Source organism: Mytilus galloprovincialis, chromosome 5, assembly GCF_965363235.1.
Source record: "Mytilus galloprovincialis chromosome 5, xbMytGall1.hap1.1, whole genome shotgun sequence".
Taxonomy (NCBI): domain Eukaryota; kingdom Metazoa; phylum Mollusca; class Bivalvia; order Mytilida; family Mytilidae; genus Mytilus; species Mytilus galloprovincialis.
The window spans coordinates 36,272,536-36,416,714 of record NC_134842.1 but is presented as its reverse complement, the minus strand read 5'-3'; the positions used below and the strand labels follow the sequence as shown (position 1 = coordinate 36,416,714).

At 32.1% G+C, this 144,179-nt stretch overlaps 3 protein-coding genes and 1 long non-coding RNA gene across 6 annotated transcripts; all 4 read left to right on the top strand.

The window, feature by feature from the left end:
- Nucleotides 1-24,763: 24,763 nt before the first annotated feature.
- On the top strand, nucleotides 24,764-51,679 carry LOC143075719 (uncharacterized). Of its 3 annotated transcripts, none has more exons than XM_076251275.1 (5): nucleotides 24,765-24,858; nucleotides 27,202-28,236; nucleotides 29,236-29,309; nucleotides 49,949-50,028; nucleotides 50,529-51,679. In XM_076251275.1, the coding sequence occupies exons 2-5, from the start codon at nucleotides 27,211-27,213 to the stop codon at nucleotides 51,446-51,448; spliced, it is 2,100 nt and encodes a 699-aa protein (XP_076107390.1). In that variant the 5' UTR covers nucleotides 24,765-24,858; nucleotides 27,202-27,210; the 3' UTR covers nucleotides 51,449-51,679. The 3 variants fall into 3 exon arrangements, with proteins under 3 accessions (XP_076107392.1, XP_076107390.1, XP_076107391.1); XM_076251276.1 differs by having other exon boundaries at nucleotides 24,779-24,848; XM_076251277.1 differs by lacking the exons at nucleotides 49,949-50,028; nucleotides 50,529-51,679 and adding an exon at nucleotides 33,500-34,248 and having other exon boundaries at nucleotides 24,764-24,858.
- Nucleotides 51,680-57,629: 5,950 nt separating this feature from the next.
- On the top strand, nucleotides 57,630-68,862 carry LOC143074468 (uncharacterized). The gene is made up of 8 exons (XM_076249913.1): nucleotides 57,630-57,800; nucleotides 60,389-60,438; nucleotides 61,703-61,811; nucleotides 62,099-62,163; nucleotides 62,771-62,842; nucleotides 64,854-64,925; nucleotides 65,276-65,347; nucleotides 67,120-68,862. The coding sequence occupies exons 1-8, from the start codon at nucleotides 57,706-57,708 to the stop codon at nucleotides 67,956-67,958; spliced, it is 1,374 nt and encodes a 457-aa protein (XP_076106028.1). The 5' UTR covers nucleotides 57,630-57,705; the 3' UTR covers nucleotides 67,959-68,862.
- Nucleotides 68,863-71,995: 3,133 nt separating this feature from the next.
- LOC143077058 (uncharacterized) lies at nucleotides 71,996-91,374 on the top strand. Its single transcript, XM_076252945.1, has 12 exons — nucleotides 71,996-72,090; nucleotides 76,743-76,803; nucleotides 78,474-78,639; nucleotides 80,482-80,775; nucleotides 81,497-81,563; nucleotides 83,103-83,167; nucleotides 84,096-84,167; nucleotides 85,918-85,965; nucleotides 86,253-86,294; nucleotides 88,805-88,864; nucleotides 89,397-89,441; nucleotides 91,307-91,374. Exons 2-12 carry the CDS (start codon nucleotides 76,771-76,773, stop codon nucleotides 91,372-91,374), a joined length of 960 nt encoding a protein of 319 aa, XP_076109060.1. The 5' UTR covers nucleotides 71,996-72,090; nucleotides 76,743-76,770.
- Nucleotides 91,375-91,460: 86 nt separating this feature from the next.
- Nucleotides 91,461-95,486, top strand: LOC143074467 (uncharacterized). Its single transcript, XR_012977874.1, has 3 exons — nucleotides 91,461-91,506; nucleotides 92,675-92,728; nucleotides 93,109-95,486. It is a non-coding gene; the product is annotated as an uncharacterized LOC143074467 (long non-coding RNA).
- The last annotated feature ends 48,693 nt before the right edge of the window (nucleotides 95,487-144,179 follow it).

Genomic DNA, 144,179 nt, shown 5'->3' with positions numbered 1-144,179 from the left:
GCTCGCGAGGGTAAAAAAGTGAATATCCAAAATGGCAAATACCATGGTATTTGAGGCAAATTCACCGATAGTGGTGAAAAACAGGCAAATTCGTTTGAAATGAGGAAAACATATTAGAATATGCGAAAAATACACTGGCTATCAACCAATCAAAATCTTGCTTTCTTATAATATGAGGCAGGCATTACCTGTAAATGGGGACGAAGTCTGTATGAATTATTTTTTTGTAACTTAAATATTTGTTAAAAAAAAAAAAAGAAACGGAAATACCGTAACGTTTCCGATTTTGGTTCTGTTGTTAGGGATTTTAGTTGTGACGTTATTTGAATTATGACGTCATATGCAATGTAAACAAAGAAACGCTATCATCAGGTAACGTTTTTTCATATCAAGGAATTATTAATAATGAAATTGATATTGCGCGTTCCTTCCTATTTATACTAGACTGATAAATATATATTTTAGTCAAAGTTTCATTCAAACGAGACCGGAAAAAGGAAGTACATTGTACATTTTTGCGCAGGTCCGGGATTTCAAAACATGACATAAAAAAAAATTGAACGATTTTGAGTTCATTAGTACAATGAAAAATTCGGGAAATTTTCCCGAATTTTTTTTTTTTATTGAATTTTCTACTGTTATTGGGGACTTCGTCCCCATATAAGGTGTAATTAAATTAGAAATTACCTACTATATGGTTACTGTCCGAAATAAGATCAAAATGTTGCATAAATAAGGACGTTATACTCAGTTTGACGTTTTCTCATTGCTAGAAACAACGTCATAGAGCTTTTATGTCACTACCAAGTTGCGTTAGTTGATGCGCATAAACAATAGGCTGTTTGGTCTTTAAATAACATTTAATTAATAATAGTAATGTTCATCATGCAGCTATGTGTCAGAATTAGAGTTTCTGTGTGTTTGCTTGGAATTGGTCTTATACCAACGGGGTCTATACCTTAACGACTTATGATGTCTGGAGCCAAGGCCTGAAACAATATTAAATAAAACTTGAAATAGTTTTATGTCTTTATTTCCAAAGAGCGCATGTAAAAGTCTAATTATAATAGCAATTATAATATAAAATGACAAACAATATTGAAAAAAAAAGTAAAAAGGAAAATAAATTCTATTTCTCTTCAAAAAGAATAACGCATTAGCAAATTAATAACTTTATCAAAAGTTACTTTTAGGTAATGAAAAACCTTTAAACTGAATGCTTTAAATAATATTTAAGTAAGTAAGTAAGTAAATTTTTTATTATAGTGACATGTGTCATCACATTTCAGTAAAGTACAATATATTACATACACAATAAAATACACCCGACCCATTGGGTCTATAAGTCACTTTCAAATCATAAAACGTAATTATTTTAACAAAATTAAATTAACTTAGCTTACCTGAAACAATATTCAATAAAACTTGAAATAGTTTTATGTCTTTATTTCCTGAAAGAGCGCATGTAAAAGTGACGCTTTTTGGAATTAACTTTTTAGATTCGAATTTGGGGACTGTTTCAGGTTGACCAATCAAAATTAACATTTAATCAAAAACCATGACAACTTTAGTCTAATTGACAGAAAATAGGTGGGGCCATAGGTGACGCTTATGACTCAGTAAACATATCTTAATTACTTATATGTAATCTTGCTATCAATGTTTACTCTATACCATATTTGAGCCGGACATTAACAATAGAAATAATCCGAAATACATCTTATTACATGTCGGCCTCACTTTAAAAATCATATCTGTCAACACATTCTGACCATTGTCCGATAACTTCTTACGTAATTTATATACAACAAATAAGGCTTACTAAAAGGAAATATGTGTGTGTGAAAATCAAACTAAAGCTATTAAAATGTCTGTCCAAAATTGCAATAAAATATGGAACTAAAAATAATTTGCTTTAAACTTAGAACTTTTCTAATTTTTACTGAAATTCAGAATTTCACAAAAATAATAAAATCTGATCAAAATGATACCATGACATATGTCCAAAATGTATGTCAAATATCTGTCACAATATTATTGTTGGCATCTGTTTTTGTAGGATCAATGAAAGTAGCTAGTTTCTTAATGCTAACAGTATCGAAGACTTGCTCATTTTGATAGGTCACAAGTCTAAATTTCACATGTTAAGATAGTCGGTAAGATAAACTCGCTATACATAGTTTGCTAGTGACGTAATACGGTATATATGGGGTTCGCTCTCACCCCATATAGAATTTACTGACCCCATATATACCGTATTACGTCACTAGCACACTATGGGGTCAGTAAATTCCAAATGGGGATTCTAGCTTCGCTCTCACCCCATATAGAATTTACTGACCCCCATATATACCGTACTACGTCACTAGCACACTATGTAACTAATATTATTGTATAGCAATATAATATTTCCCACAGAACGTAACCAAAAGTTAGCGTGCAATAAATTCTAATATTGCACTAGTGCAATAAATCTTCAAAAATCATGACGTCACCAACGTTCAAATCTTAGTTTAAACCAATTTTTACTTTCAAATATTATTTAAGAATTGAATGCTTCTTTTTGTAAATTTATTGGGGTGTAAAAGCGTTGACCGAAGTACATTTTGTATGAAGCGCGGAAGCGCTTCATTCTAAAAATGTACGCACGGTCAACGCTTTTACAACCCTATAAAGTTACAAAAAGAAGCATTCAATACTTATAATTACATTTTTTAGCTATGATCATGAAAACACGAATTTTATATATTTTATTATCTAATTCACCTGTGCACTTTATTGTTGGAGCACGTGTTATCATGAATGAAAAGTTGTATTGAGCATTGCAACTGCTTACGGAATAACACGTGATGTGCAGTTAGCCAATCAGAATAAAATATTATAATGAAACATACATCTAATGTAATTATATTGCTATACACTAAAAGGGTTATTGCATGAATATTTAAGAATTGAATGCTGCTTTTTGTAAATTTATTGGGGTGTAAAAGCGTTGACCGAAGTACATTTTGTATGAAGCGCGGAAGCGCTTCATACTAAAAATGTGCGCACGGTCAACGCTTTTACAACCCTATAAATTTACAAAAAGAAGCATTCAATACTTATAATTACATTTTTTACATCAGAGGCCCCTGAGGGGTCTCGGGTGTATTGCCATCGCCTACTTTTCAATTCGCGCAAAGATCAAAGAGATGCATATATAATTAGTTTTGGAATAATAACCGACATTATAGACCCGCGGACCTATATAGTGCAGAATAAAATTCCGTATCACTTCTTTTAAATTCATGTTTTCAATGGATACTCAGTTTTTTTAATTTTTCTTAATGCAAAATTTATAATATGAAAATGTTTTGTCGTTAGAAATATTTGTATTTTAATCAAACGATCTTCAATATCAAAAAATTGTTGTTGCGGATGAATACCACGAGTGCGCAAGAGGGCAAGAGCGAGCGTGTAGAAAATCGAGAGGAAATCAATTCACACATTTATACACAGAAAGGTAATTATATTTCAATTATTTGATTTGGAGTAACCTTTTTAAACCGTTTGCAGCATATATTTGTTTATAATATTAACGTAGCAAAACCAGGAAAATTTAATATGTCATAATATTAAAATAAATTATCAGGTCACGTCCCCCGCAGCCATTTTAAAAATACCAGCAGATTGGGTAGGAGTAACAAGAACCTGCAAGGCCTTTAAAGATAAGGTTACTATTTGTGTATTTTTTTATAACAACAATTTGTTTTTATAAAGATCTCAACAATTTTTTGAGTTAAATTTCTTTTCTTCGTAAATAACAAGTAGATTGATCACTTGGACACACACACGGAACTATTTTCTGTTTTTTAAGATACTGTTTCGGATTTTCGCTCCTTCTCCGACTTAGTTTGTTGCATTAGTACAGTCGGAAAGCAAGCCCTTAGAAACGACCGTTGTTGCTACTTTCTTAAGACAACAATGGGACTGATATTAAAACCCGCCATTCTGAAATTGCGTTAATTTCGCGGATTTTTATTTTGGCGCCAATTTGGAAGTTTATCTTTTTTTCACTTTCCTACTTGTCATTAGGGTCTGAAATAGATTTATTTCGATTTGTTAAGCATGAAGTTTATTATCAAAAGGGAAAAAAAATCTCAAACATGTCAAATTTGCCGTGTTTAAACGATCCGGCCGTAATGCCGTTGATCGTCGTTTAAAATTATTTTCTTCTATTTTTCACAGATTAACAAAGACTATATGTACTATACAAACAATTAATATTATAATACGTATCTCAAAATTAAAAAAAATCATAAAGTATAACGTTCTATTACCCCTTGGGAAACCCCGTTTGAACTAAATTCCAAAAGAAAGACATTTTTTGACATTGTAGTTTTTCGGTCTTACACATCGATGTCACCTGGCATCTGAACAAGTCAATGTACGCATATTTAGTATGTTTGTTTGAAAAAGTAATGGCGAGATCAGCTGTTAATATATGACTGGATTAATTATTCTCTTTAAGTCAGTGAAATGTATGACTTCACTAAAACAAGGTAAGGAAATCTTATACTGTCTTTGCACAACCTTAACTGCTTTAGATGACTGACATAAAACACATTCGTTGTTTATAATAATGTATTTTTTTTTTGTGATAAAGGAATCCTGCAAAAGTAAATGAGAAAGTTTTGTCCTAAATTTGAACTTAGGCAGCCAACAACCATTTGATTTTCTGGTGGGGGTAGGGGGTGGTGGCTATTGATTCTTTTGAAGAAAAAAAGTTTGTTTCCAATTTTTGGATAAAAAATAATTGTTTTTGACCCTCAGGAAAAAAAATTGTTTGTTTTACCCTCAGCTGCCATTAAATGAAATGCTAAAATTGAAAGAGAAGAATTGTTTTCAACTTGTATGGAAAAAAACCATAGTTCCCCCCCTCCCTGAAAACAAATCCATAGTTCTGGGAACTTCCCCCTCCCTGAAAACAAATGGTTGCTGCCTTCAAACAATCTCTTTCAGAGTATCATTTTAATCAATCTTATTCAAAGCATTATCATACTGACCTGAAGTGTGACTTACATTTTGACTTGTGATCTAAAACATAATTGTTGACTTAGCCCCCAGAAACTGCTCTGAAATACTTTTATATAAATGTAAAAATGCATAGTTTTTTAATGTTATTATTATTTTTTTCAAATAGAAAAGGAAAAATATTACTGAGTCTATTTTGTTCTTATTTATTTTCAAGTTCATGATTAGCACCATTTATTTATTGGTTTAGTGTGTTATTTTTATAATTTGAGTCCATTCATTAGAACTATAACTTGCATGAAATCAATGAGACAACATGTATTGTTATATTTAGTTTGTTCATACAAGGATTGCAAACTAATTTTAAAATTTAAAATAATGAAGATTTTACATTCAGAATACTTTCATTATGATCTCTTTTAAGTTTAAATGAAAAAGGTAGGACCAACTTGCAAGTGTCAGTAATGAAAAGGAATTCCTGTTTTTTTTTATCATTTTAATACTGTTTTGATCCATTATTCATGAATATTTAGACTACCCCTTGTATAAATTGAGTAGACATTTATTTCTGTGTTAAAATAATTTGGTTGCAGCAGTAAAAATACTTACCAAAACATGAATATTAAATTAACTCTTGGAATATTAAATAAATATTAAATTATTAACCCTATTATGGCACATAGGGACACATATATATCATATATAGGGCCTATTTCACAGGGACTGAGTTCTGAAAAGTGATAACATGTGTTTCTCTATTTTTTGGCACATGTTTACAGTATCAAAATATATTTAATAGGATAATTTTTAATAATATCCACATGTAAATAACAGCATATGGTGCTTGATATAACAATAGTTTGTTCATGATAGTGTCAAACAAAGCTGGGACGTAACTCGTGAATTACCGTCGGCCCCGCTTCGTCAGAAATATCGACACATCTAACTGGCACATTTGCGTATCTTAGCATATCAACTGGCACAAATTTGACATATCATAGTCCAAGTTATGTTACATAACATAATTTAAATTCAGCATAGCTTCCCGAGAAGTTAAGAAAGAAAATTACGATTTTAATTTTCTTTGACCAATTATTTTCGTCAACACCTTGACTTTGAAGACACATTTTGAGAGAAAAAAATGAGTTTAATCCATAATTGAGTTGAGTAATATATTTCTTATATACTCAAGAATGTTCACTTAAAAGGAAATTAGTTTTAAAAGAGGGACGAAAGATACCAAAGGGACAGTCAAACTCATAAATCTAAAACAAACTGACAACGCCATGGCTAAAAATAAAAAAGACAAACAGAAAAACAATAGTACACACGACAAAACATAGAAAACTAAAGAATAAACAACACGAACCCCATAATCATGCAAAAAACTACAAATTCTAAAAAACGAGCTTCACTTTTTTTGGTAAAAAAATGCCCATATATGGTAATCACATGACGTCCATTGTTGCTTTAAGAAATGGGGTCAAACCGGGGTCAGCTTTCCGACTGGTGTATGTGAATATGTCCCTTGACTGGAAAATACGCGGAATTTGTAATGACTTTGACTGTGTCTATGTAAGTAATTATAATATATAATTATTGGTTGAATTTATTGTTTATATAATATTCAGAGAAGACTTTTTCTTCTTCCTATAGAGTTGGACTCTTTTTGAGTGTATAAAGACTCTTGCTCGTGAAATCAAGAGTCTTACTTTACACTGAAATGTCAGAATTTGGGTTAATCACATTTACTGAATTAATTTACTATAGATATATTGGGAGAAACCTTACAGTTTTGGAGATATAAATATAGATTAACTGTCCTGTTTTTTAAGTCTTCCTTAGCTTGTAGTATTGTATTATTTTGACCATACATGACATGTTTCGCCACAATTATATGATAATTTGATGACATACTTGTGCTTAGGGAGCTACCATTTGATTTTTATGGGGGGGCTAGGATGAAATTTGAAAAAAATAGGCAGGACAGGAGTTTTGAGTAAAAAAAAAAGGCAGGATGAGACACTTTGCAAAAAAAAAAAAGGCAGGATGACAATTTAGGTAAAAAAAAGTCCGGATAAACTAATAAAAAAAAAGGCAGGACTGAATAGAGTAAAAAATAAAAAGGCAGGACAGAGATTACAACTAAAAAAAAATGCAGGACAAAATTTTTCATCCTAGCCCCCCCATAAAAATCAAATGGTAGCTCCCTTATCATTCTCTACAGCATTATTTAATTTAAATGTGTAACCATATCCATGTCAAATTTTAGTAACTTATATTAGACATTTGTTCACACATACATGCATATGTGCATATGAGAACTTGAATTGAGCAAATATGATTAGTTATATCTATGAGAAATACAATCAGTTAACTTTATCTATGAGCACCCATGAGATCTTAAATTGAGCAAATATGATCAGTTATATGTTGAGTTAGATATATATATATCAATATTGAGACTAATCTTAATGGTTATTTGAGCACACATGAGCCTATTTATACTATTGAGAGCAATATTGGGATACTGCATGAGCAAACTAAGCAAATCTTTATTGAGACAAACCTATGAGCGCTATATTTTTAAATTTGTTCTTGACAATGTTTTGTTTATTTTTAAAAAAAATATAGGGACAACAGAGTTGGTGTATGTGGGTTCGATTCCCACCCTAGGCATTCATTTATATTGGCTGGTGCAAAGCGGGCAGTTTAGCTTAGTGGCCCCACACTGACTCTGTTGTTCATATGTTACTTAAAAAAATTCGGCGGCATCGTTCAGGTCTTGCCATCTTTATTTTTCTATTCGAAAATCAGACACAACAAAACCATTGAATAATTGTGAAAATTGTACCACAGATAACTATGGTAAAACTTTAATTGTTTTTGGCATAATTAAACTTGGCTGCCATCCAAGATCTAAAAAGTTTTTATATTGATGAAATATATATATCAGATTTGGATTCTTTTGGTTACAAAACATTTTGGATGGTACATGTAGGTAGCGGCCAAATCTTTATTCCTAAAGGCTTAAAGCTTTCAGGTCTGAAAATTGCCCAAAATCATCACATTTTGACAAATTTGGAACAATAAAATGTACTTTTATGAAAAGAACTGATTTATTGAGTGTTAAGACTTTTGAAATAGACCCAAATTACGAACCAAATTGAGAACTTTTTGGAGTTTTATAGTTTAGGCTATTTTGGGCAATAAGTGAAACTTGTCCTTTGAATCAGTGGTTTCACAATAACCATTATATACTAAGTATCTGTTAGAAGATAGCTCTTTCACAGTACATTGTTAAACTTAAAGATAAATATATACCGACAATGACCAATATTAATGATGGAATGAGATTATACATAGAGAATAATACATGGCAAAATCCGTATCATATGTCGTATCATCCCGAGACATCAATATCAGCCCATGCCAAGGGCCTTTAGGCCCGAGGGATGATATTGGTCGAGGGTGATACGGCATGTGATACGGATTTGCCATGTATTATACACTTTATCATATATTTTAACAGAAGAGTGTTATATTATATGAACTGTTTTCTGATCCATAGCACTGGGTTACCTTCAGTTCTACTTTTGTCTTGTTTCAAAGGCCTTAAAAGAACTGCTCAATTACTTATCCGAAGCACCTGGTTTACCTTACAATTTGCGTGCTGTTGTTTTAAAAATATTTTGTTTATTATTGTATTAATTTGTGTGTTTTGTATTTTTCATAGTTGCATTTAGTGTGCCAAAAAATATGAAAACTTGACGTTCGTGACGTCACATACAATATGAAACTTCGACGTTCGTGACGTCACATACCAAACAATGACGTCATTCAAAAAATTTACCTATTTTGAGGAAAAATTTTCTTAAGCAAAAAAAAAACCAAAACTGACTTTATGTAAAAAAAAAAAAAAAAGTAGGGGTGTGATAAAGGGTATGCAATAAAGGGTAAGGGTGTGATAAAGGGTATGCGATAAAGGGTGCGCATCAAAGTTGCGCGATATGGATTAAACAGCAGGCTATTTATCACATATGCAAAACTACTGTATTTACTACTAAACATATGATAAATGTATATATACTGTTTTATATTGTTACATGTACATACATAAATGAAAATTAAAACCAAACTGTTGTCATTATTCATAAAAAAAGAAAAGGGAGGTATGATTGGTATAAATCAGACACCAGCTCTAGACAAAATGATGAAAAAGAAATAAAGCTTATAACCATACAACATTTTTACAATCAGAAAAAAACTATACATAAATCAGTTAGAAATAGCCATGAAATGTCAAATGTTAAACAATATATACAAAAAAACTAATGGCCACATCAATGTACAATCGGGAAATCAAGATATACACCAAAAAATTACAAGGCCAGTGTTTTACAGGTTTCTTACAAAGGACCGACACATTCATATGGTAGTTGTGTTCTATATGTATAGTGCAAAATGTTCTCATTGCTAAACCAGTGGTATCCAAAGTATTAAATCCAGAACAAAGTAAAAAAAAACTAACAGTTGAAAAACTATCCAAATGTTGTGATATTCAATTAACAAAAATACCATCATTAGCAAATGGCTATCTACATATAATACATTGTAATATTTACAATGAACCATTTAATAATTAAAATTTCAAGGTCATAAACCAAGGATCTCAAATCAAAAGACCCTAGGTCTTTATTATGTATGGTTAATGAGTTATATGACTTTACGCATAATTCTAAATATAAGATGGGCAAAAACTCCTATTTATTGTTGACGCACCCTTTCAACAAAAATTGATAAGTAAGGGCATGTCGCATGAACATATCTGTCTGGTAGGTATAATATAAACACCTGTCATTTATCAATAATTCAACACAACTTGAGGTCCTCTGATGTTCAGTACTTCAGTACTTTGATTTTTAGCTAGAATCATTAAAACACGATTTTTATCAAGTTTTCATTTAATTTACCTGTGCACTTTATTGTGGGACCTCGTGTCATCATGAATGATAAATGTTATTGTCTAATACAATTGTTTCAGGAATAGCACGAGATGTGCAGTTGACCAATCAGAATAACGTATTATAATGAAACATACATCTAATGTAATTATTGGGGAATATTGTCCCTCGTAGAACATATATTGCACTCGCAAGCTCGTGTAATATAAAATTCTACTCGGGACAATATTCCCCAATATTCGTCAATCGTGTAATAACCCTATAATATTCAGCATGGTTACGTCTAGGTGGCCGAGAGGTCGCGAGCGATAGACACAGTACAGGCTGTGTTGTCTCGATATCCCAAGCATGATCGTAAGTTCGAATCCCGGCAAGGAAATAACAAAAATTTGCGGAGATTTAACATTGTTGTGCTGATATTTAGAGTAATTATGAATATAAAATAAAGGGAATAATGGGGTTCTGATGTGTATGATACAAACTCACAGAGAAAAACATGAACGATAAACAACCTTTTGTCGTAAATTTTTCGTTTATTGCTTTAGCAGGCCTACGGTAGCATGTAGGCCTTCGTATTTTCTCATGCATGGCCATTGTATAGCTTACTACACGGCACAATGATTGATCTGTCATTTTTGAACGTATATGGTAATCGATAATTGGTATATAATTAAATCATAATCTATAAAAACTTACTTCATATTGAATCACAGTTGGGTCTTTTGAAAACACGAGCACTTGTTTCTGAAAAAATACATATTTCCCTAAATTAATATTACGCTAATGTAAATGGGTAAAACGCATTCAGAGACAAATGCCTGTGATTAAAGGACATACTATTATATGCAGGAGGGTTGAGATCTCACAAACATGTTTAACCCCGCCGCAGTTTTGCGCCTGTCCCAAGTCAGGAGCCTCTGGCCTTTGTTAGTCTTGTATTATTTTAATTTTAGTTTCTTGTGTACAATTTGGAAATTAGTATGGCGTTCATTATCACTGGACTAGTATATATTTGTTTAGGGGCCAGCTGAAGGACGCCTCCGGGTGCGGGAATTTCTCGCTACATTGAAGACCTGTTGGTGACCCTCTGCTGTTGTTTTTTATTTGGTCGGGTTGTTGTCTCTTTGACACATTCCCCATTTCCATTCTCAATTTTTATGTAAAAGCCGGACAAGTTAGTGCAATAATCAGAGAAACTCAAGAACCGTGTTTGCATTAAAGTATAAACCAAATTTTGTATGATGAAATTGAATATCATTCTAAAATCCACGCCGGACTCCGTTTATTTAAAAAAAATTAGAGAAACTAACTTTTTGAAGAAACTAAGGTTCCAACTTCTTCTCGCAAAGTTGAACTATATATATTGATAAGTTTAGAGAGAGATATATATATATAGGTCTCTGAATTAGCTGCTCTTTTTGTAGATCCTGTTTTGTCATAGAATAGCTTCTATTCTAATGTATGCAGAACTTTTTGAAAACATCATATCATTTGGTTTTCAATTTTTTGACGATTTGAGTATTCCGTAAAGGCATTGAATTAATCAAACCTGTTTTATTGTCATGGACTATTTATAACACCGATTCTTCAGATAATCCCAAACATCAGTGCGTTGATTTAGTGGATACTTTAAAAATTCTTTTATTCTCCGTGTATGAATTATTATGAAATATTTAAATATTCCTTGGTAAACATTTACTTACAGATTGGTTTGATACGCATACAACATGTATTATTACATTTAATTATTGGAGCAAAAAGAGCAGAATAATGGAAAACAAGATCAGTGAAAAAAGTCTATAGATAAACAATAAAGAAAAGGGAAAAATGGGGTTCTGGTACATGAATATATATTAAATAGTGGAGAATAAATGCCAAAATAATTAAAGAATAGAGAAAATGCTATAAACAATCAAAGAACAAAGAAAAAAGGGCCCCATCCATACCCTCATATATATATAATGAAAAACTATTTGAACGTACAGTACTATAGATAGTAAGTAGGTTAAATTATGGAACGCCATGACTGCCTTATGTTAATGATCAGCATTATATTCAGTGCTCACAACATTATACTAAGTGCTCACAACATTATATGCAGTGCTCACATCATTATATGCAGTGCTCACATCATTATATGCAGTGCTCATAACATTATATGCAGTGCTCACAACATTATATAAAGTGCTCACAACATTATATTAAGTGCTCACAACATTATATTAAGTGCTCACAACATTATATGCAGTGCTCACATCATTATATGCAGTGCTCACAACTTTAACATTATATTAAGTGCTCACAACATTATATGCAGTGCTCACAACATGATATGCAGTGCTCACAGCATTATATGCAGTGCTCACAGCATTATATGCAGTGCTCACAACATTATATTAAGTGCTCACAACATTGTATTAAGTGCTCACAACATTATACGCAGTGGTCCAAACATTATATGCAGTGGTCACAACATTATATGAAGTGGTCAAAACATTATATGAAGTGCTCACAACATTATATGAAGTGATCACAACATTATACGTTTTTTGTTGTATGATGAGATTGATGTATGATGAGATTGATATGATGAGATCATTCGGTAAACTTCGTTTTTTAGCGGAAATTACCGAATCCATAATTGGTAAATTACGGTAAATTAATGCCCAGCAAACAAATTTCAACAGTTATTATTATATATGTTATCATTAAAGCAGTATACAATATTTAAAACTGATTGAAATAAGTATATTAAGAAGTATGATCAATTTAAAAAATTTATTCCACACCAGGGCAGTTTAAACTTATTTTGAGGATCAGTTTCACAATATTCACAACTTAATATGTATATAAAATTATATTTAAGTCTTTATTAAATTGCTTCGCCGAACGCAATTGGATACGACCGCAGAGGTCCAACCCTGAACCGGTCGGACAAAAATGGACACACTATTCACGCTTGATTCAGGTCTGAATTTGGAATGTAATTAAATATTTGACACATAATAGGTTTCTGACACAGAATAACTATAGGTCAAAGAACTAAAAATTGGTTATTTAATTTGAATTTATACTTAATTTTTTGCTTTTGCACTACGCTGTTGCGAATTGCCCCACCCCCTCTAAAAATTAAAAAAATACCCTCCTTTTTTGTTGTTTTGTGCAATATACTATGCTGTTGCATACTGACCCCAACCTCAAGAAAAGAAAAATGTATCCCCCACTTTTTTTCTTTTTTTATTTCTGAAATCTGATATGGGAAAAAAAATCTTTACACATAATTTTAAAGCAGTGTAAGGAAGGTAATCAACGATGTCTGGATTACCTTAATATATTTGGATTACCTTCCTTACACTGGTTTCAAATGGTCTTAATTGACCATTTACCAAGAAACCCTTGTTTTTCCCTCTTTTTTGCCTCTAATTCCTAAACGGTTTGAGCCAGAACACCTCCCCCACCTACCCCTCCGAGCAAATCATAACCATCCCTTTTGTAGTTTGGAAACTTGTGGTATAATTTCAGAGAGATTCATACACTTAATGACTGGAAACTACAAAAATGTTTATTTCGACCCCCTTTTTGGCTCCTAATTCCTAAACAGTTAAGGCCAAAATCTCCCCCCCCCCCCAAATCAATCCCAACCTTTCTTAAGTGGTTATAAACCTTGTGTTAAAATTTGATTGATTTCTATTTACATAAACAAAAGTTATTATCCGGAAAACATCTGTCTCTGGCGACGCTGACGACGAAGACGTGATAGCAATATACGACCATTTTTTTTTTCATTTTTTCTTGCAGTCGTATTAAAACATGTAGATTTATACACATATATTGTGCATTTCTGAATAAATATATTTTTCAAGGAGAACCAAATATCTGTCAGAAGTATACTGTTCATTGCATTTTTTTTTTTATCAATGTTGGACAGCAACAATTGCAAATAAAATTTTACTTAAACATTTACGATTTTCAATCATATTTTAAAAAGGCATGTCACAGCAATGTTTGTTCAAAATAACAAGTTTGTGAATTTAAATTCTTTTAAGAATATAATTCGGACTATGCTATACATAAAAGTCACATTAGTTTCGACAATTTTCTATTTTTTTTCCCGTGAGTGATCCATATCCATGTGAAAGAAGCTCCACAGAAACAATCAAGATCCGTCGTCAAAAGTAATTTTCCAGACAACGAAAAAAATATTCAGATATGCAATTTTTAACCTTTTACATTGATCCTAACATGGGATATGGGAAAAAAATTAGTAGCAAAAATAACAGAAATCCCCAGACTATAGACAAGCTTGTATGTGAGAAGAATTAGAACGCCAATAACAACAACGAGAAGAATTCACAGTAAATTTAAAACAATACTAAAAGTTTTCCATTAATACAATTATATTACAATTACACGGTGGGTATGGTTGTCCTGCGAGAGAACGTACTGTGCTGGTGATTTGGTCCTGACGGGTGCTGGTGGGTCCTGATTCTGTGCTGGTGGGTTTGTTTACATTGTATCAGAACGGCAATAAAACGACTGTTTTGTTGCTTAATTTTTCTCTGATGCGTCATAAGTACCATGCAAAGTATATTACAACAATATAAAATTGCAAAAGTCGTGCAAGTTCGTTAAACGGAATTGTCCTGACGATGTGCTGGTGATAAGAAAAACGGTCCTGGTTCTGTGCTCCTATGTCCTGGTTCTGTGCCTTTATATTTTAGTTAAAAGTGGCAAATATTCAGTCAAGATCATTGATGCTGTACTGTTATTGACTACTAGTAATTAACTGTTGTCTGCTTTCTTGAAATTGACATTGTTATGAATCTGTTTACTGTTATTATGAAAGAAAAAAAAACCTATTTTTTATTCTTTTTATAATTAACTGTGATTTTATTTATTGGCCTGTTGATGGAACCCTTCTTGCCCCCTTTTAAGATAAGAAAATATGTTTACGATTTTCGGGATTACGATCATTTTGCAAGATCGCCAAAATACGTTGTAATTTATACAATACTTATATAAAGTAGATGATGTTGTATGTTTGTTGTCAATGGACAAATTTCCATATGAAACCAAAGAAAGTATGTGTTAACAACCATACGTCATTGTACGACCTTCAACAATAACCCATAAAATAAAAATGTAAAAGGTTTTGTATAAAAATGGAGAGCAAAAATATAGAAGAAAGGACTTTCTGAGCGTTTGAATCATATGTCTTTAGCAGCTTAAAACACATTTGTTTGTGAAAAATTGAGTGCTGACTATAAGAATGACAATAGTATTGCGGGTTTGTTTGTTTGGTTTTTTTTGGGGGGATGGGGGATAAGTTAGAGCGAGGTTACAGTGAAAGTGTTAAGCTTGGAATGGTTTCCCGTAAGATTTAAAAGTTGTATTTTAAAAGAAAAATGTATCTTACAGCTATTAAGAATCACTTGCTTGCTGTATCTGTAAGATTTTTTCAACATATTTTTTTTTGTCTGAACGGTTATCAGGTATTTTTTTCGAAAGATCGATAGAACACTAAAAAAAAATCACTATTTTATGAAAGGGCAGACTAGAATATGTCAGAGAATGAAGACGAGATAACCTAGAGAACATTAACAAAACTAAGATTTCTTAGCTTTTTCATTTCAAAATTCCAAAATAAATAAATATTTTTGATAAAGAATTACAGGGGAGGAAGTGAACAATGTGTCCTTCTTTTCTATATTTTAATATTTTTATGAATAAAAAATCAAATGTGCCTAAATTATGATTGAAAATGAGTAAATGGAAAAACTATCAAACTAAAATACATTTTTATTTTAATATTGGTAATATCACTAAGCTTTTAAGTTTTGTGTGTCAAACACAACATCTCTGTAGTAATGACTCCTTATTAAGATATTTCACATCTCCATTTTTTTTCTGCATTTTTTTATATTGTGAATTCTTAGTATTATTATATTAAAATGTAGACTTAATTTATATTTAAAAAAACTGAATCTAAAGCCAGATAAATCAAACATTTTTGTTTCTATCTATCCGTTTTCAGGACTTTAACAATCAACGTAAACACGCCTGGAAAGTAAAATGCGTACTCGGCTGTCTGTAATCGACCATTTTTAGACACCCTCCTAAAAAACAAGCCGGGGTGGGGGTTCAGAGATGCAGATTAAGTACTTAGATCAATATTTTATATTTTCGTGTATGGTTTATCACCCCTCCTGTGGCCTGTCAATTACGAAAATGTGCAAACTGCAATAGTATCAAAACAGCACAGACAATGAATAATAGAGATATAATTTTGTACATATACATGTATCAAGGGGAAACTTCTTGCAAAGCATTATTATTTATAGTTCATTATTGTATTTAGTAGAAAAAGAGAATTTGGTGAAAATAAAATCACTATTTTTGTAAAAAATTCACAGACCTTTGTACAGAAATTTGTGTTATGTTTAGCATGGGATCAACACAAGGGTACATTATCCTTAAAAATCTATTTAAAAGTATTTGAAACTAACGTTTGCTTTGTTAATTGTGCCTTCAATTTCAAAAATTAAAATATCTCGTAACTTCATACTACCAATTGAGTATAAAACAAGTAAATAAGTTTAAAAAAGAAATTCTTAGATTAAACACCTAGATTTAACTTTAAAAAGTCATAACAGTTTAAAACAATACAAATCTACACACACAAATAACTGGCTTAATTTCAACTAATTTTCAACCCGAATCGCTATAAGATCATATATAAGCTCAACTGTGTCGAGAGATCGTGTGAGGTTCATTTATTGTCTTGGCGTCCGTATTACAATGACCAAATGTTACCAAATGATTTTTTTCAAGAGTGAATCTAGGAAAAACAATATTCATCAACAAACCAGACCACTGTCTGTTAAAATGTATTCGAGTTTTTAGTTACAGCCGATTCCATTGAGTATGTAGGTAAATGTTATATCTTTGGTTAGCTTGCTTGTTAGCTAAACCGTGAAGTCATTGTTAGGTAAGGTCTATACCCTCCTTTCGAATTAGCCTGGTCCTACAGACAGAAAGATGTGTCATTTGTCGGACTAGTCTACTCTTAAAGTAGGGTAGTTTACATAACCTAACAATGACTTTTCTGTTCAGCAAGCAAGATAACCAAAGATATTCCCTTTGTCTACACACTCATTGAAATCGGCTTTAATATTGCAAATGTTCAAGCAATTAGGGCAAAACTTACCGAGTAAAAAAATTCAAAATGTCTATCACCTTGCACATTTCAGAAAATTCAGATCAGATAACGAAACTGGGTCCAGCAACATTTATAAGCAATTTAAGATTTTGACCCTCACAGTTTCCATTCACCACAAATATTCTCGTTACAACGAATCAAATACCAGTTGCAGCCTTTTGTTTATCTATTAATATATGTATACGGATAAAGTTATGAAAGGCAGCAGGGTCACCAGGGTGAGGAGTCCATGTCATCTGAAATAAATGCTAAGCATAGATCTAGAAAGCGGCAGATAATCATGGCATTAAAAAAACTGTCTTCATTTCGACTTTTTTCGAACAAATTGACACATAAAATGAATTATATAGTATTATGGAATTTTTAACATGTGTTTAATTCATTGGTTACACCTTTTACTAGGATAACAGTCCTGTCAAGTATGAGCTGGGTAAAATATTTCAGAAAAGAAGATGGAAATGTGAAAGTTTCCGTGCGTCAGGTGCAACAGCATACGAACAGCTAACATGTCTCGTCAGGGTGGAAGCTAAAAAGTCCACGAAAATTTGATTTAAAACCTTTATTCGTCCCAACAAAGATATTGTGATTTTGTTGAGGATTTAACCATCTACGACAACAAAATTTCTTTTTTTTTAGAATTTACAGCTCTTCTATAAATATATGCAAAGCAAACCATTGATTAAATTGCTTGCTATGATTGTTTGGATGTTTGTAAACGACAGGTAAGTAGTCTGTTTACTATATACTACAATTTATTTGGAAAATAAACATTAACTTCAATTCCTGTCAGTTTGTATTTGTCCAATCAAATCCCAGTATGTATTAAAACTCCTATTGTTTGAAAACATCCAAGCAAACATAGCAAGCAAGTCAATCAAAGTTTTTTTTGCATGCTTTTATAGAAGAGCTGTACTATATAATGCAAGGAAGCGTTTAAGTCTTTCGCCAAAAAATACTATCAATTTCTTTTTGTCCTATGTAAACTTACGTACCATTTCCTTCCATTCACGATCATTAAATTGAACTGTAAAATATTGCTTGGTACCTTCTTAATTCCTTTATGAGTCTTATGTAAACATAATTATGACAATAACTGTTGTGAGAACAAGATTCACTGCACACTTTTAAAGTTCTGCTTCATCAAACATTAAAATGTGAACTTAAGTTTTGAGACTTTTTTAATCTACACGATTGGGATTTTTGTATATGAGAACATGGTTTATCTATTAGTTGAAAATGCGGCTTTGAACTAGCTTTCAGTACCTGCAAGCATTCGTTATTCAATAATGTGTGTCTTTGTGTTATTATTTTATGTAATAAATTGTTGTGTTGGTACACCACTGTAACAATGAAGGAGGAAATGAGGAGGGTTAGTTGGGTGGAAGTGGGGAGGGGTATGCGGAGCGCTAACAAACATTTCTATGCGGCATTGGCTTTGATCATTGTTGAAGCATCAATGTAAGGGGCATTTAAAATATCTTAATAAAACTATTCTTATTTTAGATACTATATATTGTTATCTGATATTGGACGAAAGATGTTGCCCTTTTATGTTATTATTTAATACAAGTTACGATCATTTCAAAACACATATTAAACAGCCAAATGGATGCACAAGAGCTAAAATAGGAGTCATAGATCCTATTGACAACAATTATCTGCCCAATTTTATTGATTTTGTAACATTTGTTTCAAATATGACCAACTTCTTATCCAAAATCACCAGCACCGTATCAGGACCCACCAGCACAATGACAGGACCCACCAGCACAGTATCAGGACATGAATAAATTGAGAAAATGATAAATGTTAATAAATTGCAATGTTTTTTCACAAAGTAGTTTTGTCGCGTGGATTGCGGTATAGAAAGCGGACTCTATGAGCATTATTGTTTTATTTTTTCAGTTCGAGATTTTCTGAAAATGAGCATTTCTGTGTTACGCTTACTGAAAAAGTTTAGAGGGTCAACTTTTTAATGGTTTACATATGAACCCATAAGAAACAAAATTGAAAAATCTCAACCGTTTTCTTCCATTTTTTATGAGTGAAAACGTCAAAAATCATTATTTTCGTCTTTGTTTACATTTTTTCATTGATCACCAGCACCCGTCAGGACCAAATCACCAGCACAGTACGTTCTCTCGCAGGACAACCATACCCACCGTGAATTATATATTGACATAATAACGAGTATCGTTTTTTTTTTGTTCTTCTGGTACAAAATAAATTGTGTGGACTTAAAATAAAATCAAAGAAGTGCTCAGCATTCCTCTTTTATGGATATGTGTTGTTGCTATCATCTGGACCTAAATACAAATCTGAATCTTTTTTCGAGGTCCGTTGTTATCAAAGAAGTGCGATCTAAAAGATATTATTCTCCTATGACTTGTAGTTGATTATATTTTGTATCTTAATGTACCTTAACCAGAATTAATTTAGGTCAAATAGTTATCAAAGGTACCAGGATTATAATTTAGTATGCCAGATGCTCGTTTCGTCTACATAAGACTCATCAGTGACGCTCATATCAAAATATTTATAAATCCAAACAAGTACAAAGTTGAAGAGCATTGAAAATGACTCTTTTTTCATGGACAATCGTTACTATCCAATAATAGTAAATCATTTTTTTTTACTCACAGTTTGTTTCAATCTTTTCCTAGTAAATGCAAAACTTAGATGCATGTTTTTGTTTATTAGTTGTTAGTGGCTTTGAACTAGCTGTCAGTAACTGCGAGTACTCTCAGATCAGTACTTATAGTGTCTTTTTGTTGTTGGGATATACAAGTACCCGCCCACGTCCACTCTATTTTAATGTTAGATGTATTTATATTTGTACCCATCTGATGAGTTAAGCCTTTTACAACTGATTTTCATAGTTTGTTCTTTTGTTGTTCTGTTACGCCACTGTCCCAGGTTAGAGGGAGGGTTGGTATCCCTCTATCATGTTCAAACCCGCCGCACATTCTGTATATATATGTGGCTGTCCAAAGTCAGGAGGAGCCTTTATTTCAGTGGTTGTCGTTTGTTAATGTGTTATTTACATGTTAGTTTTTCGATCGTTTGTTTGTACATAAATTAGGAATGTTTTACGTTTATCATTTCGGGGCCTTCTATAGCCGACTATGCGGTATGGGCTTTGCTCATTGTTGAAGGCCGTACTGTGGCCGTTTAGTTGTTAATTTCTGTGATGTCATTTTGTCTCTTGTGGAAAGTTGTTTCATTGGCAAGCATACCACTTTTTTATATATATATTAACCGTGCAAACTGACTATCAAACGTAGTAAACGTTTTATTCATCCCCACAAACTCAGTTTTCATAAGAGATGATAACTTTAAATGAAGATGTTAAACTGGGTCTTGATAGGGTAAATTTTTCTTATGAAAGTTTATATTTCTATATAAGACTGCTGATCATACTTAGAAGACAAACTACTTGGCGTGCTAAAAAGCTTGTAAAAAAAATGAAATAATTGATGTAAAGTTATGTTAAACACCTACAATGAAATGCTTTAAACTGCATTTTCCATATCTGTTAGATACTTATTCATGCAAAATTTAAAATGCCAAATTCTGAAAATCGATGCCAAAAATGACTCTATCATGACATATATAAGCTAGCGTAATATGGCACTTATGTGTTATAGAAAGCTGACTGTTTTATTTAAAAGGTAATTAAGCTTTTTAAAACTGAGTACGGACTATAAAGTGGCACCTTGCTAAAGTTCTTCAGTAGGAAATGAACTCGAGGAATATATCATACAAATTTTCCTTCGATATTTCATTAAATAAACATTTTATTATTTAACTTACATTTTGCCATTCGTATTTCTTACGACGAACAGAACTACTTCAATCATTCACCTCTTAGTTTCATCTTTTCCTTACTTATTTCAATCAGTTTTAAATATTGTATACTGCCTTATGATAACATGACTTTAATAACTGTTTAAATTTGTTTGCTGGGCATTACCGTAATTTACCAATTATGGATTCGGTAATTTCCGCTGAAAACGAAGTTTACCGAATGATCTCATCATACATTAATCTTATCATACATCAATCTCATCATACAACAAAAAACGTATAATGTTGTGATCACTTCATATAATGTTGTGATCACTTCAGATAATGTTGTGAGCACTTCATATAATGTTTTGACCACTTCATATAATTTTGTGACCACTGCATATAATGTTTGGACCACTGCGTATAATGTTGTGAGCACTTAATATAATGTTGTGAGCACTTAATATAATGTTGTGAGCACTGCATATAATGGTTTGAGCACTGCATATAATGCTGTGAGCACTGCATATAATGTTGTGAGCACTTAATATAATGTTGTGAGCACTTAATATAATGTTGTGAGCACTGCATATAATGATGTGAGCACTGCATATAATGTTGTGAGCACTTAATATAATGTTGTGAGCACTTTATATAATGTTGTGAGCACTGCATATACTGTTGTGAGCACTGCATATAATGATGTGAGCACTGCATACAATGATGTGAGCACTGCATATAATGTTGTGAGCACTTAGTATAATGTTGTGAGCACTGAATATAATGCTGATCATTAACATAAGGCAGTCATGGCGTTCCATATTAAATTGTTTCTATAAATATTGTAGAAAGTGATTAATCTGAGGGACGACCATTTGGTATAATTCTGGGGGAGGGGGTTTGAAAATTGATAACTCGGCCTTGATATGAAGGGTTTGTTCTGTGGTATATAGTTGGAAATAAATAACCTGACCTACAATGTATTGAAAATAAATAACTCGGCAGGTCTTTTAAACCATTTTCTAAATGCATGTTTTAAAGTATGAGATGGCACCAAATCGAACCAAAACTCATCGATCTTTTTTCCTCGGAAGAAACCTTTTTTGTCGAGCCTGCGACTTTTGTCGCAAAAACTAGACATATATAGCTATAGCGATCCAACATTCCGTCGCGTCCACAAATATTCCCTCTAAGCCCGGTTAAAGTTTTTTTTTAAAAACTTAACTGAGGTTTCTTAAACTATCCTTGATTTCTACCAAACTTAAGGGGCGTAAAAGGGAGGGGGTATCTACACGGAAGAACGCGAAATAAAATTGCCATTTCATGATGAACGAATAATTAAAAATTTCTTGCACGTTGATCTATTTACCGATTTCACGAAACACGGTTAATAACGCCGAACCTTTTTCACGGCTGCACGTGAAATAAAAATGGCAAATTGACACGTTGCACGAAAATAACCCTTCACCACCCTCAAACTTGAACAGAAGCTTTGTATGATCATAATATATATATCCACAAGCACTTATATTGTAATAGGTTATACGTCAGTAATTGATATCAAGAAGTACATATTTTGTAAAAAAAAATCCTTTTTGTCCATACTTTACTTAAAAATTGACTAGTTTTTCTGTCAGTTAACATTTATACATTCATGAATAGTATACGGATATGGATAGTAGGGGTCTAATTTGGGGATTCTGACCCCGGATACCGCTTACTGTTTTGTCAGATTCCCGTATCCCGCTAATGCTATGTACCTAAGCAACTCTCATTTTTTTGTAACTTGATTTCCCGTGTCCCGCTAGACTTCATTTCCCGTTTTCACTGTCACAATAATTTGACTTTCACGTGTCAAGCTTACAAAAAATCGGCAATCCCGCGTATCGCTTAGCCAACTTAGTAAACTGCACATTGCTACACCGTGGCGAAATACACATTGACAGGAAATACGAAAAAAAAAAGATTTTAAATAAAATAAACAAATCAAAGTTTTATGTATTGTCGATACATAGTAAACAAAGTAACACAAGCTCTAGTGAGCTTTTAAAATCGACATTATAATAAATTACACTCAAGCAAATAACATGCAAACAAAACGCACATATTAGACAAACATACTGTTTACTTACTTCTCGGTCAAATTCCAGTTGACGCTGAATTGCATAAGCGTATGCTGAATTTTTTCGGTCACATCATCAGAAACCATGGTTCTGTCGAGCGTGATGTTGCTATAAGACATCTGGCTGTAATGCCAAGGGATTCAAATAGTTGGTTTGTCAAAATTGTTGACTTAACAGAACAGTATGGCTTACCATCACCACATGATCTTATTAATGTGCCACCGGGAAAAATCGAGTGGAAAAATATTGTATCTCTTCGTATTGGATTGATCTTCTTAAATCTGATGTAAAATCAAAGTCATCTCTAAAGTTTTTAAATGTCAATAATATCACTCAAGGAAAAACCCACAATGTCTGGGATAGCTGTGGAACAGAGCCGTTTACTTCAACTATGGCCAGTATAAAAGCAAAAATCATGTGTGGAATTTATATCTTACAGCATGACAGAGCTAAGTTCGACAAATCTGGTGGAACTAATTCAGCATGTAAATTATGTGGCAAAGGAAGCGAGGACATTAAACATTTCCTTTTATATTGTGAAAAACTGAGAGACATACAGGAGCATTTCGGAAATTCCTAAATATAATACTAGTAAAGTTATATGACTGTGTTGATGTGGAAGTGTATAACGAAATATTATCATCAGAAGACTTACTCAAAGTTATTATTGACTGTTCATCCTTTGGATTCCTAGACGAATCCATCATCTCTAATATTGAATGTGTATCTAGAGGTTATTGTTATAGACTGCATCAAAGAAGAGCTTCGCTACTTCAAATAATCTAGTTATCGTCAGTATTCAATTGACAATAATCTTGAAACTGTGATTAATTCCATGTGGAGAACTGTTTTGAACTGTGCAAGTAGAAGTATGAATAAGCCAGGAAAGGAGTCATGTACAAATTTGCTTTAAAGTATATATATATTAAATTTCCCATGATTTAAAGTATATTAACTTCCCATTTATGGTCATTATTTGTATATACCTGGTTAACATAAAGTTCACGATGAAACCCATAATAAATCATGTGGTTAAGGTGTGATTGAGCCCCTGTATCGTGCCCTGTATATAGCACAGGCGCTTGGGTCAATGATACAGATTTTTTTTTTTTTTTTTTTTTTTTAAATATTCAATTTTCTATATTTATAATACATATCTATCACTTCTGTGCATGTCTCGCCTAGTTTCGAGTGATTTAAACGACCCAGAGAAAATACCAAATTTTACTATCCATACTAAGAAACATATGGATAGTAAAATTTGGTATTTTCTCTGGGTCGTTTAAATCACTCGAAACTAGGCGAGACATGCACAGAAGTGATAGATATGTATTATAAATATAGAAAATTGAATATTTAAAAAAAAAAAAAAAAAAAAAAATCTGTATCATTGACCCAAGCGCCTGTGGTATATAGCAACACCCAAGTTACGCCGTATGGTGGTGCGCCTGACAGAGGCGGAATTTAGAGATTAGGTAACAGGTAACAGGATACAAAAACATCAAGCACATACATGACATAAGCAAACACAATTTCAATCTGCTAACTGAATCCCTGAGTAAAACGGTGATGCTATCAATACTCGGTCTTTTTAAAACACAAAATAATCGACGGTTAACATGCCCCGAATTTATAATTCCCGCCACAAATTACTTAGATCTACAGTCTGTATTATCTCCCCTCAATGCACTACTGAAATTTTGCTTCCGGTACAAACAAAATACCCTGAAATTAATATTTGTAGGTTTAGGTAAGATTTAAGAACATATAGTAAAACAATTTAATGAAAATAGAAAGTGAGAGGGAAATAAAACATGGATATGTACGCAAAAAGTCATGACATGTCCCAAACTCGGGCAATTAATGGCAGTCTAAATGTCACCCCCTTTTTTGTGAAGAGTTTTTTTAAGCTTTTTTGGGAATACAAACGTAATTAAGGGAACAGAACATTTCAATATACAATGTAGATAAAACTTTGAGAACAGTTGTGCACCCACCATAAAAGACATGCATGATACTGAACTTGGACTGAAAAAAAAATAAAAAAAATATAGAAAATAGCAAACTCAATGAAAAGTAAATGTTTACTAGGAAATATTTAGTAAGTAAGTAAGTAAATTTTATTTAGTCGGCATATATACATTTACAGACAAAACATGAGGTCTGGTCAGTTCTTTAACCGACTATGACATAAAATAATCATGCAGCATCATGCAAATAATTATAGATAAAAATAAAAAAGCATGCAAACATATAATGATAGCAAATTATTTTGATTCATGAGCCTCCAGAGACCAAGCTCATGTGGAAAGGGCCTCCATGCGCATTGAACGACGGAATCGGACAGCAAATCACTTGAATATATATATATATCATAAAATAATAACAAACTAAAACATGAATTATAGGGACAGAAGAATTATGTTTAAACTGAAGTAGCATGCTCTAGAATGATTAAGTTCAGCCTTAAACCACCTAAAAATTATTACACCAGTTACTGAGCTGACTCTGCATGCTCTGTGGGTGAACAATCTCGTGATTGTTGCAAAACCAAACAAGTTGGAAATGTGTTTAGACACCCATGATCTTGATAAGGCTATTAACTGATTATATAAGCATGTTAAGACACTGCAGTCATTAACTGATGCACACTAAATTGAAGTAGTCTATAGTGCAGTATTGTTACTGCTAGGATATTTTCCATTCATGCCATTGCTTATGGGGAAAAAAAACAATTCAAACGAGAAAATTCAAGCCAATCCCAACAAAGGTATAGCAGTAATAAAAATGCCAACACCTACCACGTTTCTGTCATCAAGAGATTTGTAGGTTTCATGACAGCAAGACAGAACAAACGATTTAAAAAAACCAAAAACATTCAAGGAGAAAATAAAATGAAATGAAAAACCAACCTACATTTACCTACCCTATTTTTACAGTCAGGGGACTTACTTAAATGAGTGATTTTCTAAATCACTGATTCACATGATTCAAGTAATAACATTATTTCCATAAAAGTTGGGAGTAAAAGTTGTCTCTCTTTAATAATCACCTAATGAAGTAGTACAAATTAATCACTAGAAGAACTGATTTAATTTTATTTTAGCTTTAAATATAGAATACTAATATAATGATCCAGGGACTGATTATATTTATGTTTCTAAAATTATCAGAACCAACATCTGTGTTGATAAGATGACCAGGTCATTTCAGGTGATGACCTTGTACTGAATGAGATAAAAATCACTTGTTTAAGTATCATACCTCAATTTCCTTCCAGAAAATCACTTTTTTAAGTATCATTATTTTAACAACCTTTTCATCCCGAACAGTAGAATTTTATTACATAATCAAATGAAAGATGACACCTTGAACTTTACACATGTTACAGGAAAAATACTCCCACTGCTGGGAAAAATCTGTTAAGAAAGTATCAGTTTATTATGTAAAGCCATTATTATAGCATTTTTTCAACTAAAATAGAATTTGCAGCTAAATGATAGCATCAAAGGCATACACCTTGCTACTTACAAATGACTTAAAAGAAGCAAAAAGTTATTTTTTTCAATTTTATTAATGAAAAGATATTATTTAAACCTATGTGTTTAAAATTTTGGTAAAACTACAAAATCACAAATTGTGACAATACTTGAATTTGCTACTCAAATAAGTGATTTAAAAATCACTTATTTCAATAAGTTCCCTGACTGTTTTATAGCCGCAAGAAAACTGGGGGTCGTATATTTCTATTACCATGATTACGTAGTTGTTGTTTGCCAAGATAATTTGGTTTCCAGACAATAACCATGATAACTTTGGTTTAAATGTTTGGATTGCTATTACCAAAAGGTTCAATACCTGAAAAGGAACATTAGCATGATACACCTTTTAAGACAAACTTAGAGTATCCATTTCAGGAACAGTGTTCAAAATAAGCAAATTTGCATACAATACAAAAAAAATGATACAACATCAGTAGTTACAATTTTTCACTTGTATGATATAAAACGTGGCATGTGTCATCAATTAAAATGTTAGAATCCTTATAAAACATCTGTTGGTGTAATAATTACCTTTTCAATATATTTTGTAGTTGATAACCATGCAGGAGGTAAAGTGGAAAGAATCTCGATATAAAGAATCCCTATCTACAGCATTATATAAATTACAAGAAGCCGATTGTTTGTGTGACATATGGATCTGTACCAAAACAAGAATGGTACCAGTCCACAGGCTGATGTTAGAGGCATTTACTGGGCCCCTTTGTAATACCAGTGTAAAAGATGGAACCAGTTCTATCAGTAACTTTATAGATATTTGTAGTAGATTTGATCGTTCCATCATACTGATACTTGTACGATACTTGTACACAGGGGAAGTAATAATTGAAGTGGAGTTGATCAGTGAATTTATTAAACTCTGTAAATTGCTTGATTTAGACAGTGTTGTTTTAGGGGTGGAAACTGAAATGGAATTTTTGAACAAGAATATGAAACAGGAAGTGACATATTTTGATGATAATACAGGTTTTTGTCCCGAAAGGACTTTACAGCATGCCGTTCCTGTCTCTCTTATCACTAACAAAAACAATGAACCAGAAATTTTTGAAGATTCTTTCATACTTCAAAATTCTGACTTTGTAGAAGAGGTGAAGAAAGAAGTTGCTGGTGATACTGTTACCTTAAATGTTAAAATGGGATCCAGTTCACCATGTGACAACAACAAAAGAGGTCAAGAGAGGGATAGAAAGAATGAAAGCCATGATGAAACCATTTCAGTTGATGAATCAATTGATACAGATGATGACATTGTAACTGCAAGTCCACAAAAAAGGCAGAGACTGTCAGAAAGTAACAAAAATCTTAAGCTTGATGACAATGAAATTGAAAAAAAGCTTTATCAGTTGGTCAGTAAAATGACTTCAGATGATGAAAGTAATATAATGGAAAAAAGAATGTGCTCAAAATGTAACAAATTATTAGAGACAACCAAGTACTTAAAACATATGAAAAATGAACATAGTCTTTTTGCTTGTCCTTTGTGTGACTGGTTTGGATCTGAACTTGGTCATCTATCAGATCATATGCATAGTCAGCATAAAGTTGTAATCTCATCAAAGAAAAGTAAGGTAAGTTATTCTACAGGAAAATACATGTACATTATTTTTTTTTTGTACATGCAGGGTTCTCGCTATAAATTTTTGAAGGAGAGTCCATGGACTTCTAATTTTTGGCCATGGTGAATCCAACAGTACATGCAGTAAGAAGAAGATATTTTATTGCAATACAATCTATTATTTTAGTCTCCATGACCTTCATTGATCTTATAATGCAATGAAATGACATTAAAATGAGATTGCTTTTCAAACTTTTGCTATTAAATGATGATGTGCATATGTGTGTTCAGTTTGACAAAATATTTAAATTTTGATGCAACTTTGGGCTCACCAGTTTCGAAATTGGTGAGTACAGACAGATTTCTCGAGTCCAGGAATGGACTCAAATTAGTGAGAACCCTGCATATATGTATCATCAGTCAGTAGTGCACTTTGGAAAAAAATCATGACACCATTCCTAATGAAAATTAATTTGTATAATCATCATGATCATGCAGATTTCCCAAACTAAAAAAGTTTGTCCAGAAATTTTCTTTCCCAATTCTTGCAAAATGACACTATGTCACATAGAATTTCTCAATTTTATGGCCTGGGAACAGGCCTTTAAAATGAAATGTTAAATTAACCTGTGATACAGTATAGAGAGGCATGACAGAGTGATTCAGTTTATCATACATTTTTATAACTCTCAGTGGTGTCATTGAGTAAAACATCTTGATTTAGAGTGATAAAACTTATTAACATCATGTGATATCCATTCATATGGAAGACACACACATGTATATATAAACTGAGAAAATTTGATGAACTATGAGCAATCAACTGTATTCACTTTAAAAATGAAAACACATTTATAATCATGATGATGACTGTTTATTTCAAAAAAGCATTCATATTCATATTCAACAATTTATATGATATTTGTATTGAGCTAAAGTAGTTGTACCTTACAAGCTTTGATATAACCGCAGTAAATTAATTATATTGCTGTTTATGTCATTCTATTTTTAGACTGTAGACACGTCTGAAGAAAGTGAACTAATGTATATAACACAAGGCGAACCTTTCCAGGAACACATTCAACTGTAAGTATACTTACAAAAGATGTATCTTTTAAATGCAGTTTTTATGCAGTTAAGCTGCATTATGCGAGCACCCTAGATTTGTGTTCTACCCAATAAATTCTGAAATACTTGCCATTGTTATTATCTAGCTCGCTACTATGTTATATATAACTAATTGAACACTATTTTAATACTTTTTATTCTGGATTACAAAAAATATGACCAGAAATACCTTAAATGATCGTCGATTTATCCAAAAGTTTTGAAGTTACACATAGGAAGTAGTGCTTATTAAGAATCCTTGTGTAGTTCATTATGACTTGTGCTTTTAGTTAAGATGTCAAAGAACAATTGTATGAAATATTTAATCGCCGAAAATCTCTTAAGACAAGTAGTTTAGATTTCCCAAATGGCAAAAGTCGTAGGGATATTGTTTGTCATCAATACGTAGTATAACTACGTCAGTAGTCTATTATATAATAAGTTCAACTGTTCATGCTGTTGGCGGCAATTTCAAATTAGAAAAAGAAATTTTCGTAGCTTTTCAATTTGGTGGCAAGTGATGTCTGAGGTGTGCAAATTAGCGGTGGTCTGAGGTCCGCGACCTTCCACTTTTGCAAGCGGAATTTCGACTAGGATAGTTGGTTTCTAGCTACGCCCGACGTAGTCACCTTCCACTTAAAAGAAAATAAGAAATAACTTTGCAAACCTTCCATGCAAGTCACCAAAGTCTCCAATTTAACGAGCTAAAAACTTATTTTTATCATTATTATTCATGACAGCGATGTTCATTCTGTTCAACCGCTAGCTTTATACGGAAAATCGCCGACAAATATTGTATAAATTCGAGTAAAATCGTATCTGATTGATAAAAACAACATTGTAAACACATAACAATGGCGGCCGTGAAGACAAAATTTACAATATCGGATCCGATTCCGGAAGCGGATAAGGATAATTCCGGGTTTGGCGATCAATTACAAAATAAATCAAAGCAGGTGAAAAAATAAATCTATTCATGGTAAATGAATATAAACACTAGAATTGTAAACCAAAAGATATATGTAAAAGAAAGAAAAAGCAGAAAAATATTTTATACAGAAACTCAAAATCACTTTTTGACAAATTTTAATTTAAAAATCCAATACAACGTGACAGCTGGGAACAGTATATCTAACAATATACATGTTCATGGTCACAGTCTAAATTTTCTTTATCAATGATAAATGATGATAATGCATGTGAGATGCTTTTAAAGTGTAAACATATTAATTCTGCAATTTCGAAGGGTTATTTGTTTTTCTCAATTTTGAAGGGTCAATTAAAGTAGCTGAAAGTTTCTTTTTGTTTTTTCACAAATAATGCAACTATATTATATATACCTAAATGTAAGTAAATCATATGATATATAGGTGTCATTCTTTGAACCACTCTACCCCCTCCTGTTTGATAACTTGGAAACGGTTGAGCTCCCCACCCCTAAACCAACCCATGCTTTGCAAATTTAAGGGGGGTGCAAGCCCGCAAGCCCCTCAACCCCCGCCTGAATCCGCCCCTGCATATATTCAAGTATAGGACAATATAATAAATAAAATGAAATATAGGGGGAGTCCCTGGAGTTAACCCACCCCTCCTGTTTGAGAACTTGGAAACGGTCGAGATCCACACCCCTTAACCATATATATTCATGTTTGTGACAATATGAAAAATCAAATGAAATATAGGAAGAGTCGCTGGGGGTCACCCCACCCTTCCTGTTTTAGAATTTAAAAATGGTCCAGATCCCCACCCCTAAACCATATATATTGATGTATGGGACAATATAACAAATCAGATGAAATATAGGGGGAGTCCCTTGGGTCACCCCACCCCCTCCTGTTTGAGAATTTGAAACCCGTTGAGAACGCCACCCCTTAACCATATATTCATGTAAGGGACAATATAACAATTCAAATGAAAGATAGGGGAGTCCCTGAGGTCACTGTACACCCTTCTGCTTGAGAACTTGGAAATGGTCAAGATCCTTACCCCTAAACCATAAATACTCATGTATGGGACAATATAACAAATCAAATAATCCCTGGGGTCACCCTATCCCTCCTGTTTGAGAACTTGGAAACCAATGAGATCCCCACCCCTAAACCATATATATATATATAACAAATCAAATAATCCCTGGGGTCACCCTATCCCTCCTGTTTGAGAACTTGGAAACCAATGAGATCCCCACCCCTAAACCATATATATTCATGTATGGGACAATATAACAAATAAAAATGAAATGTAGGGGAAGTCCCTAGGGTCACCCTACCCCCAGTGGCAGATCCAGAAAGTGGGGCCCGCTGACTGACCTAAGAGGGGGCCCGCTCCAGTCACGCTTCAGTGATTCCCTATATAAGCAACCATTTTTTTTCCCAAAGAGGGGGGACGGGACCCCTGCCCCATAAATCCTCTGCCTACCCCTACCTGTTTGAGAACTTGAAAACCGTTGAGATCCCCACCCCTAAATTATATATATTCATATGTATGGGACAAAATAACATATCATTTACATTTGCTATGGGCAGGTCAGTCAGACCTCACCTTTGATCCCTGTTGTAGTGAACATTTGTCTGATTCGTGTCTCATAACTTTTGTACTATAGAACACAAACTCAGTGTTCTTTCCATGGAAACCAGTCCATTCATACTATTACATGTTCATACTAAGTCAACTTGAACTTCTAGCAGTCAAATAAAACCAAGGTTAACTACCAAGTAGAACAACTGCAATCATTGGGAACTTGTACCACTGCAGACTCACCATAAAAAAATATACATTGATATATGCATTGCTTTTGAAACCTTGATAACATATAAATTATTTGCCTTAATAAATAAATCATTAGATAAACATGATTGTACTATATATGAATGTTTAATGTTGAGGCAACATTGCCAGTTTTCATAATTACGGTTGCCTTGGTTTTTGGTTAACTGCCTCAGCGCTTACAGCGCTTTGATTTTTATAGCTTTTGTAAACTTCTTTGATATGCTTTCTGTTTTATGTAAAATGGTAGAGTGATGTCCATGAACATGATGAACATTTTTAAGGGGGATGAATTGACCAAAATGTGTATAATTAAATTATTCAAAATAAGGAATTTTGTTGGTAACAATTTTTTGGTTACAATGTACATAACGAAAAAAAAGTGTATTTTAAGGGAGATGAATATAAACATGATAAAGTTTTTGCCTAAGTGGGAGAATTTCAGAAACATAAATACTGTTTTCTATGCATATATATATATGTATATTTAGTATGTTATTAAAATGTTGCAAAACAAAAACCAAAAAATGTACAAGAATAAAAAGTGAAGGAATAAGAAAAATTAACAATTCAAAAAGTTTTTTACCCCCTAAACATGCTGAAAGTCTAAAAAATCACTTGCATCTCCTCCAAAAGGGTAATGACTGATACTGTTGAAAGAATATGCAGTTGAGGAACACCATCTGAAAATGTCCATGAAGAAAATTCATATAGTCGTGACCGTACATCTAAAAGATGAGATAGTAAAACTTACTTTCTGCAAATTGCATTATGTGATAATAGCGTCATGTAAGCCCATTTCTTATTTTAAACAGCTAGACTGATATTGATAAAAATTTACACAAGAGCTGAGGGAACAATGGTGAATGAGAATTGGGATTTTAGCTCTGTGTGATAATTTAGACTGAAAACTATTTGCAAAAATTGTTGTGTAATCTTTTGGATACACAAACATGGTGTCTTTTTTTTACCGATTTTTGTGATACTGGTTCGAGCTGACTTTTGCTGGATACAATTTCAACAAAGTAAATTAGAGCACAGAACAGCATCTGTAGGTAGGTATACAACTTACATACTAGTAGACTGTTAATGTGCTTACAGCTGTTGTTTCTGTGTTGTCTTTTAATTCTGTTGTATTTCATCATTATCCCCATTATTTTTTTTATATTATTCTGTAAAGTTTTTTTAAACAGTAATAACATTTTTTTACAGAAAAAATGAATTTTGCAGCTGCTTAGCTGTGTGATTTTTATTGTCAACACATGGCTTTTGCTGTCTTTTCTGTAAATCATTCTGACCGCAAAACTTATGGACTAAATTATACATATCCTTTCCAATTTCTTTAAGAGTACCTTAGTATTTATTTGAACAAAAATCTGATATTATTCCATTTTCTCTTGCAGGAATTCAAATTATAAACCAATAGATGACTATATTGAATTTGATAGACCTACAGATGCAGTAGTTGAAAATCAATTCATCCAGGAAATATACACATGTACACTATGTAAATATACAACAAATATTAAATGTTATTATTACAAACATTTACGTAAAGGGCATACTAGTCATACAGACACAATAAACAATAAAAGACAGAAGTTGAATGCTGACCCAATTATAAATCATGTAAATTCTGAACCAAGTTCTATACCCAAAAAATTTCTATGTAGCTCGTGCGGAAAGTCATTCAAATCAAAATATGGATTAACTTTACACGATAAAACTATTCATAAGAAAGAATTCAAATTCATATGCAATGTATGTGGAAAAGGTTTTGGAACTTTATATAACTTTAATGGTCACATGTCATCACATAACAATTTGTTGAGAGAAAAATGTGACCAGTGTGATGCCTCATTTCAGTACTGGAAGTCTCTTTTGAAACACAAGAAGGCACGTCATAGAACACTAGAAGAAGATCCAAAATTTGAGTGTGACATCTGTCATGTTATATATGGATCAAAAGATGGACTTCGAGAACACACTCATGTTGTTCACAATTTAAAAAGGAAAACATGTGAATATTGTGGGAAAGAGTTTAAATGGAGATCTTCGTTGGCATATCATTTGAAAAAGTGTATAAAAAATGTACAGAATAGCCTTATGTTTGATTAAAAGTACCTTTACAGATAAATTTGCTACTTGTTAATGATGTTTATTATTTGCCCAAACATATTTAACTCAATGTCAGCTTGTACTCAACAAGCTTAAACTTGAAAGGATGAGCTTGTGTTTACATGTATTCTGAGCTCCTGTCTCGAAAAGAAGAAAGGTATTGTCTGTTTCTGGTCTCTGCTTTTTTTGTCAATCCTTTATTCTATTCATACATTAGCTTAAAGGATTTGGTTATTGTTATACCATGAAAGTATCATCATCAATTTAAAGCTACATGTATATTTAATATGATGTTATCATTTTTATATGCCCATCAAATTTTGAGGGGACGTATTATGGTATACAAATGTCTGGTGTTTGTCTGTCTGTCTGTCTGTCTGTCTGTCTGTCTGGCGTCCACATGTCACACCTTAACTTGAGAACCGCTTATCCAAATTTCATGAAACTTAACATAACTCTTTCTTATGATGGTCAAACGATCTATTTTTGTAAACATTTTGCACCATATCTTAAAAACCATTTATGATTATTGTATAAAACTTCTCACACAAGAAGAAGGGCGTATCATGCGCTCATTGCACAGCTGTTTATTATTTGTTGGAAAGATTTGACTAACTGCTGAACTGGGGATGCCATCAGGGACTAGCATAGACGTTGAGCATCATTGGCACCTTTAATATTACTGACAATAATGTTACAATGATCGGATTCTTAATCTTCCAAAACAAGGCACTCGAAACTTATCTAGGTTCAACAAACACATGAATGCTAGTCAATTTTTTCCAAGACAATTCGTCCCAGATTTGGTCAATTGTTCCAAGTTGATGGTCAATTCATTCCAACTGATTTTTAAAGTTTATTCATTATTACTTTGATTTAGCCATATGCTACTTTTTAGCTAACCTGCCCCGAAGGGCCAAGTGAGCTTTTCTCATCACTTTGCGTCCGTCGTCCGTCATCGTCGTCCATCGTCCTCGTCCGTCGTCCTCATTAACTTTTTACATTTTGAACTTCTTCTAGAGAACCACTGAATGGAATAAAACCAAACATGGCATGAATGTTCCTTATAAGGTGCTGACCAAGTGTTGTTACTTTGTAGCCGATCCATCATCCAAGATGGCCGCCAGCGGGGGACTTAGTTTAACATAGGACCCTATGGAAAATGCATACAAATGACTTCTTTTAGAGAACCACAGAATGGAATGAAACCAAACATGGCATTTATGTTCCTTATACGGTGCTGAACAAGTGTTGTTACTTTGTAACGGATCCATCATCCAAAATGGCCGCCAGCAGGGGACTTAGTTTAACATAGGACCCAATGGGAAATGCATACAAATGACTTCTTTTAGAGAACTACTGAATGGAATGAAACCAAACATGGCATGAATGTTCCATATGAGGTGCTGACCAAGTGTTGTTACTTTGTAGCAGATCCATCATCCAAGATGGCCGCCAGCGGGGAACTTAGTTTAACATAGGACCCTATGGGAAATGCATACAAATGACTTCTTTTAGAGAACCACTGAATGGAATAAAACCAAACATGGCATGAATGTTCCTTATAAGGTGCTGACCAAGTGTTGTTACTTTGTAGCCGATCCATCATCCAAGAAGGCCGCCAGCAGGGGACTTAGTTTAACATTGGACCCAATGGGAAATGCATACAAATGACTTCGTTTAGAGAACTACTGAATGGAATGAAACCAAACATGGCACAAATGTTCCTTATAAGGTGCTGACCAAGTGTTGTTACTTTGTAGCCGATCCATCATCCAAGATGGCCGCCAGTTGGGGACTTAGTTTAACATAGGACCCTATTGGAAATGCATACAAATGACTTCTTTTAGAGAACCACTAAATGGAATGAAGTCAAACATAGCATGAATTTTCCTTATGACATGCTGACCAAGTGTTGTTATTTTGTTGCCAATCCATCAACCAAGGTGGCTTCCAGCAGGGGACTTGGTTTAACATAGGACCCTATGGGAAATACATACAAATGCCTTCTTTTAGAGAACCACTGAATTGAATGAAAGAAAACATAGCATAAATGTTCCTTTCTTAATGAGGTGCTGGCCAAGTGTTTTTTTTTTATATGATTTCAAAAACCCAAGTAGAATCAGGTGAGCGATACAGGCTCTTGAGAGCCTCTAGTTTATATACAAGTATATGTCTCCGTATGTTATTATTTTTGTATAGATCAGTGTCCAGTGCAAAAGGTTATTTCCCTTCCAATCATTAACAGTTTATTTTACATTTTATAATTGTTTTTTTTTAAACGTAGAGTTGGATTATTATTTTTCTACTGTTGTCTTTGTACTTCTTGATGTGAACCTGTATGAAAATTTGAAATAATCTGTCTTTGAATGCATTAAGAACGATGACAAACAACGCAAGAAGGTTCCATGATGGATTGGAATACAAAAATATTTTAAAATATTTTAAAGCCTTTATAATATTTGATCTTCATAGATTTTAATGAAGTTGACATAGGAAAAAAAGTATTACCCAAGCTAAGTACAGACTATGTGAAATGCATCTATCATATCGAACAAGAGATAAAGGATTTAACAGATACAGTTGACTCGGCCTCATATCTTGACTTTCATCTAGAAATTGACAATGAGGGTCGGTTGAAAACAAAACTTTACGACAAAAGAGATGATTTCAGCTTTCAAATTGTGAACTTTCCATTTCTAATAAGCAACATTCAAGCAGCACCTGCATACGGGTATATATCTCCCATCTGATACGATATTCCCGTGCTTAGATTTCCTATCCTGATTTTCTTGCTGCTCAGTCACAAGTAAACTATTTAACCAAAAATTCCAAATGGTGAAGTTGAAATCATCCCTTCGTAAATTGTACAGACGCCATCAGGAGTTGGTTGACTGTTATGGAATAACCGTTTTACAAATGCTATCGGATATGTTCCTTACGTCGTAACTGCAAACCCCTTCCCTTTCATGAACGTGACCTACCGAATTAGACTATATAATATATAACATAAACAATACGACGGGTGCCACATGTGGAGCAGGATCTGTTTACCCTTCCAGATCATCTGAGACTCCTAGTTTTTGGTGGTGTTCATGTTGCTTGTTCTTGAGTTTTCTATGTTGTGTCATGTGTTCTATTGTTTGTTTGTTTGTTTGTTTGTCTTTTTCATTTTTAGCCAGACGTTTTCAGTTTATTTTCGATTTACGAGTTTCCCTGTTCCTCTGGTATCTTTCCTTCCTCTTTAATTTTTTTGGTGAATCAGGCACATTCAGAGTTTTATGCACATATTATAAAATAAACAATTTTTACGTATACCAATACAATATACAGTTTATTTATAGTTCATATGGTTAACACAATGGTTCTTTTAAAAGTTGGAACGACTAGACCAATCAACTTGGCTCGAATTGCCCGAGCAATTTGGCATGCGTTGTTTAGTTCGATCACCCAGATACCGAAATTTTGACAAAGGGGTGAGTTGATGTTTTTTGTGTTTTAACGCCACTTTCAAGCACCGCTTTAGTGCCATTTCGTGGAGGCCAGTTTTTATTGATGGAGGAAGTCGGAGTGCCCATAAAAACCGCCTACCATAGAAAAACTGATAACCCTAGTCAATAAAGATTGGAGTCGAGTGCACCCGCAAAAGCGGAGTACGGACTCACAACTTTAGTGTTGACTGTCTAGTAATTACAGTAGTAACTACTAAGACCACTTGACCACCGAGGGCCCAGGGTTGAGTCTAACGAGAATGCATGCATGTAATATGTGCATAGAAAGGATCTCTCTGATCAATTACGTGCAAAATATTCAATTGGTAGGCCATCTAAAAAATGGTGGAAATATTTAATGAATTTCATAATAGATCTTTGTATTGTGAACTCATTTATTGTAAAGGCAGAAACAGAGGTTCCGCAAGTAGCCCGTACTAAAAAGAGGTATAGGCAATTGGACTTCAGGATAAATTTGTCAACACAACTTATAGGGAATTTCGCACGATTGAGGACACCAGCACCACCAACGAGACCGCGAGCAACACACGCTCATTTGAAATTGGGCCGCAAACGTTCCACATGCAAACTTTGCACAAAAACAGGAGAGAAGAAGCGTAAAACAACACAAATGGGATGTGAAAAATGTGATAAACATTTATGTTTAGCTGAATGTCACAACACATTCCATGTTAATATTGGGATCAGAGTTGTCACGGAAGAATAATGAGTCAGAATGATTTGAAATTATAGAGCAATTCATGTTGTGCATTTGAAAACACATATCAAACTTGCCAAAATTTGTTATAAATACCATTAACATATACTTCTTGTAGAATTCAGAAAAAAGACAGAATACATGGGCTTAATTTGGTGCTGCCAAATTGTGTCAATGAATATGTAATGAGTAATCTTTCTTCTCTACTCTGTGTTCAGACCTGACATGCATGGTGTTTAATAATCAATGCTATCGTATTTTGGTATATATGACTTTGTCGTCGTTCGTCTGTTAAGTTTTGGCTCCCGCAATTTTTATTTGATTCAAAGTTATTATAAATTAATCATCTCTTCTTTATAAGACAGTGCATTAGCTCCATTCTACAAGAGAACCATTTAATCTTGATAGCTATCAGTACACTAAAATGAATGTACAGTTGATCATCTTAAATACAGGCTGAAAAAGAAAACAAAATACATACTTTATAAATGCCCGGTAACTAAGCCACCCTCTGTACCTCTGTGATTGTCACTCCGTGATGATTGATTCTGTACTTTATTTATATGACTATTAAACTTCACTACATATGATACTTATTATTTACAAAATTCAATTTTGACTGGAAAAAAATGGTACTTATTACTTACAAAACTCAAATTTGACTTGAAAAAAAAATGTCCTATTGATATTTTTCAAAACAATATTGCGTAGTAACCACACAACCGATATTTACCAAATAAAAACCATAAGATGAAGAAATGTTTAATTTGGTTCTGTTCATTTGGCCTTAATTTTCGTGAGGATCCTTTTCCTTTTTTGATGAGGTAAACACAATCAAAAATATTTACGATTTAATTTTGATTAAAATGCATAGCAAAATTTTCAAGAAATATTTTTCTTTGTGTTCAACTATCAAAAACAAAAAATAAGCCTGAATTATATCATATGGCCGATTCCAAATAAACAATAAAAGTTTAAACATTTCTACATCTTGTGGTGTTTGTTTCATAAAAATCGATCATGTAGTTACTTCACAATATTTTTTGAAAAATAAATCGATTTTAGATGAAATAACAGCATTTTTTAAGTGAGAATTCTTTTTTTCCCCAAAATTTGTAGAATTCCTTTAAATTTATATGTTGTCTGATTCCATGCATTAATCGCCATTTCCGTTTGTTGATTATATTGTAAGCAAAAGGTGCTCCAGACAGTGGAGGAATGTATTCACAAGAAAGAAAGCAGGACTTCCATACATACTTCTACGGCATAAATCAGTTAGGGGATACGCAATATTGATTTGTCAATGAAACAATTCACATCAACTTTGGTGCAATTAATATTTGATTAAACAAAAATACACGATTAAATCCTTTGATGGGTGGACAGCATCATTATAATATGAAAAGGTACAGTTTCAAATTAACAAATCAATATTTAAGCAAAGCTTTAATTGTCAGTTTCGGCCCATACACACACATTTACATACGTGCTAGTGCATTTCCAAGTGAACAACGTCGCGTATTTATGCTTTGCGGGAAAACGACTGTAACGTGACGTTACTGTTGCCTGGTAAGTAAAAAACATCAAAAAATAAATGCGTGGCAAAGTGTTAAAGCTATCGATCCTACCGGTCTTTCTCCATTTTAAGTTCATCCGATTTTTTCGCAGTTTTGCTTTTTATCTCGATTTTGGTTTGCTTTGGGTGAATGTACGAGAGCCTTAACATGCAACGGTAATATAAATACTCATGCTTTTTTTTTTAAGTCTGAATTATATAGATTTGAAAATTGATCTTAACAAAAGGTTGAAAGGATTTTTATCGTCCGTCCGTTTATCTTTGTCCCGCATAATCTTTAAATTTTTGGTCAAGTTAGTTTTTGATGAAGTCCAACTAAATTGAATCAATATGATATGATCATTCTAATTTTAGTGTAAAGAAAATATGCAATTAATGATATATATATAAACTTCATTCTTGCACAATTCGATCCATATTGCACAAATGGATTAATACATTTTATAGCTGTAAGGAATTTTTTATTGATTATGAACCGTTTATGTACTTTACTTTAAACCAATAACAGATAAGTATTTGGAAATGCAAAATAGAAAAACATTATATAATGATTTAATTTCATGAAAAAATAAAAGGGTTTAGGGGTTCTGCATGAAGATTTTGACTACGTTTTTTCCAATTTACAAACACGAACATCAAGTGGATTACTACATATTATAGCTCTAAGAATTTTTTAATAATTATGAACCGTTTCTGTACCTTACTTCAAACCAATAACAGATAAGTATTTGCAAATACTGAATAGAAAAACAATACATAATGATTTAATTTCATTAACCATCTCTGTGCCATGGGCCACTTTTGGGCCATTTTTTTCATACTACGTTCGGTGCCACGGGGCCACTTTTGGGCCATTGTTTTTTTTACTCTGATGCTATGAAATGTACTATGACGTAACGTCATTGTCTGTGCTTCTTTGAAATGCACAAAGCGCGCCAAATTATTGGAAAATAGTAATTTTTTGAAAAGTTGCGTATACTAAATACACAACTGAAAAATAGTTTATTAATAAGATAATATATTTTTCTAATAAATCAAATTGTGCTTTATGTCTTTTATACATATCTTTTTTTATTCTCTCAACCTTTAGTTTATCATAATCTATTTCGCTTTCATTATTGTATATCTTTTATTTTCTTTACAATGCTGAGGACATTATAACTTATCTACGTGCATATCCGTAGACATGGATATTTTAACACCCTGAAGTATCAAGTACACACTGAGGTATCTCTAAAATTTGGCGATTTTAATGAAGTTCGTCCACAAAGTTTAAAGTGAAAGCAACGGTTTTTTTTCTCCCTTTTTTTATATATCTTTTACTGAAATTTGACTTATTTCTAACGGAATGTAGGGTACACTAAGCCGGGAATAAAAGTTTTTAACAGTAAACCCTTGAATTTCTCATGGCACCTTTTCAACTGATTTTTAATAAAAAAAAAAAATAATTCTCTAGAAAACAAACTGGAACATGTTTTAGGTAGAGGTAGGTTAAATGCATATTTATGACGAGGAGATGGTATATGAGATTTGAGTATTTACCAAGCTTTGTAATAAACTGACTCGCTGGGTCGGTTTATTTTACTTGCTAGTTCAAAAAATAAGTATAAAGCTCTGTTGTAAAACAAGTTACCCTACGCGAACACATAATTTTTACTTCATTACTTCTAAACAGCGAGTGCTTAGCGGAAAAGCAGCAAGTATACCAATTTTTTAAAGTTTTTAAGTTTGACCAGGCGCAAAGCTTGAATCCACGACCTCATTTTAAAAAATCAGTGCCATAACTTTTAGAATTTATCTTAGTAAATCTTCTATTTATTTTATATAAGAGATACATGCAACGGCGGGCACATGTAGAGCAGTATCTCTTTCTGTTTCGGTAAAGGGTTTTTGTTAGTCAGTCTTCAGTTTTTGAATAGTGTTTGAAGACTCGTTCTTTGTCTTTTTGTCGTTTTATTAAAATTTCATTACTCGGGGTTTATTTCCGTTGACTAGGACAGCCTTTTTGTTTGGGCTTAAATGCAGAACGATTTTCTTCGTGATCTTTCACAATATGCAAACATTATAAAATATTCCCTTGAGAGCGTATAAAATTTATATCAACGTGAACTTGATATGGTATGTTTTATCATGTTCGGCATGTTCCTGTTTTAGCGAAAAGTTCCTGTAAAATTTGCGCCGAGTTGTAAAAGATGTTTAGCAAGCGATGTAGAAGTAAAGAAGTTGTGATATACGACATTGGTATTTTTTACGAAGTAATGTAAATAAAAAGATGTGGTATGAGTGTCAATGAGACATTAATTCTCCATCAATTCAAAATGTATAAAAATTTTAAAAATTAAAGATCATAGTACACAGAACAAAACGGTACAGCGCTCCCAAAATGACTCGTGTAAAATAATTCAAGCAGGAAAACCAACGGTCTAATCTTTAGGAATTAAAAAAAAAATCGAGAAACATCTATGAACCACATCAACAAACGACAACTACTGAACAACAACCCTTGGGTTGACCTGGTGGTATTGGATTGACTGCACGCCTTTTCTCTCTATATACTATATATGTACATGTACAAACAAGTATATATACTATAGTGAGTATGATATTTCCTGACATTGATTCTACCAGCATCCAAACTTTTACCTCGAAATAAAACTTTTTATGGAATGCATTGCAGCATGCATGTTTGACTGCGAGTTCTTACTAATTGACGTTTGAATAAATCCGAAATTTTACTGTCGGAGTGTAGTTTTGATTGTTTCTACCGGGAAGGTTATTGTTGTTAGTTAGGTAAGAATTAAAAATTAGTTGAAATATGTTGCGACTAAACATTCAAGTTCTTAAAACATTTGGTTTCTTGGCTTAGCAATATTGCTTAGCAATGTAATGTTCCACTATTCAGATATCGACGCTATTAGTATGTTCGTACAAGGAAAGGAGAATTAATGTTCTTTCATTGTAGAATTGTTCACTGTGAAAAATTTCAAATGTATACGAACTGCCTGCAAGATTTACTGACGATCACATTTTGCAAGAACCGCAGAAGCGGATTTTTCATCGTCATTTGCATTCATTTCGTATAATTATATACAAACCACAACTCTCCAGCCTTTTAGTTACACATCTTCGAAAATTGGCACAAAAGTTGTATGGAATAAACATTGTGAATGCAAAAGTAGAATTAAGGCAACCAAAACGTTCGTGGTAGAAATGACCAAGTACCTGAATCAAAATTATTAGATATTATTTACGTGAATATCATCGGATTATAATTTATTCATGTAACTTTTACATGTTCTATCAATAACTGTTGTTCTTAACACTTTTAATTGCAAAATAAATCATAAATCACATGATGTATACGGAAAAACTGTCTACGAATAACTACAAGGAAGACGATATAGTTCAATTGCAGAACATGTATATGTATATCATTGAAATATTGACAAAATAAAAGATTTTTGTAAAAAGTATATGCATGAATTTAAAAGTTAAAAAAAAAACATGTTTTCATTTTTTGTTCAATTTGAAGTTTTATAACACTTTAAAAATCTTTGTTAAAGAAGAAATATACATATGTATGTAAATACGGTAAAAACTGCTTATTCGCAAAAAAATCAATATTTGGACTTTTCCGTAAATTTTTATTTTCCCCGCGTTTTTCCGCTAACACCTTTTTGCAGTTCGCCTACACTATGACGTTAGGGTACAGTAACGTCATAATACAGAACCAGTCTGGATGGAAAAACATGACTTGCAGTTGGAAAGCAGGTCACGGTTTGACCCCAAGTTTATCAGCAACAATAGAGTCACGTGACCGTGAAAATTCAGTAAAAAAACGGATCAGACAAACCTCATTTTAACTCACTGAATACTATTGTCGTAATAAAAACTTATTGACCTAACTAATCTTGAGTATCCATAGTTTATTCTCGTCAAAGCTCACGCATCAAATCAAAGTCCTTTATTCTTTATTTTATCTGCAAACTTGGAGTTTGGGTGAAAATTGTCAAGTCTCCTGAACGAAAAATCTAAATATTTACGAGGAAACTAAAAATGATGGGCTGAATTTAAATTTAATAAAGCATCTCATTAAGACAAACACTCGATATGAATATCTCGGCAATAGAATGTTGGATACGCAAACGTCAAATTGATTTCAAACCGAAGCGGTGGTTTTTATGCCGATTTGTGCAAGTGGTTATCTCCCCTTAATATCACCAGTCAAAAATAAAAACCCAGCAAAATGCATAAAAATTAAAAAAGGAGTTTACTTTACAAAAATTAGAAAGAAAATAAACGAAACTCGATTTATAACTATGTTATGATAATATAAAAAAGAGATACTTCCCCCTATTTTTCAGAGAAGGACTAAATTTAAATATTAAAAGACAAAATATTACTGCAATAAAAAAAAAAAACAATTCAGAAATGTGGATAATGACACCTATACATGTAAAATTAAAAACCTAGCTATATTGAAAGAAATTAGATCTGGCGGATGAAATATACTACATGTAATTTTTATATGTGGGATCATTCCTAGCAGAATTTTTTTATAAACACTTCTGATAATATTTAATGCAATAAAACATAGTTTATACAATTTCAATAATCTTTCTGAAAATTGATATAATTATTAAATAAATAGTACTGATCATATATATTTTATATTTTAAAGTGTGACCAAGAGTCACAACAAATTTCTTCAAATTAAGAGAGCCTTTAAACTCAAGCCTAGGCTATGTTTCTTAGTTGAACAGTAAAATACAAAAAAGGGATTTATAAGTTTTATACCAAAAATATTGACAGAAATTCTGTAAAAAAAATATGCTTTAAATTATAAGTGAAAGTGACACAATTTTGAATTTCAGAATCATTATTATTGTAAAATTAAACTATTAGATTAGCTTGCACAGTAGCCCTTTGTCTTATTTCTCAGGGTATTTTATAGATTATGAAAGTAAACTTTTTGGAAAAAAATGGGGCTTCTTCTCTTAAACAGGTTGCTGTATCAGCTTCTTTAAACAATTACATATTTATAAACAAAGTTTTGTGTATATACTTTACCTGAATACTAGTAATAGGAAATGAGATGAAACTGGTGGGACAAATTTTGTGCATTTTACTTCAATAATGATCAAAGATGCTTAAATTTGACAAGAATTTGCCATTTGAATAAATTCAATTTTGTAAGAACACCTCTATGAATAAACTTCTCGTTTGGCTGACTTGGCTTGATAAGCTAATTTTTGCTCTTATTACCATAAAATTGAGAATGGAAATATAGCTTACTAACTAAAGAGATAATAATATAAGCAAGATTTTATTAACTGACCTTCATTTTCTTTTTTCAAATGTTTTTTTCCTACAGAATTTTCTTTGCAATGCATTTTCTATTGCTATTTTTGTGCTTTTGTCCATCCATACAGTAGATCTAGGCTATCAATAATTTGTCAGATCTGTCAGAATTTTCCAAGACGTTTAGCTTTAAACGCAATAAAGAAGATCTTTGTTTGTTGTTTCACTTTTCCAATGTGTAAATTTTACTATGCACATGACCCTGACACATATTTTGTTATAAACGTTACATGACGTATGTTGAAAAAAGAAAACAATGTCACCGTCAATTTGTGTAGGGGATCAAAAGGGGTTTTAGTTACTTTAAAATACAAGTATCGTATGGAATTGTGAAAATCCACAACTATTAATCAAAATTTCATTCATATCTTTAATAAAATCAGTATTTTAGAGCACTTTGAAACAGGTACAACGAAAAGAAGCTTAACTTTACTGTTTTGAAGTAGAAACGTAGCTAAAACCAGATAAAAATTGACATGGCTGGTGGTCACTAAAATTGATGTATAAAAGTAAAAAATGATGGCTTCAAAACAGTGTATAAATTTGAAATAGGTTTCCCGGTTTCATTTAAGATTATAACCGTTCTTTTCTGTATTTGGATACGCAAACGTCAAATTAGGAAAAATCGAATTTTTTTTGGCGAACAAAAAAGATGGCTATTTTTTTTAGAACGGACAGGATAAAGGAATAGCAATAACAAGCTATTTTTGTAATGTTTGTATGTCGTAAAGAAATTATATTGGTCACAAAACCTACAAATTTTTAAATTTAATTATAATAAAAGCATGACAAGTTGCAAAAAATACTTTAAACGTCAATCTTTTAGCCGATTGATTTGGCGGACTTTTTGACGTTACGGACGACTGTAGCGCCACCTAATTAATTCCCCCTGCTATTGTTGCTGATAGAGCTTGACGACAACGGCCGTATCGAAGGACTTGCTTTCCAACTGTTGGCACTGAACGTAAATTTTTACGATTTCGCCGTGGCATTGAAAGGTAAAGATAAAAGGGTTTAGGGCTCTGAAGATTTTGACTACGTTTTGTTTCCAATTTATACACACGAACATATACTGAGCCAAAAAAGTTTAGCCACACTTTTTTGTTTTGTTTTTTGTTGTTGTTGTTTTTGGAAAAAAATTATTTAAACATCATTGATTTAATCCTTAGTTTTACCTGTAATTCGAAACTGTCGAACTTTTTTCCTGGTGATCGATTTCGCGCCATTTCAGCTCCCGCGCTCCATACAAAGAAAATCATAATGAATATTAGTGTTAAACATTCATCTTGCTTCTGCCATGTCGTAATTCCATTTTGTTATTATTAAAACTATATGTTGTTATGATTTTGTAATAAAATAAAATTTCACATTTTTGTTGCTAAACTTTTTTGTTTTGTTTTTTTTGTTGTTGTTTTTGGAAAAAATTATTTAAACATCATTGATATAATCCTTAGTTTTAACTGTAATTCGAAACTGTCGAACTTTTTTCTTGTGATCGATTTCGCGCCATTTCAGCTTTGCATGTGTAATTGATGTTTTACCTTCTGTTCCTGTACTTTAAAAACGATATGGTGCACTTAGGGCATGACTAAGAAATTGATTTTGAATAACACTATACTCATTTCCGCATTTTGACCCTCCCGCGCTCCATACAAAGAAAACCTAATGAATATTAGTGTTAAACATTCATCTTGCTTCTGCCATGTCGTAATTCCATTTTGTTATTATTAAAACTATATGTTATTATGATTTTGTAATAAAATAAAATTTCACATTTTTGTTGCTAAAATTTTTTGTTTTGTTTTTTTTGTTGTTGTTTTTGGAAAAAAATTATTTAAACATCATTGATATAATCCTTAGTTTGAACTGTAATTCGAAACTGTCGAACTTTTCTCCTGGTGATCGATTTCGCGCCATTTCAGCTTTGCATGTGTAATTGATGTTTTACCTTCTGTTCCTGTACTTTAAAAACGATATTAAAAAAATCTTTTTCACTAACGTTCAGAAACACACCATTGGTAAGAAAAACACATACACTTTTGAAAAAAATGCATAGGGCATCAACTAGGCCTCCCCAAAAATGACCGTCAGAAAGCTCTTGGAATTATTGATGCCGGAATGAATGTTGCTGACATCGTGGCTCAATTCAATGTGCATAAAGCAACAGTTTAGAGACTAACAAACAGATTTCGACGAATTGCAACTGCACAGAATAGGTCGATATCTCGTAGACCCAAAAAAAATTATGTCAAGGGAGGAGCGCTACCTTCGCGTTACGTCAACACGTGAGAAGTTTTTTTCCGGCCACAAAAGTAGTGCATTGAATAAGGGCAGCTGCTGGTGTGAGTGCAAATCCTGCAATGGTGCACTTAGGGCATGACTAAGAAATTGAATTTGAATAACACTATATATATACTCATTTCCGCATTTTGACCCTCCCGCGCTCCATACAAAGAAAATCCTAATGAATATTAGTGTTAAACATTCATCTTGCTGCTGCCATGTCGTAATTCCATTTTGTTATTATTAAAACTATATGTTGTTATGATTTTGTAATAAAATAAAATTTCACATTTTTGTTGCTAAACTTTTTTGGCTCAGTATATTTAGCTTAAAATATGTCCTGAGTTATACAGAGGAACAAGTGATTGGTATACTGGAGTAGCTTATTGACAACGCATTCGTTAAATTAGGAGGTACACTAGTACTTTTCAACAAATTATAGGCATTACTATTGGAAAGAACTGTGCGCCTTACCTTGCTGACCTCTTTTTGTTTTTTAATCGGATTTTTTTCAGACAAAAACAAGATCAAAGAAACCAGATCATTTGATTTCACTTTCAACGGTCATCTTATTGCCAGAATCTATGAAAAATGAGACGTTTTAAATGATGAAATTTCAATCCATCTTAGTAGCATTATACCATCCCAACTCATTTGGTATTCAAAGCTTGTAACTGCTAACCATACTTTGTAAAATATCACAATTATCAGACAAAACCGTTGATGAACTATGGATATGTTAAAGAAAGTATCGTTTTTATAAAATAAAAGTTCATCGGAAGATACTAAGACCTTGTTGATAAATATTCTGTATCAACTTCACAAATAATACTCGTTGGTCTTGAAGTTTGGATTCTAGATACTGGCGTTGTTTATCATCTTGATAACGTGTTATATAATGCTTCTATTTGTATTTGTATATCATTATTTTTACTGTTTAGTATAATTATTGTGGTGTCCATTTTAAAATGCCTGTCCAAGTCTGAAATATGACAGTTGTTGTCCATTCGTTTGATGTGTTTTACCATTTGATTTTGCCATTTTTGACATTCCGTTTTGAATTTTCCTCGGAATTCAGTATTTTTGTGATTATACTTTTTTTTCGCTGCTTGGTACTTGTACATACCGTCATTGTGTTATTGTGCTGTGGTAGATTTTTCTTGTCTTTTGGTCTTGCTAATGTGCTTTGTCTATACAAATACGTGTATACCTTTTTGTTTTTCTGTGTTGCCATATTTGTTTGTTATATAGTAATGGGAATTATAATATTAACAATATGTTAACAGCAAAACCCCTATTTGTTCTGTTCAAAAATAGTTGTAAATATAACGGAATTTCATGCGACTGTCATATATACAAGTGATAGATTGAGCTAGCTACTAAACCAGGTTTTATCCATAATTTCTCTATATAAGACAATGCCTGGGCCAAGTCGGGAACATGACTTTTGATGTGTTTGAGCTTAATATTTTGCCATTTTCTTAGGGAGTTTACGTTTCGAATTGACGTTGGAGTTTGGTATTTTGGTTAATACTTGTTACACGGATAGCAATATGAATTTAAAAGTTTTAACAAAAATAACAAGGTTTTTAATGTGGGACCCCAGACACAGGTATCGTTTTCACAAGACTCATCAGTTTCGCTTGAATCAAAACAGTTTGGTGGGCTTATCAAATACGAAGTTTAAGAACATTACAAACTGGAAATATTATGTATCCAATTTAGGCTACGTAATATATTATACACGAAGGACGACAAACAAAATACGATATTGAACGAGTGATCAGTGTCAAAATACAAATCCATATAATAATGTGTTATTGGTCGAGACAATTTCACTTTCTGTATAAAAAATTTGAACTATTATAACTTCTTATAACAATCCTAGATATGAATCGGTAAATACATGTCGCTGATATATATTATGTTCTTCGACAATACCTTAGAATACGTGTACAAAATTAATTTGTAGTTAATTTTTATCTGCTTCCATCCTGTTTTCTTTAATCTCAACGATATTTGAAATATGTGTATCATCGAATACATATCAAAGTCGTAGGGGCTAATTTTACATCTGCAGATACTGTATCATTGTGTTCTCATGAATATCATTTTGATATTGTGCAGACATTTTCAATAGATAAGAAATAATTTGATTACAACATTAAAAACCCTGGGATATTCAATTTAGAAGGTGTTGAATCTGTAAGTGATACAAATCAGAGAACATTTGCCAAAACATATTTTATTTTTATCCTCATGCTATTAACAATCTCTCACCTTTACAATAATAATTTCTTTTCAGATCCGACAGTGACGAACTTGACCAGTCAAGTATCATATCCCATATGCGGAAACCTCACGAAAGAAATGATTCAAACACAGGTATGAACCCACAATTTAAGATGCCAAAGCTAACTTGAAACACTATGTTTGCTTTTAAAATTCAATAACTTTCTTAAGTTCTAAGGGCTTAAAACCAAATACAGAATGTTTTAAAGAGCATTAGAACACAGAAGAGATATATCTACAAATAATACTTTCAGTAAAATTGCGGCTTTATAAAGAAGTATGTTTGGGTACGAAGTGACTTATATTTAAAAGGAAACTCATCACAGATAATTAATTGGGATATGCAATGCTTGTCCTTGCCGAAAAGATTGGTAAATTTTGTGTGAAAAGGCGATTTTTGTGTAAGATAGTAATAGCGTCAATGTGAGTTTAATCGATTATCGGGCAAGCCGTGTTCTTGAGACTGTTACATATGGACCATTCAAATCGAAAGCTAGATACTGCTATTTATATATTGGTTTGTGAGTTTTATTTTATGTTTTGTATATTTGTGCTTTTGATTTATTGAAAGCTGTTGGTTTTTTTTCTCATAGAAAAATTGCCCACAAGTCAAAGGACCACTTTATCAAAAAGTACCAAAGAACTATGGCAAACTGAAATCAACAGTGACCGAACTTCAGCCGTTACCGAAGGAATAAGACAATCATGTACAAGTAGGATTCCAAATCGAACAACAACATCTGAAAATTTAGACTTCGATATTTTAGATCCACAACCGTTAGAAAATTTAGAACAAATTCTAGAAATTGCAAACATTTTACCCTCATTACCTGAAATTCAACAGGATGTAACGTCCATTACAGACATGAAGGATCATTTGAACACTACCAAAGATTTGTCAAAGGACGGTAAAAACATGGATGAAAGAGTAAAGTGTAAACTTTGTGATATTATTGTAGGTAAACGCTCCTTGCGACGTCATGAGCGTACTCACGGTCATCATTTGAAGTGTCCATCTTGTTCTGCTAAATTTACAGAACCATGGGCATTAAAAAATCATATTTTACGTCATTCAGAACCTTATGTTTGTGATACTTGTGGTAAAACTTTTATGTCCAGTTCAGGATTACATGTTCATATGAGAAGGCACGACGGAAATCAACGTTTTGTGTGCCATGAGTGTGGAAAAAGCTTCAGTACACATATGCATTATCAAGGGCACATAAATAGTGTGCATTTGAACAAGCGTGACCATATTTGTGAACACTGCAATAAAGGATTTTCATATAAAACTTCCCTAGACCGACACAAAAGGGAATGCAAGTTTTCACCTGAAGAAAATAGAGAAGGATATAGTTGTGAGTACTGTGGTACAAAGACCAAAAGTTTACGTTTTCTGCAAGAGCATATAAAGGGGAAACATAAGAAACAACAGATTATTTGCCATTGTGGAAAAATCTTTGCATGGACTAGGTCTTATAAACGTCATCAGAAATCTTGTTTAATAAAGTGAAGGACTACTGTTATAAAAACATTCTAACATTTTGTGAAATACAGGAAAGAAAGATGTCTTATAAACGTCATTAACTATTTTGTTTTACAAAGAAATGGACTTTGTGTGGTTGTTGTCTCATTGGCAATCCTACCAGATCTCCTTATTTTTATATGAGTCTTATAAACTTCCTCACAAATCTTGTGTAAGACAGGAATATATTAGCTCTTATAAACATGAATTTAACAAAAACTTGTTTTATGACGAAAAGGATTAGATCATACAAACTCCATAAAATACATTTAGAATAAAGCAGACCACTTCTAAGTTTGAAAGATCACACATGTTACATGTAACATTTTGGCTGCATAGTATATTACAAATGTATTATTTGTGATTTAAGGTGGTACCCAACACCTTCACTTACATTAATTTGGCTCGTTTAATTTTCATAAAATTATGACAAAGTATTTACTTTGACCCCAAAAACATATGAAAAAAAAAAAAAAAAAAAAAAATAAGTAACCAATTTATCAGAAAAAATGACGCTGGTTATATAGCAGTTTGACACACACTAATTTTGATCATTGAGAAGCTTAATTTTCCTTAACAAAACAACGTAATTAAAACGTTTAGCTGATTTTACAGATTTATCTCCCTGTAGTGTAAGGTACCACCTAAATGCAACTCTTTGTGACCATTTTCACTTTCCATTTAGTAATCAAATTCTAATATACAAAGGCTATCAAATATTACCTTCACTATTCACATCATTTATTATTAATAGTTAATAAAGTTATTGACTCATAGTTATGACAAGAAAATTATATGCTTAACAAATTAATGAATAAATTGACTGATCATTGATATTAAAATTGAATAAATAGTCACACCTCTATCATTTAGTTCATTTGCCATAGTAGCCGTATAATCATTTTTGAATACTAGATAGAATGTGATGCAAATATAATCTTTTCATTATTACTTCTAGGTCAAAAAGATTATTAGTCTCTTAGTATAAAAGTTGACATCTTTACTTCAAACTACTAGATTAATCGGAAACAAACTTTGATTCAATCATAATTTGAAATATATCCGCTGACCCATCTTACCAACCGACATAGCCGACATGGCAATCAATAGAACATATGGTTTAGCTCTGTGGTTTGTCTTTTACCTTGAAAACTGGCCATTTATAATCGGCAGCAGCACCGGCGTTCGACTTAATTGACTAGAATTCCAAGTTTACCCCACCGAAGGTTGATGCTTTTCGTGTGGTAATCCGAGTTCACAAACCAATAAAGTTGACTGACTTGGTATAACCAAGTGTGCTGAGTGTATTGCAAACATCAACAATAAATCTATCAATCTGTTGCAGTAGTACTGATCATTTGCAAACAGAATGTGATGACATTTAAACATTAAAGGTGACAATGTTTTTAAAATGAATGAATATGTTCTAAATTTATGGTTTATTTAATTACGATCATTTAGCAATTTTCTTGCAATTAAAACTTTTCAGAATATTTCATTAATGTTAAAGGGGAAACCTTTTAGCATGAAAAGGAGGTAATTTTCAAAAGAAAACCTACCTAACTGTCCCAAATCCACGCACTCAAATGGACAACTGACATTTCGTGCACTATATATAAAGGCAACAGTAGTATACCGCTGTTCAAACTCATAAATCCATGGACAAAAAACAAAATCGGGGTAACAAACTAAAACTGAAGGAAACGCATTAAATATAAGAGGAGAACAACGACACAACACTACAATGTAACACACACAGAAACGGACCAAGCATCAGACAAAATCCCACGAGAAAAACAAATATAACATCAAAAACAAAATACATGAATTTGGGATAGACAAGTACCGTGACACGTCTTATCGCAATGTGAATTTACACTCAAAATTAAGAGAAAACATACGACGCAACGTTAAAATGTAACACACACAGAAACGAACTATAATATAACAATGGCCATATTCCTGACTGGTTACAGGACATTTTTAAAGAAAAAAATGGCGGGTTGAACCTGGTTTTGTGGCATGCCAAACCTCCCCTTTCATAGCCATGTGAAATATAACATTAAAATGACAACTCAACACCACAGGACTACAATATAAATAAATTGGAGAATACAATTGACAAAGAAACACACGAACAAAAGCCAACAAAAGGCAACAAGTTGAAAATTTTTCAATACGTCAGAAGTGCATTTTATCCACACAAGAACCACCAGTGACGCCCAGATACAAAAGTTTGAAAGTTTAAACAAGCACAAAGTCGAACAGCATCGAGGACCAAAAGATCAAAAAAGTTGTGCCAAAAACGGCCAGGGTTTTCTGTTTGTTACCAGAACATCCTTATTATTTAGAATAATTTATACTTTTGCAAACAGTAAATTTATAAAATTATTAAACAGAAGCTGTACATGATAGAACTGAAATATCAACTAATTACAGGAAACAACTGAAATACATTACATAAGCAGACATTTGCAACACAAAATGTAGACACATCCGAACAAGCCCAAACCCCAACGCCAAGTGACGTCATATTTGAAATTGTAAAAAGTGACAAAAAAATGATGACGTCATTTGAATTTGTAAAACAGATCATCAGAAAATGAAAAATGACGTCATTTGAATGAATAAGACAGAATTAGGATCGATTTAAGATTATATTTGAACTAAATACTGATATTGCATTTAATAAATGCACATTTTAATATTTATAATTAGCAAACTAAGGTAGCAATTAAGTATATTATAAAGCTATGTCCGGTTTGTTTTGAATCTGACTTCAAACGTAAAATATCGTACTGATTACGTTGAACAAAATGAAATCTAATAAATGAATGCGGTGATTAATATTATTTACCATAACACATAAATATAATAGAAAAGACATCAACATTTAACAAAATCCGATGAGAATTACAAATATAACATTAAACATTTAAACTAAATACATGAATTTGGGATAGACAAGTACCGTAGCACGTCTTATAGTAATGCGAATTCACACTCAGCAAAACAGTCACAATCGGGAATAAGTCACGTATGGTAATTAAAAGATTAGACGACATAATGACAAACAACAATCTACCATGTGGTAAATATGTCCTTAGCTAGTTTGGTCAAAGATACTTCGTATGGATCCACCAATTCGTGATGGTGTCCATAAAATTTACGGAGTGTCAATTTTAATCTGTCTTCCTCGTAACTTTGTTGGAACAGTTTCTGCGTAAGGAGCACACTCCTGTATATGAAGTCCGTATAGTGTGAACAAGCACGAGAATAACGTATCAATTGTGATATGTAAACAATTATGTTATATTATATGAAATGATAAAAGATAGTATCGATTCATACCATCATAGTTATATTAATAGTGACTAATATGCATGCAATATCAACCTACAGTGCAACGAATTTGTAATGCAAATGGACTCGATTTGATATATTCAAATTATAAAAAGTCTTAAATGATAAATTTAAAATGCAAAGAGTCGATTGCCGTCGGTCAAATAATACGAGATAAACTCGAATATAGATCATGTAGATATGGATATATAGCGAACACATAGAAAATGGATTTTTTTCAAGGTCTATTGGATATCCCATTATTGGTTAAAACTTATATGTTGATCAGTTTTCACCTATCAGCATGTTTCTCCATTGTCATAAAAATTCATAATATTTAATAAAATTAATAGATTTAGCTAACAAAGTCCTTATATTTCAATAAGGTAACTTTATTTGTTAGTGGAAAATTATTTTAATGTTAATTAGGCTTAAATTAAAAATTGTTTGCTTTCCCCTCTCTGTGATTAAAGTAAGATAACTCTGGTCAATTTTCCTAACATTCAATCATTATGGGAAGATGATATAGTTCTGTTTTCATTTATAGTCTTTTTCAGAAAAGTTCTAATTGTTTTGGGTAGGTCTAAATTACAATTTTACACTCTAGCATTCGGCATCAGTTAGAAGCTTCTGGAATAAAGTGGTGGCTATGGTGTACTGTTTTGTGTTTGTGCGTATGTGTGTTTGTGTTAGGCGTTATTACACTTCTTGCATGTTTTTGTCTTAATGGGTCGAGTAAAGCAGATAAGTAACATGAGCTTTCTGCTTCATTTGAGTTCTGGCATAATGGTATACACCATATAGATATTAGAAACAAATGCCTTTACGAGTAGTAGGACGAATGCTGTTGGGCATTTTTTTTATGCATACCACAACTTGAAACAGTGTATTCTTGACACCACAATTAATGTTTTTCACCGGCATATTGTACCTCTAATTAAAAGTAGGAAAAAAGTGGGTTTTTTAAATAATTTCCAGGATATGGCTTTAATAGAGATCAATTTCATGAATACTTGGAATATGCTTTTTCTGTGACATAGTCACCTGTTTCAGAATTTTCCCCCCTATTTACCTTAATGGTATTTTAAGGTATAATAATTACATTAGATGTATGTTTCATTATAATACTTTATTCTGATTGGCTAACTGCACATCCAGTGTTATTCCTTAAGCAATTGCATTACTCAATAAAACTTACCATTCATGATAACACGTGGTCCCACAATAAAGTGCACAGGTGAATTAAATAAGAATAATTTAAAATTCGTGTTTTCATGATCATAGCTAAAAAAATGTAATTATCAGTATCGAATGCTTAACTTCATAATTTTTAGAATGAAGCGCTTCCGCGCTTTATACTAAATGTACTTTGGTCAACGCTTTTACACCCCAATGAAGTTACAAAAAGAAGCATTTAATTTATAAAAAAAGGAAATTTTTATTTTCAAACGAGTGCCTGTGATCTGTGATTTAGAGCAGTTTGTCTCTTAGCTCTAATAAAGTTAGTGATGATGAAGGTAGATTTGACCTTGCTTATTTTTGATGTATACACACGGTATGTATACTTTCCGATAACAAAAAACATATTTATAAGATAATAAAATATTCTTTATATTGGTATATATTAATTTTAAACATTTCAAAACAAATAAAAGAAATTCTAGATATACATAAATGTCTTTGATAAACTAATGAAAAATGCGAGTATCTAGTACATTACAGATTTTGTAACGATTTTAAATTCAATAGAAAAAAATATACATGTATAACATGTATAAGATAAAATTATAAGCCTGTTCAAGGTAGACAATCAACATATTGACTTTATGGAATTAAACATACTAGACTGATAGTTCAAAGGAATATAACTCTTGTATACAAATGACACACCAATCGAATTATTTAGCTGCGAATTTGTCCGCCATCTGAAGGAAGATTCTAAATTATCAATATAACCACAAGTTGTTAATCTATAGATACCGACGACTAATGAATGCTAACCACAGTAAAGAATATTTGTTTGAAATTTTTTAACACTTACTCAGAAAAATGCTCGAACTACTTGTCTTTCAAAGCTCATAATTAACGTGTTTACACTCTGATATAATCTGGTTGTTAAACATTACAAACCTGTAATCGTATAAGACACTATACACCTCGTGTGCTTGCATTAACTTATCCAAAAATATATTGTTTCAAGCCTAAATATTTCGACATGTTGTTTACGTTTTATAAATTTTAGAATTCTAATTGTGTCACAAATTCCGGTTAAGATTTGACTAAATACCAATATCCTGATATCGTCAGGTAAATATGCTACACCTGTGTATGAACGAGTTTAATCGGATCGAATCAGTGAATCAAAAGGTTTCCCTCAGTTTTAGTTTGTTACCCCGATTTTGTTTTTTGTCCATAGATTTATGAGTTTTTAACAGCGATATACTACTGTTGCCTTTAATTACCCATCTTTCATTTTCAATGTTGACATTTCCCCTCCCCTTTTTTATAGCTGAACACACATAGTTTATGCTTAATCATTTTCTTTTATGTTTACGATGTTTCCTTGTGTACATTGTCAAAGAACTAAATTAGCTGCTTAAAGCGAAATATTCTATTTTTTCGCTTTCAATAATGATAAAAAAAACCATAAAAATCAGATATATATTTATATTTATATCTCGTAAATGTATACATGTATATGTATTTTTATATCTCGTAGCTAATGCACCTTTAATTTGATTACATTAAAACATATTTTAGTATTAAACCAATGCTTTACAAGTACCTTAATTGCAGTTCACTTAATAACAATCTATTATTACGTTAATTCTTCCTCATATGTAATAAAAACATGTGATCGTATTTGAAGTATCCTACAAGTTAATTTATAGAAAAAACAAAATATGGCAATAATAATCTTTGTGTTTGTGTCGATTTTACTCATAAGACTTTCATTTTATGGAGTAAATGGAAACAATGTCTGTTTGGATCGCAATGGGTATGGTACACATGTTTTATATGCACGCATTCGTTAATCAAAATTACAATATTTTTCAAATAATTATAATTACTTTACTTTAAATTTACTAGGTTTGATAAAATAAAATATCTTAATATATAAAAAGAAAGGAGTAGGTCCGGTAAGGACCGATTTTGGCCTCAAATTTCAGGTTCATCCGACGAAAGATTTTGACCACTTTTTAAACACTTAAGAGTCTATTTTATTTGAATTAATTAGTTTATGTGAAAGATTTTAACAGATTTAGTCATTAAAAACGATCCGATTCAAGCTCAAATATGAAAAATCTACCTAATATGCCGAAAAATGTCACTTTTCAGATGGTTTTTGGTAAAAATGAAAGTGGCCGCATCCGTGTTCATCCTCAACCTTTATATATGTTATGTATTATCATAAAATACAACTTACATTTCAATATTAAGGATGAACACGAATGCGGCCACTTTCGTTTTACACGAAAACCGTCTAAAATTTAAATAAATGCTAGAATTATGAGGATTTCAGTAATTTAGCATGACTTAATGGTGCTAGTACCGGACATATGTGCATTGTATTGTCAAAAACAGCCCATATGTATGTAGCAGAAGCATTCTACTGTCCAATAAATAACTAAAGGTTTATATTTTAACAATTTTATAAAACTGCTATATTTTGGGGCCAAAAAGGGGTCTTACTGAACCTACTCCTTTATGACATCTATGATTAGTTGTTTTGCTTTGATTTAATCACATAATATGTACATACATTCTAATTGTTTTAGGAGTGTTCTAAACTTATTAAAGATGGCAGGATCACATTACAATTCAAATGTAATAGTTTTTCCTGGTAGATTTGGTATTATTGTCAAACATCTTTCTTAGTAATTGCATAACTGTAAGAAACGATATATTATCGTACGTTCTTCAACAATGACCAAATTAAAAGATGTCTCAAATAATGTGACATATAATAAATAAATCATGTTCGTCCTGCCGTAGTGTCTATGGTACTGTTAACGTTCTTCGGCTTTTGTGTGGCAAGCAGAAGTAAATAATTAGAATGACGTATCAGTTTACAGTTAAATTAGTCTATGATTACGATCTTCACTGAATGTTCAAGAAAAATTGCGTAAACTGGTCAATTGCTGCAAAATTTTAAATGACAATTTCTTTGAAATTGAAGCTGATATCCAACTTTAAACAATCATGATCACATTGATAAATGATATATAAACTGGGACATGTATTCATAACAAAATTTGAAAAACATTGACCTATAGCTACAAAACAATTGAGAGAGAGTGACCCACTTGTATAACATGTATAACAATAGATACTCGGTTAGCGGATACATATTTTGAAAATCAATGTGTTTTAATGTTTTCCATATTTCCTCTCTATTGTTATTGATCAAACTATCGGCACCAATATAAGTTTGATTATATTAATGTGCTTGTACTGTTCACCTCCATCCACTGAAACCACAAGGATACTGAACTGTCGCATTACGATCAGACTTTCTTCCGACCTACAATATATAACGTTCGTTTGTCAGTGCGAGATGTCTAAATTCACTAAGAGATTTTGCATAGCCGAATTTTGAGAATAGAGGAAGCGTAGCACTCGCCTTTCACTAAGCTTTGGGTTTAAATTCTTTATTTTAAACTTAGGTAGCTACGTATCATATTTTTCAACTGATACCTTTCTTAATCACAAATTAAATTATGCTGAGGTAGCTACGTACCATATATTTCAACTGATGCCTTTTTTAATCACAAATTGAATTATGTGATTTCAACTTGCCCAACCCTTTTTTTAGTTGTACATGTAGTTTAACATCCCGTAGAAGTGTTAAACATAGGGAGGAAGAACTCCAAGTGACCTTTAATCTATGCACTAGTCAACCATTATCGTATGATGTTTACGTTTTTTCAAGTTCTGTTTAATATTGACGTTTTGTTTACATATTCAGATCAAAATAGTGAAAAAGCCAAACAAGTATATAAAGTTGAAGAACATTGTAGACACGAAATTCCAAACGTTGTGTCAAATACGGCTACGGTGATCTATGCCTGAGATAGGAACAGCCTTAATATTTCGAATAATTCATACTTTATATAAAAAAAAAAGTACATTTATATATACAAACATACCACATAATTGATATTCATGTCAACACCGAAGTGCTGATTACTGGGCTGGTGATACCCTCGGGTACAAAGCGTCTACCAACAGGGGATCGACCCATCAGACATATCAATCTGGAAAACTATACTGACTTTTAACAACAATTGAATAGTCATCAAATATATAAAGCGTATAATTTGTACGTAAAACATTTGAGTTTCATCAACAAAACACTAATCAGCAGATCCAAAACAAAAGGTTAAAAAAAGACATAAAATACGAATCCAGTTTATATACACACACTCAGGCATCCATCAATATTTAACTGTTACACTAAAAATGTGTGTATATGATGTCACTACTTAAATCTTAAGAGTTACAAATCGACACAAGAATAAATTGATGTGCATGGCTAACATGGTTTAGGAATACGTTATCTGTTATTTTTTTTATTCATTTCAGAAAATCTATTTGCTGTTTCAATTATGAAGAATTTAATGGTGGATGTGTTGGTAATTTTATTGAGTTTTATGAATTAAAACGAAAACTGGAATGATTTGTGTTTTCAAATACGTATTTTATTATAGGGTTTTCTATATTTGTAGATGTGTTGTCGGCTGATTACTTAGTTTTCATCAAAAATAACATAACGACTACATGACCGGCTTTTTGAAAAGAGTGTGTTTTTTTTTCTTCATTGTTTTAACCTCTAAAAGAAGATTATCTGACAATACCACAGAAACTTTCATTTTTTCAGTTAAATTTTCAGATTCAGATTGTAAAGAATGACCAAACAGACCCATGGCATGCAAAAACTACAAGAGAGACAAACAGATAAGCAAGATAGATAAAAGATAACACACACAATAGTCACTAAAAAATATCTAAAAAAAATTAATGATCACACCAAAAAAACTAAAGCTTTCCAGATTTAGCATTCCTGCTTACATTATGACGTGCGTCTATTGTCCTCCGCACATTCGTTATTTTTTACTTTTCCTCTTAGAAATTACCATATTATAAACTGTAGGTACACTCTAACTATGGTGACACATGATAGTTCTATAAAACATGACCGACTGTAAAATATATGAAATGAAGGGAAAATGTCGCACACACAACATGAAGCATGTGCACAGTCCCGATAGAAAAATTAAGACATTGATAACAAAATGAACAGTCAACATTTGTAAAAAATAACGTTATGAAGACTAGCTCCTTTGAATTATGAAGTTCTCAAATTGAAAACACTATATTTGCTTATTTATTATGAAAGATTCATAAAAACAAATTAAGAAGATGACACAAAGAAAAGTTTCTGAATTGATATGAAGGCATAACTAGAGATAAATGAAATTTTTACATTGGTTACAATGAACTACATTGATTTCCCAGTTAAATAAAAGCCGATAATTTCAGATGTGGAATAAACGTGGTTATTTCACTCTCTGACGTCATACAACAATAGGCGTTGTCAGGACGTCGATAACGGCGGATCACAACAAATTGTGAATGCGTAAAAAAGATATAGTTCCTTACATGTTTTACATTAATTTCTTTAAAAAAAGCCATTTGCCAATGTAATAAAAAGAATAACTAACTAGAGAATTTAAATAGAGAAAAATATTCAACTCAGGACCGAAAAACACTTGTAATTAACTCATGCACTACGCGCGTTCTTAAATTAATGAGTTGTTCGGTCACTCGTATTTTTCTCTATTTGAATTTTTTGATTAGTTATTCTATAAGAAATATTTATTCATAGGTTTATTTCAGAGTGTAAACGAGGTTCTACTTCTTGGGACGGAGGCCCTTGCCTGCCATGTAAGGATAATACACATGGCTTCAAATGTCTCAAAACTTGTAGTTGTAACTATCAACAGAGGTAAGACAAAACATAACTGTCTGTGTAAAGTTCATACAATATTATGCATGTTATGCTGTCTAAAGTGTTAAATAGACAATCATGGAATACAAATTGTTAATGGCACACAAATTTGATTAGTATTTTATTCTACACGGACAACTCATTTTCAAATTGGGTTTCATTTTTTTATATACTTTTACCTATTTATCAACAGTCTCATACTTTTTTCAAACAACTATTTTCTTGAAAACAATATTTATATATTCATAAAAATTCACACTTCAAATTTTCGAATCAATTGACAGATGTGACCCTGTTGTTGGATGTGTGGCTTCAACGGTGACATCTGAAAGCAGTACAACAGTTACGGGTAAATTGCTAATTGTAGTGAGGCTGTCGTGTTCGATATACAAATTATTCTGACACACTTCAATCCGTTTTTGTCCTTAATTGAATGTGCATTATCTGATCGTACAATCTTATCATAAGGCAACTGCTTAATATTACAAAACTAGTTAGTATCTTTCATAACTGGTAATCGGTTTTCAACTATCATTGGTGTCTTCACTTTTGTATGTCACATTTGTTTAATTATAAGACCCAAACCCAGTAACGCTTATGGAAACAATTTAATGAGATTTTGGTTTGCTTGCTTTTGAAGTCTGTATGCCATTTGTGTTCCCAATATAAAGTCAAGAAATGAGAAATTGAAATGCGCATATGGTATCAAAACAAATTTATCATGTTATAATGTTGTATAATCACACAAAATGTTTAAATGTAGCATTTTATTAAAAGCAATTAAATTAAGTAATATTACTTTTAATCTTTGTGGAAGAATTAAAGAAATTTAAACAAAACGCTGGATTAACTTAATGTTAATGCTAATTTAAAGTCTATGTCAAAGCAACTTATATATGACAGAATTTGGATAAAAAAGATACTAATTTAAAAAAAAATGCGTTTGCTTCTTGCAGAAGCAGACAAAACAGAAACTTATGCGCGTAATGTTCCAATTGCAACCCTGTCAAATCAGGATAAAGTGAATGGTAAGTTTATGAGAACGTAATGTGTATCAGTTTTCAATCCGATTTCGTATTAGATATATGATTGCAGTTCTAGAATTATTATTTTTAAACTACTTATCTTACAAATCAATTAGTAAACGCTTATCTTCTATGTTGAATTCTTTTTTTTTTAACAGTTTTGTTTAATCATTCGATATGTAAATGAATGTGCATATATCATGTATATTTCGCAAACAAAACTGCGCTCATAAAATGCTTAAAGTCGTAATCAATATACCAAAAAAATACAAATCTCTGTGCAGCCTCTTTTTTTGTGTTTTGTTTTGTTTTGGTTTTGTTTGAAACAGTGATAATCATGTGTTGTATTTTGTTGTTTGTCTTTTCTATTTTTTGTTGTCTTTTCAAATGTTTTAGGTTATTCCGGATCTTTTTGATGTATTTATTATATTACTTCCAAGTTGAAACGGTATTTTCTTTATGAATAGTGTTTTTTTCTCAATCATGAACGAAACTTTTAAAATGCACGAAAATAGAAAAAAAAACCACTTAAACTGAATAAATACTAAATCAGTAAACAAATGCAACCATTCACTTTTTTGTTTGATCTCATCTGGTTATCTGTTTATGCATATGTACTGTACAATGCAAGGAATATGACAGTTAATTCCCATTCGTTTGGAATGTTTATATAATTGCCTGTTTAAATGGACTTTCCTTTCGTTAGTCGTTTCGTGTCGTCCATCCCATATAAGGCTGTTAGTTTTAGTGGTTAAGTGATCAAAATCGTGAGATCAAATTAAAATTGGTACACATACTTATGATGATGTTACTAACTAAATAGAATTATCATCGTATAGGCTGTACGGTGATCCATAGTCCATCAATCTAACATTATAATTTTCAAAATATATTGACGTATAAAAATGAAAAGATGTGGTATGATTGCCAATTAGACAACCTTCCACCAGAGATCAAATGATGTAGAATAACTTTACTCACAGGATGTCTTTTGAACTACGCACTTGTTACACAAAATCATCATACACTTATATATAATTATAGATTAAGATCGATATTAGATTTGACAATAATCAAGATTTATAATCATCCATTACAACCACTGGGTCGATGCCACTGCTGGTGCAGTTTTAATTCCCCGTGGGTATCACCAGTCTGAGCCCAGTAGTCAGCACATTCAGCACTTCTTTGCTGACATGAATTATCCTCGATATGGTCATATTGATAAATTAACTGTTTACAAAAACAGGAAACACTTAGGCTTTTCTACTTCAGGAATAAATAACCTTAGCTGTATTTGACAAAACTTGTAGGAATTTTGGTCCTGATACTCTTCAACTTTGTACTATATTTGATGATTGACCTTTTTAACTTTTTTTTATTCGAACGTCACTTTGAGTCTTTTGTAGACGAAATGCACGTCTGGCGTAAATACAAAATCTAATCCTGGTATCTATGATGAGTTTATTTATATCCATATTATCTTTTCGGTCGTCTTTACAAAACTTTCTTAAGGCCTTTATAACTTTATTTTGATTGGATAGGCTTTAGTTAGTTTAATAAAACTCATTTATCAATACAAGCAATAATCAGCAAGAAATAAAGCCTTTTTATTTTCTCATTTTTTGTCTTCTCAAAATTGACGATACTGAAGCATTCTGAGAACTTCCTGACCATGTTGACATCAACAAGGTTTGGACGCCCTTGTACAAAAGTAATTGCGGTTATAATTAGGTATACTAAATGGTTTCAAAATCTCAGTTTAAGTGTCATAGAATTTTAAAGAATGATGTACAATCTAAGCCACTGAACGTTCCTCACGAGGAAAGTAAAGGAATTTGTGTTCATTCAAAAATTTCGAGCAACATTAAAAATTAACTTTTGAGGAATATTGGTCAATAAAGTAAATAAGTTCTCTTTGTAGAAATGAATTGCTTTTAGCAGGTACTTTTTTCCAATTGCGAACAAAAACAAGAAAATTTTCATGGAAATTTCCCTTGTTTTACAATTGTAGGATCAAACCACAAACGAATTCATTCAGTGCAGATAAGTGTAGTTTCCACGCATAACAACGGCGACGGAAATGGTAATTTAATTTTGTTGAAAACTTTAGCTATACATTAATTATTTGTTTTCCAATACACATATAACTGTCATAATTGATAAACTTTCACATCTCTTAAGTATATTTTGTTTCGTATTTCGTATATATAGGCTGGTGAACCTAATTGTCTCTAGGAAAGAAAATAAATTTGATTATTAAAACGTTCGAGAAACATTTGAAATTGAGCTTAAAATAATATTGTTCAATAAAGTATAAAGATTCTCTTCTATTTAAATGATATTGCTTTTAACTTTAAGCAGGCCACATTTTTTTTATGCATAAACATAGACTAGAAAATATTTATGAAATCGTCATTTGTTTTTAAATTGCAGAATCAGAGCACACAGTAACTCATTCAATGCAGATAAATGAAGATACCACGCCTCACAATGTTGATGAAAGTTGTAAGACTTCGTTTATTTTGTTTAACATTATTAAACATTTAAGCTATAATGTATCAATTTTTCAAATAAACAAATAATTGTCAAAATTGATAAACTATTAGGTCATTATTGGTTTATTTGAAAAAAATGTAAAATTACAAAAAAACTCCGAGGAAAATTCACAAAACGTAAAGTCCCCAATCAAATGGCAAAATCAAAGGATAAAACACATTAAACGAATGGACAACAACTGTCACATTTCTGACTTGGTACAGGCCTTATCAAATGTAGAAAAAAATGTTGGATTGAACCTGGTTTTATATCGCTAAACCTCTATTTTTTATGACAGTCGCATCAAATTCCGTTATTTTTACAACGATGCATACAAAAAGCATCTATCAAACTAAAATACACATTCCTTGTTTCGCTTGTTGGGCGTCAGACAAAAAACGCCACAAAAAGATTTTTTCTCGTTCAATGTCTATACAAGAGGGACGAAAGATACCAGTAGGATGTCAAACTCATAACGTGTGGGTACCCAAATTGCACTTAAGTTGGCAGTTTTTTAACCTACGTTTATTTATGCCTCGGGCAAAAGTTCTTAGTATGTGCCTATTTTGCAGATGTATCATTATTTACTATATGGTATAACCAATTTTATTTTGAATCCATATGGAATCATAGAAAAATTGGTCTGAACTGACCTCCAAACCATCAATGATTCTGTAATGAAGGGTACCCAAATTGCATCCATGCTTAACTTCAAATCTTCAAAAGTCTAAAAAAAGAGATTTTGCTAAAGTTTCAGTCCATTTTTCTTTTTCAGTAAACACATCATCGGTTGATAAGTACTGTTAACCTTTTGTGTACATCTAAATATTTTACCTATGTTGAAAGACGTGCATATATTAATACCAAATCATAAAAATACAAATTGTTTAGTGTCTAGCAAATCTTGTAAGATTTCTGCTGTTAATCTTGCTAAATAGGTGAAATTTAGGTACTCGGCGCAATTTGGGTACCTTCACGTTAGATAGAGAAAAAAAAAACCGCCATGACTATAAAAAAAGACAAACAAACAAATAATAGTACAGAAGACACACTATAGAAACTAAAGACTAAGCAACACGAACCCCACCAAAACCTTAGGGTGATCGCAGGTGCTCTGGAAGGGTAAGCAGATCCTGCTCCACATGTGGTACCCGTCGTGTTGCTTATGTTATTACACATCCGGTAAATAGTCTAATTCGGTAGGTCACATTCGTGAAAAGGGAAAGGGTATTGTAGTTACGACATAAGGAACATATCCGATATAATCTTGGAAACGGTTATTCCATAACGATCAACCAACTCATGATGGCGTCCGTAAAATTTACGAAGGGATGATTTCAACTTCACCATTTGGAACTCTTGGTTAAATAGATTCCTTGTGAGTAGCAATCCTCTGTCAAGGAAACCATGATAGGAAATACAAGCCCGGGAATATTGGGAAAACAATTATAGTTTCACATGGAGAATTGTGGTATGCAGGGTTATAAAATCAAAAGTTATGTTAGAATCAATTACAGAAACAGACCAAGATTAAAAATTATCCAGCAGTTTTTTTTTAGAATTTTAAAGAATCCATATACGGTAAATACAAATGAAATAATTTTGTCGTCTGTCGTTCAAAGTATTATTAAATTTTGTACCATCTTATTTCTCAAGTGTTTGCGTTCCACAGTAAAACAAGTTCGTTGCAGAAATATAGTTAAGCCTGTTATAATAAATAGCTTTGTACGATATTTTTACAGCGATGCTTAGTGGAGGATGGATATTTTCCTTTTGCTTATTTGGTATAATTCTTTTGATATGTGTACCACATCATGTACGGAAACATATGCGAAAATCAAAACTTCAAATCGATGGAAATAAAAGTATTGATAAGGATAGAAATACCAATAAAAATATATCTCTTCAGCATCATGAATACATCGACATAGACAATGAGTATGAGGAAATTGATGACAATTTGCTGGACGAAAATATATGTTCTTTAATACGAAAACATAAATCAGTATCAGTTGAAAGTAAAAGTAGTTCAGACAGATCATATTTTGAGCCGAAAGAAAATGGAAGCTATCTTAATCCATGTCATGTACTTGATGACGAAAGTGAAGAGGGAAAAAGTTCTGGAGATTCGACAAATAATAGTTGTAACGATAGAGACCATACCGACTATTTAAACCCTTACATTGCATTACAAGAACAAAGTAAGAAAAAAGACCATGTTTACGGAGCGACTACCATTGTTCATGAAACTACGGAAGTATCTTCTGATTTCAAATCAATCAAGATTTCGAAGAGTATTGAAAAGTGTTTTGGATCAATCAAATGCAAAAATGACATTCAGTTATCGACCTCGTCCGCTCATGAAGAAAACGAATATGTGACAATGCAAATACGTCATTCCCTAGAAGATATACACGTGTCAAAGGGTATACTGACATTGGCATTTAATGATAAATTGTTCAGTAAGTGTAACAGTGTACCTCTGGCATTAAATAAGACAAAGAACAAACTCAAGTTTACTCCATATCATGGCAGAGCATTCCATCTTTCAGATAAACACTTTTATTCAACGAAAAATTAAATGATCTTTCGAAAAAAGGGATTCCATACAATCATTTGTTTAATAGACAATAAATGAGAGTAGCACTATTCTCTCTTGGTTCGATCGTTTAGTTAGAGACTAAGGATACATCGAGTAACGCATAAGCCATGGAAGTCTATGATGTATCAATGTCACCAAGATGAGCCTTGTAAAATGTTATTCCCCAAATGGAACACAATACGAATTTAAAGGCAATAGCGAAAGATGAGTAATGTGTTTATGACGTTTCTTGCATAGCCGTTCTGTTGATCGCTACGTTGTCTTGCGTTTTTATTTGTTTTCAACCATTATTTTGTTTGAAAAATGTGTGGTCTGCTCTTCAAAATGATATGAAAATAATTACTAGATTAAATATTGATTATATGAAGCCAAAAAAAAAAAATAATTAAGGTACAATCATTTGTTAGTTTTCAATAGACAATACTTATAATAGATACCAGGATTGAAATTTTGAAATTGTGCCAGACACGCGTTTCGTCTCCAAAAGACTCAGCAATCACGCAATAATAATAAAAAAAATCTATGCAAAGGCAAAATTAAGTACAAGGGAGTAGGCCCGGTAAGATCCATTTTTGTCTAAAATATATTTTTTTAAGAATTGCAACTTCTCGTATTTTCTAAAAAAATTCCACATTAAAACGAAGATATTCAAAATCGACAGATTATTATCAAATAGCGTATTCTGGAGGGAAAAAAAGTAATTGTATCAGACGTTATATTCCGTTAAACAAGTCATTTTTCGAAGAGGAATGCCAAAATACATTATTCGCACAGCTACGCCATGTAAAATAAGTATTCATTTTAACAACAATTTTTTTTAATTATACATGTTATAATATTATAGGAACAATTAATCTAAATCAAAAGTGATAGCAAATAAAGCCAAATTATGTCCGATCTGACTATTTATGGAAATCATACCTACTGCGATCGTTTTATGGTCAATGTTGGGTAATTCAGGTTATCGTGTTATAGCATTTTTTTGGCACGCAAAAATACTGAAATCTCAAAACGTTCACCAAATTGTCCTCATTTTAGTTCGGGTTTTGTCTAAAATAGAAATGGCCACACCTCGGTATTGATATTACACATATATTGTATTCAATGATAAAACATAAATAAAAGCAATAGTTACAGTAGTATACCGCAGTTCGAAAGTCATAAATCAATTGAGAGAAAAAACGAACTATAAGAAAACAACTGCAATTTTCCTGACTCAGTACAGGACATTTAAAGAAAAATGGTCGGTTGAAACAGGTTTTGCGGCTTGCCAAACCTCGCACTTTTATGGGATGTTAAATATAACAATACATGACAGGACTACAGAACAAAACAATTCAAGAGCATTGAGGACAGAGAAATACACAAATAAACATTACATGAGGACATTTCATCATTTCGGTATTTAATATTTATTAAACAATTCTTTACAGAGACAGTGCAGTCATATTTTTTCCTGTTAAGCAACAGTTTCAATAGATAGAACTTTAAGGGTTCGTTACAGTCATGTTGCTGCGATTTAGACAACATTTAGATTATAATCCTGTGTGTTTTTAGTGTTACTTTTGAGTAAGAATTTTGTATAATTTTGACTTAAACCATGCTTTCAGTAAATAAATTGCCACGTTGTGAATTTTTTTAAAAACATATTGAACGGAAGTTAAAACTTCATAGAAGTTTTGTTTACACGGAAGGAAATTAGTTAAACATTTTATAGTCAAGGTCACCTCTCTGATAAAAATAGGATTCAAACTCAGGCAATCAGGTATTTAGCTATATATATCCTAGTTTGTAAATATCTTTTGGTATGGTCCGTTTAAATCAAAAAGATTTTATTACAAAACGAAAGTACTGTTTGTAGTTTTCATTTGAATACTATTAAAAGAAAATATTTTACACTGGTTTGGCAGTAAAACATGTAAACGATACATTTCACAATAAAATAAAAGTTTACAGATTTCTGAAATTTGATCAGAACAGTGATGTAAAGCTAAATGTATAAAACAGTCATCTTTGAAATTTTACATGTTTTAGAAAAAAAAGTCGTATATTAACATGATTAAGGAGGGTAAATGTGGTTAAATTGCCAATGCTCATATTAGGATATTCCAGATGTAAATGATTTTTAGAGAGAGTATATGTCTAATAAACTCATCATAGATACCAGGATTTGAATTTCATATTTACGCCAGACGCCAGACTTATTAGTGACGCTTGAATAAACAAATGTGAAAAAGGACAAATAAAGTACGATGTTGAATAGCATTGAGGACCAAAATTCCTAAAAGCCAAATAGAGCTAAAAGAGAGACGACGAAAGATACCAGAGGGACAGTCAAACTCATAAATCGAAAATAAACTGACAACGCCATAGCTAAAAATAAAACGAACAAACAGACAAACAATAGTACACATGACACAACATAGAAAACTAAAGAATAACAACACGAACCCCAACAAAAACTAGGGGTGATCTCAGGTGCTCCGGAAGGATAAGCAGGTCCTGCTCCAAATGTGGCACCCGTCGTGTTGTTTATGAGATTACAAATCCGGTAAATAGTCTAATTTTGTAGGTCACATTCATGAAAGGGAAGGGGATTGTAGTTACAACGTAAGGTATCCCTGAGGTAGAAAAGCCTTTAAGTTAGTATTTCACACATTCAAAATTTTGTTAACAGTAAATTTATAATTATGAACATATCAATGATAAATCATGACAACACAGAAGTGCTGACTACCGGGCTGAAAATTTATTAGAATTCATTGTTGACCTGGTATTCAAATAATGATTCGATGTGTCTTTTAAGTTGTCAGTAAATGCAGAATTTATCAAACATGATCCACATTTAATGCTTAGACTTTAGTTTTCTATGTCGTATATTGTTTTCTATTATTTGTCTGTTTGTCTTCTTTTTTTAAGCCATGACTTTGTCAGTTTATTCTCGATCTATTAGTTTGACTGTCCCTCTGGTATCGTTCGTCTTTAATAAATGAGAAATCTCGAGCACAAATATTACGTTTAAAATAAAAGAAAATTTTGAAAATAAAATCATTTGAACTGGAAAACGAAACAACTATAGTAATGAACTATATTTCCATAATGACCTTCAAATAAAGTGTATGGGTTTCAGCAAAATCAGATTTAAAGTCATGAAATAAAAATACCGACGACCCTACGAAAATCAATATCATTTACACAATTAACAGTTCTGGTTAACGTAATATCACTAGGTAAACGGGCGACCGCTAGAAAATCAATACTATATTTACAGATATGGCTGACATAATATCTCTAGGTCGTTACCACGTAAGGACACTTTTAAAAAGAATTATTGAATTACGTGACATCTAATCAATACACAACAATACTTATTTCAATATGACACAATAAGATCCTTAAATTTACAAAAATGCGAACTACCCCATGCGTTTGTGCTATTACTTACAAAAAAAGATTTAACAGATTATAAACGGGAATAGTTTATCGTATCTTTTTATTATTGGGATTAGATTATAACATGTATAATACATAGAGTTCATTTATTATGCATACATGTGTATTTGAAGTCGTTAACGTTTAGCCTAAAATATATGAATCACACTTGTTTAAAGAGAATTGTTTCAGCACAAAAATAGCTTTTAGTGACAATATTATGAAATGTATAATTACTATTGATTTCACAATATAATAACTTATTTTACACTGTTTCCTACCAAAATGAAAGTAGGTTTGTAGAAAATCTTTCACATAATTTATATCGAAGAATGCAGAATGACTGGGAAAACCCCGAAGGTTAAAGGTTGCCTCATACAAAACAAAAGTTACATGAAAGCTGTAGCACTTTTTTCTTGAAATTTATAAAACCTGCCAGCCAGACTTACAGTGACTTTGAATCGTACATTTTGTATTTTTGTTACTACTCATGCAGACGATGTGATTACATGTATTGTTTTGAAAACCTTCTATTTATATATATTTGAGGGTAGGTAAAGCAACCAATCAAAATGTTATTTAATGTGTAAACAAGCAGTCTTGTGTAATAGACCGGTAATACAGAAATAATATGGCAGCTCAAATTAATTAATGATTTTGATGTCGATACGTATAAAAGGTAAATAGTTTTCCGTATCATTTAACATACAAATGTTTGCGAACCTATGATAAATATGATGCAGGTGAAGTGCCATCGTACAAAACAGCGTTGAGACAAACGTTATCAAAACATGTAAAATGTACAATACATGGATTAAATTACTAACATATGGAAATTCAAGTTTGAGAAACATTAGTTTCAGAATACAATTGCTAAATCTTGACAATGCATATAGTACATCTTTGGCTTTCATATGTTTTTCTTTTGGCGATGACGATTAAGAGTATTTTAGAAAAGCACATGCAATTCAAAAAGTGTAAGATCCTTAAATTTACAAAAATGCGAACTACCCCATGCGTTTGTGCTATTACTTACAAAAAAAGATTTAACAGATTATAAACGGGAATAGTTTATCGTATCTTTTTATTATTGGGATTAGATTAAATTAGTACTGTCAATACATTAAAATTATTTAATACTTCTGCTCGACGAAATAGAAGTCATGGTCACAGAAAATATATACCACCTGCTGTACACACCGTGACAATTGATAGTCTATTAACGTCTGTTCAAAAACCTTTAGGTATTCATCATATTAGAACTAAATTATACTCCATTTCATTGTCAAAACTTTCTTTACTATTTCAAGATGCCAAAAATACTTCCGTTACTGATTCTCGTTCTGTTTTGTATAGATTAGTTGCAATTATCATGGACATTGCTAACCATAGACTATTTAAACCCGTATTGACTACATCCAATAGTGAGGAAAAACGTTACTTTTTTAAGGTAGAATTCGCCAATAAAGGTTTAGATGCTGTAAATATTGGCAATATTTTTCATCAAAAATCTGTACAAAAAACTATACCTGATTACTTCAAAAATAAAGCTACACCTGTTATTTCTTATACTTACACCAAGTCTATTGCATCAAAGATTTTCAACCACAAGAGAGTTTTAGAGGATTTTAACCTCAAAGATACAAAATCCAAGCCTCCGGATTGCTCATGTGCATCTTCTCAATACAATTATAGTCCAGCTGGTCATATTATTACTGGTGACCTTGGTATTATTACCAATAAACAACTAAGAGAGTTGCTAGCCAAGGGACCAAAGTATAGAATCCCCCAGCCCATCAACTGGAAAAAGAATTTCAAGTTACTGATGGATGCAGTTGAGGACTATGCAAGAAAATGGATAAAGCGCGAACCAGACGAACCCGAACTGGACACTTTGTCTGAATGGATCAAAGCTATTCGATCATGCATTCAGAGGCGCATACAAAAACTAAGATGTAATATGAGTACAAGAGTTTCTAACCCTTTCAAGAATCCGGAGGTTGTGGATGCTTTATCCTCTTTGCATGACAAATATGTCGTTGTTCCGGCAGATAAAGCCTCCAATAATATTGTCTTCATATGTAAAAAACATTATTTGCAATGTCTCACTACAGAGCTTGGAATTGATCAAACTACTGGTAATCCTACATATTCTTTAACATCATTTACCAAGGATGAAATTTTACAAAATCATAAATCTGTCCTTCTTTCTTTTGGTATCAACATCAAAGAAAACGAAGAAAACTTGCCCTCATTATACTGGATACCTAAATTACACAAAACTCCATATAAAGAACGATACATAGCTGGGTCTTCAAAATGTTCGACTAAACATCTTTCTAAAGTATTGACTACTATTCTTTCTACAGTTAAAGATGGGCTTCAAAAATATTGTGAGGAAATATATTCTACCAGTGGTGTTAACCAGATGTGGATTCTCAAAAATTCGAAAGATCTACTGCTTAACCTTCGATCACAATCTTTGCAATTTTGCAGCAACATAAAAACTTTTGATTTTTCTACGCTATATACTACTATTCCCCATGCTCAGTTGAAAGATCGACTTCACCAACTCATAAAACAGAGCTTTTTCTATAAAAATGGGAATCGTAGATACAAATTTCTTGTTTTGGGATACAATACTTCATATTTTGTGAAGAATCACACTGAATCTTCCAGAAAATATACTGAAGATGATATTATTAAAATGCTGGACTTTTTGATCGACAATATATTTGTTGAGTTTGGAGGATTTATATTTCAACAGACAGTCGGTATTCCAATGGGTACTAATTGTGCACCCCTGCTGGCTGATTTGTTTTTGTATTCGTATGAAGCAGAATTTATTCAGAACCTTCTAAAAGACAAAAAGAAAAAGCACCTTGCGAAATTCTTTAATTTTACTTTTCGATATATTGATGATGTTTTATCGTTGAACAACCCATACTTCAGCCAATACTTACATCTCATATATCCCAGTGAACTTGAAATTAAGGATACTACTGATACTAGAAGGACTGCTTCATACCTTGATCTTTTCCTCAATATTGACGTAGATGGACGACTTCACACAAAAATCTATGATAAACGGGACGATTTCAACTTCCCAATTATCAATTTCCCATTTCTCAGCAGTAACATACCCTCTGCCCCTTCGTATGGTGTTTACATATCACAATTGATACGTTATTCACGTGCTTGTTCACACTATACGGACTTCATATACAGGAGTGTGCTCCTTACGCAGAAACTGCTCCAACAAAGTTATGAGGAGGACAGATTAAAATTGACACTCCGTAAATTTTATGGACACCATCACGAATTGGTTGATCCATATAATGTCTCTTTAACCAAACTAGCTAAGGACATTTTTACCACATGGTAGATTGTGGTTTGTCATTATGTCGTCTAATCTTTTAATTACCAAACGTGACTTATTCCCGATTGTGACCGTTTTGCTGAATGTGAATTCGCATTACTATAAGACGTGTTTCTGTACTTGTTTATCCCAAATTCATGTATTTAGTTTACATGTTTAATGTTATATTTGTAATTCTCATCAGATTTTGTCAAATGTGTTGACGTCTTCTTATTATATATTTAGGTATGACGTATAGAAAAATTAACCACCTCCTCTTTATTAATTATATTAAATTTTGTACGATTATTTACGTTTGAAGTTGGATTCATAACAAACTGGACATATATATATTACAGTTAATTGCTATTAATAAGTATTGCTATATGCATTTTGTTTAAATGAATTATCAGTATTTAGTTCTAAATCTATCCTAATTCTATCTCATTTTTGAATGATAGTTTTTCATATGTGACGTCATGCTGTTTCTAAATTTCATAAATTCAAATGTGGCATAACGTTTCTGCCTTTTCGCCATCGTATGTGACGTCACAATTTTTTTAATTACGTTGACGCTTGGACTGATTCGGATGTGTGTCTATTTTGTGATAAACTTGGGTTTAGTTTTCTGTAATTAGTTAATATTTCAGTTTCATTATGTATTTCTCTTTCATATTCATTTGTTAACATTTACTGTTTGCAATAGCATTAAGTATTCTATATAATAAGGATGTTCTTATCCCGTGCATAAAAACAATGCCGTATTTGTCAAAACCTTTTCAACTTTTAATCTTCAGTGCTGTACAACTTTGTACCTTTTTCACGTTCGATCTTTTATATCTAGGCGTTATGTATTCAGGTTTAGATTTCTGTAATTAGTTAATACTTTAGTTTCTTTGTGTATATCTCTTTCATATTCATTTGATAAAATTTACTGTTTGCAATAGCATGAATTGTTCTATATAATAAGAATGTTCTTATCCCGGGCATAAAAACAATGCCGTATTTTGCGAAACCTTTTCAACTTTTGATCTTCAGTGCTGTACAACTTTGTACTTTTTTCACTTTCGATCTTTTATATCTGGGCGTCACTGGTGAGTCTTGTGTGGGCAAGGCGCGTTTTTGGCGTATTGAATTTTAAACCTGATGCTTTTTGTTATCTATTAATCATGTTTTTCTGTGTCTAATATGTTCTCCTATTTATTTGTATTGTAGTCCTGTAATATTATGTTGTCATTTCAATGTTATATTTAACTTTGCCATTAAAGTGCGAGGTTTGGCATGCCTTAAAACCAGGTTCAACCCACCACTTTTATTCCCCTTTAAAAGTGTCCTGTACCAAGTCAGGAAGATGGTCATTGTTATATATTGTTCGTTTCTCTTTGTGTTGCATTTTAACGTTGAGTCGTTTGTGTTTTCTCTTATTTTTGAGATATTGAGATAAGACGTGGCACGGTACTTGTCTATCCCAAATTCATGTATTTGGTTTTCATTTTACATTTGTTATTCTCGTGGTGTTTTGTCTGATGATTGGTCTGTTTCTGTGTGTGTTGCGTTTCGATGTTGTGTCGTTGTTCTCCTCTTATATTTAATGCGTTTCGCTCGGTTTTGGTTTGTTACCCCGATTTTGTTTTTTGTCCATGTATTTATGAGTTTTGAACAGCGGTATACTACTGTTGCCTTTATTTATTCTCATTCTTCAATTACATTGTCAATCATTTAAGAATGTCATTGGATAAACGGTTAACATATCTCCTTGCATATATTAAATCTAAAATTCAGAAAAATCTGTACCAGATAAGCAAATACTATACTAACATATGGAGGCACACAAAGAACTAAAAAACAGTTTGATAACTCATCATTCCCTCGATCTTTATTTGATATTTTGTCTTATTAAAAACCTATAGTTATGAGCACTTTATCATACCCCTCCTTTCGAGTTCAAAAGACTATGTGACGTTCTCTTGTAGGATGGCCAGATGGTTGAATTAGACGAAAATGGTTTTAACGTTCTGGTTGTACGTCATACTGGTAAGCATCAATATGTTGATCCTTAATGTAATATAAATTTGAAGTTTGAAGTGATACTTTTGTTTTTTTGGTAAATATTAGTTTTCGGGCAGTGTACACTACCGTACTATATCTGTTCTTATTGTTATAACCGTTGTTAAATAATTATGAAGTAAAACATGGCATTACCTTTATTTAAAGAAGGTTAAACAACTAGCTGTCAGTAAAGGTGCGTTATTTCATAATCTATACATTGTTATTTATATACACATGGAAAAAAGTATTGCAACACCTTGATGTTTTAAACCTTAGTACATCAGCCTCTACTTTTGGATAATATATGATAAAATATTTGTAAAATAATAATACATAGTTAATGATAACATTGGCATTGAAACTAATAAAAAATGTAGAAAAAAAAACGTTTTATCAAACCACAATTTTGATAACAAATTGAAGTATTTATTGTACAAAATTAATCTTAAAATGAGTGTTGCAATCATGGTTGATCGTTATTCGACTAAGAATTAGTACTTGGTGCAGTTTCCATTCAAACGGGTAACCGCCTTTTAACGTTTTCTGATTTCTGCCACCAGTCGACTAATTTGTTGCTGAGGTAACCACAACCTTTCCTGATGAAAGGCATTGTTTATTTCATGAAGTGTTTGAACTGGGGGTGTCCTTTCGTAATCTTTAAGCCCAATAGTGTCCAATTTAGGCTTGATATGGTTCAAATTCGGTCTATGATCGGGCCAATGAAGATAAACCGAATTCCATTGGAGCAATGGATCTTCCTCCACGATGCTAATTTGCCAACTTTGGCGATCTCTGCACTACATTGGATACCGGCCACTGCATGTTTGTTCGTAAGCAAAGGTCCCCGAAATGGTCTTATCGCACGATAACCAGTAGCGATGAGTCGATCTCGAACAGTTCTTGTTTAAAGTCTCCAATATGGCAACCACTCTCTTTTTAGGATTATATTGTTTGCAGTGAGTTTCCTTCTGACCAACCTTTACCATGCTTGATTTTCCCTAGCAGATATTATAGGGGGTCTTCTTTATCTCGGAAGGTCTTTAACGTCGTTTGTTGCCTGATTTTTATTCCCAAAACGACTAAGAGTGGAATGGTGATGACCAACAATACGTGCAATTGTCACAGCGACATACATGCTTCTCTCATGATGCTAATCTGCCATCTTGCTGCAGTTAAGAGTTGTGGAGAACCCATTACAAGGTGTCAATTACATAACTTTATAAACTTGGCTATTTAAAGTGTTGAATACAATAAGGATAAAAACATCTGTTTTATTGTTTACGGGTACAGTAGCTGCATGTGCTTATAAGAACTTATCGAGTCTATATTTATTGATTAAACTCAGGTGAGATTTAAATAATGTTTAACTGGTTCTATTTCAAAACATTATATCACAAAAAAATAAAGAGTGTTTTTTTTTAATTTGAATTTCAATTCGGTGTTGCAATACTTTATTTTCAATAATTTTTTTTGCGACTGAAGTATGATCTGTAAACGGTCATACGTTTGAATACTACATTGAAGTACAGATCATATGGTTTATTGTAAGGAGCAACCAAAATGCATGGCATTTGATTTATGTTCTGATCAATTTAGATTGGAAATTTTTGATAATAAACTTATTGCATTAGCGATATTGTTTTTCATAATTTTAGGGCACATCAGCTTGTATAGCATATGATATGAAATGTCCGATAACCAGACAATGGCAATATAGAGCAAAACGTACTTGCACAAATGAGACGAAATATATATGTTTATTTCATGAAATGAAGAATAGTTACGAGGAAAGGTGCAAAGGACCTGATGGAATTCAAAGAGGTACGATTTATTTAACAAATAGACATTCAAGATCCTGTACATTTAGACATGCATAATTAGATAAGGTTTTTATCTCATTGTTTTTCAACTTTCGGTACCAATACAGACGAAACAGGAATATACACGCTTTTAATTTCATGTTTTTGGTCAAACCGGAATTGAAGTGATTTACGTTTGTCCTATTAACAAAATGTACTCTGTCTATATGCCTTTTTAGCTCGCTGGGGCCCGAAGGCGTCCGTCGTCTGTCGTCTTCTGTCGCCGTAAATTATTGAAAAAAAATCTTCTTTGCTGAAACAACTGTGCCAAATACCTTCAAACTTTAACTAAATGTGCCTTAGGGTATCTAGTTGATAAATTATATCCAAAGTTTTGATCCATCGACAAACATGGTCTCCATGGCTAAAAATAGAAAATGGGGTCAAATGCAGTTTTTGGCTTATATCTCAAAAACTTAAGCTTAAAGAGCAAATCTGACTTTTGGTAAATTTGCTTAATTGGTCAAGCTCTATCAGCCACGGCATTTTCAGACGAGTCGAACAACAAATTGTGGGGTTGTTGCCACTTAGTTGGTAGTTTTAAGGACATTTTGCAGTTTTTTGTTATTATCTTGAATATTATTATAGATAGATAAAACTGTAAACAGCAATAATGTTCAGTAAAGTAAGATCTACAAAAAAGGTAATATATAAAAAAGAAGATGTGGTATGATTGCCAATGAGACAACTATCCACAAAAGACCAAAATTACACAGACATTAACAAATATAGGTCAATGTACGGCCTTCAACATAATTGTCAATTAACCCCTATATGAGTAATTGTCCTTTAAAGACAATTTTAAACAGTTTGTTCATCAAGTTTGCTAACATTTGAAAATCTTCTCCTCTGAAACTACTGGGCCATTTTTCTTCAAACTTTGAATGATTGTTCTTTGGTTGATCTTGTAAAAAGGTTGTATTAGAAATTTTAATCCATTGACAAACATGGCCGTCATGGCTAAAAATAAAACACAAGGGTCAAATGCAATATTTGGCTTATATCTCAAAAACATAATCTTTTAGAGCAAATCTGATGTGGGTTAAAATTGTTCAACTGGTCTAAATTTATTGGTGTAGACATTATCGGACGAATCGAACAACCCATTGTTGGGTTGCTGTCACTATATTGGTAGTTGTAACACAATTTTGCAGTGTATTGTTATTATCTTAAATATTATTATAGATACATATCAATTGTAAGCAATGTAATGTTCCTCAAAGTTAGTTCTACAAAAAGCTGTAAAAATATTCAATTGACCCCTTAAGGATTTCTTGCCCTTTAAAGACAATTTAACACAATTTGTTCATTAAGCTTACTAACATTTAAAAATGTTCTCCTCTGAAATACAGGTTAGCAATTCAGGCTCTTGAGAGCCTCTTGTTTATTAACTTTGTTAACATAATTTTTTGGTTATAAGTTGAATAAGATCATAACACATACCCCTATTTCTGACATGTATCTATCATATCTATTTGATTTGTTCACACATCGTTGTCAATATAATAGATATTCATGCGACTGCCAAACAAGTGAGAGGTTTAACTATCCCTACAGCAAGGTTTAATCTCATATGAAAACGCCTGTACCCAATCCAAGAATATGACAGTTGCTTTCGTTTGAAATGAGTTATTGATTTTGTCTGTTGATTCTAGACTTTGTGCTCAGAATTTTTATTGGAGATCGGTTGTTTTGTTATTTTACTTTTCTTATGCACCTTATTCCTTTTTACCATTACTTAATGATTCATATGCGTATGTACAAGTCTAGACATCATGATTGAATTAAATCAATTGATTTTTAGGATTTAAACTGGTATTTAGACCAAACGTACTGAACAGTCAATGTGCTATTAATCGTTACCAGCCAATTCGATTCTTGACAACAGAAAACAGCAATTGTCTTTATCGAAAATCTGTTTGCAATGACGAAGGACTGATTGTTCATAACATAGGAACAAATGCAAGCGACACAACTTGTCGTTGTAATTATCAAAAAGGTTATACTTTTGTTAATAAACCAAAGAACATTTGCTACTGTATACCATCAGAAGAAGATTGTTCCTGTTTTCTAATCAAATGTCCACAATTAACATCAGGTAATTCAGTGTTTATATGAATAAACCTAGAGCCTTTGTTTTGAAATTTGATAAATAATATTTATACTTTATAATCATTATATTATTTTGATCACAATTTTTTGCTTGCTTTTAAAATGTTTAAAGACTTAATGGTTATACATGTTATAATGGTAAAAAAGAAAAGAATTATTCAGTTTTCAATATTTAAACAGAATGCGACGATTTCTGAAATGAGTGTACAACAATTTTCCAACTTAATTTGTAACCAATCATTTATAAGAGTTTTTTTTGTTACATAACTAAACAAGTCATTAGAGATGTAAACGTTATCTTTAATTTCTTTTCGACGCATATCCTGTTTTAATTCAATGAATAACAGGCGTTTTATTCGCCTGGAAAACGTTTCGTAACCTGCTCTTGAAAAAATGCTATGTATCGAATTTCCATTCATACATAGCAAATACATATTCATGATATTGATTTTACCAAAGAAACAAATATGTATCGCTCAGTTTGAGTAATATAACGTCAAATGAGTCCTCCGAATTGTATGCTGCAAGGAAAAGAAATGACGGTTCCCTTTTCATGCACAAAAGTGAGTTGACACTCGCAGGTGACATGTTATTTCTTCCCTTGTCAAAACTGTGAATCTTGTGCCTAAAACATTGATTGTTGATTCTTTTATAACCTTGCAAGGTGACGAAATATATTCTATATAACAATTTCTTATTTTCTTTAGATTATACATGTCTAGAGAAAGACGAGCTCACCTTGGGACTAAACTGTCCTATTATATCTGATAACTTGTAAGTATAATTCTTTAAATTGAAGTTTTGACACTGCATCAATTTTAATAAATATGATATAATAGTTATCAAAGGTACCAGGATTATAATTTAGTACACCAGACGCGTATGAATCATTATCTGTTAGTTGTGGTAACTGGCTATCCTATCTCAAAAGCAGAGATCACACATATTGTTATATACATTTTTGTATTTTGTATCAATAATTATGTTTTACACGTTTGTATATTAAATTCTACATTATTGAAAACCGCATGTACTTTTTGGAATCGACTAACTCGAATGAAATAATATAGTTCATGTGAATGAACCGTTACTAAGTACTTAGAAGAACAATAGTGTTTCTGAAGGTAAGCCGGGGTTTCGGACTTAAATTTCTAATTTAGAACTATAAGCGATGTTGATATTGTTGTGAAAATTATGAAAGAATGGGTCTTGCTAAACTGAAAACTTGCATTTATCATTTTAATACCATCATAAGTATACAACTTTACCTGAAATGGCAATTATAAGTTTGTCGTTTTTGTCTTTTATTCAGTAATTGAAATGATCAAATACACGAACAATATACTAAAAGAACAGTATTACGAATGTTATAATTTCAATTGATCGGGCGGAGCTTACGTTTTAATTTGCATAAGGACAGTGTATTTGAAAATGTGTGTGATAAGGATGATTGCCTTTATAGTTATAACTGATTTCTCATCACCTATCAATGTCATCAAAGGAATTTACAAAAGAATGACTGGACACTTTAATGATGAGTTTATTCTACAACACCTATACACCTATCTATAGATGGACTGGTTTATTATGAGCGAACCGGTTAAACTCCGCCCAGTCAAGTGAAATACATTGAGTAATATGATTAGTCTAGCGTCAACTGAAACAGAGATTTACGTGTTCCAACCTTACATATATTGAACCACATGTAAAATAAATGTATAAACGGTAATTAAAAAATCGAAAATAACTCATGATGCAAACAAACATATTCTTTTTGTTGTTGTTTGATTTTGACGAACTTTCATTTGGCAATACTATGAAAATCCACACATCTGTCGTGTATTATTTTACTCAAGCATTGGTAAACTCCTGGTGCCTCGATAAAACATGTATGAATTCCGAGGGGTTATGACAGCCAATCGTCATATTTGATCCGATAATGACAGTTTAGAAAAATCATAGTATTGCCAGTACATATTATTAGTTACACAGCGTGCAATTGTCCTAATACGAGAATTTATTGGATCAGAAGCATTCATATCGAGTGACTCCATAAATTCCGTATTAGTACAATTTAACACTGTGAAACGAATTTATCCTGATTTTGTTCTATTACAAATATATATATTCAAAAATCAATCATTAGAACAATATCAACCAAATAGATTTAGATATTTAATTTAAAACAAAGAAAAAAGAAAAATAATAGGTCTATTAAAAACAAAATTAGGTATATTGGAGGTAATTCTATTTTAATAAAAATTGAGTGTTTAATTATTTTATCTTAAATTTCATGGTTTTTGTTATTTGCAGAACTAAATTAGACAAAGAAGTAGATAGAGTCATTTACAAAGAGGAAAATGATATAAAGCCAAAGGGTACATTATTTAATTTCAATGAAAATTTAAGCTATTGCATAATGATCGTTTCATAGAAACATATTTCATGTTGTTTTGTTACAACCTGTAATATAAGAACACAGGCTTATTATAATAAAGAAAATCTTAAACCGATACCACATGCATTTAATTGTAGGTATATCACAGTGGTTGACCTATTAAATGTGTCTGTGACTAAGATCACGTGAACAATGTGTAGTTTCCATAAATATGTAATAAGATGTTCAGAAACAAAGTTGCCATCTGATCTGACAAATAATATCGATTTTGTTATATTCATTTTCACTTTTGTGAATTTGTAATCGGTTCTCGAATCACCTGGCGAGTAAACCATCATACCATTAACAGGTGACGCTTGCATTGACGATGTAACTAGTAACGTTCTTTTGTTGTTTATTCGGACTGGTTTGAATTTTTTTGGTTCATCATATTTGATATATTACAAATGTTTATTAATGTATAATATTTGATAACGTATGCCCATTCATACATTTCCCTAAAAGTTACCTCTTTTTTTTTGGTAGTTGCTAAGCCCAAGTTATCGGTATCGTGTGTTGTGACTGTTTCATGCTGATTCGTCATCTTCTTGAAGAATTATCTTTAGTTTTACTCTTTCCTCTTTTGATCAGGTTAAACAATTACATTGAGTTGAAAATTTAACAGTTGTACATTTTTAGGTCATTATAAGTATAGTTTATTACACATTCTCGTCATTCATATCAGCTTTTATGTATGCAATTCTGTAACTGCCTAATGTTTGGCTAATTAAAAAACATTAAATTAGAAATTGATAAGAAAATGATGCTTATAATCGGTTGTCTGTCAATGTTAAATCTTTGTAAAGCAAATTATATCATTAAACGAGATTTAGAACAAATGATGGATATAATTTTCATCTTTTTGTTAGATTCCGATATGACTTCATGTATAGTAATAACAAGTTTGATTGTCGTGCTTGTCGTGCTTGTACTACCAACAGGTGAGTATCAAGCTATATAGAACCATATCAAGAAAATTAAGATATATTTTACAAACAGACAATGTTTATCTTCAGCCTCACATGTATTAAAATGGATCTAAATCAACTTCACAAACCCAAGACGACAAGACGCAGATAACCTCCAAGAATAACAAATGTAAATATTCAATAATGAGCTTGAAATTTGTGCAATCATATTGTCGTACAACAAAAAACAATGTAAAATCTTGATATTGAACTCAGATGAAAGGAAATGTTATTTTTGAGGACATAATTAAAATAGTAAGAATATGTAATCCAGGCATGAACAATAATAGTTTCTAGAATCAGAGTCAGTTGATCAACAAATAAAGACAATTAACAGTTCAAAATTACAAATCTTAAGAACGAGAAACATTCACAACAATAAATCAATGGTAATAAACTAGTCCGGATTTTTTCACTTGTAAGCAATGCATATTCGTTGTGAAAATTGAAATCCCGTACTATCAAATATGAGAACATTGTAAGACTTATCTGTTATCTAGTAAATTATTATTATATATATACGTCCGTGCTTGTATAAAAAGATTTCACACCATGATTATGAGACATTATATTATAAAACGTAACTCTGTTACATTGTATATACAGCTCGTTCATTTGGAAAGTATTATATACAAAAAAAATGGTTACTGGATGAGTCTCCATTTCTGTAATTCGAATAATGGATAACGCTGTACTATCGACAGTTTTAAACATAACATTCAGCAAACATTATTGGATTTTCTTTTTTAGAAGTTTAGTTGTTACAAAAAAGAAGTCAACTTAACAAAACATACGCAAAAATTATTCAGAATACAATATATATGCTTTTTTCATTGGCATTCCTGCTTAGATTTTAACAATAATAAAAGTTTATATACGTATGTCACAATTTAAGATTGTTTTGTGTTATCTAATGAATTTTATAACGGTTTCATCGTAACCGAGTTACATTCACAAGGATATGTCTTTCTATCATCTCTATCGTGGTATTTGCCAAAACGTCTATGACTTCGAAAGTTTTTATCGACATTCACAATTGTGTGTTCCTTTTGATGAATACAAATGCTTTGCTGACGTCTTCATAAGAGAGAATAATGAAATTAAATTAAATGTTTAGAACTTATAATTCCTATTGATATTACATATTTGGTGTAATAAACTGTATCTATCATGTTTTGCGTGATATTTGCGAATGATAACAGTCTTGTTTTACACTAGTAATTTTAGGACCCTTTATAGCGTGTTGTTCGGTGTGAGCCAAGGCTCCGTGTTGAAGGCCGTACATTGACCTATAATGGTTTACTTTTTTAAATTGTTATTTGGATGGAGAGTTGTCTCATTGGCACTCACACCACATCTTCCTATATCTATTGAAAAGTAGCTTCCTTCGAATAGCGAAATGAGAATGCATTTAACCTTTTCATGAAGGCATTTTATGCAACTTCTTCTCTAAACCATTAATTTCTGTAAATAAAGATGTATTTGAAACAGCGGTAAATTCAACATTATGTCTGACGGAACTAGACAGGAGAAATTTTTTCTCTCAAAATTTAAAGAAAATTTAATTTCCATTTACCTTGTGACCAAAACGATAATTACGAACGAAATAAAGTAGCTTTGCTCTTCTCTTGTCACATAAGAGAGGACCCACGTTCGATATTACCTCTTCACTTCGATTTTTTTTAACATAAGCAATACGTAATACTTTTCTCATTCAATATAGGTATTGTTATTGCAGTGGTAGATGGTAGATTTATAATTTGGGTGAAAGGTAAGATTTCCACCAACTCAAGTAAGAACAAATACACTTAAAATGATTTCCTTCTATACAATTTTTTCTTGAATAACCTTTAGCGATATATGGATTTGATTGAATTAGGATAACCATCTTGTACTTCATGATGAAACAATTAACATCAAAAGCTATTACTATATAAGTAGATATAGATCGCCTTTTGCAAAAACAAACTTTCATGAAAAAGTGTTGAAGAACTAGATCTTTTCATGAAAATCGAAATATTTTGCATTTATTATCATATGTTTTGTTTTTTCATTTAGAAAAGAATAAGACACAATTGGATTCGCATTCTGACTTAGTCGGTAAGTTCATTATAGTACAGTGATCGTTTGAAATTATTTCATTCACTTGTTCGAATTTTTAAAGAAATGCAGTCAAATCTCTTTAGTATTTGAACTATAAAATTTGATGATTCTAAAACAGACTCAACTGGCGATTTGCCACATACCATTCTGTAAATCTAGGTATTCCCAGTAAACTGGTGTGTCTTTTGTAGACGAAACGCGCATCTCGCGCAAATACCAAATTTCAATCCTTGTATCTATGATGAGTTTATTCACATTTATATCGCTCTTAAATACAAGTTTTTGGGTTTTGATTCTCCATTATATAATAATCAAGTGTTCGTAATAAAGTAAACTAAAGTAATTAGTTAGATAACCAACTTGTCAAAACTATAGGCTCTAAAGAGCCTGTGTCGCCCACCTTGGTCTATGTGAATACTTAACAAAGGACACAGATGGATTCATAACAAAATTGTGTTTTGTATGATGGTGATATGTTTGTAGATCTTACTTTACTGAACATTCTTGCTGCTTGCAATTATCTCTATAATGAACTTGCCCCAGTAGTTACAGTAGATAATGTAAGTGAAAATTTACAAATTTTAAATTGTTAAAAATTGACTAAAAAGGGTAATAACTCCTTAAGGGGTCAATTGACCTTTTTGGTCATGATGACTTATTTAGGTTTTACTTTGCTGTACATTATTACTGTTTATAGTTTATCTCTATCTATAATAATATTCAAGATAACCAAAACAGCGAAATTTCTTTAATATTACCAATTCAGGGGCAGCAACCCAACAATGGGTTGTCCGATTCATCTGAAAATTTCAGGGCAGATAGATCTTGACCTGATAAACCAGTTAACCTCATGTCAGATTTGCTCTAAATGCTTTGGTTTCTGAGTTATAAGCCAAAAACTAATTTTACCCCTATGTTCTATTTTTAGCCATGGTGGCTATCTTGGTTGGTTGACCGGGTCACCGGACAAAATTTGAAACTAGATACCCCAATGATGATTGTGGCTAAGTTCGGTTTAATTTGGCCAAGTAGTTTCAGAGGAGAAGATTTTTGTAAAAGATAACTAAGATTTACGAAAAATGGTTAAAAATTTACTATAAAGGGCAATAACTCCTAAAGGGGTCAATTGACCATTTCGGTCATGTTGACTTATTTGTAAATCTTACTTTGCTTAACATTTTTGCCGTTTACAGTTTATCTCTATAATAATATTCATGATAATAACCAAACACAGCAAAATTTCCTTAAAATTACCAATTCGGGGTCAGCAATCTAACATTTGGCCCAGTAGTTTCAGAAGAGAAGATTTTTGTAAAAGTTTACAGACGATGGACGACGGACGACGGACGCCGGACGACGGACGCCGGACGCCGGACGACGGACGCCGGACGCCGGACGACGGACGACGACGGACGACGGACGACGACGGACGACGGACGCCAAGTGATGAGAAAAGCTCATATGGCCAGGTGAGCTAAAAAAGGAAACAACACGTTATACATTTCATGCGATTGTCTCGCTTTTTTTGGATTTACCTTCATCAGAAACTCTCAGAGCCGAATATATGACAGCCAAGGATGTATGAGAACCGACAAAGTTGAAGAGCTTTTTTTTCACAAAAAAAGACATAAAACTCCTCTACATGACAGGAGCTACAACTATAGACCATGTAAATTCACAATTCTTCTCTGTTGACCTCCATTGGCGACACTGCCGAAGGGCATTTAATAGCGAATGTGTGCTTTCATGATCAATCATGATCATGCGCATTTCAACAATTAATGTCTCTGCAATGATGCTCGAGGTCAAAATATTTTAAAATCCAAATAAATATGACAGATGCTACTTCAAACAACGAAACTTTCAAATCACAAAATATACAATAAAAAATGAATAACATTAATGAATCATTTATTCTGAAGAAACTTTTTATTGGTGTTTTATTAACTTAAATAACTTCTTGCAATGTAGCGAATTATTTCAAACCGATGTGAATTCAGGGAAAACAAAATAATTTCCTCAAACGGCAAGCCTAACCTTGACAAATGATCTGGTCTATGCCATAAATATTGGTTAAAAGAACAACTTTTTTTAGCCCTCCCGTTTGTGTTTAAATTTGGATTTTTTCTAAGTTTTCTATCAGTTGCAATTAATATCCCTTTTTTTCTATAACATATCGAAATAAATACGATCGAACTATATTTTATTTGCTACTGAATTCCAAGTTAACTGTACACAGCGAGAAATCAATAGAAAAACAACCCACACAGATTTTGAAAAGTGTTTAATATTTGCTACTATACAGGCGACATTTGTTCTTTCAACATTTATAATGAAAATCTTTAAGTTCAATTTATATTGTTACAAAAAAGATAATAACGATCTAAATGAAGTTGATTTTCTCTCTTCTTTTCATATGAGAAAGGACTCGAACATTCGATATTACCTTTTCACCTCGATTTTATTTGAACATAAACAATAAGAAATACTTTTCTTATTCAATATAGATATTGCTGTTGCAGTGGTAGATGGCCGAGGTGTGAAAGTTAAAATTTCCACTAACTCAGGTAAGAAATAAATACACTTGAGATGATTTCCTTGTGTACAAGTTTTCCTAGAATACCCTTTATAGATATAGGAAGATGTGGTGTGAGTGCCCATGAGACAAATCTCCGTCCAAATAACAATTTATAAAAAAGAAAACCATTATAGTTAAATGAAAGGCCTTGGCTCACACCGAACAAAAAGCTATAAAGGACCCCAAAATTACTAGTGCAAAACCATTCAAACGGGAAAACCAACGGTCTAATCTATATAAAAAAACGAGAAACGAGAAACACGTATAAATTACATAAACAAACGACAACTACTGTAAATAGTATATAACCTAGTATATATATATGGATTTGATTGAATTAAGATTACCATCTTGTAATACATGATGAAACAATAAACATTAAAAACTATTACTATCTAATTAAAAATGGATCGCTTTTTGGGAAAACAAACTTCATGAAAAAGTGTTGATGGATTGCAATCTAGATCCTTTTATGGAAATAGAAATATTTTTCATTCATCATTATATCTTTTTTTATTCAGTTGAAGAGAATGAAACACAGTCGGATTTACATTCTGAGTTAGTCGGTACGTTAATTATAATACATTTATCTTCTGAAAATATTCATTTACCTGTTCGAATTTTTAAAGAAACGCTGTAAAGTCTCTATTATATTTGAAATGAAAATACAAATGTATTGTGATTCTAAAACAGACACAACTGCTAATCTGATTAATGCCGTTGTGCAAATCTAGGTTATTCCCAGTCAATGTACGTTGAGATCTGTTTCTGTTTTTTTTTTACTTTTACAGTTTTATATGACAACATCCCTTAAATACCTGGATGTTGACATTAACCTTCTGAACTATTTTTCTCAAGCTATTGTATGACATGATTGCTTGCAAAAGTCTCATATAAAGTCTAATCAAACGTACATGTCTGTTGAGTATTACTATCCAGTTTTTCTCTTATAAGCATTCATTACCTGAATGGAAACCAAACACAAAATTAAATAGTACAGCATTATTTCAAACAAAATGCAAATTATGCTTGTCAGGAATGACATACGTACAAATCTTGAGACGACACTTAATTAATTGAATAATTATTGCACTTTTGCAAAGAAAAGGCATATAGAGCAAGACACAAAGGAAAGTTTTGAATCAGAAAAAGGTTGGTTTGATAAAAACCTAAGACATGTAACAAATTGTAATGTTTTGGAGGCTTTAATTTAGGAAGTTCGACCCCCATAATAACGAATACAGAAATGTAATGATTATTGTTTTTTTTCATACGAAATTCCAAATAGAGCCTTTTACTTAATTTTGCATATCAGGTTTTTGAAAAAAAACTCTTCGTTGTCGTGATATAAAAAAACCAAAACAAAACACATATTAACTTCATGCTTCCGAAGCCCTTTTGATAATTTACTTTCATTAGTACCGCTCAGCTATATCCCTCGGGGGCTGGTAGTCTACTAGCAGATGTATGGATATAATGCAAATAAAATGGCGGAAAATAAGACGTTATTCATGCCATGTGTCAGGAGTATGATATGGCCGTTCGGGTCACGTGATACGGACATAAGTATAGAATAACTATTTACGACAGTTAGCAATATAAAAGCTATTCTTCCTCAGGAATATATCATCTTAATTTTCATAATAAAGTATATTGCAATTATTTTGATAACCAACTTGTCAAAGAAAATGAGAACAACACGTTATACACTTCACGCGAATGACGCGTTGTTCTGGATCTACCTTCATCAGGAACGCTCAGGGCCAAATATTTGAAAGCCAAGGATGTATGAGAACCGAAACAGTTGAAGAGCTGTATTACAAAAAAGACCTAAAACTCCTATACCTGACAGGGACGATAATATATATGTAGGTTCACATTTCTCAGTTGACCTCGATTGGCGACACTGCCGAATGACATTTGATAGCGAATTTTTACTTTCATGATCATTATAGCACCAGTGGCGCATTTCGACAATAAATGTCTCTTCAAAAATGCTCGAGGTCAAACTATTTGAAAATCCCAATCAATATGACAGGTGCTACTTCAACCAACAAAACCTCCAAATCACATGAGTTCAATCCGTTTGTTTAAGTTGTGTTGCCCGTTCTTTTTTTTTTTGTGTAAAATTTTGATATTGTTGTTTGTTCTTTCGTCTTTAAGCCACGATACTGCATATGTATCTTGACTCTTATTTGTTGGCAAATCAATAAGAGTGCAACACAGTTTGAAATGAGGTTACATGTAACTTTGGGTTTCCAATTTTTTACTACATTGAGGTTTACTCTTATCATCAAAATAATGAACGCAGATGCACGTCGACAGGTTATCAACAAACACCTTGAAATACAAATAAATGTATTTTGTAATTTTACATACTTACGTGAAAACAGAAATTGATTTAATTTATCATATGAAAATCTATCTTTAGATGGAAGGAAAGAAATACAATCCGATGCACAGTCTCCTTCAGTCGGTGAGTACATCATTATACAATAATTTATGAAAATAATACTTTACGGACATTTTTGTGTTTGCTTGTTTCCTTGTACTTTTATAGTTTTATGATATCAATTTTGTTTTTAGATGAAAAAAATGAAAGACATTCGACGGCACAGTCTCCTTCGTTCGGTAAGTACATAATAATCTATATAGTTCTGTAATATTGTATATATTTTTTAAGAACTTCAGGTCGAAAACAACATTTCACTTAGCCTTTTAGCTTGTAAAATATATAAGATGAGAAATAAGTAATAGCATGTATGTTTTCTATGTTGTGTCGTGTGTACTATTGTTTTTCTGTTTGTCTTTTTCATTTTAGCCATGGCGTTGTCAGTTTGTTTTAGATTTATGAGTTTAACTGTCCCTTTGGTATCTTTCGTCCCTCTTTTATGAGATAGGAAGTGATTTTGAAAAGCGCTTGGGAGTATGTTGTTATCATTCGGGATTTTTTTAAATGTTGTTGTCAGCATTTCCTCGACTTATCATTTGTAATTATTCCTTCGATAACTTCTGCGTCACTTTTGTCGAACTTACTTAACCTTCATGGACGTTTATGAAATTCGACAGAAGCTTGTTTCTGACTAAAACACAACATCCATTTCCGTTTTTGTTCATCACTTTTGTAAAACATTTAGTGAGTTCTATGAAATTTGGAATGACGCTAGTTATTGACCAAAATGCAGTATCCGGAGCAATAGTTTGAAAATATTTCTTTTCTTTTTTTATGTATTTTACTTATGAATTGGACTTGACTAAATGATTTTGTCACAAATCAATTACTTTGTCAAAATTGATAAGCGGCTTCACAGATGGTTTACCTTGCTGTTTTTTTTACTACACGCAAGAAACGTTTTACAAGTATTCAAAAGGCTCTTTAAGGTATAATTAAAGTTAACACTTCAAAAACTTCAATGACTTTATCAAGACTTGATTTGAATGCTACCAAATGTTTAATCTACAGATGCATGTAAACATTTCCATATTTATGGGTACACATTTGACCTTCAGTACTCATTCACCATCAATTAGAATGCAACTACATCAGGAAACAGTGGTATTATATATATCGCCTATCCTTCGTTGTCTTCTTGCTCTTTATGCCTCAAAGCATTGACATATGTAAATCAGAAACTTCATCCTTTATCGCGTATGCTAATACTGTTATCTGATTTACTCTGCTATTAATTGTGCACTTTCCCTTTAGGGATCTTATCAAGATTAGCAAGATAACACGAAGTATTGTATGGACTCTATGATTTCTTTTTTATTTGTCATAATGTTTGAGGTTTTGTTTTAGATCAATATTGCAGACAAACTTCACAAGGTAGTGTTAAAGAATCTACACAAAAGAGTCAGTGAACAATAACGTACTTGTCTAAAGTCGACACTGTAATGGATCAACATTACATATAATGATATGAAAAGCATTCACACATCTATGTTGTCACATTTCTCCAAAGTTTTTAATTTTGTTCTTTCATTGTTCTTTTAAAATATAAATGTTGTACGTATAGGGAAAAGAAATCAAAAATATGACAATACATTGTACGATATAAGACAATCTGACCTAATTTTTAAAATATAGATATATATGTTACATATTCCATAAATGTTAACGCAGACAACAACATTATGCTAGAATTTTCATATTTCATTCATCCAAACATACTGATAGTAAAAAAATTAAAAATAGTTTCAATTTATATAAATATGATATGTTGTCTGTTATAGAATTTATGCCGACGACTTTAGAAGTTTGGGAAAAGATGGACGAATTTTACTTTGAAACAAGCATGTCTTCATTGGTGATGGATGCATTGGAAAGCAAGAATTGTGTAACTCTGATTGGAGCCTCAGGCGAAGGGAAAACTGTCAGTGCAAAACATGCAGCCCTTCAATACAGACACAAACTTCCTTCATTTAAGGTTTTAGAAATCTTTAATCCAAATGAACTAATTAATGCAATCAGTATAGATAAACATCAATTTTTTCTTGTTAATGATCCACTTGGTAAGCAGTGTATGAACGAAAGTTCTCTGGTTGACTGGGTTCAAATGTCTAAAAGACTTCGAGATGTTCTAGCTGGCGGACATATAAAAATAGTAGCCACCATTAGAAAACCGTTATTTAAGAAAAATGAAATCCGAATAAAGGAAACTATTTTTAGAGAAAATATTATTGATTTTTCATCAGAAATGAATCGTCTTTCCGTTAAAGATAAAAACGGCATCTTAGCTGAAACTATCAAGCGAACAGGGAAAGATTTAGATTGTAATATAATAAACAAAATGACAACTGATTCCTATCATCCCGGATTCCCACTGTTTTGCCATGTCATAAGCTCAAATCCAAATCGCTATAGATATGATACAGTCGATCCTTGTTCTGTTCTCATAGAAGATTTGAAAGAGTTTTTGGATGTCGAACGTTTTCATTATTGTTGTATTGTGTTAGCCTTTATGCATGAAAACGTATTTGATATTAATGATTTAGCTGCTTGCCAAAATATTAAATTTTTAGCAGCCAATATTACGGACACAAAAAAAATCCTCAGCATTATTAACTCTTGTCATATTTCAACGGGCGACACAGATTGTTTTAAATCATTGAAGAGCGGATTTGACGCTCTTTCAGGTACTTACTTTATCAACAATCATCCAGTTTATAAAATTTTACACGATAGCATCACTAGTGCAGTGGCACATACTTATGGAATGGATAATATTGAGATGATTCTTGAATATGGTGGTTCATCAATTATAAGAGAATATGTCCGGACTAAACCATCAGAAAAAGATGACGATAACATAATGATTGAAATAATTGTGAGTTCAAAATTTCAAGGTATGCTTGCAAATAGATTTATTCGAGATATTGAATTTGGGGATTCTGCAAACGTTTTCTTACATCCTTCTTTTATTGACGAAGAGTTTCAGAGCAACTTTCATAAAGAATTAATGACAATGGACAAATCCAAAATGCTTGAAATGATGGCAATAGCGCCCCATAAACAAAGTCCACAACTTAAAGATATAAGAGAGTATACAAAATTTGCCTTAGATGTTGCTATTTTATCAGCATCACCAATTCATTGGTTGTGTAGACTAGGACTTTGCGAAATACTTAAAGACGTTCTTTCGAAAAATGAGGATAAGTTAAAATTTTTGAATGTATTGAAAGTGCATACAACACCTTTGCACTTTGCAGCAGGGTATGGTAAAATAGACGTTGTTAAATATCTTATATCAATAGGTGTTGATATCAATGTGAAATCACAACTACAAATGTTAGAAAATCCTAAAATAGGTGAATACTTCTCCGGTTTTCCACCATTATTATACGCAGCAAGACAAAACCATCCAGATGTGGTTGAATATATGCTTCAACATGGGGCGAACCCAAATTTAGTCAGAGACCACGGTGGTTCACCTATGTTACTTGCAGCTGATAGAGGTCATACTGAAGTAATAAAACAACTGTTGAAATACAATGGTGACCCAAACCTCTATTGTGATCATGGAACTACACCAATAATACTTGCAGCACAGGGTGGACATTTAGAAAGTGTAATGGCTTTGATCGACGGGAACGCTGATTTAAATTGGCAAAGATTTGAACATGAAGGGAAAACCTCAGCTCTTTTGGCTGCTGCGAAAAATGGACATTTGAAATGTGCTGAAGTTTTATTTAACCGTGGGGCCGATATGGAATTGAGTGATGCAAATGGATCATCGCCCTTACTGCTTGCTATTCAAAACCAGCATTTTGAAACAGCTAGAGCTTTATTCAAACTAGGGGCTAGCATTAATGCTGCAAATAACAATGGGGAAACTCCATTGAAACTCGCTCATTTAACAGAACTAGACTTTACCGAAGATACATGATACGCATGATAATATAATCAGTTATCGTAACGTACTTTCAAAATATACTTCGAATATAAGCATTATAATAAGTTCTTACCAAATAAATTAGATGACATTAAACAAAAGTTTGTTGAGAATCTGGATTATAACTGTGAATTAAATTGTCATCAGCTAAATCATGACTGTCTGTTTATGACTGTATTCAGCACTTACAATATCAATGACACTATTTAAATTCTATCATCCACCACTGTTTGAAGAAAAATAGCTTTTGACTCATGAGAAACATTTTCATAAAAAGGATCCCTCTAATAACTTTTTTTTTATTCAAAGTCGATATTTTGTCACGGTTTGCATGGTGTTAGCATTTTTTGTTGTTGTTTTTTTTCCCATCCGTTTGGAATAGAAATATGAAACATACAGAAACAAAATTTAAAAAAAAACCTGAATATCTCCAAAATAAGTTATGGGAGAAAATATGTTAGGTTTATAAAGAATAGTTATAGGAATTAACTGTGTTTCTAAAATCTCCGGATAAAAAACTTGACGACGATATCGATGACGATGATGATGATGATGTTGATGATGATGATGATGAATGATGATGATTGATGATGATGATGATGATGATGATGATGATGATGATGATGATGATGATGATGATGATGATGATGATGATGATGATGATGATGATGATGATGATGATGATGATGATGATGATGATGAAGATGATGATGATGATGATGATGATGATGATGATGATGATGATGATGATGATGATGATGGTTGTTTCAACTTCACTCCTTGATATTCTATGATGAATAACAATCTAGTATCAACAACAATTCATTGAGTTAACATTTAAATAAGGAGTCATAAAGAATTGGATGCCACATATGGAGCAGGACTTGCTTACCTTTCTGGATCTCCTGAGATCACCCCATTTTTTTTTGGGGGGGGGGGGGGTTCGTGTTTGTTATTCTTTGGTTTTCTATGTTGTCTCTTGTGTAATATCATTTATCTGTTGTTTTTTTTTCTTTTTTAGCCATGTTGTTTATTTTCGATCTATGAGGGACTTTTACTCGGGTATCTTTCGGCCCTTCTTAGTCACAAAGGACAGTATACTGATATGTTTAATTATTATAATTCAACCTAGTCAGATTTAATGATTTAACTTAAACAATTTACTAGATAAAATATAATACTTTTGTTCAATTTTCAAACAAAGGCAATGTTTGTTGGTTAGCTAGAGGATTGGATAAATGTTATCAAATAGAATATACCAATTGTTGTTTAAAAGTTTAATTCGATTTGACAGAAGAAGTGTCAAGGGAAGAGAAGACGGAGAATCTAATGGACGACAGACCTTGGACTTGGTTTATTATAATTCTTGTTTTTTGTATTGAACCCCAAATAAAATGACTGAAGTTTGCAGCCTTGATTTTGTTTTAACTGCTTTCAACTTTATATTACAAGAGAGTAAATTGGTGCACGCATCAAATTTTTGGATCGGAAATATGGAGGTTTTTGGTATAAAAAAGTGCAAAATATTGTATGAACAATCTGTATTATATTGAGATGACTTTAATCCGTCAGAACTGGTCCAATTAGTTATGATTATGCTATAAAAATGCAGTTGATGAAATCGAATATCTTTTAAGTGCAGTTGATTAAACGGAATATCATCTATTTCATTTTTCAAGACTTGATCTTGAAACTCGTTACTATCAAAATTGCATCTACTGACAACATATTTATATTCCTCATCTCTTATATATCCACAGATAGATAGAATTTAAGTTTGTGACGGACAGATGCAACACTATATCCCATCCCGAACTTCGTTGGACAAAAAATATAAAAATATTAAAGCAAACAAATGTCAAACTATTCTACTCAGTAAAGGTTGAGAAATCCTGGACAAAATATCTTTAATTTTATTCAGTTTTGGTGAAATTTAAAAGTATCAACAAACAGTTATAAAAATAGAAATGTAGCTTTATGTCTAATGTGACCAGTGTTATAAATGTATATCAAAACTGAGAATACCAAATATAGACAACCACTTATATCAGGACACACCTTGCTCGGTTTTTTGGAGGCAATAGTAACAAGGAAAAAAATTCCAATCAAAATGTCATTTATTAAAAACGACGATCAAAGTTATTTACAACAACAGGGGAGTTAATCTTACAAATGATAACATTTAAATGCCCCTGATTTAACTCCCCTGATAAAAAGCCAGCCTACAAAAAAGGTGGCGTACAAAAAAGGCAAGGCCGTGTACAAATAAAAAGCCAGCCTACAAAAAAGGTGGCGTACAAAAAAGGCCATACAAAAAAGACAAATAAATTGAAATAGGCCACTAACAAAAGGTGGCGTATAAAAAAAACAACATAACCACGATCAACAAAGTGGTAAAATATCATATAAATAAAGAAAATAAATTTAAAAACAAATTATAAAACCCACCTCGTTTATACAAGGTGGTAAGTTATTGGGGTAGGTGGTGGGATCAAAAATTGTCCAGAGAAATTTTTGCGAACTTTCTTGTCGCAGATAAATTTTTACGTCATAACATATCTGTTATTTGATTGGTTGGCTAAATATAAAAATTAGATAATTCTATAATATACACTTAGTTCAAATTGACTGTTTAATTCAAATAGAAATTGTCCACATAGACATAAATGAATTTATAAAATAAATTAGATTTTATGTCTAATGTGACCAGTGTTATAAATGTATATCAAAACTGAGAATACCAAATATAAACAGCCACTAATATCAGGACACACTTTGCTCGGTTTTTTGGAGGCAATAGTAACAAGGAAAAAAATTCCAATCAAAATGTCATTTATTAAAAACGACGATCAAAATTATTTACAACAACAGGGGAGTTAATCTTACAAATGGTAACATTTAAATGCCCCTGATTTAACTCCCCTGATAAAAAGCCAGCCTACAAAAAAGATGGCGTACAAAAAAGGCCCAAGCGAATTCAGCTTTACCTAAAAGATGAATGAGCCCACGCCATCCATATGTTGAAATAATGGGCCCGTATTATGCTTGAAAGTGTTCACAAAAGCATATAATGTATTAACAGGACAAATTCTAGGGGAGCTTGGCAATGCTGACAAGAAAATTGTTACTGGTTTGTTAGTTTTGTTATTTTTAAAAAACCTTAGTGTTAATTCAACACCCTTTAATATGCCCTTTTCCCAAGTAAACAAAATATCTTGACGCTGAAGTACTCTCCCTATAGACTGTTTTGATCTTACAACAAGCTCTCCAAGCCTAAAAAAGCCATTAAATGCTACCAAAAATATTGTTTTTAGTAAAAGTTGATGAACATGGAGTCTGACTACTGATGGTAAGTTTATGATCATCTTGTCAAGGATTGCTTTTGTAATTGGTAGTCTTGCATCTGCAGATGGGGTTAGATTTTCACAACCTTTCAAAGCTTTGCGAATAATGAATAAAGCTGTAGGGTCCTGAATGTTTAACATTTTATGTACATAACTGAAAGCAGAAATATGTGATGCTATTGTAGCAGGTATTAAACCTTTAGTGAACAAATTGCCTATAAAGTTAGCTGAAGCGGCAGAGAGATATGTTGGTGACCCAGGAATTCAATTAACTTTTGCCATGTTTTTTGGTATGAAGCTTTGGTAGAGGGTGTCAAGGCTGAATTTATTAAACGTTTGGCTTCATCAGTCAAATCTCCAACAAATGTTGGGGAACAAGAATTGGACTTTGTTCCAACCATGGTGCTGCCTTCGGTGCTTTCTGAAATTGTAAACGTGAAAGGCTATCAGCTATAATATTTGTTTTACCCGGAATGTGTTTAGTTTTGAATAGAATGTTGTATTTTAAGGCAACAGCAACCAGACGTCGAACTAGTCTCATTAAGATTATGTCTTTACATGTTTGTTTGTTGATGATTTGAACAACTGCCATGTTGTCAGACAAAAACAATACTTTGGTGTTTTGAATGTGTTCGCCCCATAATTCAAGTGCAAGCACAATAGGAAACATTTCCTTTGTTGCTATTTGATGGTGTTCCAGATGTTTTGGCCAAGCCATTGCAAACCATTTATAACCAATAACACCTGCAAAACCTAGAGAACCAGCTGCATCAGTATACAATGATAAACTGTCAGAAGAAAGCCATTTATCAGCATAAAAAACTGATTTTCCATTAAAATGATCAATAAAGGATTTCCAAATACCAATATCTGCTTTAGACTCTCTAGTTAGTCTAATATAATGACACGGATGAGAGACTCCTATTGTGAGGTCAATAAGTCTTCTCAGGAATGCACGGCCTGGACAAACCACGTTAGAGGCAAAATTGAGGAGACCAATTAAGGATTGTAACTGCCTTAGAGTAACTTTCTTCCTCCTAGAAAATTCATGCAATTTTTTCAATTTTCTCTTGTGGTAGCCTACATTCCATTATATTAGAATCTACCTCTATACCGTAAATGGTTATGACAATTGTAGGTAAGACTGTTTTTTCCTTTTTTATGGGAATACCTAGTCGATTACATAACTGAATAAAAGTTTGCAAATCTTGGTTGCATTTTTGTGATTGAGGGGGACCAACAAATAAAAAATCATCTAAAATATGTGACATGCCACCTGACCGATATTTTTTCTGCATTATCCACTGTAATGCTACACTTAAAGTCTCAAAAGTTTTTGGGGCACTACTTGCACCCATTGGAAGACATTTATCATAGTAGAAAAACCCATTCCAGTTAAAACCTAAAAGATTGTAGTCAGATTTCTGTATCGGGATAATGCGAAATGCATTTTCAACATCGGTTTTAGCCATTTGACAGGATTGACAATATGATTTGACCAATTGAACAACATTATCAATAGAATCATATGAAACAGCAGAATATTCCATAGGAATACCTAAGTTAATTGAATCATCTTTTGGAAATGACAAATCATGAATTAAACGAAATTTCCCATCTGACTTTGGAACCAACCCTAGAGGTGAACAAACAAACAATGAAAATGGAGGTTCTTTAAAAGGCCCAGCAATGCGACCACTTAGACTTTCTTTTGCCAATTTAAGGTACACAACATCTGGATTTTCTGTAGCTGATTTATGGTTTTTACATGTTTTGTTACTTGGTGTACCTTTGAAATTAAGTGAAAAACCAAAAGTGAAACCATGTATTAACATGTTACGTAAATCCATATCATAACCCTGCAATTCCTGTCCAAGTAACTCAGCGTTTACCGGCGTTGGTATTTTGTTTCTGATTTGGCACCTGTTTGTTCTGTTGTGCATTTTGCTGTGGTTTATATTCAGAGCTTTGAAATCTTGCGTGTGCGCCTTTACAGAAGTGGCAGACATGCTTGTATGAGCAAGGTTTGTTGCAAGTTTGTCCTCTGTTAAACAAGATGCATGTTTTGATATTGTTTGAATGCATGTTTTTATTGTAGTATTGTGTATTGCCTTGGTTTTGAAAACTTTTGTTTTCTCTTGCTGGTTGGGCACGAAAATTCTTGTTTTGGGTATTACTTGAATTTGCTGATTTGGTGTATAACTCATCAATCAGTTTCCCCCCAAGGGAGCTTAATAGTTTCTCTTAACCTTCTAAATTTTTCATCATAAATTCTCCAAGGTTCATCTCCACATAAATCATACATCTCCCTAATACTATGACCATACTTAAGTAAATGCCTTGCTTCCTCAGGGCATTTCTCAATGTAAGTATCTGAAAAAACTAAATATGCAAATGTCCACTGTTCAATGGAAAGTGGAGGTTTGTTTGACCTTGAGTTATTGTACAAAAAAAATTTCCTATTACTTACAAATAAACTGAATGGGTCCTCTACATAAGAAGACGTTAAACTATTCATATCAATGAATTCATCTGACCATATTTTCTCTTTAATTTTTTGTGAAACAGTGGCCCCCAATGGGATGCCATCTGATACTTGAATTTTAAGTGAATTTTCACTTGAATTATGTGTGTTGACTGGCGGCTCACCTGAAAAAAGTGTTTCAACCACAGTTTGAATATCAAATTCTTTAGAAGTGCTGCATGACGGGTTCAAGACTGATGTAGTTGTATCATCAGGTGCCACTGTGCATGTAGGATTTACATGTATTTGTGTTGTGCTCTCCTCAGATGCTGCTGATGTAGGATTAGGAGCTGATACTGTGCATGAAACTGGATCAATGTTAACGTTCTGTGTAGATGTTGGTATCTGAATCGTTCCATGTAGCTGATGTTGTGAAACATCTGTATCTACATGTATATCAGCCTCAATATTTACACCGCTAGATGTAGTTGGCTGATTGCTTGCATTTGTTTTGTCTGACTGTAAACGCAGGATCTCAGCTGCCAGTTTTGTGTAATCAATATTTGTTTTTTGTTTTTTTTGTGAGTTGGTTGATCACTTTGACGGGATTTTCCTCTTTTGGGAGGCAGTTGTTGAGCTGATTGCAATTTTATGACTTCAACTGATGATACTGAAACAGAATCAGATTGTTAATATGTTGGTTTGTGTATAATATACACAACACAAAATTGTAATGCCAATGGCTTAAATACTAAATGTAGTTTATTGTACACAGTGTGTACACTGTATATGTATGTATTTATAGGTACAATGTACCAAATGTGGCTCACTTTGTAAGCTGAATAAATGTAACCGTCTGTGCAGTTTTGCTTAACCTACAATGTGGTAGAATATAAGATAGTACACAATGTGCAAATATAAGGTACAATGTACCAGTACTATAAGCCCACAACTGTGTAAGCACCTAGATACACATTACAATGTATTTACAATGTAAGTAAAGCAACTTATATATATAAATATGAGCAATGTTCATAAAACATTAGAAATTGATAAAAGTACAATGTACTTTTAACTCCAAATTAAGTATTATAACAAATTAATTTACCTACATAAACAATATAATACAGTATCACTGGTTGGATGCATGAAGTACAGCAGAACGAATACTTTTAAAGTATTTGCGCATTCCATAATGGTTAAGGTGCACTCCGTCAAAACACAAATAATTTAAATTATCCCAAAAACCACGGTGGTGCCAAAAAGAAATAGCCTTTTCATCATGCTCTTTGATTTTCTCTTGTAAAATTGTGTTTACTTGTACAACTTTATCATTGTATCCTGCGGATGTTACCAATTCACTCCTACATAACAATTGTCCAATTATGACATGATTTACATTCAAACCATAGTGTAAATACATCGCAAACGCAAAAATGTCTTGAGCAACTTGGGATGCATTAGTTCTCCTATTAGCAGCATCATTTCCCACTATCTGTATAACAATTATGTGAGGGAGACAACTAAAAGTACATAATTGTTTTTGCTGAGCTAGTCTTGCTACTGTAAGTCCACCCTGTGCACGACAATTAATTAAAAAGTTACACTTCAACAAACGCAGATTTTCAAATATGTCAAAACTATTCATAAAGCGATTTAACCTCCTTATAAAACTGTGACCCAATAAAGTCACGTGTAAAATATTCCCAGACGAGGACTTCTCCATAATGAATACACTAGCTGTTTATTACCGAAGTTGTTTACGTTTGAAAGTCGGTCAAACTGTCACATGATTCTTCCACAACATAATGTCACGTGGTTCTTTCATAACAGAATGTCACATGGTTCTTTCATAACAGAATGACTAATTACATAATATGAACATGAATTGCTTTCTAATACTATGCTAACGGTATTGTAGTACGTAACGAATATAATAAATCCTCATCTCAAGTTAATTACTATAGTTATCTTCTTATATACAGGCAGATCGTTAATGAATATTGTCAGCATCAAATGTATAGTTCATCGATCACGGAGTATTTGCGTGGGCAAATGTAGGTCAACAGTCTTGATGACTTTAAATGTATATAAACTACTAACTATTGTACTGACCTCTCGCTGAATAAATATTAATCCATAAACAAATGATATAGAATGTTGTTATGTGAATGAAGTGTCACCAGAGTGTATATAAACAAACTAATAAATCAAAAATTGTCCAGAGAAATTTTTGCGAACTTTCTTGTCGCAGATAAATTTTTACGTCATAACATATCTGTTATTTGATTGGTTGGCTAAATATAAAAATTAGATAATTCCATAATATACACTTAGTTCAAATTGACTGTTTAATTCAAATAGAAATTGTCCACATAGACATAAATGAATTTATAAAATAAATTAGATTTTGTATGATATTTTATGAGGTTTATTATAATTCTTGTTTTTTGTATTGAACCCCAAATAAAATGACTGACGTTTGCAGCCTTGATTTTGTTTTAACTGCTTTCAACTTTATATTACAAGAGAGTAAATTGGTGCACGCATCAAATTTTTGGATCGGAAATATGGAGGTTTTTGGTATAAAAAGTGCAAAATATTGTATGAACAATCTGTATTATATTGAGATGACTTTAATTCGTCAGAACTGGTCCAATTAGTTATGATTATGCTATAAAAATGCAGTTGATGAAATCGAATATCTTTTAAGTGCAGTTGATTAAACGGAATATCATCTATTTCATTTTTCAAGACTTGATCTGAAACTCGTTACTATCAAAATTGCCTCTACTGACAACATATTTATATTCCTCATCTCTTATATTTCCACAGATAGATAGAAATTAAGTTTGTGACGGACAGATGCAACACTATATCCCATCCCGAACTTCGTTGGACAAAAATATAAAAATATTAAAGCAAACAAATGTCAAACTATTCTACTCAGTAAAGGTTGAGAAATCCTAGACAAAATATCTTTAATTTTATTCAGTTTTGGTGAAATTTAAAAGTATCAACAAACAGTTATAAAAATAGAAATGTAGCTCTGTATGATGTTTAACCATGACCTCTGCTCAAAGTTACTACCAGTTATGAGAAAAAATGGTCACTTTTGAATGCCGCCTGGTGACTTGAAGATGAAGGACAACATGAATTCTAAAGATGTCAAGGAGGATAGTCCTAAAACATATGCACGCCGTGCTCCCTCTTCCCCTAAAAATGTAAACTAGCTGTTTATTAATCTAAGGATGTTTGCTCTTTTTAATTTAGGATTTTTCAAAAGAGAAACGAAAGATACCAGACGGACAGTCAAACTCATAGATTTAAAATAAACTGACAACGCCATGTCTAAAAATAAAAAAGACAAACAGAAAAATAATAGTACAGAAGACAGAACATAGAAAACTAAAGACTAAGCAAAACGAGCCCCACCAAAATTGGGGTGATCTTAGGTACTCCGGAATGGTAGACAAAACCTGCCCCATATGTAGCATCCGTCGTGTTGCTTATGTAATTAAAAATCCGGTAAATAGTATAATTCGTAATGTCACATTCGTGAAAAGGGAAGGGTGTTGTAGTTACGACAAAAGGAACATATCCGATATCAGCTGTGAAAAGGTTATTTCATTTAGGTTAATCACCTCGTCCGTAAAATTTACGAAGGAATAATTTCAACTTCACCTTTTGAAACTTTTGGTTCAATAGTTTCCCTGTGAGCAGCAATCCTCTATCAAGGAAATCATGATAGGAAAAACAAGCATGGAAATATCGTAATAATTGAGACATATATACTCCATGTGTAGGTACTGCTGGAGTGTTGCTACATACAAAAGGAAAGTTCACAATTGGGAAGCTGAAATGATCTCTTTTGTTGTAAAGGGATGTTTTCAATCGACCCTCATTGTCAATTTCTAGATGTAAGTCAAGATATGAAACAGACTTAATTGAAACTGTATCATCCTGTATCTCTAGTTTGATGTGATAGATTCGTTCAATATAGTCATTTTGTTCTGCTTTTTTAGTTTCTTTATTCTTATACTATCAATTTATAACCATCCTTTACAAAGCTTGTTATTTTGAAACAGAGTAGCGAACATCCTTAGGTAATTTTTGTAGAGTCTTTGTCGAAAGGTCATCCTGAAAGGAAAACGCAGTATCTTTAAGTGCGAATATTGGATAAGTCTGTGGTTAAATCTTTTCGGGTTAAAATTCAATTTACGTTTCCCAAACATTGAAAAACTCTAGAACCAAAAGACAATACAAAATTATTCTGAACATAATATAATTTCATTTTTCCTTATTTTACTGACCACAAACATTGTTTTAAATGACATTTTTGTATTAGTTTGTGATTAGGTCAGTTAATGTGGAACTACTTGTAATATGTCAATGATACGTGGTATACGTTTGTGTTAACATAAGAACATCTCGTTTACATATATATATATGGAGATAAGTTGACTCCTACGTCAGTCACTTTCTATCTTTTCTATTAACTTTGAATAATATGGAATTTTTACATGTTTAAATTTGTGAAAGGGCCGGTTCATTATGTGAAACCATAAGTGGTATGTCAATAGTGTAATGTATGTAGATGAGTTAGCATTGGCATATTTTATTTTATTTGATGCTTTTTGAGCCCGACCCCTAAGTTGGGATTTATTGACTTTGAAATTTTCCTCCATTTAACATGTATAAGCCAGTGATCAGGTTACATTTAGGAGAACCACTAATGATATGTCAACAGTATTTGGTGCGGAGTTGTGTTAACATTGGCACTTCTAACTTCTATGAAGATTATTAAAGTGCTCCAATTAACCATTTTCTATAAAATTCCTCAATATTTTGCATACTTTAAATGTCCAAGTTTTTTTAGGTCAGTACATGATAAAGCAGTAGTGGTAGGTCAATGATATAATGTATGAAGTAATTAAGCATTTGCATATCTCACTTTAACGGATATTATTTGGCTCATCCCCATCAGACAAATGCATGTATGTTCTATTAATTTTGATTTTTATATGTAAAGATTTTATGAATTACTTAATGATAAGGCCAGCTTATGCGAAGAATAATGGCAGGTCCATGATATTAAGTTCATAGATGTGCTAGCATTTGTACATTTCATTTGCATGGCGATTATTTGTTTTCCTCTTCCAGGTTATGGTGTTTTACTTTGACAATTTTAAAACAGTATCAACTGAACATACTTTCCCAAATTGAGGGATGATTCGGGTGTAGAAAAATATCAAATAATTGTCCATACAGGTGAAAAAGAGTGTTTGAGAATTTTGTATCAATTTGGTATTCACTGCATGATAAAACACATAAAAGCAATAGTGGCCTTATGTTTTTAAAGATAGCAAAACAGTTACCCTTTTTCAAAATAACAAGCTTTTAAACAGACTTTTATTTATTGATAGTAAATAAATATACTAACGAGATATAAGCCATTAAAATTCTCAAAACAGATGAAAAACTATTTTATAAGATTTTCAAAGAAGATATTTTAAACGATGTTTAATTAAATAAGAAAAGTAGGGGTTGATTGGCATTTTTTGTGAAATGACACTACATGGATAAAACCAGAGGATTCTGACTATCTGGCAAAAATTCAAAAACATGAAGAGCGAACTTCCATAACATACAAGAAAACCACAAATAAAAGATACTAAAACATTTTGTGGTTCAATTTATATTTATTTTCTAAAAGTGGAGTGTTACCTAAGTTGTGTTTAGTAAGTTGCATTTAAGGAACGAGGACGGGGTTGTGGTAATGACAGAACATATCCGGTGTCATCTGTTAAACGGTCAATCGACTCGTTTTAAAATTTTGAAAGCATGATGTCAATATCACATCTTAAAATCCTTGTTAAGAAAAACAATTTATAGAAACAATAAATATAGGAAATGCAGGCCCTGTAATATCGTATCATCAATATATAAAAATTTCTTATAATGTAATAAAGAGTAGATTTTTATTCACACGTTAAGGAGGCTTGCCGGTACAAAAAATCAGCAAAAATTTAGACTATATTTTTTTCATTACAAATTTCATTTATTACAGTCTAAAGTTGTAATTTTATGAAATGGTAGAAAAATCAACCAAAAACACCAATTCGCCAGATGACTTTCAAAATGTTCATATTATTAAAAACGCTCCAAATTATCTCCTGTTGTGCAAAAATGCCATTTATTGGCAGTAAAATTGAAATATCTTTTTTTTTCTCTTCGGTGACCTATATTACTTATTTTTTTTCTTCAAAAAGCTGTACTAAAACTACACTGTTGTAAAATTTAAGCGTTCTCTGTAATCTAGTTCTTTTTTACATATTACTCTATTTCTTCTATTAGTTCATCAGAAAATAAGTACCTTTACAAAAATGTATGCTCTTTCGAAGGCAGATTGTGAGCTTAATTGAATGTTGACCCCATTTCTTTTTATTTCATTTTTCTTTTAAGTATATGATAAAGTTCATTTATAGAAAAAAATAAAACGAAATCATAATTAAAATGTCAATTGTTCTTGAACAATTGAGAGGTCTTTCCTTTTGTAATGTAAAATACATGTTCCAATAGACCTAGAATGTATTGAAAAGTTCTTACACAGGTTATGCCCCTTACAGAAAGGTCAAATCTCTTCGGTCAAATGTAGAAAAGTTGTGCCTCATCCACCTCAACGTTTTTCACTATTTACTATTTCTGTAAGTACAATCGTTTTTGAGATATCGACTAAAAAGTTGTAAGGTCAACGGTCAAGGTCAACCTTAAAAAGCTTTAAAAAACACTGAAAATCCTTTACATAAGGTCAAAAACACATAATTCGCTGTATGGAACATGACCTTGACCTTTGACCTTTTGACCTTTGTCAAGGTCATTGGTCCCCAATGTCATTGCTAAAGACCCCATGGGGCTAGGACCTTTGATCATATAGTAAAAGCTGATTTTCTCTTTTCAGCAACCTAAAACAAGGGTTATGCCCCTTACAGAAAAGTCAAATTTTTTCGGTCAAATGTAACAAAGTTGCGCATTAATGACCCAAACATTTCCCACTATACAACACTTCTGAAAGTATTAAGGTTGTTGAGATTATCCGCTAACAAGGTGTTAGGTCAAAAGTCAAGGTCAACATACACATTTGACCTTGAGACATTTTTCAAAGTCACATGAATTGATGATGAATGGTGAAGATCCTAGGTGTCTACGACTTACGGTTTCTGAGTTTTGGTGGCCAACCGACATCGCTTAATTTTAATAGGGGCATAACCCTACCAAAGAGTCGTTGAATCTTTTCGATCCAAATGTAACGAAGAACCAGGGTCTGGTCCGGAACAAATTTCACCCTTCGTTTTATTTCTACCTATTACGGTTACGGTGTTGGAACGATAACAAGGTTTTTTGGTTTCGGAGGGATTACTCCGAACCGACAAAATATTTCGACTCACAGGGTGAGTTCAGGATAGGTATTCATGACCAATACAAAGTGTGAATATGAAAGCGACACATCTTACGGTTAACGCGGATAAATTTGTCAAAGTTTGGCGGAACAAAAAGAATAATAATAGTCAGAAGAAATACAGTAAGGTCTTTCCCTTTAGTAAAAGCAAAGACCTTAATAATAATGATAATAATAATAATAATAATAATAATAATAATAATAATAATAATAATAATAATAATAATAATAATAATAATAATAATAATAATAATAAACAGAAAAAATACAGTAAGGGTTTTCCCTTTTGAAAAAGGAAAGACCTTAATTAAAATTAGAGGCTCTAAAGAGCCTGTGTCGCTCACCTTGGTCTATGTGCATATTAAACAAAGGACACAGATGGATTCATGACAAAATTGTGTTTTGGTGTTGGTGATTTGTTTGTAGATCTTACTTTATTGAAGAATCTTGCTGCTTACAATTACCTGTACCTATAATGAAATCGGCCCAGACGTGACAGTGGAAAAAATTTAGTAAAAACTTACAAAATTTACAAAATTTATGAAAATTGTAAAAAATTTACTTTAAAGGACAATAACTCTTTAAGGGTTTCAATTGACAACTTTGGTCAAGTTGACTTATTTGTAGCTTTTACTTTCCTGTATATTATTGCATTTTAAAGTTTATCTCCATCTATAATAATATTCAAGATAATAACCAAAAGCTGCAAAAATGTCTTAAAATTACAAATTCAGGGGCAGCAGCCCAACAACAAGCTGCCCGATTGGTCTGAAAATTTAAGGGCATATACATCTTGACTTAATCAACAAATTGTATTTCAGCAGATTTTCTCTAAATGCTTTGGTTTCAGAGATATGAACCAAAAACTGCATTGTACCCTATGTACTACTTTTAGCCATGTCGGCCATCTTCGTTCACGGTCATTGGAGACATTTTTAAAACTACATACCCTAATGATGATTGTGGACAAGTTTGGTTAAATTTGTCTTAGTAGCTTCAGAGAAGAAGATTTTTGTAAAAGGTTATAGAATTTACAAAACATTGTTAAAAATTGACTATAAAGGGCAATAACTCCTTCAGGGGTCACCTGACCATTTTGGTCATGTTGTCACATTTGTAGACCTTGTTTTGCTGAACATTATTGCTGTTTACAATTTATCTCTATCTATAATAATATTCAAGATAATAACCAAAAACGGCAAAATTTTCTTAAAACTACCAATTCAGGGGCAGCAACCCAACAACGTGTTCTCCGATTCATCTAAAGATTTCAGGGCAGATATATCTTGACCTGATAAACTATTTAACCTCAAGTCAGATTTGCTTTAAATGCTTTGGTCTCAGAGTTATAAGCCAAAATCCACATTTTAATCCTATGTTCTATTTTTAGCAATGGTGGCCATCTTGATTGGCTAGCCGGGTCATTGGACACATTTTTTTAACTAGATACCCAGATGATGATTTTAGCCAAGTTTGGTTAAATTTGGCCCAGTAGTTTCAGAGGAGAAGATTATTGTAAAAGTTAACAGACGACGACGGACGACGACGACGGAAGACGGACGCCAAGTGATGAGAAAAGCTGACTTGGCCCTTTAAGGCCAGGTGAGTTAAAAACATTTATCCCCATTACCCCCTTCAATTACAGTATATAGATCTATTTATTTGATATTATTCACTACAATGACAGATTTTCTGCAATCGTGAACAACAGTTAAAAAGATTGAAGAAAATTCTTGTGTTTCAATGATAGCTTCCATTTTGAGCATTGACAGGCAATATTTGTTGGCAAGCTGGATCATACGATAAATCCATTAGACAAAATACTTAAAAGTTGACTCTGATCAAGTTTAATTCAAATTGGCAACAATACTGTCAGATGAAGAGATTTTTTTTAAAATTTCTATCGACGACAGACGTATGACGTGGAAAAGATCTCATTTTTGTTTTGTAATGAACGACAAAAAGAATTTGTAAAGATGACCGACTTTTAAAACCTTGACGTGTTATTACTTTTTTGTGACCTTCGAAGCAATTTGATATTTCAAAACAGAGTATTTTTGCAGTATTATAAATCAGTTGTTCAAATGTCCACAACAGAATACTCTAAATTTATGTATATAAGTTTGCATCTTCATTATCATATAGGTTACTTGACAACAAAAACATGTTCAATATGTGTACGAAAACAGAACTCTAACAAGACATTTTTAAATTCACACGAGCTATTGCAACACAGTATTAATAAAAGTCTTCTTATCTGACAGTCTACATTGGCTATGTCAATAAAGACTGATCATGGTTTTCCAATCGATCCCCGAATTTTTAAAGTTGTATGCTTTATCTTTATCATGGTTTAAATTTTTCAAATTTAATCTAGTGTCAGCATTTTATTACTTGCAGTATTTTGTACACGATATTCGGCACTTTCCCCGAACGGCGATTGGTAAGAACTTCCTAAGGTGAGTAATGCCTAAATATTTACTTTCGAAATATGTGAAAGTTTACTTCATGGCTAAGAGGTACAAAATTTTACATAATTTGATATATATCCGAAACATTCAATGACTGTTAAGGAAAAACACAAATGTTTAAGGATCACCCATTTAACACTATGGAGGTGGATGTAATGAACTAATTTTGAACCGGTTCAGCATTGATAGTAAAAAAAAATATCCGATAAAAAACGTTGAATGTAAATGATATGAACCTGCAGCATCTTATATTAAAGGACTACACTTAAAATGTCTCTGTTGAAGTAAGATAAAGAAACATTATCAAGTCGTTTTGACTTTTGAAAAATTCTGGCAGCGAAAAGGTTGCAAATCAGAAGTCTAAGAGTACAAAATAAAACTAACGATAAAATTAAAGTGGTGGATCCAGGTGGATCATGCACCCATGAATGTAACAATACAATTTTGTGTTGGATCCAGGGGGGGAGTTCCGGGGGTAGGACCCCCCTCGTTTGTATCGACAATCAATGAATTTGAATCGAGAACCCCAAATCTTTTTTCAGGATCAATGATTTCTAGTAGAGACACATGGGCGGAGCCCCCTTGTTTAAAAATGGATGGATCCACCCCGCTTGTCTGATTCATACGAAACAGTTTAGTAATGTACTGGATATACAGATAAGCCACGTTTTCTCTGACAGGGTTGACTTTGAACGACTGAATCATGTACTTAGAGGCTGAGCAAAAATCTTTCTGTAACGAACAACAATAGGTAACAAAGTTAAGTCCTCTTGACTGTTGCTCAACTGGAATATTTGAAACGTATGTTTTCATTTTTTCCAGAACTGATTCTTTTTCCTCGTTTCCTAAACCATACTTATGGTGCCAAAGGAATTCGAGTAGAAGTCCATAAAGAAATGGATGAAAACTTATATATTTCTGACTAAAGTCAATACATAACTCCAAAGCCGCTGGTTTTGGTAAAATCGGTAATTCTGCTACAATAAATGTAACATCGAAATAAGATTGCTTCCAAGCAAGGCTTAATGAGTCGTACCCAATTAACACATGACCGTTTTCCTTCAATAGTTCAAACGCGGCAGTTGTTTGATACGGATCTTGATGTTTAAAATCGATATCGTATATAATCATATTGTACAAGGCAATTTCAACAGCGCTATGTTGTTTTTCTATAAAAGCTTGAATATCGCAGTTGAAAGTTTGTTTTAGGCGCTGACTATGTATTTGCATAACAAATTGATCATCTAGATCTGTAACCTTCCGTATTATATTGAGACACTCCTCTTTCACGCAATCATCCAGGTAACACGTAGCCATACGAAGAGCGTTATCTGTAAGGTATCCTGAGGCACTTAATGTCATGTATTTGGAATATTGTTCTCGTGTATCTGAATCCGTCTTGTGTTCACCTGTTTCGTTTTTTTCCTTTAGACGGATGTATTGTAAAACTCCCATTTGATTTCGCAGTTTCTTGATTAAATGTTGTGCATATCCTACAGTCTTCAATTTGTCCAAGGTCTCATTACATCGTTTTAAAATGTATTGGGTGTTATATTCATTATTTAGTGCACGTGCCAACAATATTGATCCCAATTTAGACGGACCTGCAAACGCCAATGCCATTGCTTTTTGGTTTATAAGCCATCTTATAATAACGTTTTCTTTGCTCCTAATTTCAAATGTACATATTTGAGTGTTTGCATGTTTTCTGTATAAGGGTAAAAGAAATCTGATGCCAGCTTTTGAATCTATAAGTAAACTCTCTAAATACTGAATTGTTTTGGTTTGTATATCACAGTTAAATTCACTAGCCACGAATTGATTTTGTTTCCTAATAAAATAATTCGGGAGAAAACCTTTCTCAACAAACGATTTTAATTTTGACACGCAAAAACAAAAACAACACACCAAATTTGAAGATTGCCAAAAATCAACTGATTTTTCTTCCAGACACCAAAACATTACTGTTTTCATTGTATATGAGGTTATGTTTTTTCCAGCTATATGGGAAAGACAACTCTTCAATAACTTAAGAAGGAGAATGCAATGTATCTGTGTTTCATTAAAAGACCCAATAATTAGTTGCTCGGCTTTGTTGAAAGAAACTCGCCATTGCATTTCCATCTCGTTCGATTCCTTACTTCCAACGGCAGCTAGGAAACACCCTGCATCGATTATATGACTAAATATTTCTTTTGTCGGCCAATTTGAAGCCCTCCTCCTTGTCATCCACTCTAAAGCTTGAAATGGCCAGTCTTTACTTTTAATACAAAAGACAAAATCACTATCAAAACTGATTATTTCTGTGTTTTGAAAGCGTGACTGGTTAAATTGATCACACAAAAGAGTATTGTATGCTGGACCATGTATGCTTAAACCGTTCGGACATTGATGTGTTGCTGAAGGATATACAAATAATTCTTTCACGTAATGTGTAAGGTAGAATTTGTCATCTTTTAAACGCATATATTCAATTAGTTTGTTTTGTGTACATGAAACATGGAAAACACGTAGCTTTGAATAACCTGGATGTCTTTTTTCTGGTTCCGGCATAAAACACAATCCATCAAAAACACATGATTTATCGGCTAATAGTATCGTATCAATATCACTCCCCATATTTAAACCTTCTGCCATGCTCCCAACAATTGTTCTTTCAGGTATTTTGAGTAGTCCACAAATGATTTCATTGATATCGTTGTGACGTTTAATATAATATTGCTGTAACTTTGCACATGCCAATGATATTACATTTGCATTCAAGAACGCTGACAGATGTTTATTCTCTTCAGAAAGTGTTAAAAAACTCATGTCTGAAAAATAGAACGATTATATCACATTAAGTTTGAAATTATATTAAAACCACTAAATCGGCAATATATTGAATTTGTGTCTTTTTATTACATGTACATTGTAGTAAAAAATGTAAATATTTTCATGTCTTTCCACTTTTCCGTTGAAAATCTTTACTCTTTTCCGTGAAATGACCTTTAGGATTTGTTCTTATTATCTTTGTTCTTTCGCATATTTGTTTTTCTTCAGTTGTATAATTGTTTCAAAAGATGTTGCTTCGATTTTTGGTATATGATATCGAACAGTTTATACCCTTTTGAAACCTACACCGCTTAACCAAATATTTCATTTTTGTAAGAGTTATATTCCAGAACACTGTTGTTGTGTGCCAAACTCCTTCGCAACCAAAGATTCCGGCAAATTTATTTCAACAAATTGTTCGTTATATCCTCAGGATGTTTTGATTAATTTTTTGTCCGAAGTTGTTTTTTTCATTCGTTTGACATAATCGATTTGCATTTATAACTGATAATGTGCTGGAGACCTAAGGTCTTTCTATATGAGGGCCTTGTTCCCCTCAAAAAAGAAAAATAGGTCAGAGTTAAAGGTCAAGGTCATAATCTAAATTTAAAGTATGGCTTAATCTCACTTGTTTTTATTAACTGTATAAGATATTGCCAACATATTTTTATTTAAATTCATTTTGGACATCTCGTAACTCATTAATTTTGGTTGAAAGGGAGCTTAGATATTGAAATTTAGTTTTCGCCCCTCTTATATTAGAATATTGCGTATAGTGATATGTCATTAATCATAAATCTTTCGATTTAGATTTTGGGTTTAAGTGTTTGCCTTTTTAAATTCAAGATCTCCATATCGATTGGTTGGTTTGTAAAATACGAAGGTATGGTAATTTATTGGTTGCTTGTTTGTTTGTTTGATTGATTGATTGATCAATTGATTGATTGGTTTATTGAATGGGTGAATCTGAGCATAATGTCATATTTGACAAAGTTTGCATTTATGAATCGATTTATTGACTTGGTCCATTGTCTTCATTTGATGATTTATTGATTTATTGATTGACATATTCAAAACTTCATTTCATAATTATAGATTCAGTTATGGATTGTTACTATTACGTCAAGTGACAAATATCTAACACCCATGCTGTTCTCACAAAATAATAAATGACTAAAAATAAAGGCTTGCATAGAACCTATCCCTTGATTTAAAAACATGAGGTGGAATTCCTAGAAACATGCAAAAAAAAAAAACCAACACCAACAGGTAGGGTCTGGGACCCCCCAAACTACACCTTTTCATTGAAGGCAACAATAGTATACCGCTGTTCGAAAGTCATAAATCGATTGAATATTATACACCCTTGCTTTTAATAATTTTAATTACTTGTTGAAAATTAAAACAATTACAAATAGAAACGGCATATGAGTTGTGCCTTCCTGGAGGTGTTTCTAGATTGTCAGAAGTTATAAAATACCGTGAGATAATACACTTTTGTAAACATTGCATTGGAACATTGCTTAGCAAAGCAAATCGTGCATTGTGCAGACTAACAAAGCAAATAAACACGTATTACACTGTAATAATTGATATTTCAATATTGAATTTATCTGTGAAATATATGCATAGTTAAATAAACATGAATTAGTGACATAGTTAATTTTCCGGCATTTGATGTCTTTACCTGAGACGATAAAAGTCTCTAACTCTTAATCGCATTTACGTAAGTAATTCAAGATGGCGTGTAAGTCGACTCAAAATAGCTCCGCACCGTGATGCGAAGCAACAACGAAACAACAGAAAGACTACAATGCAACAAAAATCAAACGACAATGCAACACACAAGTCAGAACAACATGTTTATTTGTATCTAAATCAAGGTATTTATTAAAAAAACAACACATACGATCTGGTGCCCGTTTAACTACAGGTTTTCAAGTCAGTGCAACATGTTTATTTGTATCTTAATCATGGTATTTATTTAAAATGGACTTTACACCCTCTCATTTTCCCTTCCCAAAATATCCTTGTATTTGTGATTATATAGTTCAATGGAAACATGCCTTCCTTTAAAAGTCACCATACATGTACCTCACAAACACCATGAGGTTTTTTTCTGAATAAATCAAAATTGTCTAAACATTGCAAACATAAGCCCTAACGGCTAAACAAATTATTATCGGTACTGGCTACATACGAGTAGTTGTCCAGGCATTAATAGTAAGATTGAATCCAGCAACCTTGAATATAAACTCTACAACCAGCACAGCACAGCATTCACTATTTGTGAATAATTTCAGTCTATTATCTATCGACAAAATATATCTTAACATTAACACTGACTATTTAGTCGGTCAATAAATATCAATCGAACCTGAGTAAAAGATTTTACCTCTGAATTTAATCTTAAAGCATTGAAAGGGTTTTCACTCTAAACAGAAGCATTAAAATAATAAAAACGACAAATGAAAGCCCGGAATGATTTAGTAACCCATGAAGCAAGTTCCCTCAGTGCCATTTCTATTTTAACATGACATGACAAAACGTTTTTCATGCTTTTTTTCAGGTCTGATTTTTACCAACATAAAACTGCGCAACATAAAACTGCGCCTTTTCCGGATAATATCAAGAAGATCAAAACTGATTGTAATAACAAAATTTGAAACTCACACTAATATAGAAATAACAACTTGAGGAATGGTATGATTGTGAACACTAGAGACCAAATAACTGAAAAGTCCACAACTATAGGTAACAACAGGGCAATGAGATCACAAATGAGCAGATCACAAATCATCTTTTCAAGGCCCCGAAATGAAGACTAAAAATAATTAAAAAAAATGTTGTGTCGATCTGATCACGACTTATCATGCTTATGACTGCTTTGTTTTACAAGTTATGCAATTATCGACATAATCACAAGTTATTTGTTTTATATTTTGTGCTCCTTTCTCTGATATATGATATAATGCCTCAACATCTTATATAACCCTAATCATTAAATGGTCGTGCAATGTATTACCTCGAGCACATCTTTGGTATATTATTTCAGTTGCAAGTACTGTAGTAGATGTCGTTATTTGATTGAGAGAATTTGTAGCAGGGGTTGTATTAATTGTATCAACTGAACATGTTGCTGTAGCCGTTGAAATCCTTGCCGCCAATGTAACTGTAGTTTTACTTTGCCCTTGTGTACATGCAACTTTTCGAGCTTGAATATTTGATGAAGCCCCTAAATGTTGATGTTTTGCCTTCTTAGTCGCTGCTTCGGCAACTCCACTGTTCTTTCTGCTTGTTGACGTTCTCTTTCTTCCCGACATGACCTGATCTAAAACCCAAAGTATATTTGTTAATTATCTGTATTGAAGGTTATCACCTAACATTAATTCAATGTATTTACAGAGACCAAAATGTCTTGAAACTTAACGACTATTGGTCACCGTATTGTTTTCAACAATTAGCAAACTTAATACTGCACAATAAACTATAAGAGACTACAAAATAGCAAATGTAAAACAAGTCAAAGGAAAAAACTAACAACCTGATTTATGTACAGAGCAATTAACGAAACACAAATAACAGCAATACTCGACAAGTACTGAATCACAGGTTCCTGACTTGGTAAAATTTACTGAAATACATGTACCCGTGCAAATAGAAATAAAAATGTGGAATAACATTTTCATTAAAAAAACACAACTTCTTGTACTCAATTACAGACTACCGACTACTGACTACCTAATTGGTTTATATATTACCGGTAGATTCACTAGTAATGAACTGATTTCAACCAGAAGGATAATGTCATGTGTATTTGTGTTTCATTAAAGAAACTCGTAATCAATATTGATTTTGAATGTCAATTTGAAGCCTTGTCGTCCAATCAGTAGCCCCGACTGGTAATTTTTCGCCTTTAAGACATAATCAGTATATACACCGTTCCTTCCTTTGGTAAAAAACGGTAGATCATTTTCCTCTGGTTTATACAGTGTTTTGACATTTTGTTAATAAATGAAGTATGTGTATCCTGGACCATAAATACACACATTTTTTTGAGAACGAAATTCAGCTCAACGTCTGAAATGATTTCTTTAACGTTATTTTTTTAAGTAAACTGTGCCATTTTGTATAACCGAATATTTGTATTTATATCTTTCGATCATTAATGAACTACCTAACCACAAATAACATCAGGCTGTCCTTCGTCTGGTAGCCATATAAAATGAATCCCAGGGTGATTAAAGTTATGTTTTCCTTGAAACTGTCAAACAATTTATAATCATGACCAAATATTATCATTTACGCCATTCGTAACATCTAACACTTCTACAAAACTTCAAGCAATTGCACGTTGGGGTATGTTACAAAACCGTAAATGATATCATGAATATCGTTACTACGTTACTTTTACAAATGTCAATGGTCTTTCATATGCACTCAACAATGTTGACAGATGTTTTAACTCTTCAAACATGCTTGGAAAATCAATGACAGACAAATGTAAAACAGTTCAAACGAGAAAATGACGGCCTGATTTTTATCGGAAAACAAAGATGATATACAGCAAAACTGCAACCACTGAATCACCGACTCAGTGATCGCACCAAGCCTCTCCCTAAGCCTGGACAACGATGTAACAGTACAGCATGAATGCAATATAAAAAGCAGTTGTATCACATCGAAACAAATAAATATTAGGTAAATTAATATGATGTCATGTGGGAGTATTTTTAACAATAAGGAGATGTTGTATGATTGCCAATGATACAACTTTTCACAAGAGACCAACTTACTCAGACAAAACCAACAATAGGTCACCGTATGGCCTTCAACATTGAAAAAAACCACACTGCATGGTCAGCTATAAATGACCCCGAAATGACAAATGTTAAAGATTTCAAACGAGAAAACTAAAGGCCTGATTTATGTATAAAATAATGGACGAATGAAAAATATGATATACGGCAACCACTCAATTACAGGCTCGAGGCTTTGGACAGGCACATGTAAAATATGGCGGGGTTAAACTAGTTTGAAGACGCACAATTCCACAACCACTTAACCTAGGACAGCGGTGTTACATTACAACATTAAAATAAGTTGAAAAGGGCTTAGCTCATCAGATAGATAACAAAGCAGAAATACATCTTTCAAAATTCACCAATTAAACAATTCGAAGCTAGTGGTCGTTGCTAATCTTTGCCTAATGGCCATATTTGCCTTTTCAGCTTAATGTTGAGACATGATTAAATTAAACTTAAGGAATAGCATATTACATCTTTTTAAATTATGAACATCAATTTATTAGCAATCAAAGCAGGGCTATAGAGTAGAGTAAAACTACTTTTTTTTTAGAGGTGACGTGAATCAGTTCTGGATACCAAACAAAAAATGAAGATATTTTAGAGAACTTACAATCTAAAACATTTCATCTTGAAATAGTTTAAAACATTTGACATTTTTAAGTTTACTTACAAAAATCACCATTCTAAATTGAAAAAACATATTTAATTAGTAGGTCCTGCTTTGTTAAACAAAAAAGAATGGCCAACTAAGAAACATGTATCTTGTATTAGGTAAGGATACATTTTGATTCAAACATAAAATTCTCTGATTTGACATTATAAAGATGCTTGATTCTTGAATGAGAACATATTTGTTACGGTTTGAGGACGTTTTTTTCAAACAAATAATCGGCATTCTCATGGGAACCAGCTGAACCCCTCTTCTTGCCGACTTATGCATTTATTCATACGAAGATAACGTCGTATAGTAGGGAATTTGATCTTTGTTGTCTACCATGGAGACGTTTTTTTTAATTACGGTCAAAGGTAAAAAATTCCAGAAAAATCCATAGTCACTTTTAGATAGATTGTTTTCCGACATATATGCGTTTGGAGCAAAAAAAAAAAACAACAACTAATTTATAGAAATATATCTTTTGTATCTACATTTAGAACTTATTCTATATTTTTATCGCCAAAAATGACTTTAGATTGTCTTTTTGCATATAGGGTGACCTTGACCTATTTCAATTTCTAAATTTGAATATTTTGTATTCAATTTATAACAAGTAAGATCTACAGATGTTTTTTTTATATCTTAACTTTAATAATTTGTCGAAAACAAAATGTGTTTTTCAAGTCTTTTGATAGTAAGGTGTTCGTCAATTTCTATGTAAATATCGAATTTCTGTTATTGTGTGTGAAAGAGTATATATAAATGATTTGTTTCGAAATTTGTGGAACATTAACGTCGAACTTGGTTGAATACAAAGTTCTGTGTGTATCTTTGCTTTACAGAAGTAAAAAATACCGCAAACGGAGAAAAAGGGGTTAAAGTTATGAACACAAATTTCTATTAGAATCAGGAAAAACACCCCATCCGATCTATACAGATGACTAAATGAGCAACAATTGGCTATACTGTTTCCAAGTATTCCCAAATTATAATAAGGGAGATGGTTATGTTCAGCACCGATGTATTTTACAAACAATTGCAAACAAAAAAGGCGTGAGAAACCAAAGGGACATTAAAAACTTATAAAATTGAAGACAAGCTGACAACAGCATGACAAAAACACGAAAAAAAAAGAACAAATGCAAATAGAAAATTATGATCGAAGCTAGTAATACCTACTCTGTCTCTTGTAGTTTAAGCCCACCAACCACGTCAAGGTCAGAGACCATATGGCTGTTTTTTGTTTTTGTTTTTTTTTTTTACGTATCTTTCCCCACTAGACAGATTATCAATATATTTCGTACAATTTCCCTGACATGGGCATAATTCTGTACATGATAGATTTTGTTCGCAGCAAATGCAACCCTTTGAAAATACTGATTTCCCCTTACAAGTACAAACTAAATCTTGCAGAAATTCATATGACATCTGACCTTCGAGATAGACAGGAACAAGTCATTCTTCTTTTCCCATCCGAACTGAAGAAGAGGATGTTAGGGTAGTTTTGCTATATGGGAAGATATCAAATTTATGTCTGAAGTGAAGTTTTTATTACATTTTGTTTAAAAGTAGATTCACAAGGAGGAAGTTTGACAAGGGAGACATTTTAAATTGTAGCCAATTTTCCGCTCAATTTGTTTAGGTCACTATGATCTATTTTGAGTTTTGACTTGAGATCATTCAACCTAACAACAAGATCTCGAGCAGCATATATAGGTTCATTGATGTCACAATTAGAGAGGTTTGACAAATCGGTGAAATCATCTGGATTGTCTTTTAAGACTAAAACACAGTGCGCGTACCGATCCTAAACAGGGAATACGTTGTATCGCATCATGTTACAGCATGTGCGGCTGGTAGAATGTTACAGATGGCAAACCCAAGACTTTTACATATTTCGTGGACAGGTATATAGCGGCGGAAATCCTGTGTGGAAGTTAAAGTGCCTGTATGAAACCATAGCTCATGCGTATGTTGCATGGAGGGGAAGTAATGAACGCATACGATCAGAACATCTGTATCTTGTTACTATATTATTATCCTACACTTGATTCCTTTTACAGCGAACTTTTTGTCTACATGAATAGCATGTAAACTCATGCGTGTATCTACTTCATCGGGCGTACAAAATAATTCTTAAAATATGAATACTCCTTCTGAGCAAATTTATGCTCCTTGGAAGTGCTAGCTTGATAAATGACTTTCTCATGTACCATAGTAACTCTTGATATACCATTATGCTGAACAATGGATTCGCCAAGAAATCTGTTTAAGGCTTGCTGGTTCTAACTGACTCAAAGAAAATTTTTCCAGTCAGGAATTTGCCGACCTTCTATATATGACCTGAAACACTTTTACAAACTGGATTCAGCTCTAAAATAACTGCAGTTTAAAAAACAATTAAAGTTATAAAAACCTACAAAAAAAATGTCCTAAAACAAAACAACGATCTTCAAACTAATTGGACTATTCAAAACATAAAAATCGACCATACAACAAGCAAAACAAGAGAAATAAAGTTAGTGAAATTGTCCTAGCTAATGACCTGATAGTGTAAGCTACAAAATGATTAACGGCACGAGAAAAGGCGTGTTTGAATCAAGGCAAAATTATCACTAAATTTGTGTTTTAAATTGCTATTTTCTTCGCACCGATTAACATTACATGACAGATATGTGCCACACATATGAAACATGTCTTATTTGTGTAATCAGAATAAAAATCCCGTGAATGTAACACGCAATAAATTTTCTTTCGCTCAAAATGTTGTTAATTTTAACTAAACAAATAGTCTTACTAAAATCATAAAATACTTATACTTAAATTATATAAATCTTTTCAGCTTTCGTTATATGATAAATTTAATTTTTAAGCTAAATGATAAGTATAATTTGAACAATTAACACAGAAAGCAATAATTCTATTTTTCGTTTTGAAGATGGCCTGTATGATGAGGTATCTTTGGGTACCATAAGAAACCACAATATTTTGACAAAACATGACCACGGGAGCTAACGACAACATTCATGATTGGAAAATATAATGATTTTCCAATAGTTTGCATATAAATATAGCTGTGTGTTATCCGATAATTTAAACTCGTTAACTAGACGTCTTTTTCGATACTGGGCACCCTACTAGTACAGGAACTTCTTAGGAAGAAACAAAAAGAAGTAAGAAGTATCAGTTTACCTTACTTTCCACTATATAGATGATGTCCTTTCACTAAATAAGTCAAACTTTGGTGACTATGTGAACGTATATATCTTATCGAACTTGAGATACAGGTTACAACAAATACAGTTGTGTCTGCTTAAATCTTAACAACAAACAATAGAACTACTAGTATGTCAATTTGACTTACTTTGATACGATAACTGCTGTAGATTTTTACTAGATAACAATTTTGTTCGTTATGGAGATTTCGTATCTTGTCAAATTATCGGAATTCAAATAAGTACTAACTCTGCACAACTTATTGCAACTTGTTTAGATATTGTTATGAGTTACAATTTATGACTAAAATCAACAAAGACCCATCGGAACAAAATCTGATACAATAACTATTTAGATATTTAGATGATCTATTTGGTCTCAATAATGACGACTTAAGTATTTTATATATCTTCATTTCTCAATAAACCATTTACAGTGGAATAGTACAGAGAACACATAATATTAGTAACACATAAATAAAATCAACATACATGAGAGAGATCACACAACCCTTTATTAACAATTTTAATACATTTGCAGAGTTTTTGACAGCATCGATTTTCTTTTCCAGGTCATAAGCTCCGGACCTCAATTAAACTGATTGAAAGATTATGACTATCATATGAAGATGAAGTACAACCCCTCCCGTTAGGGGTTAGTATCATACCATCATAAAATATATGAGAAGAACATAACATGTATCATACCAACAACTGGTTTTAGAATAAATGTGTTTATTTCCGATGCAAAGATCTTATGCCAAAATATGCAATCCATAATGACCTGATAAATGTCACATATATACTATGTAGTATTGTTTTACTCGAGGTTGAAATCCGACCGATGACAATCAGATGTTAGCAGTCGTAGAACATGTCATTAAATCAATTTTCATTTCTTAAATGAACAACACAAACTGATAATTCTAGACTTTTAAAATTTGATTTGAAAAATTAACAAGCCACTCTCAAGTAGTAGACAAACAATCCTAACCGTTATTTCCTCTTAAGTAAGAAGTTTTGTATTGCATTCTTTTGACATGACTATGTACTTATGCATTCCGTCATTGTGTTATTGTTCTATGTTTGTTTTCTTGTTTTTCATTTATAATGGGCTTGTATATATGCCTTTTTGTGATTCTTTGTTACATATTTATTTGTTTTATAGTGATTAAGATTATAAAACAATGTTGACTGCTGTACCCCTATTGTTGACGTTTGTTTCGAGGTGTCAACATTGATTAACAAAAGCAAACTTACGATATAAACCTTGGACATTCAATCGTGAAAAATTTATGATAATCGATCATGCAACCAGAACAGTAAATAAAATAGTACACTTACAGAGTTTTAGTGTATGTTGCCTCCTAGACTTTGTATCTTGACTTTTGGCATGTTTACCAATAGAACACATCTTCAATTCGTAACAAGTTTCAGGTAACAAGTCTTGCAAAGTGTACACAAGACCTTCATCTCCTTTTGTAGAAATGTCTTCTATAGAAATAGGCAATGTATTCCATTCATCTAACCCTTGCATTCGATAACAAAGCTCATACCCCAGACAGCTGTCTGTGTCACCACTGTCCCATTTAACGGTTATTGAGCAATCAGAACATTGCAATATGTCAAAGTGTTTTGGAGCTGTTAGATAAAATAAAAAATCGTGAATATTGTATTCAAGCAATTAATTGAAAAGGCTGTTTTTTCAATTATTTTTTTCATTGAACTATATTCGTTTACAGTCTAGTCAAATAAAAATAATAGTAATTTGTTTTCCTGTCGATTTGAATAGAAATTGTCATATTAGTATTTCATTAATTTTCAAACAATAATTAAACCTTTCAACTTATTTTAGTTCTACGATAAAAATTTGTAAATGACATCATTTCTCATTAACATGTTTACCGCATTTGGAAACGATAACGCTTATAAAACAGCAGAATTATCAATCGAAATTGTCTTAAACAAAATCAAAACATAAAAATTTATTGAGGTGAATCAAATGCACATATAATGATAGTCTTTTTAAAGCTGTAGTTAAACTATGTTTACTATGACATGACCATTAGTGTTGCTCTCCAACTATTGCAACTTGTTTAAAATTATGACCAAATTGCAACCAAATATTAGACATTAATTGAATTAAAACATTTTATATTAAGTAAAACGTGTGTGAGATTGTAATACGTTATCAAAAAGCTTCCATGGGAAGTACTAAATTTTCTTTCGAAAAGTCTTCTACATCCAAAGGAATAATGTTTTAGGTTATCTCCTATGGAAACGTATTAACAAAGTATTGTAATTTCACATATATTTTATTTAGGGCAAGATGTTTTAATTCAGAGGATGTATGGATCTTACGAATATAGAAGATTTTTCGAAAGAAAAAAATCAGAAAGTTTAGTTTGGACATTGTTATAGCAATTCAAAATTACTACCTACCACCTTTAAAATGAATACAACAATAAAATTTCCATTCGAACTGTAAGACTGCTTTTTATTGTTAACATTAACGTGGATTAAAGTCTTATAGGATTGAAAGTAAGTTTTATTACCTTTCACTTTCACCACTTGACTGTGGTTTCTGCAGCAGTTAGTTCAAATTTCTGAACAGTTGAATAGTTTGATTTTACAACAAAAAAATGCAATTTGGTCAGAATTTAGAATAAATTTCAGTAGGTTGAGAACAACACTAACAGTCAAGTCACAGTAATAAAAATGAAATATTCTCTCCGCATAACATTACAAATATATTCAAACTTCATAAGTTCAATAAGTAAAAATACACTTAAACCCATGAGTCGCACTTAAAGATGTCCTTTCTATATCAGTATATATGAATCCATATCTTAGAGATACATGTATTTTGCAGGCATTCTCATTCAAACGCATGAATTTTGACAATTGTTTGTTTCAAAGGATCTTAACAGGCTTTCATTGGCTGATATGTGCAATTAAAAAAACACTTGACAATTCAGTATTTTAAAAATTGAAATAAAAATAAAGACATTAAAATCAGGAAATAAATTGTCAACATCAAATCGCCACGTTTAATTTTCATTTAGCGAGAGGAATACATATAATTTTTTGCCTACCTATTTTTAACATCAACTGCGTCAAAAATACCGTATATTGACTTTAAACATCTCTATGAACAGAACACATATTTAATTGCAAAAATATGTTTCATGTTACAAGTCTTGGAGATTGTACACAAAACCTTGATGCATTTTATGAAACAATGATGAACGAGCATGCACTAATATTGAGAGAAATGAATACAATTGTGCACTTACCTATTTGTAGTGTGTGTACTGTCTTTGACTCTGTATATTGACTTTTGACATTTCTATAAATAGAACACATTTTCAATTCGTAATGTGTTACAGGTAACAAGCCTTGAATTTTGTACAAAAGATGTCGATTACCCTTTAATAAAATGTCTTCAGTACAAATAGACATAATATTCCAATCATCTGCTTCTTGACGTCGATAACAAATCTCATAAGCCATGGGTAATACTTGGTCATTAATGTCCCATTCTATTGTAATGGCAACATCAGTGCATTGAACTATGTCAAAGTGTTTTGGAGCTGTAAGATAAAGTAATAAATTAACAAATATTGAATATTGTATAATCAGATAGACTGTTGATTGAAATAAGTTTTCATTGAATTATAATAATGATAAACCTGTTAGTATTTGAATTATGGAATGACTGAGGCCGTGTTCACATTGACCTAAACTCGGTGTTGTGTTAGTGTAACTCATGCATAAACTAAACATAATTACGTTCCCATTGATAAAACTCAATGTTTACATGCAGTTTAAATCATGTTTTGTCTACATGCAGTCGATAGTCGAAGTAGGCCTTTTGTAGGTCAAATTTACACAAAACTAGGCATTCAGAACTTTAATTTTCCCATGTATATTTAAAAAAGAAACGATTTTTATATAAAATTAATACTTATAACACTTATGAGTAAAATTCTTTACAGAATTATTTGTCTAACTTGATATATTTATTTGTTATACAAACACTTTACGTAGCCTTATTAACCCCTTATCAAGACTCATCCATCATCATTGCCGAACACATAATTCATTTGAAAAGGTCTTCCCGAATCGACTGGACGAACACTGACAGAAATATTTGCCACTGGGTGTTACTCAAACAACCATTCACTCATATATATAAATGCATTACTGAAAAAGGGTGAGGTTAATTGTTTGTTTGTGTAGTATCTCAGAAAAAATACCATTTGACACAAACAGTAAAGAGAGAAATGTAGTGATCCTGAACATTGCAATTCTTTTCTTCGTCAGTGAGCACGCTGATGCAGCCTACGTGTTTAATGCGTAATCGATACATCTTTAAACTATTGCAAAAAAAAGGGGGGGGTTGAGTTAAAACAAATTCTCGCGCGAAAGTTTATATTAATTTTTTTTTTCGATGGTACCAATTCAATATTTAACACTTTACTGTATGGGGAAACTTTGGATTCAGAATATTTGTTCATTCTAATCATCTGTGTGACCCGATATGTTTTAATCAAATTGTAGAAAAAGTCCATCCCCCTCTTTTTTTTAAGTCTAATGGTCGCTCTCTCACTCCTATAAAATTTGTTCGAAAATTTGAATTCGGTCCTACGTAATGAACATTTAAATGACATATAGTTTACAAGTGTGAACAAATCTTATGTACAGGTAGCTAAGCAAGGTGCATAGATGTGAACAAATTTAATGTGAAACTAGTGAACATTACATTAAACCAAATGTAAACATGTTTACTGTACACGGCGTTTGGTGTGAACACGGCCTAAGACTCCCTACCTATTAAAATGGCAAATATCAAATAGGTATTTTCATATATTTTGAATGATGCGAGTTTTTAACTTTGTAGAACATAACATAATAGAAAACGCTTAGCGATTCAGTATTTTGACAATGAGAAAAAACCCTTTAAACCAGAAAATAAACCTCAAATATCAAATTGCCATGTTGAAATATCACTCAACGAGAAGAGAATATAAAATTGTTTGCCTGCACAAAGGTACATATTTGAAGGGTAATCTGCGTCAAAGACACCATTATTGAATTTTTAACATGTTTGTAAACAGACAACGAACTTGCAATTGTTAATATGTTTGAGCGTTGAGTCTAGAAAATTGTACACAAGAAATGTTTTTTTTTTTTTTTAATAAACACTGATAAACACCAATCACGTAAAATATTAAAGAATGCTAACCTATTTGAAGTGTACGTCCAGTCTTTGACTCTGTATATTGACTTTTGACATTTCTATCAATAGAACACATTTGCAATTCGTAATGTGTGTCAGGTAACAAGTTTTGAAGTTTCCAAAATAGATGCCCATCTTTCTTTTTAGAAACGCTTACAGTAGGAATTTGCAAATTATTCCAATTATCTGACCCTTGACATCGATAATGAATTTCATAACTCATTGTTAAGACTGGGCTGATCCATTCGATCGTTATAGAGTTATCAGTACATTGAACTATGTCAAAGTGTTTTGGAGCTGTAAGATAAAGTAATGAAAGTTAATATTGTATATAAGCATTTGTTAAAAGTTTGCTCTGAGTGATAATAATTTACATTTTAGTCAGTAAAGATAATATGATCAACCTGTTTGCAATTCAATTAAATGACCAAACCTTCCTTCACAATTGGATGACAATGATCACATCGGTATTTCCTTTTTTCTGGTATAATACGACTACTGTTTTAACATGTTTAAAACATGAATGATACGTAGATTTATTTGAATTTTTACGATATTAATTTGTAAATTGCAAGACGGTTTCTCAAATTCTACAATTACATATGAAACGCCCTTGATGACAATAAAGAACTATCAACTGAATATGTCTTAAACAAAATATATAAGAAACCAACAAATTAAGTGTGATGCATCACATGCATATAGTTAGCTTGTTTTCCAGCTCTATTACAAAATTTATTTGAGTATTTTTTGTATAACGAACCTTTACAATAGGCAGAGCTGTAAAACACAGTAACGGTACCAATACAAACTTACTGAACTTGATGCACAATTAAACAATTTCTGATGTCTCCAATAGAAATATTTAGGAGTTTGATAACATTAAAAAAGACCGAAAGTAAAAATAAAATGGAGACAAGTGATAAGAACTATGTATTTGACGTTACATTCCTAATTTATAAATGATTTCGATAATTTAAATTGAAAAGTTATATAAAACAATATACATATTTTAATTCCAATTTCAAACTACTGGCTCCTGTGATAGAGGTTATATCTGAGACTAACAGGGATATCGACCCACTTGTAGTAAAAGCATTTACGGTGCAGTTGGACAATTACTGTCTCCTGATTGATGTCAGAGAACTTTTTTTTTAATTATTCAAAATCTTATACAAATGCTGTAGAACTGATAAACCAAAAAAATAAACGAGAATCAAAATCAAACACACACATGTTATAAGAACTCTGCATGAGGGAGATCCATTCTTAATATACTGGATTTGTATGTCGACTTTTAATAAAACAATATCCTTTTTTTATGCAACTACTTCTCTACTGACTACCGCACTAATGTCATCACAGTAAAATGAAACCAAAAAGTTAAATCTTCTCTACGCAGATTTTCATAAAAATTACAAAATTCGTGAAGCAATACATCACGATACACTTTACATGTTATAGAATATATTATACAGTTGTTTGTATTTTTTCAAATATATTAGATATGTATTAGAGCCATTATCATTCAAACGATTGAACTTGAACAAAAATGTGTATAAGTGATTCTACTGGTTTTTTTCTACTGATATGTGAAGAGTTAAACACTTGGTGATTCAGAATTGAAAATGAAAAACAAAAGTGTCATCGAATTGCCATTTTAAACTTCTATACAATGAGAATATGTTCATTTTTGCACCTACTTATTTTAGCGTCGACCATGCACGTCAAATACACCGTATATTGACCTTCAACATGTTCAATGTGCTTTTAAACAGAAAACATTTTCAATTAGTATTATGTTTCGGGTAACAATTTTTGAAGATTGTAAGTAAGATGTACATCTATAATATTGAAAACTGATAAAAGATAATGCATATTCGAGTTCGAGAAAAGTAAATACGATTATTCATCTACCTAATGATCGTGTCCGTTGTGTCCTATAGATTGTATATTGACTTTTTGCATGTCCATAAATAGAACACATTTTCAATTCGTAGTATGTTTCAGGTAACAAGTTTTGAAGTTTGTACACAAGATGTCCATCGTTATCTGCAGAAATGTCCTCTGTAGAAATAATGATGATATTCCAATGACTTGACCCTTGTCGTCGATAACGAATCTCAAATACCAATAGTTGGTTATTAATGATCCATTTAAAGGTTATGGAAGAATCCGTCCATTGAACTATGTCAAAGTCTTGTGGAGCTGTTAGGAAACAAAATAAAAAAAAATATACGTATTTTAATGATTAATTAAAAAAAGTTATATTGAAATAAATATTCTTTGAGCATGTTGAATTTTATCCTTTTACAGTCTTGTCAATGAAGATAATAAATGACCTCAATGAGTGCTATTTCCTGTTATAATTGACAATAAGCAAATTGGTATTTTCAATTTTTTATGAGGGAATAATACAACTTCTAAATTTTCTAAAATTAACAAAAATCACATTTATAAATGTTTGGTTGTATCATCCATTATGTGTTCACTGACAAAAATGTAGAAATATGTCATTTCTATACTGACAGTGTTAAACTTGCAAGACGGGCTCTCAAGATTCCTCATTATCATGTTAACTTGGAAAGGACCACCATTAAAACAGGAAAAACTATCAAATTGAAATGTCTGAAAAACAAGAACTAGTGCGATTCCTTTAAAAATGCACATACCATACCAGGAGTCATGCTGTATTAAAATGGACAATGAAAATAAATACAATTAAGACAGATGAATTTTCAAATGCATTTAAAACCTTTCATGAAAATGTTGTACCCTGTAAAGATCGATTAAATAGTACCCAAGGACGGTTCAGAAATATATTAAAACCAAAGATTGTACGTTATATTGACTACAGAAATTAGTCAAACACTAAACCGTTTTTCAAAGCCAAAATATATCATATCTTATTATTATACAAATAAGTCGACCAAATTTATTGTTTTTCAATTTTGAAATAGCAAATGGACAGAACGTATTATGACAATGTTTAAAAAACAAAACGCGGTGAGTATAAATGTGACATCGAGTCTTTCCACAATGAACCAGTAAAGTTTTATAGTAAAAATTTTACCATTGAAGACTGGAACCAAACAGCAGGCGAAATACTTTGTCAGTTCATATTAAATACGGTAAGTAATGAAGACTTAAAAAAATTAGATACAGATATGAATACAATCCTTGGATGGTGTAAACTTCCCACTAACACCATACACCATTACACCATACACCATACACCATTACACCATACATCTTGTACCATTACACCATACACATTACACCTTTGTACCATACACGTTACATATTACACCATTCTATCTACACGATCCGAAATTACCCATAACGCAATTAAATTTCAAATATTAAGATTATCATTATTGTTTATGTTTACAATCCGAAAAATTAAGATCAAAAGAACTTCGTTTTCAACCAATGATATGTTATACACCGTTCATTCACACCATTCCCGATCGCACGTTACACAATCACACCATTCCTCATACACCATTACACCATTCCCCTTACACCATACACCATATCACCATACACCTTACACCATTGCACCATATGCCATACACCATTACACCATACACGTTTTTTGGGAAGTTTACACCATCCAAGGGCTGTATCTGCGATGTAAAACTACTTAAATTACTTAGACAGAACAAATCACCTGGAAACGATGGGATTTTATATTTTATACTGGAACATAATAAAAAACAATTTCTTCAGTTTACTACAAGAAGTTAGAATCGGGATACATCATTGAGTAAATCTAAACATAAGGAGGTCTTGACCCTAACACATAAAGAATGAGAAAGGGAAAATATAAACAAAATGAAGACCACTTACCTGTAATTATAAAATTAAAGCAACGATTTTATCTGAAACACTAAAAATCGAAGAACCTACAATTTTCCATACAGATCAGAAAGAGTTTGTTAAAAGTAGAAATATAAGCGAGGCCAGGGTTTCCCCTGGGTCAATTATTTTTTCGCCACACTTTCGCCAAAACAATATATTTTTCGCCACTTAATTTTTTTTTCGCCAAGTAACATAAATATATTTTTCTTTTAAAATTTATCTGTTTTCTACCCTCCCTCCCCTTTCCCTTAAATAAGATGATTTTGCCCCATTGTGTCTATGATTATTCTCTCAAACTTATTTTAGAGTCTACATTTTAATGAATAAACACTAAACATTTACTTTAAAACAACAGATTTTTTTTAAACTTAAAAGGGGAAATATTCATTGTATTTTAAACAACTTTTCTAAATGAGAGGTCCACTATACTTTTACCAATAAACAAGATATAAGTCCTGGAATATAACAAAATAAATGGACCTTTTTTTATCATATAATACCAGTTTAGTTCGTAGGGAAAGTTTCTTTTTAAACAAAGAAAAAAACTGATGTGCCCTGTTGTACTAAGAACTGTTTTTTTACAACAAAACAAAAGCTTTTGAAATGAGGGATCAATTTCATGTGTAGTCATTACATTGAAGGGTTACTCTCGTTCGAGGGGTTGTTCCCAACCTTTTGGATAGATTTCTTCATTAAGGACAGTTTTCTTGACCATCGTAAATGAAAATATTGAGACGTAAAACTATGCTTGACACACGTGTGTCACTCAAATGACTTTAAAGAAGTCTCCCTAATCAATTACCTATATTAAAGTCAAAGGACAACTAAAGTTTTAAATCGGAGATTTTTCTTGCTTTTGAACATTTTTCGTCACAACAACATTTTTCTTTTCTAAACTATCTTTAAGGAAGAAGAGGAAGCGTCAAAAGTTTGCTTCAAACAATTGCGTCGCAAAGTGGTAAATAAGTCATGTATGTGACATTTAGCGGAGACCATTTAACCATATCATTTTGTCAAACAATTCAATCAACACCTTTATCGATTAGTCCTTTGTTCGATAGCTATAAAATGCAATCAGCTGATTATTGATTTTCTGTCCAAATCCTAATGAGGTGAATGAATTCGGAGTATTGTCTGATCGGGTTAAGTCCGAGAAACTCGAGAAAAAGTAAATAAACAAGATTGAGGAAAATAAATCGTTATATATATATTTCTATCGCCAAATTCTTTCGCAAATGACAAATTTTTATCGCCACAACTATTATGTTTTCGCAAATTGCAAATCGACTGCCAGGGGAAACCCTGAGCGAGGCTAACCAGATTATTCAAGACCTTATAGTTTATGCTGACAATGAAGATATCAGAAAGAGTTGTTGCATTTTGGATCAACAAAAAGCGTTTGACAGGGTTGAATGCGAATGGATTGATTTTGTACTGTAGACATTTTAAGTTGGTTGAAAATAAAGCATGGGTAATCATTTTATTTTTTATTTCAACTTAGTGTTAAACATGTAAGCAGGATCCAAACCTTCCTAACAACCTGGGACAGTGGTGGAACAGTACGAACTATGAAAATCGGTTGAAAAAGGCTTAACTTATCTGATGATATACAAATAGCCTACATCTATCAAATAAAAAACAGAGTGGACGTGGCCGGGAACTTGTATATCATAACAACAAAAAGACACTAAGTACTAATCTGAGATTACTTGAAGTTACTGACAGATAGTTGAAAGCCGGGCACGGTAAACATCCTTTATGTAAGATAAGGATGTGCTATCCTGTTTCAAATAATTTTCCTATAGGTACATGTACAAACAAACTTCAAAACTAAATCGGTATATCTATAGAAGACTTTAGTGAATGTTTTAAGTAATTTGTGGTAGACAACACTAGTGGTGCTAGAATCAAAAACGTTTAAAATGCAAAATATATTACGAGTATGAGGAATTGTGAATTACAGCTTATGCAATATATTCAGGGGGTAGAAAAAGTTGTAAACAGTTAATTTATTATTTTGATCATATCAATTAAGACTCATTTTAACACAGCAGTGCTGACTTCAAGACTCGCGTAACTGTTGGTAAGAAACCTCAACTAGCAGTGGCATCGACACAGTTATTGTAAAAAAAACTCATCATAAATGCAAGTGCTTATAATTTGTAAGTCAGAGTCACGTTCGTCGAAAAAACACCCATCAGGAAAATTCCAATCAAAAATTATAAAATCACACAATAAAGTAAGAAGTTGAAGAGTATGTAGTCCCCAAAATCCTAAAAGGTTTTGGCAAATGTAGCTAAGGCTCTCAGTTTTTGGCGAAGTTAAATTTTTTTTAGTAATTTAAAAAAAAATCAAAAACAGTTTTATAATCAGTTGATTTATATTTATGACCATATCAATGATAATTCATGTCACCAGAGAAGTGCTGAATTCTGGACGGGTTATAATTATCCCGATATGGCAAACTCCTACACAACTTACAGATACCAATATAATGGTTAGATATAATCATCACTATCAAATTTTTTTGGTATAAAAACTCTACTTACAACTTATAAAACGGTCATATTAACACTACCAAATAAAACTTTATAATGATAATTTCGAGAAAAAAAACTTAATTGTTTTGGTTCTACAAAGTTAAACACAAAATAAAGCATCCTTAGTTGTTCAACACATCACATCATTGCTTTGAAGTTAAAACTTAACCTAATGTGAATATTCAGATATTCGAGGGTATATTTTTTTGTGGTTTGAGCAAAAGTAAAATGTTCATGGTTTCTTTAGTGCGTGGATTTGAGTTTTCTAAAAAAAATATCTGTGCAGAATTAAAATCTTTCAAAAATTGACATCATTAAAAATAATAACATTATCTTGTATATAGTTGGACATTGCCAAATATGGTAATCATTTTCATTAAGTTAACGTGTTCGGCTTTTATTACTGACAACAAACTTTTTAATAGAATAATTTTATTCGGGAATTAACTGATTCGTATAATCTTTCAGACGGTCTCCATGGAAGTAAATTCAAAAGTAAATATTTAAATTGTTGCGCACGTATAATTTGAAGGGATGACACTTATTAACAAGAGAACGAATGATCTTGTGAAATACAAATGCAGGCAGGTAAATGCACTTTAAAAAAACGGCAATGATTTTCGGTGTTTGCATCGCAATCTAAATCTGACATCATATTCCTAACTATTAGACACGTGACACGTGAGTGGCTAGATCGTTCATATGGACGTCAATTTTGAGCTTATCACGAACAGCTGATCGGGCACCTTGTTATGATAGAAGTCGTTATCGCCAGTTCGACAAAAATATGTTGATATAGAAGTGTGTTGCTTATATTTTGAGGTACGTTAGTTTTAATTCATTTTAGCCTTCTTCCGAGGATCATGGATATTCATTTCATTCACAACTATGAATGTAGTCTGAAGAGAAAGCTGCATGTTTACTTAAAAATTGGCATATTTACACGTTTAGATATCAACATGATGTGGGCAGTCTGTAGAAATTCAATGGTCAGCAACCATGCAACGTAAGGAGTTGTTGAAATGTCCGAACATACCAGCATGAGGCCCGCCACCTTTCCCCTAGGCCGGAATCCCCTTCCGCCTCAATTTGTCTCGGATGCATGTCATTTATTTATAATTTATGTTTGAGGCAAACACCTTAACATTTATAAAAAAGATCTATTAGGTATATTTGAATATGAATCTTTAGATCAATCTAGTGGCGGATCCATGGGGATAGTTCCGGGGGTTGGACCCCCCTTTTTTTTGGACGATCAATGCATTTAAATGGGGACGTATAGTTGAAACTCCCGTCTTTGTCCTGGGTTGGGAACCCCCTTTTTAAATTGAATGGGTCTGCCCCTGCGATCTGATTACACATGATAAATCATTTCTTATTCCAATTTATAATATATTATGAAAGAGGGGGGCCAAGGGGGGTCCCCATAACAGCAAAACAGTGAATTGATTTGCTGAAAAACAGATAACAAGGAATTGAAAAGGGATAATAACAGATAACAGTAATGAAATATGAAAATAAATCTGTCAAAGACCAATCCAGTAGATGACTCGTAGATCTTAGTATATAACTTGTGGTATGGACCTAGAAAATTTGTGCAAACAAGACGTTTCGGCCGTTGAGGCAGTTCTGCCTTGGTTGATTTTTTTTCCGTAACTTGGATGTTGAATTTTTCTGAACGAAATTACTAGTTTCTGTTTTTGATATAGGGATGTTTTTAATCTAGGGCATTTGAGGGATCAATTTTTAATGATTTAGATTTTTTTATTTAATTTTTGAAAATAGTGCAGCCAGTGACACTTTATTATCAATTTGATTTTTAGATTTTTTTTCTTCTGAAAAGCAATATATATACTTTACAAGTAATAAAAAAAACATTGATGCACAATATATTTTTTTTATTTAATGACCTCATAATAAAACTTACTTATAAAATACAAAAATACCCAGATCAGTGGAGACAGGACATGTAACTGAAACACGCATGCCAGTTGTGGTTATTCTGATAATAGAAATTGACTCAAGTGACAATTCTGATAGTATAATAGAAATTGGACCTAGTAAAAATTTGGATGACACCAAGTGAAAAACCAATCATGTATCTTATGTGAAATTATAATATATGGAAAATTTGGGTACAGCAATGGAGAAGCTGAAGGATTTTAAAAAGGGTATTTGTCGAAAAATTAAACTGAAGACACATCTGTATTTGCATCAATGGTTTCTGAGCTTCAATTTTCGCCATGTGAAGCAGCTAAAAAGCTTTTAAAAATATGGTGATCATGATTCTCTTTCATGTAAATGAAAAGAGAGGGAGTAGCACTTATAATATAAATGCTAAAAGAAAAAGATGTTGTATAATTCCCAAAGCCATAATTCAAACCCACACCACTTAGTAATGTAAAGTAATTCAAAGGAGAAAACTAACTGCCTAATTTATCCACAAAATAGTGAACGAGAAACTTAGTAACACAGTAACAAACTACAACCACTGAATCCAGGCTCCTGACTTGGAAATAGGCACATACAGAATGTGACTGCGTCAACTTTAGCATGCTAGTTGGTGTCCAATCCTCCCCAAATCAGGGACAATAGTACAACATAAAGATTATTATGTGGTCATTGAATAAAAAAATCTATAGGGAGTACCAATGCCTTTTATATAACAAAATCCATACTATAAGTTATTGTACAAGTAATAAGTGAATTATAATTTGTACAAACTGCTACATGTTCACAGACAATGGAATTTATTACAAAGGATAATTATAATATATACTGGAATGGTCCTGGGTCCAATTGATTTTATATGTTTATGTGATGTATGTTACTGAAATTCTTCTGCAAATACAGGTCCACCCGATATTACCAGTAGAAAGACCCCAATAGATATACATTGTTAAAAGATGCGGTAAGCGTGCCAATGAGACTATTATCCATTCAAATCACAATTTTCAATTATCTTCAATTTCGACGGAAGATTGGCTGTCAAAATGCTAACATTCCAATTTTCAATAACAGTTAACAGCAAATAGATTATCACAATAACAGATAACAAAATAGATAATAGTCCTATAACAGATAACACAATAGATAATAGTCCTATAACAGATAACAAAATAGATAATAGTCCTATAACAGATAATAAAGAATAAGACAATAACAGCTATCAGTAAATATATTTTCAGAATAACAGATAACAAAGAATTAAAATGCCCCATAACAGCATAACAGTTAAACCCCTTGCCCCCTCCCCATGAAAGTAAAACAAAGAACTATTCAAAATGTATGCATGCATGACTCTGGGCATCATACTAACGGCTATGGCTTGCATATATTTAATAAAATTGTGTAAACAGGCACATGAGATGTTATGGTATGTGAAAAATATTATTTAATATCATGGCCATAATTGATAACCAACTTTTCATTTATGGTTTTAAATCTGATAGTCATTTTACTATCATTTTAAATCATCCCTTTTATTGTACATTTACATTTTTTGTCTTTATTTTTGTTCATTTTCTTCTGTTTAGTTTATAGGCATTAGATTATATGAAACATTTATTTGTAATATTGATTCATTATAATAATGTGTATCTGAAGTATGTATAAATTTATGTTTCTTTGTGTAGATCTTTTCAAATTTTGACAAACTTGTTTTAAAACAAAAAAAAAGATTGATTTACACCTGGCATAATTAAGTTCACAGTTAATACATAAAGAGTGTAGTTTCTATAATATCAAATATGAGCTCTATACAATTAAATGTAAGTATTAATTATATTATAATGAATGATTCCTGCTAGGGTCCTTCAGTTCTTTCTTCTTTTTTTATACCATTTTCTATAATCTTTATCTATTTTGCTCATTTTCTCTATTCTTTGTATTTTAACACACCATCATTCTCTTTTATTATCAGTCTTTTCTTAAACTCTTTAATTTGTAAGCCTTTTCTTTTTGCACTTTTTGACCATAAGGTTCATGTTTCTATTCTGTAAACACCATCCAGACCCTCAGGTTACATGTAGGTGTATATATCAGTTATCTGTTGTATTTAATCACACCCACCCAATACTGATTGAGTCGTATTGATTAATAACAAATTGGCAAAGCAATGTGATAGGTAAATATCAGTTAAAGTAAGCTGTATTTACAAATTTTATTGTACGATTACAGACAATTTCATCATCAATTAAAAATTCATTTTAATTCAATGTAGAACTTTGTGTCAAGTTTACTTGTAATTCAATAATAATTAAGGAATACACAAATGTAACAATTTTGACTGAAGTTTTCTATTTGTATCATAACATGAATACCAATAACTTTAAAATGCCACTAATTATTTACACATTTTTTTCAGTACATGTATGAAGATGACTTGGAGGCAATGGTGTTATACAAGTTTTAACTGGCCTAACTGAAATTTAAATAAGGAATCAGAGAAAAAGAGTGACAAGTTGTTTCTTTTGAAGATCAATAAATACAAGGAAATTGTCAGACAATTTGTTACCATATATATATGGGGATAGTTTTAGATTTATGCATGTGAGAAAGTGAAATTAATGTTTTAAAGATAAAAGCTTGAGGACATATAACTAAACTATACTAGTGCTGAATATGAAAACCCCATGCCATGTCACATGTAACTTTTAAAATGCAGCAATTTTCAGTATGAAAACAAAAGGAAGGGTCACATTACTGTTAAAACTGACTCTGGGACATTGAAGACAAAGACATCAAAGTATTACATCAGAGGAAATGACTGTGCACTTCTTTCTTGAAGGATAAACACACAAAAGGAAATGTTCATATCATTATGCATCATATGCAGTAGTTGAGATAATTTTGGATCATATACATAAAACTGTGAACTGAGTGAGAGTTATAATTCAAACATCATATGTGGTACCTGCACGTGCGTACTGGTATATTGTAATTCACAACATTTTACATGAACATAGGAATATTCTTTGCATGTTACATATGAAATAAAGAATTATCTGGTACAATATTCTCCTATGAAAATCAGCAGGATGATATATGTCTTCATTTAATATGGATCATGGAAACCCACAAGAAAGTATTGTATGCAATGTAATAAGGATATGGATTTAATAGGCCAATAATACTCACAATGAACATAAGGCTTTCGCATGCCTACAACTTTATTGAATAAACAAATAGTTTTATTTCAAGGAAATTTCTTTTTTTTAATGTTTTTTTTCTATAACAATTTACTGTTTTATACTGAAAAGACTGCAATGCATGAATGATGCATATTCAAAAAATGAACATAGCTCTAGAAATTCTTGCTTACAGCTGATATAGGATCATATAGTTTTAAAAAAGACCCATTCACACATGTTATGTGACAGTTACTGATCCTAATAATTCAGTGAATTAATTAAAAAGGTTTTTAAATAAAAACATTGAAAAAACCTTTAACAGGTTTGAGCAGATTAATGTTTCTCATAAACATGAGTTTGATAGAAGGGGCTTCATACTACCATGCACTTGTGCTTGTTAAAGTGTTTTTTTTTCAACCAGGGGAATCATTTTGTTTAAGAAATACTGTTTTGCCGACCGTCATCACGTTCTCTTGAGAACCCATTTACTATGCCAAACCTTAGTAATTAATCTAAAAGTCGTAAAGACCCTATGGTAATCAATTTTAAGAAAGTAAGATAATTTTATTTGTAATCGGCACATATGACAAATATGTGCAGTTAGAAATAAACATTGGGTAACGAAAGCTCTTTACAAAGCATAACGTTAGAGTATCCCCCTTTTTTTTGTCTTCGTATGCACGGAGATTTTTTAAAGAAGATTCATGAACACCTCAAGTATAATTATGAAAAAATCATTATTATGCATCTTTAATGTGTCTATTTATAGTCAAAAAATTATCAAAATGTCCATTATTTTTTTCCCGGCATATTAACACTGTAAATGGGAATACTCGATTTGGATCAATTCAGTGTTTAAATGTCGCCGCGTAAGGACTTGAATATCATTCATCTAGAAAGATCGCATTGGCACACCCCGTTAACATTTATTGATCTCTTTAAAACTTGGCATATTCATTCTTGTAAAGCTCGTAAATACCAAGATTGCTGTTTCTTGTTTTTAAAATGAATACAACATTTTAAAAATTGACAAGATAGTTGACTTTTGGTGTGTTACTTCTGCTATTTTGTATTATAAAAGGGCAAATTTAATGAAAAAAACAGCTGTTACGGGAAAGATAACAACCAAATACTACTTTATTTTCATTCATTTGTTTAGTTCTTTTGGGTGCGCCAGGCTCTTGAAATTGAACGTTCACACGCCATCAGTTGAATGATGTCCGTTACTATGGTAACCATGTGTGTGTGTGTGTGGGGGGGGGGGGGGGGGTTGAGACACCAGAAATAAAAACTTTGGATGATATTAGGTATGATAAAAATAATTTCTGGGTATGAAAGTTTGTAGAATAAAATTCTAGATAATTTCAAATTTCAATGATTTTTTTTTATACATAAATAGCCGATTTACTCTAGAACAGCATTAACATACCTGCGAAGCAAGCCAAGCATGATTTTTCATATCGTTTGAGAATTATAATGAAATAAATCACTTCGTTTTCTCATATCATCCCCCGAAGTCTGATTTTCACGAGAAATATAAGGCTAAAAACCGAAGAATGAAGGTTTTTAAAAGTGTAAAATCCTGCGTAGAGTTGTATTCATAGTTCCTAGTCTGTTTTCTGATATTCGTTGTAATCTCTAGATGATATACCCGTATGTATGGAGATTTAGACAATAGTCGATTTATTTCGTTAAACACTTAAATTTGTTGGTAACACCATCCACAAAAACCACAAACATTGGTCTTCCACGAATAAAAGAACTTTCGCATTATATCAATACGATTGAAAAAAGTAGTAATTACGTCAAAAAATTGAGAAATATGGAAGATGACTTTGTGGCATGAAATTTAAAAAATTATTATTACAATGTGGTTTTCTTCTCCTTTAGATGGTTCTTTTCTTAGAGAACTACAAATACATGTATATTTAAATGTATGTCTTACTTTTTCATTTGCACAAGGCACAATCGCCTACGTGAAGAATTTCGGAACGAGAATGGAGATGAAACATTGTTGAACAGAATCAAAATGAAGTTATATTTTCATCCTGGAAACAGATAAATGTTTTATCCATTCCTTTGAAACAAAACGATAACTCCTCATCGAATTGTTTTTTTTTTCAAAAATGCTATTTGAAAAGGGAACTAAGCCCCGAAAGTTTAAGAGAATAATGATTCTTAAAGATGATGATAAAGGTGGCTACCATATTTATGAACATAAATTAATACAAATAGACCGAACTAGACCGAATTAAACGACGAAAAATACAGCAGAGAGTTACGTTTAACTCTCACCTAATACGTACATAACAACTGAAAATACTTTCGAGATAAGTTCACGAATTGTCAGACTTAAAGACAAGGAAAAAGCTTCTGTGTAACTTTGTATTTTAATGCAGTACATGTATGGTTACTAACAATTCACAAAAGTCAATACATACAAAATGCACTATGCCTGCAATTACCATATGTTGAAAAAGTACATTCAACATAACTTTGTTTTTAGTATTCAACAACATTGTTGCAATGCTGTTAACAGATTTTTTCACATTCAACAGATCTACGAATACAACCAACTGTTGTGAAAAAAGTATCAATTCAACGTCTAAGCCACTTCCGGTTTGAAACATGTCAATTCCGGTTTCATGTGATAGTTTATTTTACACTAATTCCAAAATTTTATATGGTTCTATATACTTTTACATTAAAAAAAAGAATAGCTACTTCCAGTTTACACGGCGTCACTTCTGGTATCTTTTTATTAGATCATCTAGCCTGCAACCTAATTCACGAAGTCCTATAGCTTTTTCATGCATACGTATTAAGTAAAAGCAAAGTTCAAAATCGAGAACGTCATATTATCCTATGACCTTGAGCTCATTTTCAAAGTCATAAACCAAGGACCTCAAATCAAATGACAGTAGGTGTTAATTTTATTTTTCATTAAAAAAGGAGGAGAGTATGTAAGTATACCCTTTACACCAATATATTTGTGTTAGGACATGTCGCAACTAATAATTAACCAAAAACCTGTTGTCGATATCTTTTATCGCGTTTGAAAAGAGGTGAATAACTATTATACGCAAGAAATCTAAGTGACATCTTGCTAAACAAAAACAGAACGCCAGAAAGAAGTGGTAGAAGAAGAAAAACATTATAATTATGATAAGTATTTGCACATCAAGTTTCTAAATTTTGATGATAAGCTACTTCCGGTCTACTCAAAGTTACTTTTGGAATCCAGGAACAGGTTTCATCATAAAGATTCAATAATATATGTTTCTATATATTTTTTGCCTAACATAAGGGAGATAATTGTCAACTTCTTATTAGAAAAATATCATTCCGGTCTAACATGATAGCATTGTTCAAACTGACTATATACTTTTTCCTGTACGAAGGGAGCTATAAGATACCTCCGGTTTATTAAAGGTCATTTCCGATCTCAAATGATAGATTTAAGTATGCATATTTAAAAAGTAATATAGTTTCTAGATACTTTTCCATGAAATTAGTGCAGGAATGGCTACTGCCGATTCACTGAAGATCACTTCAGGTTGATATTTTTCAAGGTAATATGTCAACTATCAGTTTGTAAAAGACCTTTTGGCTTGAACATGTACCGAGTTGGAGAAATAATCAATTAACCTTAAATTGAATCATTCCAGGGACAAAAACACCTAGAAGACATTGGATTATTTTAGACCAAATGCATCATATTTTAATCACAATTAGTATAAAAAAGAAGATGTGCCAATGAACAACTGTCCACAAGAGACCAAAATTACACAGACATTAACAACTATAGGTCACTGTACGGCCTTCAACAATAAACAAAGCCCATACCTCCTAGTCAGCTATAAAAGACCCCGATAAGACAATGGAAATCAATTGAAACGAGAAACTAGCGGCCTTATTTATATAAAAAAAAAATGAACGAAAAACAAATATGTAACACATAAACAAACGACAACCACTGATTTACAGGCTCCTGACTTGGGACAGGCACATATATAAATAATGTGGCGGGATTAAACATTATGCACTATGTCTTCTATATGTATCTTTAAAAGTGACAGAGGAGATCAAATAACAAGGAAAAGTCAACATTTAGAATATGGCCTTGACCTTTGACTTTGGCCTGAATTTCATCTAAATGAACCAATGACCTCAAATCAATATACCTTATGTCTCTTTTACTGACCATTCATGCTATACATTTATATATCCCTTATGTAAAAAAAAAAGGGGGAAATAACTTTCATATGGGGTCTCCGCATCGTTTCGGTCAAAAATGACAGATTATCCTGAGAAATAAAGAGCAATTTGATAAAAATAAATTTGTCGCTTTCTTTTATGGTTATGGAGGAGATGCAGTCACGATGAAAGCAGAGTTTGGGGAGATATAGAAAAAAAATCATTTTGATATTTGTAATAGTTATATTTTACTTCATTTCTGGGATTTTAAATATCCCTTAATGTATCGGTAAATTGATAGGAACATATTCCCTATTCTATCAACACAGTATAGGATCTATCAATAACTGCCAGATCAGCTCCTGTACAACGACTATTTAGAATTGCTGGTAAATGGTAGAGACTAGAGAGAGACTAAGAAAAAAACCCATTAAACTACTAATGCAATACTAAAACTGGTGTAAGCTTACATGAATATTTTACAAATGGTCTTTATATAATATTTAAAAAATAATATGATGAAATTTAATGTGTTATTTGATTAATAACTTAAAGTAATTGTTATTTGATTAAATACATTTCAAAAACTGTAAAATGGTAATTAGTGTAATTGATCATTGTTGCAAAGTAATGTGTAATTTAATTAATTACATTCCAATGTAAATTACCTTAAGTCAAACTTTGACTCAGTAAATATGTTGTACTAC

Bases quoted from the DNA above. Each gene is read 5' to 3' on its own strand.
- LOC143075719 (XM_076251275.1), top strand. From the start codon at position 27,211: ATGCAGGAGGTAAAGTGGAAAGAATCTCGATATAAAGAATCCCTATCT. The intron at 29,310-49,948 runs GTAAGTATACTT...ATTTCTTTTCAG, and splicing joins TTCCAGGAACACATTCAACT to ATCCGACAGTGACGAACTTG. The intron at 50,029-50,528 runs GTATGAACCCAC...TTTTTCTCATAG, and splicing joins AAGAAATGATTCAAACACAG to AAAAATTGCCCACAAGTCAA.
- LOC143074468 (XM_076249913.1), top strand. From the start codon at position 57,706: ATGGCAATAATAATCTTTGTGTTTGTGTCGATTTTACTCATAAGACTT. The intron at 57,801-60,388 runs GTATGGTACACA...TATTCATTTCAG, and splicing joins GTCTGTTTGGATCGCAATGG to AAAATCTATTTGCTGTTTCA. The intron at 60,439-61,702 runs GTAATTTTATTG...GGTTTATTTCAG, and splicing joins ATTTAATGGTGGATGTGTTG to AGTGTAAACGAGGTTCTACT.
- LOC143077058 (XM_076252945.1), top strand. From the start codon at position 76,771: ATGGTTTTAACGTTCTGGTTGTACGTCATACTG. The intron at 84,168-85,917 runs GTGAGTATCAAG...CATTCAATATAG, and splicing joins CGTGCTTGTACTACCAACAG to GTATTGTTATTGCAGTGGTA. The intron at 86,295-88,804 runs GTAAGTTCATTA...TATTCAATATAG, and splicing joins TTCGCATTCTGACTTAGTCG to ATATTGCTGTTGCAGTGGTA.